Here is a 123,420-nt window from a genome sequence, read left to right as displayed (position 1 = left end):
AGAGAGAGAGAGAGAGAGAGAGAGAGAGAGAGAGAGAGAGAGAGAGATGTGTTGATATTGTTACTTCTAGATTATAAGCCCTTAGAGGGCAGGCACCATGGTGATGTAATTATTTTGGTTGCTGCTACATGAGAAAAAATATCAAGTAATGTCTGGCATTGTTAAGGATGTTCTACATTTTTTAGATAAGTGAAGTTTAAGAGCCAAAACTTATTTTATTTTAGTCATTTTGGAGAAACATCTTTCCAAAATATGTTATATACTTCCTTCCTTGCTTTCTCAACCAGATAATGAACATAAATGAACTTTTTCCCAATGACTCAGGTGTAATGTGCATCTAAATTTGTGTTCGAAAATTTCTCTCTCTTCCTAAGTCAATTTTTACTTGATATATTTAGTTTGCTCATAGTTTGCCTACTTTTTGAAGACCCCTCCTCTTCCTTACTCTTTTATGATTTCTAATTTGCTATTGACAGATAAAACAGATATTCAAGATTATTTGAATTTATACTAAGAGGCTTTGAGAGAGTGAGACCTTTGGGCTTTTTCCTTTGAGCCAGCTAGGTGGTGTGATGGATAAAGTGCTAGATTGGAAGACCTGAGTGCAAATCAAGTCTTAGATATGTATTAGCTATGTGACCTTGGGCAAGTCATTTAATTTTTGTTTGCTTCAGTTTCCTTACTTGTAACATGGAGATAATAGCACCTGCCTCTTGGGATTGTTGTGAGGATCAAATGAGATAACATTTGTAAAATGCTTAACATAGTACCTGATATGTAGTAGGAACTATATAACTATATATAAAACTATATATATATATATAAACTATATATGTGTACATATAATCATTATTATAATATAAAGTGGATTTTTTTGGTATAAGGACTTTGTTAGACTCATTATTCTAGGTGTTTAGGACTCCATGTTTACATATCTCTTAGGAGCCTGCCTTTTATTATAGTAACTTGTGCATATGCCTCATTCCTCATACTACACTGTATACCCCTAGAGGGCAGAGGTCATGCCTTTATTCATCATTGCATTCCTCCTGCTCCATGACATGGAGCATGATAAATTTTCAAGGAATATCTGTGGAGTGAATGAATTAGTTGTTTATTAGTTGAATAAGTTGAATTAGTTGAATAAGTCCCTTCATGGATATCTAATTTTGTTCTCAAAACAACCCTGCCAGATTTAGAAGGGCAGATACTATTATACCCACTTTTCAGGTAAGGAAAATGAAATTGCAGAGCAAGGACCAAAACCTTTGTTTTTCGGCTCCTCTATCCAGACTTTCTTGCATCTACATGGTGTCTCATGATGATGTTAATGTTTATGACTTTGTCATAGCTCTTTATCTTCATTCATGTTCTTTTCCCCTCATCATTTCTCAGGAAGCAGATGCAAAAAAAGTTCACTTTGGAGAAAGAGAAACATAGAAGGAGAGAGAGAGACCCTTCTTTAAGAAAAATGATCTTTTTGTTTTCTTTGTTTTAAGAACAGAATTCACATGAATTGGGTAGAGGCTCTTTGTTCTAAGATTGGAAAAAAAAAAGGCAAAAACCCTAAGATGAACCTTCCCTGTTCTGTATTCCTTGCTTTTGTTAGTGATTTTTCACTTTTTGACAGGGAAGACAGCCAATTAAACTGAAAAAGGGACCCATTAAATGTACATTTCAGCTGCTTCAGACCAGGGGCTAGCAGTTCACTTCTTTCTTCAAAGCTCCTGTCAACCTTGGCTATTAATGCCTCACCACAGGAATGACTCACATTACAAATGAGACTCCAGTGGCTTAGGGACTCCTCATAGGATGTCAGAAGTGGACAGACCCTTAGAGGTCACTGAGTCCAACCTCCTCATTTTACAGACAATGAAACTTGATTGTTCTTTCTGAGTCCAGGCCCTGTTACAATTAGGTCTCCAAAGCAAGACACATTCTTCCATCTCCTCAAAGATGCTGCATCTTGTAGAACACAGATTCAAAGGAGGAAGAAAGCCCAACAAGTCTATTTAAAAGTAATTGTGCTTTTATTAAAAAAAAATACAATCAGACACTGTCCTGGTGTGTTTTGGAAAGCATGGATCTCTTTAAAAACACTTAGTTTATTATTATTATCATCTCATTATCATTATTATTATTATAATATTAATCATATTAATTGCATCCTTACAGTTGAAATGGTATTCCTTTTCTGATCTCTGTTGTCTGAAATGTAAAAAAAAAGCCTTCCAATGACACACATTTAATTATAGCTAATAATAATAATGATAATTAATTGTACAATTTTGTGTAAAATATGGCTGGTTCTAGAACAAACTACCAATGTACAACCTGCTCCCTGTGCTTCCCCAGAGCCACCCAAGAGAAAGATCCCATGAAATTGTCACTGGAAGAGTTTTGCAGAAACAAACAAACAAACAAAAAAAGCCCCAAAGAAAACTGAAAAGAAAACCCCTTTGAGATCATTGTCTTTGGTGTGAAGGACTTTACCGAAGAGCGTGTGAGATCGGGCACTTTTGCTCATGCTGTCATCAACACTGTGGCCCCGGCAGAGTGTTTGGGGCCAGTGGTTTCAACGCTTTGGTAAGATCCTCTGTTTCTCTGGGCCTCCCTCCCCTCCCCTTTAAATGCTCTTCCCTCTGGTGTCCATGAAGTATTTATGCCCTTTTTCTTCTGCCTTCTAGGTTCCGGAAGTTGCTGGGCCTTAGCTTCATTTCGGCAAACTGGATTGAGTGCTCATGGCCTTTCCAGTGGAACCAGTTAACGCCCTGGGGAAGAGAAAATGGTTCAAGTTGGTTTCCAGTGGGCAGACAACCATCCCATTACCACAGGATCTATAGAGAATATCATGTCTATCAAATCCAAATTCCACTTTATGGATGTGGAAATTGTGGCCCAGAGAAGGGGTGCTCCAGGGTAATACAGGTAGTAAATCACAGAGTTGGAATCTGAGCCCTGGTCTTCTGAATCTAAGCCCATTGTTATTTTCCTAACACCAGGTGTTCATGGATTGAGCAGAGCAAGGTAGATTATACCAAGCATTTCCTTGTACAAAATAGGTATGTGAGGGGAAAGCAGAGCTAAAAATTGTAATATTCACATTATACACAGCCCAGGAAACTCCTCTCCTGCCAGCACAACTCGATGTGGGCCATTCAGGACAGTTATTCCATATGACAAATTGAGCTGTGTAAATTCAAAAGTTCTGCCCCATTCGCTACCTTAAAGCATTGCCTACTTGGTGGGCAATAACAAAAAATTATTGAGAGAACTCTGGGCCTCCAGGTCTTCAAATATATATGTTCCTGTCACCTAGTCCTTTGTATTATTCCTGTTGGGCTCTCTCAGAAACTGAGGCCCAGAGAAGGGAAATGAATTACTAAAGGTAATATAGCTAATTAGTTTCCAAGAATCCAAAGATCGCACCCAGCTATCCTACCTCCAGAGGTCTTTTCATTATATTGTTTTACAGAGACCTAGATTCAAAGTCATGGCTTTGCCAATAACTAGCTGTGTGATCTTAGGTAAATCACTTGATCTCCCCAGGCCTTAGTGTTCTCATCTCTTAAATGAATAAGATGGTTGACAAGATCATTTTCTTTTTAAAAAATTTTTTGTTTTTTGCTTTTTTGGAGGGGGGAAGGCAGGGCAATTGGGGTTAAGTGACTTGGCCAAGATCACATGGCTAGTAAATGTTAAGTGTCTGAAGCCGGATTTGAACTCAGGTCCTCCTGACTCCAGGGCCGGTGCTCTATTCACTGTGCTCTATTCACCTGGCCACCCAGACAAGATTACTTTCAATATCCCTTTTAGCTCTCACATTCTATGCTCTAAGATTTCTTCCAACTCTAACATTATGCATTCTAAAGTCTGTTATAGCTCTAAAATACCTCTCAACTCTTTTATTTTCAAGCTCAGACCCTTCAAGCTCTGACATTCCCTTTTCTCTCAAAGTTAGTTTTGTGTTCCAAGGTCATTTTGGACAAAATATCATGAAGCACTTTAAAAAATTTCGAGCTATTCTGTTACTGCACTGATATCAGAAGACAAGATAAAGCTATGGCATTCTCTTGGATGTGGTGTGATAATACCTAATCTCAGTGTGTTGAAGCAGAATGAGCAATAGCCAGGTACTTGGAAGACCTAGATTCTAGAATCCTGGCCATCCCAACATTGAAGTGTGGGTCTGCAGACAAGTCGCTTTCCTTTTCTGGGTTTCAGTTTTACCATAAGATGAAGGGGTTTGGACAGCGGATTGTATCAATTCTCTCCTGGCTTTTTAATCTCACCACAGGGGTATCCACAGGGATTTTGGTAAGCAAAATCACCAAAGCCCTGATATCCTGAAGTCCCCTTTTGGATAAGCTTCCTCAAACAAGACACTGACTCAGATTTTCACTGACTGGCCCCCATCCCTGCCTTCTGATTGGCCCGGTTAAATTCGCACCTTCTGCATGAAGCCTTTTCTGATCCCCCTAGGTCATCATGTCTTCTGCTACCCTCTATCTGTTGGTGCATAGCTGTTGTCCTGTTATTTCTCACAGCAGGCTGCGAGCTCCTTAGGGGAAGAGGATGATTTTTGTCTTTCTTTGTATTCCCAGCACTCAGTTCAATATCTGGCACCTAGTAAGTACTTAATAAATGCTTATTGTTTTTAAGTATTTTTAGTTCCATATTTACATTTAAGAACACTAAATCCAAGAAAAGTGAAGGAGCCCCCAGAGCCTCAAAGCTAGTAAGTGGTAAAGCCTGGAGTCAAGCCCTGGTATTATGATTTCAAGTTCAATGTTCTTTCTACTCCAATTCAGCACTTATTTAGTCATCATCTCCTAATGTAGATCACTGTGTCAGGCATATCAACGTCCCTAAGTATCATGGCCTTCCAGGAAAACTCACCTGACTGTGATTGTTGTCACCGTACCGGCCCATAAGGTTGACTCGGTGACAATTTTTGTACCAGAAAGCTCCCTTGTAGGACAGAGCACAGTTTGTGATGGCTGAATCTGTGTCCTTGTCATATGTAGAGAAGGACCTTCCATTGTGGTAGGCCATGGAATCACCTGTTTGGGGTAAAAAAAACAATAAGGAAGTGAAAAGCATGAGAATACATTTCTAATTTTGATGGTGAATGGCAAACTTAGGAATGACTAGTTAGAGAAGCAGGAAGCTATTTGACATTTAAAATTGTTATCATGGGGGGTAACTTTGAACTTGGAGACTGCATTATTGTAGTTATGTCGGTGATTCTTAATTGGGAATATTCTGGGCAGTGAAAGAGAAGATAATTTTTCTTTGAAGCTTATATTTTTTCCTTAGGTAATCAGCTTCTTTATTCCCAGTATTTAAACTATTCAGATATTGATCAAGCCACTCTGGAAGATACTCCAGGTTCCAATAATTTAGAGGGTCTGTGACTTCATTGATGTGGATATTCTTTCCTATGAGGTAGCCCATAGCTCATCCATGTCTCTTTATCCTGTGTGACTCTTGTCTACATGTTCCCATGATATATTTTGAATGTTGATTATCTATGTATATATTGACATTCCTAATGTTTAGGTAAATCCTTCTAGATTTTAAGACATTTGTAAAACCATTGGGTAGAATGCACAGATATGTGTCAGATATATATATATATATATATATATATATTCTCTCCACCTATTATCTATACAGTAAATCAAATGGGATGAAGTATATTAAATACTTTGTAGGCCCTAAAGTGCTATATAAGTATCAGATATTGTTAGATATTGATAGAAATATAATATTATTATTGTTTTGTTATTATTATTATGACTATATAGAAACACTGTGGTTTGGTGGCTAGTATCTTGGCTTAGAATCAGCAAGAGCTCCAGTTAAAAGGCCACCTTTAAGACTTACTATCTTTGTGACCTTGGATAAGAGCTCTGTGCCATCAAGTCTAAGTCATAGACCATTTGCCAGTTGACTTTGGTGTAGGGAGCTCCTCATAAGCCTGAAATCAGAGCTCCTCTACATATCTGCTACATGTTGAGCACATTTATTCATCTTACTACTGTATGCTTATTGACAGCATCTCACATGCTTAATACATGTTTGTTGAAGTGAATTAATGTCATATTTCAGTTTGTGGTTTTATCATTGTGGGCCCTGTCTCCCCCAATGCAGATGATGACTGATTTCTAGGGAGCCAACATTCATTCTGAGTTGCTGTTGTTGAGAAGAATTCATCCTTCTGTAATTAATCTGAGGATGAGCCTCTCCTAAAGGAGCTAGGTTCATCCTTTGGCAATAGACAGTTTGTAATTGGGCTCCTTCTCAGCGGTACCTGGCAGAACATGCAGTCCTGTGCTATATAATCTAGGGGAACTCAGGGTCTTCATCACGCTCTGATAAAGCATTGGGGGAGGATGGCGGTGGAGAGGAGAGGTCTGCAGGGAGCAGTCTATCTGCACTCTCCCCTGATACATTAAATGACTATTATTTTTAAGTATCATACTCTCCAGTGACCCTTTGTTAGAAGTTCATTTCTATGGCATCAACCTCATCTACATGTGTGTTCAATTAGCTACTTGGGGGTCTCTTTGGTTTAATTTATTATTTTCTAGTTAAATTTATTGATTTCTACAGACACTTAAGCTTCTCTTCTTGGTTCCATATAAAATGCTTGCTTACTCAATGATTTCAAGATGTGAGACACTCCACTGAAATGATTGAGCAAGTTGTAACAGGGATTCATAGACATTCTTAATAGCTGATGCCATGGAAAGCATGTGAATGACAGGCAGATATTGATGGAATAAGGGTCTGCTTGTGTCTGGTGTGTGCTTTAAAAAAAAGTCTATAATAGTTCTGGAAAAAGCAACCTTATGAGGCTTAGCTTTATGAATGGAAACAATGCTGTGTAGTTGCATTTTCTCATAACTGCAGAACTAAAGAGACAAAGCCAAAGAGCTGCTAGGTGGAGACAATGTTTCTGCCTACTCTGAACATTACACCTCCTGGGTATTTCTGAGTGCTTCTTTAGCATACCTTAAGCCTGAGAATTTTTCCATTTACAAAAAGATTGACAGGTAGCAAAACTAAGGGTACTTGATGTGATATTAGAACCAAAAGGGCTCCTAATTTGGTCTTTAGTTTTCTTTATGACCATGTAGCCTCTCTGTGAATTGCAATCCCATCATTTCTTTCTACCCAACTAGACTCACCCTTGCATTTGTTCCCCTTGGGATTTTGCATAGGTATCCCCTGCATAAAAATATGGCTTTCCTTTTGAGGGTTACAATGTTCTAGTAGTAAGAAATGAGGGCATTTCATCAGCCCCTCAGATTCTTTCCAAGATGCAAAGATGATTTAACTAAATCAGCTTCAGTGCGAGCATGCATTCACCTTGAATTGTTTTTTTTAATGGTAGATGGCTTGCATGGTACCATCTACCAGCTTCCCTTGTAACACCTGTTGTGATCAGTAGCACGCATACTCCATTGTGCTTTGATTCAGAGTTGGAACATGAAGCAGAGTGAAGGCTACTTCAAACCTCAGAAAAATTCCTCTGGCATTAAGTGGTATAAGATGTTTCAATCAAAAATTCCAGGGAAGGAATATTGTCCTAAGTTCATTGGGTTGAAAAGTATGTCTTTACTTATAATGAATTCTGAGTCTTAATGACTTGCACCAATCTATGACATTTTAGTACATTGTATGTTCTTAAATACCAACCTTAGCCTTTCTGGTTTGAAAGGATGAGAAGATCTGCCCAAGAAGCCACACTATAAACTTCCATTGTTTACATATTAAAACCCACTTGGGCCCTACCTGCTGTTCCACTGTATCCATCCACCTTCAACTTATAGCGGGACTTGGCATCTCCAACACTGAATTTATCATAGATGGCGTAAGCTGTCTCACCATGATCCTGGAGGTCTACCCTTAATTCATACTGCCCCTGGTCAGTGATTTTGTGAATGTTATCCAGCCCTGTTTGGATAAGAAAGCTTAATGAATGGATAGGAAACCAGGGACCATCCTCTTTCCTTTAACTTCCTTTACTTTGCAAAGGGACAAGGATACGTCTAGTACTCTCAGAAAATTCAAGCATTGGTTTCTGCACATAGTAGGCATTCAGTACATGCTTAAATAAATGAATTTAAGGATGAATTCACTTTTTTTTAAAGCAATTGAGGTTAAGTAACTTGCTCAAGGTTACACGGCCAGTTATTTCTGGGTGTGGTGCTAAGTATCTGAGCCCGGATTGGATCCCCAGGTCATTCCCACACTGGGGCCAGTGCTCTTACTCGCTGAGCCACCTGGCCACCCCAATGAATTCACTTTTAAGACAGAAGAATAAAATGCCCCTCTTTAAATGGCACCTTTAACACTCAAGGCCTTTTAACTGAATTTGTTTTTAAAGGGATATTTGGTCTTTGTATATTTACTAGTGGTGGTATTCCTTCGTTTTATTAAACTTTTGTCTCCACATGACAATTTTTCCAAAAAAAAAGGGGGGGTAGAAGAGAGATATTAGGGGGTTTCTTGATGATTTCTGCCTTTCTCAGACATTAATCATACAATGGTCAGGGAAGGTTTACCAAGCCAAAATTCATCTCTGAGCTTCCCAAATCCAGCAGCATAGGTTCTCCAATTCTGGTAGAAATCTTGACGTCCATTACTACGTCGCAAAAATACCTACAAAGGCAATAAAAGTATCTTTGAATGTTAATGCAATTGAAGGAAATGGCTCACAATTATAGTGTCTTAATATTTGTAACGATCTTTCTTTAACAGCCCCATGAAATATGTAGTATAAATATTATCACTCCCATTTTACAGACAAAAGAAATGAAGGCTCCAAAGGATTTTGATTTGCCCTTGGTCACAGCGATTAAGGGGAAGAACTGGGAATTAAACTCATTTTTTTCTATTTCCAAATCCTCTCTTCTTTTCTTTGTCCCATGCTGTTCTCCACAGAGCCTAGTTTTCTTATCTGTAGATTGGGAAGGATAATACCAGGTCTACCTCATGCACAGGGATGTTGTGAGACTCAAATGAGATACAATATGTGAAAGCCCTTTAGAAAGTATAAACCACAATACAAAAGTCAGTCAATTAGTCAACAATCAGGCAGGCATTTATTCAGCACCCATTTTATGCCAGGGACACTGAGTCACATTATCATCATTTTCATTGACAACTGAAGTTCCAATAAAGAATGTGATTGAAGCCATAGCAAAAAGGTCAACTGCTCTGTTCCTGATGATGATGAGCCTTCACTTACATCAGCCCCTGTTTCAAGTGTGGGCTACAAGGCACAGCCATCGGTGCTCTGTACTCTCTCCGAGCCTCCTCTTCTCATATGATTGTAATGCTCTATGTTGGCTCTCATTGACAAAAGTCCCTACCTAAAGGTCCTGTTTGTTTGTCCTGACTCACCATCATAGAGCTAAAGGCATGAAAATACCCCTCCCCTCTTTCTTCTTTCAGATCCCTGCCCCCCACCATGGGGACACTGAGAAATAATTTATGCAAGAATTCACTAGTTGTTCTCCCTAATAGTCTAATTATAAATATTTAGGGATGTGACTTTATTGGAATTATTTGTAAATTTGTTGCTATTTTTTTAATCTTGTACAATTTTCAGAGGAATAGTTCCGTTTGTGTGTGTGTGTGTGTGTGTGTATTTTAAATCTTCTGAGAATAAGCAAGTTTATTAATCTTTCAATTGCCTCCTTATAGCTAAGATGAAATTTATTTTTGTGAATAATCAACACAGTTTCCCCAAAGTCTAAACTATTCTACTATCATAAGAAGACCTTGGAGAGCCTGTGTAGAAATGTGGCGACATTTGATCTGAGGATAAGAAAGACCTCAAGAAGTTTCACAATGGATTGTGCTTATATCCAGGGAGAAGTAAACACAGGAGAATGGCATTGAGAGTTTCCTTCCTGCTGTCTTACTGAGTCACTGATGACTTTCTCTTGAACTTCAACTCCTTTGAAGACTAATTGTTAGTTGGAGCTCCACCATTTGTCTTGGCTTCTATTTATGGTGTCCCCTTCTCAACCTCCTCTCCTCAACCCCTATTCTACCTCAGATGCTAGAGTCTGTCCCTCCAAAATGAAGGTAAGTTCCTTGAGGGCAGAGAGTGTTACATTTTTGTCTTTGTATCACTAATGCTTAGAACAACGCTTGATATCTAATAGGTACTTAATAAGTACTCTCTGATTGATCAACTAGTTTGTTTTCCCGGGATATTATTTAGGAATAAAATTCTTTTAGTTGCTGGATACAGATAAAAGAGGACACTGACTCCTGGACACATCTGCACTGAGAGCTTAGTATTGCCATGATGATATTACATCTAGAAAAATGGAGGTGAGACATATGATCTGCTTCATTTATACTCACAATCCATCCACCTCCATCAGAGGTCATGTCACAGAAGACATTTAATGCCTGGGCCTTATCTCCATTCAGATAGATAGTGTAGAGGCCAGAGGCTGTTTCTCCATTCAGCATTGTTTGTGAACAGTCCTTGGGATATGGGTAGAGGAGTCCAACTGTGAGCCAAGAACACAGAAGAAAAAATTCTTATAGAGTGGACTGATTTAGATGAAGTGAGAAGATGGAGGGACAGAGAAGAGTTTAATCAAACTTAAATCTTGCTTATCAGAAAATTACAGAATCTTGTTAGAAGATACTTTAGAAGTCATTAAGTTCAACTTTCTGCCCAGTGATGAAATCCCTTCTGAAACATTAATTCACTGAATCTCAGAGCAGGAAAGGACACCAGAGATCATTCCGTCTGACACATTCCTAACCAATTACAATTTATGGTATTTACAATATCCCCTATAAATGGGCACATAGTTCTGTTTAAAGACCCCAAGGTGGGGAAACCTATTGCTTCTATGGGTAGCACACACATTCGACTTTTGGAGAGCTCTGCCTATTAGGAGGTTTTTTCCTTACATCGAGCCAACTTCTGCCTTCTTGCAGCTCATTGCTCATAGTTATGCCCCCTGGGCTTAGGCAGAACAGGTCTAATCCCTCTACTTTATGAGGCAGCCTATTCTGTTTATGAATAACTAATTGATAGAAAGCTATTTATGCTTGAGCTGGGAAATACTAACAGAATTAACCCCACCATGTATGATCTTCTTTCCATTTGCATTTATACTTCTTACTTGTTGTGAAAATGGTCTGAATGAGTTTACTCCTCAGGGCTCCCTTCAAGGCCTGGATCTTGGCTGTATAGTGCGTGGATGGGCTCAGCTCTGTCAGGCTATAGGTGTCTGTGTCAGGTCCCAAGATGACTTCCTAGGAAGACAGTAAACAACTTTAGGCTTTTTCCTTCTTTCTTTTTTATTTTTCAAAGCAGAGATCTCCATCGAATAGAACTGATCATTAACTTGTGTTCTTAGAATGTTTTCCTTTATTATTGATAGTATTTTCTCTCTCTGTTTTCAGTTCTTGAATCTATAATTTTATTGTTTTTCCTTGAAAGCATGTGTGGACATATACATGGATATGTAGAGATATGTATACGTGTGTATGCATTTGGCTGAATCTGTGATTTTCATTATTAATTCTCGAAGAGAACCAATGACATCACAAGGGTAATGTCTTGACTTGTGTGTGAATTGGATTTAAGTAAGGCAGAACTGAACAAAATCATCAGCCTAAAATTTCATTTGTGTAAGGAATCTCTGGTGAGGAAACTCCACCCACCAGCACAGATCAGCCACCCATGTGTTCAGTCCGTTGCCACAGCAACTTCTTGCGTTGGTCCTTTTTCCCCCATTCACACAGTCAACGCCATCTTTTGGGCCCTTACCTCTGGCCTGCACTATTGCAATAGCTTGCTGATTGATTGTCTCATTGTTAGTATCTCCCTTCTCTGTCCCTTTCATACAATCTCCCAATGCTACCCTTTACTGAAATATCTCTAGTGACTCTTTTCTGTTTTTGAGATGAAATACAGACTTCAGAGTCCTCTACAATATAGTCCTAACCTGTAATTATAGATCCAAATCATATTGTTCCCCTTCATAATTCACTCTTCAATGAAGTCCTACTAGGATGCTAATTTTTCTTGACCATGACATTACATTCTACCGTGTTTCCCCAATAATAAGACCTATCCCGAAAATAAGCCCTCCCCTTACTGTGTAAGATTCCTCTAAAATAAGCCCTCCCCCGAAAATAAGCCCTATTGAGATTGCTACTGTAGTGAAGGTGATCCCCTGTGCTACACACTACATTACGGTACCCTCTGTATGCACTGTCCCTCCCCCCCCCAGTTGAAACGCATGTTACGTTCCGAGCTGCATCCAATCAGAGCTGCAGCAGTGAGCGCGTCATCCTGTTCTTCCCCAGTGATTTGCTTATTGAATAAAGGTACATTTTTTTGTTCACATTTACCTGTTTATTAAACTTGCTGTCACTGTTCATTAAAATAAGCCCTCCCCTGAAAATAAGCCCTCTGGTGTTTTTCTGTCCAAAAAAAATAATAAGACACTGTCTTATTATCGGGGAAACATGGTATGGACCATTTGTATGCCTTTGTACTGTCTGCCTCACCATACCTGGAGTCTACTTTCTCCTTACTCTAGCGTCAGGTGATGTACAACTGCCAACTGTATTTGTCTTGTTTTTGTATCTTGTATTTGTCTGTTTCCATGTTGTACCACCAGTAGACTTTAAGCGCCTTGAGGGAAGGCACTATTTTCATTTTTGTCTTTTTTGGTTTATTTTTATATCTCCAAGTCTAGTAAGTATGTAATACATATACACTTAATTGAACTCACGGATGGGTAGGGTTTTGAAAAGCAAAGATAGCATTCTTTTCAAGACATGTAATTGAGTAAATGACATTGATTGGCAGGCACATTGGCACATAGGTTGCATTTAGGACAGTAGTAGGAGATAGGACTGGAAGGACAGAATGGGGGAGTTTGAATGGATCCTACAGTTTAGTGGAAGGTACAGAACTAAGTGAATGATTAAAATACCATTTAGTAGCCCTTCAGGGAGATTCTTCTGGAAGTGTGTGTAGACTAGATTGGAAAAAGCAGTGGGTGGAGCTAATGGGACCTATGAGGAAGCTATGGGAATAGTCTAGATAAGGGCTAATGAGGAAGTGGTGATTTAGGTTTTAACTGGAGGTGGCCATGGATTGAGTGTTACAGACCATCTTCTTCCTAAACATGGAGACACAGCCAGGAGGGTAGCTCTTTGGCACAGATGATTGCTCTTTCTGGCAACACATTAGCTGCCATTATAATTTGAAAATGGCATTGTGGACTATTTCCTTGAGTTCTTCTGAGCTCATCAGTATGTTTTCAGGATAGCTTCTTTTTCCCCCTCTCCCAACCGTGACACATACAGAACTGTATATGGAAAGAAAACTGGCTCTAGAGTCAGAGAACCTGGGTTCAAGTTCCACCTCTGATACTGCCTACTTTGGTGACCTTGGAAAAGTCACTTACCCTAGATGTCATTTTCCTAATCTATAAAATAAAGCTAATGGGCAATCTGGCATCTGAGGTACCTTCCATTTCTAGGTGTATGACACAATGTACTAGAATTTAATTCTGGCATCCAGGGATTGGATTAAGTGTAGCTCATTGCTCCTTTTAAAAACCAAAGAAATTCCAAACAATCACTAGTTAAACCATCAAAGCCCATAGATTTTTTATGGTTTGTGCAGTAAGCAATGAGTCAACTACTGTCTGATCAGCCCCTGTAGGGAGAATGTCTTTGAAAGGGAAGAACCTTCAAAATACATGGGGAGATCATATCTAGGGAAAGGGCAGGCTTCACGAAAAGTTGGTTGGGGTCCCATGCTGTGGGACGCAGTAGAAAGAGCATTAGAGATAGAGTCAAAAGATTTGTCAGTTAGCTGTATGTCATTACATTTCTACCACAGAAGCGGGTTTTAAAAGATGAAATGAGGTAATATGTGTGAGCTGGTTTGAAAAACAGAAAGGGCTATGCAAATATAAGGTGGTATTTTTTGTATTAATAAATTAGCTCTTGTGTTAAATCAACCCAATAATTCAACAGATATTTATTAATTATATTTTATTTTATTTTTGCTTTTTGGAGGGCAATTGGGGTTAAGTGACTTGCCCAAGGTCATATGGCTAGTTTTTGTGTTAAGTGTCTGAGGTCAGATTTGAACTCAGGTCCTCCTGACTAGAAGGCCGGTGCTCTATTCACTGCGCCACCTAGCCACCCCTCAACAGATATTTATTAAGGACCAACTGTGTGCAATTTACTGTTTAAGTCTCATCTCTTTCTAGCTGTCTATCTGTCTGTCTGTCTATCTGTCTGTCTATCAGTCTGTCTGTCTACCTACCTTTCTACCTACCTACCTATAAATTTGTAAACATATGAGAAGGCAAACATTTCAGAGGTGAAATCCTAAATGAAATACACCTTACTTTTCACTGATGCTATGACCATTCCCTCAAGAGATTGCTTTGGAACAGATGGCTATCTAGATAAACACTCATAGCTAGTGAATAGATTTCCAAAGCTGGCTAGATACTTCAGGAATGATACTGGTAATAATATACCAGAAGGAGAATGAGCCCTTGGCTCACCTCATTTGAATTATTTTAATGTTCTTTGCTGTGATAATTGGCCATGTCTAACAAATTCTAGTGAATGAATGATTATTGATTAAGTGCTAATGAATAACTTAATAGTTCTAGAGACACCTTCAAGAAGGAAATTATCAATTTGATGAAGTTTTATCTCCTCCCCTCCTCCTCCCCGCCAAAAAAGAAAAACCAAAGTCTCAAAGGATTTTCTTATTAATACTGTGAAGCCCCTCTGAGAAATTACCCTATGCTATTCATTCATTCATTCATTCATTCATTCATTCATCTACCATTCATTAAGCACCGAGTCTGTGCTGGGTGTTAGGAAGATTAAAAAAAAATTAGAGAAGATGCTATGATGTATCTTAGTTTAGTAGATCCTGTTGATAAATGATAAGAAAAATACAGATAGATAACTATAATATGGAATATTATATCAAATATACATTATAGTTGTCATGTACCATGCAATCCCCCTTTTCAGTCTTTTTTATTATATTCATTGTGCTTTTCAATCAAAATAGAAATTATGCCAACACTATAGTTCTCCATCATTTACTATTTTTTGAATAGGATTTGCAACATTGGGTCCTGAATGTATCTAGGACAGGTTATAAAAATATCCCTAGCTATTCATTTAATATCCGTGAACTTCCTGAGTCCTTCATTTATGTTACCTTGAATGTATATGAACAAGCTGCCTTATTCATTACATTGTAACCAGATAGTTGCTTATCAGTTGCCCATAGCTGTTTTAGGAAAAGCTTTTCTAAGCAATTTAGAGACAGGTTGGTATTAGGATAATGACCAAATGAATAAATGACTGACTGAATGAATATCATTATCCTTTTCACATGACTTTATTTTATAAAACCTTGAAAGCCATCTCTAGATGTATGATCTTGTATAGCTTAGGATACTGATTTTCTTAGATTTTTAACTGCATCTACCTGAGGAAGAAAATTAGATAGGGAAAACAAAAGGCAATGGACAGATGCTTGGTGGGGGGCAGCTAGGTGGCACAGTGAATAGAGCACCAGCCCTGGAGTCAGGAGGACCTGAGTTCAAAGCTGGCCTCAGACACTTAACACAAAGAAACTAGCCTTGTGACCTTGGGCAAGTCACTTAATCCCAATTGCCCTCCAAAAAGCAAAAAAAAAAAAAAAAAGATGCTTGTTGGGTATAAATAAGCTGTGGCATATAACCAATGATGACTTTTCTGCAAGAATAGGTATCATCAAAGACATGTTTAATTGGAAAAGGAGGTGGCTTGGCCATATAATAACATATGGAGAGCTTGAACCAGAGGAAGTTTACCAGTGCACTCGGAAAATTCTCCAGGGAGGTCACCAAAAGACAAGGACAAGAATGACACATATTACAAAAGTATAGATGGGTGGGTTGTGCACTGATGGGGCAATATGCACATATGCAACCACAGATCCACTGACTGATCACTGTAACAAAAGGAAGAAGCTAGTACTACTTCCTTAGATTACCTTGAAATTTACCTCATCGTATCATACCTTCTTTAGTAATGAAATTTCAAGTAAAATTATGAATTTTTTTACATTAAAGATAATTAGTTACTTTTTTCCTATACCTAAAATATATTTAATGTTAATGAAACTTTTTTTAACATCTTAAAAATGTATGTGTTTCTGTAAAGAGGCAGAAGAGGAAATATTTCTGTCCTCAGTAAAACATAAAGTGCCCAAGCACCACCAAGTTCAGGGAGGGTCTACAGGATCTGGAGTTGAGTAGAAAGGAGAGAGCACTAGACTTTGAGTCAAGAGACTTGAGTTTGAGACCTAGTTCCAACACTTATTGGCTGTGTGGCCCTTAAACCAGTCATTTTTCCATTGTTTCTGACTCTCTGTGACCCCATTTGGGGTTTTCTTGGCAAAGATACTGGAGAGTTTTGTCATTTCTTTCTCTTGATTATTTTACAGGTAAAGGACTGAGGCAAACAGGGTTAAGGGACTTTCCCAGGGTCACACAGTTAGGAAGTGTCTGAAGTCAGATTTGAACTCACGAAATTAAGTCTTCCTGGTTTTAGGTCCAGCACTCTATACACTGCATAACCTAGCTGCCCCCCAGTGTGGTCCTTCGTAAATCACTTAATTTTCTGAGCCCCGATTTGGGAAAAACAATTCTCACTATGGGGATAACGCTACTTATATCTCCTACTTCAAAGAGTTGTCGTGGTAATAACGATGATGGTGATGATAAGATTAATGATAGCTAGCATCTACATAGCTCTACAATGTGCCAAGTATTGTACTAAATGCTTTATAAATATTAACTAATTTCATCCTCACAACAACCTTGGGAGGTAGGTGCTACTATCTCCATTTTATGGTTTAGGAAACTGAGTCAGACAGAGGTTAAGCGCCTTGACCAAACTAGTAAGTGTTTTTGGTCAGATTCAAACTCAGGTCTTCTTGCCTCTAGGTCTAGAACTGTTCACTGTACCACCTAGCTGCCTCCAAATAAGGAAAGTACTTTTTTTTTACTTCTTTATAGGATGAGTTCTTGTTATATAATAATAACTAACATTTTATAAAGTTTTAAAGCTTGCAAAATGCTTTGCATATAATACATTATTTGATCCTTACAACAACTCTATGAAATAAATATTCTTCTTATTATTATACCCATTTTATAGATGAAGACACTAAGGGTAAGAGAGTTTAAATAATTTGCCTAAGGCTACACAGCTAGGAAGTGTTTGAGACAGAATTTAAACTTATCTTCCTGACTCCAAGTACAATACTGTATCTACCATATCAGCTACCTGCTTATTTCTCTTTTACATATGAAACAATCTGAATGATAAATAATGTCAGTGGCAAGTTGTTCAGAAAATTCAAACACAATTGTACCTTGATGGTTCCATCCACAGATTCATAGATGAGGAGATAACCAGTAACAGGTGCACGAGGAGGCCTCCATTTTAACACCGCTGTTTCTGATTGAACCTCAGTTGCCACCAAATCTCTTGGAGAATCTAGGTCTAGAAAAGACAAGGTATTTAATAACAAAGGAGGCAGAATGATGCATTAGAGCATCCTTGGGATGGGAACCTGGAGATGTCTATTGTCAATCTTACTCCTTTACTAACTCACTGCAGGACCTTGCTCAAGCTCTTTCTCTCTGTGGGCTTCAGTTTGCTCCCCTTGGAAGATGACAGAATTGAACAAATGATCTTGAATATCCCTTCCTGTACTCATATATTCTATGACAAATAATGTCTGTGATGGTTCCTGAAGGGGGCTAATGGCAGGGAAGATGGCAAGATACCAGTGCTGAGTAGACTAGGAAGACTCAGGACATCTAGGTCTTGCCAATCATTTATGATAAGCCGTGACTTGCTTAGATAATACAGATCTAAGGTCAATGTGAAATATTTGCTTAGGGGTGTTTAAAAAATGTTTTTGTGGGTAAATTGAATGGGCTATCTGAGTAGTTTATATTTCTGTACTTGTTCATGGAATCCTGAATTCTTCATGAATTATATGTGGGCAAGGTAAAGGCTGTCCTACGTTCAGAAAAAAAATAAATTGATTGTGACTAGAAATAGTTCTGTAGAACAAACTTTCTATTGGTCATTGTAGTAAACTGGTCGTAGATTTAGGCTTTGTCTATTTTCTGTAACATATTAGGATTCTAGAGCTAGGAGAGACCTTGGAAATCATCTGATCTATGCCCCTTTCCCTACCCTTAACTTTACAAAGGCAAGAACTTAATATGGAGAAATAAATGATGTGAAATCCATACAACCACATGGACCAGTAGCATAGTTCTCATTTTGGTTTTGATTGATATCCAATACTGAAAAGAAGAATTTACAGGGCAGTCACATAATTTCCCAATCGAAATCCCCTCTTCCAGAAATGTATAGAATAAAAGAATCTTGGAGTGTGAGAACTGGAAGCCATCTTAGAGTATATCATATGTAAATCCCTTTATTTTGCAAATGTAAAACCTGAAGCCCAGAGAGGGAAAGGACTTGTCCAAGGTCATACAGGGAGTTTGTAGTACAGCCAGGACTAAAATTATCTGAGTTCCATACTGACCAGAGGATCTATTCTCTTCACAAAGCCCTTAGAACTTTGGAATAATTGGTCTTGGAAAGGGGAGGTAGAAGTATGCTGATGGAGGCATAAATTAAAATCTCCTTGAATTTCTTCAGGAGCTTCCCTACTTGCTGCCTGTGTGACCATAAATAGCTAGCAGCATCTGGACCTTAGTTTTCCTCATCTGTAAAATGGAGACTTGGTCTTAGTGATCTGTAAGGTCCCTTTCCTTAAGCCCTAAAATACTGTGAGTCTGGCAAAAAGGACAGGTGAAAATTGGTGTTGGCACTTACCTCTGAGGAATAAGATCTGGGAGAACATAGTCATCATTTTCCTTAAAGTTCACGAATATATTGTAATGTATAAAAGTATAATGGGCACTTGGGAAAACTTGCTTACAAAATTCCCTTCAAATGTTTTCCTGCACATAGTATAAGTTTTTAAAATGCTGGTGTTAGGGTCAAAGTGGGCTGATCTCTACTTAAAGGGCTTTCTATTTATGAATTTTCTCTAGTCCATTGAGAGAACAAGTTTATTTCAGTTAAATGATGAATAGGCTTGTAGTGTATTTTTTGATGTCTTTAAAGAATAGGCATCAATGGTTTCTGTTACTGCTGGTGAATGCAGTTTAACACAGGATAAAAGGAAGGATTGGTCTCTAGGTGAGGTTGTTGACATTAATTAGTACCTGTTGTGAAGTGAGTGGTGATTATGGAACTTTTCTGTGGCCCCTTCTCTGCAAAGATCCTTAGCGTATACTCTGTTGCAGGCTCAAGGTCATTCAAAGCATATTCCACTGTGTTCCCAGATACCGTTTGAGTCACTTCTGGCACTAAACATCAAAGACATGAATAGGGACAGTTAAAGTACAGTTTGAGACATTAACCGTATTGGAAAGCAGAAAACTCAGCTCCTTCGAAGATGAAAACCTCTACTGACCCTCTGGGGAAATCCAATTTGATTTCTGAAGGGACTAATATGCATACATTTCTCTCCAGTCTGATACAAAGGATTTATCATAATGAAATTGGATTTTTCTGGGCATGAAATCAGAAGGTGAATTTGGGGACAGAAGATGCTTTCCACATGTTGCAGAACTGAGTAGTTTTTTAACCAGGCAAACTTTAAAAAAAAATGGAAGGCAGTATAATAACTTTGCAAGTAGATTTCCCAGTCCTTAGGTCTACAACACCTGCACTATTTCCTGCCTTCTTCCATGGGCCAGTTACCTCATTCTCCTTAATTGCTAACCGTTTCCAATAGTTTGACACTCTTAAATCAACAACAAGTGGAAGGACCAAAAATATCTACTTGAGGAGCCATAATTAGTCATCTCCCTTCATCTTCCCCACCCAAGACACAGTCCCATGAAAACCAAACCACAATGATATAGATGTTAGAAATATATCTTTTATTCCTGCCCTCCCGATTTTCATTAGGTTCACCATGATTTCTTTTGGGTCTTGGTTCTAAGAATCAACATTTATTCTCTTGGTTTGGATTTCTGGGATTATAAGAAAATGTCCTAGGGAGTCAGAAAAAAAAAATCTCCCTTTCTTTGCCTGCACAGATCATTCTTTTTAGTAGTTGCAGAGAGGAAGAATTTAAAAAATCAAAATCAAAGCTTGCTGCTGCTGACTTCTGGGGACTCTATGTGCAGTGGTGGTGTATTTCGGCCTTCCCAGATCAGCTTTGGTCTGTGGACCAAGCTTCTGTGTCTTCCACTTCCTCTGCTGGACGTGAGTGATGTCCAGAAAGCCATCCTCTTCCAAGAAGCCCCTTCACTTTGATCAAATTATATGGTCTCCATGTAGGCCAGAGGAGAAACTAGAAAACCTGAACAATTAGAGAGATGCTAGAGATTTTCTTTTCATTTTTTTTTCACCTGGAGGGAATGTTCCTACTGAATTCACTTGATGAAATCACAATATTCTCCTGCTTTGCTTAACAATAAGCAGAGGAGTATGGGTAAAATATTCTAATCTTCTGATAGTCTCAGTCAGGATTACTGAAGAAAAAAAATGTAGGCTTGGGAACAATGTCCTGAAATGCAAAATTACTGACCTTCTGAGCTATTGTTCTTTCCTAAATATGGCAGTGAAAAGATGAAATTTCTGGTGGGATAAGAGAAATAAGTTTTAAGTGCCACAGAAAGAAGGGTGAGGAACTTTGCCATTTGCCATTACCTTTCTCCCCAGTGTAGGAGATGACATAGCTGTCCACAGTAGCAATTGCTGGCTGCCACATGGCCAGGGCTTCGGAGTCAGTGATATTAGCTGCTACCAAGCCTGAGGGCCCATCCAGAGCTGAAGAGAAAGAGGGAGCTGTGTCAGAGCTGGGAAGGTATGAAACTTTATTTCCTTGTTTTCCAAATAAATTTAACATGCTATCTATTGACATTTCTGGCTCTAGTATTCTCTGGCCTAATATTCCTTTCAGCCATAATAGTCCAAGTTCTCACATTTAATAGCAGTATTCATATTGCCCTTTGAGGTTTACAAAGCATTTGATATGTACCATCACTTTTGATCCACATAACCATCTTGTAAGGCAGTTGCTATTGTGATCCCCATTTCAAACATGAGGAAACAGTTAATAGTCAACAATAATCAATAAACATGTAATAAGTACCTACTATGTGTCATGCACTGTGCTAAATGCTGGGGTTACAAATACGAATAAGTGTCTTAAAAAACTTACAATTGAATGGGTGGGGGAAGAAAAAGAAGCTGAAAAGATCAGGAAGAGGGGGACATGAGAGGTAATTAGAGGTTAAGTGACTACTTATCCAGGGTGATATAGCCACTAATTGTCTGAGACAGAATTTGAGTTCATTTCTCCCTGGTTCTAAATACAGAACTCTATCCACTATTCCTGAAGGCAACTAGGTGGGCCTAGAGTTAGGAAGAGTGGAGTTCAAACCTGACCTCAAATACTTAGTCGCTATATGACCCTGGGCAAATCAGTTAGCTCTCTCTCTGTCTCAGTTTGCTGAAATGTAAAATGGGAATAATAATAGTACCTACCTCACAGGGTTGTTGTGAGGTCCAAATGAAATATGGCTTATAAAGGGCTTAACACAGTGTCTGGTACACAGCAGGCACTTAATAAAGGCACGGTTCCTCCCCTGTCCCTTCTAGTTGCCTTCTAGATTCTCCTGTGCTAGCTACGGCCAGTTTTGTTCCCTGTAGTGAGCTGATCCTTTCATGGAATAGTAATGTTGCAGGGGAATCTTGAGCACCTGGCACAGTATGATGTATATAGTAGGTGCTTAATAGGTGCCACTTTTTAAAATTTGAGGGGGCCGTCAAGAGTTAGGGAATGAAAGATGTACTGGGTTGCAAATATCCTCTGGTGCTATGATATGAGACAGGATGCTGTCAGAAAAACGAAGAAAGGACATTTTGTTTAATGACACGGTACCTGTTGTGAGAGTTCCTGTCACAGGCTCACTTTCCTCAAAGCCCTTGATTGAGATGATACTGACAAGATATTCCACTCCAGGCATCAGTCTCACCAGCCCAGTCTGAGTCTTGCTTCCATCCACTGTCACCACTGAAGGTGTTCCTGGAACACAGCAAAAGAAACAGGCATCAGATGAGCCCCGGGGGAGGCTGGAATCTGTGCTCCCCTTTGAGGTAGCTGTCCACACACACACACACACACACGCACACACACACACACACACACACGCACACACCAGCCTGTCTTTGAAATGCAACTATATGTTTTTCTAAAAAAGAAATTATTTCCTTAAGCTATCATTTGCTCCCAGCTTTCCAGTGGAGAAGCTTTATTTTCTAAAAATGTTTTTTCCATTGGTACAAATGCCAAAAATTCTTAGTCTGGAAAGAAAAAAAAAACTATAAAGTTTCAACAAACTTAAAATGGCAAGTCTTCTTTCAGGAGTAGGTTGGCATGTGGTACAGTTTATTTTTTTCTTCCCAGAAAATCTTCCAAACTGTCTCTGTATTAGATATTTTATCCATCAGACATGTTGGCCTTGGTGTTATGAACATACAGGTTTCTGCCTGAGAAGTTCCCATCACCAGCTTAAATCAAATGAGATAACATATACAAAGTACTTTGTAGACCTTAAAGTTCTATATAAAGGTGGACTATTATTAAATATTATTAACTCGGGAATTGGGATTCTGTGGATACCATTAGACACTATATAGGGGAAGAAAGTGATTGTATTTGGCCTCTTCTTTCTTCTGGTCAACAAGAATGAAAATTTTGCAGCATCTCATTTCTATGTGCCTTTTTTCATATATGTGAATGGAATATTTAATTGTTGTAATGGTGAGTGGAGGGGGGTCCATAATAAAATCTTTAGGTGCTTTTGCCCAGAACAAAGGCATTTGGGGGCATAGGGCCCTATGGGATTACTTTGTAAGAAAAGTAAAATGACTCTTCTACAGGTGGCCCTGTGAGTTGCCAGATACCTTTTCCACTTTGGGGGATGAGCTGGAGGAGTCTACCCATTGACAGACATACAGTTTCTTCAGATTAGGGGCCTTTAGGGAGATAGGTCCCATAATTAATACCAAAGCCTTTATCTTACTAGTCTCAAACGACCAACATTTGGGTGTTATTAATGGAAGCCTACAATATCTTCAACCTGTGAGATAAATGAGGAGGAGGTTGTTGAATGAGTTCATACTCTGAGGAGGGGGTTAGATTAGACGGCTTTTAAAGTACCCATCCCTCTTGCCTTTCCTTAGTCTCTCTGCTGACCCAGGATTTCCCAGACTCCATACCAGGGGGCCTAATGGGAAGAGTGGAATGCCTGCTCATACTACTTGTATGAGCTGGGAGTCACCAACTGTGGTGAAATAGAGGACTACCACTCCTGGCATTTGCCTAAGGTATTCTGGGCCTTATCAGCTGCCTTGATTTTCCTTCCTTTTGATTCACAAACACTGTACATTACCATCTGATCTGCTAATGTACCCTAAGGACGCTTGGACCTTGCTGTCTGCTCTGTAGCTGGACTTGTATTTGTTGTCTCCCCCAATTAGAATATAAACTCCTTGAAAGCAGGGGTTGTCTTGCTTTTCCTATTTGTATCCTTAGTACTTAGCATAATGCTTGGCACATCGTAAGGTTCAATAAGTACTTTTCATTTATTCATTCATCCATTCATCCATCCACTCATTCATTTTTCTTTTCTTTTTTTTTTTGAGGGGAGAAGGCAAGGCAATTGGGGTTAAGTGACTTGCCCAAGGTCACACAGCTAGTAAGTGTGTCAAGCATCTGAAGCCAGATTTGAACTCAGGTCCTCCAGACTCCAGCGTCAGTGCTCTATTCATTGTATTACTTAGCTGCCCCATTCATTCATTCTTCCATCCATCCATCCATCCATTGATTCATTCTTCCATGCTGACTTTCTAAGATTCTACAGTTTACCAAGGTCATTTAATATATTAGCTCTCTCAGAGTTAGTCTCAAAAAGGGGGGAAACAGGAGGAATTTTCTTCCCTTTGGCAAAGATGAGAGATACACAACAAATCAGGTTCCTTTTACTGATTCACCCTAAATTTTCAGGCTCCCCCGATTCTTTCCTCTTTGCCCCAGACTCTCTCACCTCCTGCAACGGGGACATATGTGATCCGGAAGCTCTGCACCTGTGAAGTGGGTGCCGTCCAGCTAACAGTGGCAGAGTTTTCAGTGATGTCAGAGAAGGAGATTTCTTTTGGTGATCCCATGGCTGAAAAAGACAGAGCACAACAGCAAATGAAAAAGCAGTCTGAAACTCTGCCTAGAAGTCAATCATTCTTCCTATGACAGCAGTCATTCTTAGCATTTTATCCTGAGAAAGTGAACCATAGAAATTTCTGTCCATGTGGAGTCCTGCAGATGCAAAATTATTTCATCTGAAAATAGAATTGGGATTTTATTAAAAGTATGATTCCTTAATTACAATATTATGTCCATTTTTTATTCAGGAAGAATGTATTCTATCAATATGCCATACATCCAAGAAAAGGAGGAAGAATTAGAATTCATGGGGGCATCAGCAATAGCTGGTGATGTGTGCTTACATGTGGGCACACACACGTGTCTGTGTACAATGAGAAGATCTAGGAGGTAACATGAACACACTCAGAATTTGATCTGGAAGAGAGAAAGGAAGGATCTTAGAGGAGTGTGTGATGAAGTGTGGACAAACACAAGTTTTCCTAACTTCATAATTCTACTTGTGTGCCCACCCAGAACTAACAGTTCATAAGATTATGGGATTTTAAAGCTGAAAAGAATCTTAGACAAAATATAATTCAACCTCCCATTTTATATGTAAGTCAACTGAGCCTAGAGATAGGAACTGAATTACCCAAGGGTATGTTTCATAACATTTGCTTCCTAAAAGTCAGCAGAACTTAATAGGATTAATTAAGCAGATACTGGTGGAGGTAGTAGAGTAGGTAATGCCCCTCCCCCCTTTAAAAAATGTTTACTATTAGTTTACAACATTCAGTTCCACAAGTTTTTGAGTTCCAGGTTTTCTCCTCTCCCCTTTCCCCCCCTTCCTCCCCATGGTGGCATACAATCTAATATAGGTTCTACATATACCTTTACATTAAACATTAGTCAAGTTGTAAAGAATTATAACCAAATGGAATGAATAACAATAAAGAAGAAACAAAATGAAAAATAGAATAAGTAGTTTGCTTCAATCTGCATTCAGACTCCGTAAATCTTTCTCTGGGTGTGGACAGCCTTTTCCATCACGAGTCCTTTGGAGCTGTCATAACTTTGCATTGCTGAGATAAGCCCAGTCTATCAAAGTCAGTTACCACAGATACGATGGTTCTGTAATTGTGTACAGTGTTCTCCTGGCTCTGCTCCTCTCACTCAATATCAGTTTATATAAGACTCTCCAGGATATTATGAAGTCCATCTGCTCCTCATTTCTTATAGCACAATAGTATTCCATTACATTCATATACCACAACTTGGTTAGCCATTCCCCAATTGATGGGCATTCACTTGATTTTCAATTCTTTGCCAGGTGATGCCCTTTTGTTATAACCCATGAATTTATAGTTCACTGTGCAAGGCTGATTTTATCAAGATGAATAATAAAGTGCTTAAATTTTCACAGGAAAGAGAACCAGAGTGTCAGAATCTACCACTGACTAACCATGTGTCCTTGGGCAAGTCATTTCCATATCTGGACCTTTTCTTCCTTCTCTGTAAAATGAGGTTAGACTGTGTGATTTATAAGGTCCTTTATAACTCTAAAACCTATGAACCCACAGAACATTTTTAGATGGGGAGACTTCTTAGCATCCCTCCAATAAAACCACATTAGTGATTCTCCAGAATCCTGGGCTCTGAGCCTTAAGGAATCTTAGAGATCGTTTTCCAGGAGTGGGAAACCTGCAGCCTCGAGGCCCCATGTGGCCCTCTAGGTCCTCAAATGTGGCCCTTTGACTGAATCCAAACTTCATATAACAAATCTTCTTAATAAAAGGATTTGTTCTGTAAGACTTGGACTTAGTCAAAAGGCCTAGAAGGTCACATATGGCCTCAAGGCTGCAGGTTCCCCATCTCTGGTTAGTCTAACCAGAGCTAGATCTAGTCTACCTGGTTGAATCTCTAATGCATTTGTCATGTAATATTATGACCATTACTGTTGTTCAGCCATGTCTGACTCTTTGTGACCCTGAGGACCATAGCATGCCAGTGCTTTCCATGAGTATCTTGACAAAGACATTGGAGTGGTTTGTCATGTCCTTCCCTGGTGGATTAAGGCAAACAAGGTTAAGTGACTTGCTCAGAGTCACACAGCTAGTAAGTGTCTGAAGCTGGATTTGAACTCAGGTCTTTCTGACTCCAGGCCTAGCACCCTATCCATTGAACCACTCCGCTCCTATACTGATCTGTATTTTTAAATCTTATCTTCCTACAAGATTGAAAACTCCAGCTGGGTAGTCTGCATTATTTGAACCTGATATGTCTACCCCCCTACACTTCAAGTGTGGTTCTTTGTACATAGTAGTCATTTAAGAAATGTTGGATGAATGAATGAGTGGATGGATCTAACCCTGCCGCTTTATTTAACAAGTGACAAAAGGTAGACTCAGAGAAGGAAATCTGCTTCCTGTCCCAAGGTCACAAGCCAGTTGGTGGCATGGCTGGGGCCATAAAAACCCAGGTTTTCTGACTCCTTGCTCATTGTTCTTTTTAAAGCACTATGTTATCTGTTTATGTGTAAGCACTGCCTTCTCTGAGAGTTAGTGGAAAATGACTGCAGCATCTCTTAAGAGGCATCTGGCATTCATAGAGAAGTTTTTTTCTTTGTTTTTTTAAAGTTGACTGGAAATATCAGGGAGTTGGGGAAGCAGAGCTTTTAGAATGAGATAAATGGCTTCTCCTCATGTCTGCTACCTATATTTTACTGAGTAGAAAGAAACACCAGGCACATATGTTTTGACAGCTGCTCCATTTGGAGCCTTTGGGTAACCCTCAGGGGCTACCAGAAAAGAACTGAGAGCTCACCTCCCTAATAATATGTGTTCTAGATCTGTTTTGGCCTCCCTAATAATATGTGTTCTAGATCTCCCTCTAGGGCCCTGAAAAAATACAGACAAACATCCCAAGACCTCATGTTCCAAGAAAAGGAAACTGTTATGGGGAAATAGAATGGACCAGGGAGAATGAGGAGGAAAGTTATCCCTTAAAGGGACAAAAGGAGGGTGAGCTCTAAGGATGGAAAGAGCTCAGTTAAGATGTCTTGTGAAAATCTATGTTTTAAAATGGCCTATGGAAAAAGAGAAAAAGAGAGAGACAGACAGATGAGATGGAACAAAGCAAGAAAGAATAGGAATAAAGATGAAGAAAAGGGAAAGTGGAAATTATCCCTTAGACTGTTTCTGACATTACCTCACTCCCTTTTCTTGCCAGTACACGCACACAGACATACTCTGGCTGTGAAACCTATGCACATTTGTGGTCCCAGAGAGACAAATCAAATTGATTCTGTCTTCCTTTTTTTTTTTAAATATCATTCTTATTCTTTCTTTAGAAATATGAGGCCTCTCTCTTGAAAACAAATGATTGAGACAAAAATAGCAATCAAAAATAAACTTGAAAATGTCCTCTTTATCAATAGGGTTCCAAATCATGGTCTTCCTTTGATCTTGTATCTTTTTTTATAAAGGATGGGGGTGGGGATGGGGAGCAAGAGCTGGAAATGGGACTTCTCCAAAAGGCTCTGAAGGGCTCAGTCTTGGAGGTAAGGGAGCTAATGTTTTTAATGATTCTCTAAACATTATCAGAATAAACTTAGAACACTATATAAACATGATTTTTTCTTTGTGAAGGCTATTCCATACTTAATCACATCATGTAAGTATTTTTACAGATGAGGGAAATGAAGCTCATATGAGGTTGAGGGATATGCTTATAATGGCCCATCCAATAAGTGTAAGAGCCAGGATTTGAATTCATGTTTTCTGAATCCAAATTAAGCACCATTTCCCTTCTCCCACACTACCTTTTTTTTTGAGTCTTCACCAAAGTGTTCAGAAGCTCTGCATTTCATCCATTCTTCTTATAAGCATACGGTCACCAAACAGGACATAACTTTTCTGTAGTGAACTCTTGGGAGACTGACAGAAATTCCCAACAGAATTTAGATACTAGGGTGAGGCACTATTTAAATTGTTTTCTTTCTATCCCTAATACAGGGCCTTGCACATAGTAGGTCCTTAGTATATGTTTTTTGAATTTAATTCGACAGAAGAGATCATAGATTTAGAAAAAAATGGACTATTGTCTGGTCCAACTTGCTCATTTTACAGATGAGGAAATTGAGGCCCAGAAAGATTAAAAACACTTGTCCAAAGTCACAAAAGTAGGGTTTATTAACAGCTTGTTGATTTCATAAGCAATAATAACTCTAATCTTTTCAGGTAAAGTTCTAATCCTCTGACAAAGGAGGTCCATCTGAAAAATTTCCCTTTGGATTCATTCTATGATTCATAGATTAGAGCACCCTTTGGGTGATATCTCTTATGAGTTGTTTATTGAGTTGGACCTCTTAAAAGCAGCCAATTTTAGCATTAGATGAGAAAGAATCAGCTGTGATAAATGTCATTCCTCTAAATCTCTCTGAGGTCAGTAGAGAAAAGAAGTCACAACCCCCAGCTATTAACCATAAATATCTTGTGAGTCAGTTAAGGTACTTCAGTGAATCACTCTATAGTTTTGTTGTGTATCTTTTTCCTTTCAAAAGAATTGGTGGGATGGGGTTGAAAAATGACTGGACTCAGAGGCAAATGGCTAGGTTTGAATCCTGACTGTGAATTATTTCATCTCTCTAAGCTTCTGTTTCTTCTTCTATAAAATGGGAAGGTTAGATTTAGTTTAATTTTAAGGTTACTTTTACTTGTGAATCTTATGATCCTCCATTTATTTATTACAGGCATAGACTAGGAGAAAATTGTGAAGATGAGTTCAATTAAGAAAAAATGCATGCCCATGCTCCACTTCATTATCTGAGTATTGGAATAAACACACCAATATCAACAAGAATGATGACTCATTTACATACTATTTCACTCACTTAGAAACAAAACAAAACAAAACAAAATGACTACTATTACAGAATTCAGTACTCATAATGTGAAACTGTCTACCTCTCCTCCCTATTAAAACTTCAAGGGGCAGCTAGGTGGTGCAGTGAATAGAGCACCGGCCCTGGAGTCAAGAGGACCCGAGTTCAAATCTGGCCTCAGACACTTTAGGGGCGGCCAAGTAGCACAGCAAGTAAGAGCACCGGTTCCAGTGTTGGGATGACCTGGAGATCGAATCCCGGGCTCAGACACTTAGCACCCACGCAGAAACACCTGGCCGTGTAACCTTGAGCAAGTTACTTAACCCCAATTGCTTAGGGGTGGCCAGGTGACTCAGCAAGTAAGAGCAATGGCTCCAGTGTTGGGATGACCTGGATCAAATCCGGGCTCAGATACTCAGCACCACACCCAGAAATAACTGGCTGTGTAATCTTGAGCAAGTTACTTAACCCTGATTGCTTTAAAAAAAAAAAAAACAACTTCAAAATATACTGCACACAGATAGTATGTTGTCATCCATTGGTTCATTTAAGGCTTATAACCCTCCGTAAGAGGATGTTTGTATATTATTTGTATTTTTAAAAATATAATATTGTTCCTATTTTACAGGTGAGGAAACTGAGGCCCGGAGAGTTTGAATGACTTCCTCAGGGTTAAACAGGTAATATGTAGCAGTACCAACATTTGAGCCCAGGCCTTCTGACTCTCGGTGTAGTATTTTTTTCCTTGTATCCTACTGTCTTCCTAGCTGCTACAATGAAGGAATATTTAGTGCTTTATCATGGGCTTCTTAAATTAGTGTTAATTGTAAATATTGCTTGTGGAAAATAGCGACATTTCCCCTCCTTGGAAAATAAAGTGCTTTGGTAATAAGAACAGTGTATTATGTTGCTTTTCTCGCGCCCACTGTAGATATGACCTAAGACGGTGTAGACGATGAGCAACAACGTTGCTGAAAGGCTGTTTTTAGAGATTTATTCATTTTCCAATCGTGTCTGACTCAGTAATCCCATTTGTTTTTGTTTTTGTTTTTTTTTTTTACAAGAATGGCTTGTCATTTCCTTCTCTAGTTCATTTTATAGATGAGGAAACTGAAGCAAACAGGGTTAAGTAACTCGCCCAGGGTTACACAACTAGTAATCTAGTAAGAGGCCAGATTTGAACTCAGGGAGATGAATGTTCCTGACTCTAAGTCCAGGGTTCTATCCACTGTGCCACCTAGCTGCCCTGTTTTTAGAGATACCTTCAATTTGTTATTATTCCCTCTAATTTCTCATATCTTTTCATGATGGTAATTAATGTTAATATTCATAGAGAACTTTGAAGTTTATAAAGAACTGTATAAATATCATCTCATTTGATCCTTACAATTACCCTGTGAAGAAATACTATTATTATCACCATTTTGCAGAGGAAGAAACTGTGGCTTAGAGATGTTAGGTGGGCTTAAATGCATAACTCTTAACTATAGGCAGTAAGATTTGAACCCTAGTTTTCCCTGAGTTCAATACTCTTTTTACTCTCATATACTAATTCTTTGACCTTTCTCCATAGAGGCAGTTTGGTGGCACAGTAGAATAGAGCATTGGTCCTGGAGTTCAAACATGGTCTCATATACTTACTCTTTGACACTGAGCAAATCACTAACTTCTAGAGGTTTTCCTCATTTTCTTCAATTGCTAAATGAGGATGATAATAGTACTTACCTTGCAGGGTTGCTGTGAGGAGCAAATGAGATATTATTTGTAAAAAGCACTTAGTGTGCCTAGCACATAGTAGATGCCATAAAAATGCTTATTCCCTACTCCTCACCCCTCCCAGTTCATTTATGCCACTTCACAAATAGTAATCTATGGAATACACATGCAATTTTTCTATTAGCCCAGCATTGTGTGATGTAAATGCATAGGAAAGGAAGTAGCCCCATTTCCATCCCTCTCCCATCACCTTAAATTGAAAATCATTACTTAAAAATTAGAATGAGAGACGTTCTTTGCAATAACAAAGCTCAAGATAAACACAATCCGTCTTCTCTCTCCATGTAAGTCATAATACCTGTGGTTGCAATGGCATTGATTGGCTGGGATCGCCGTCCACTGATTAATCCATAGAGTTCAATATCATATACTGTTCCCTCTTTGAGACCTGTTATATCCCTGGTACGCTCGTGGGCTGGTACGATTATTTCCAGTGGATCAGACTGCTTTTTAGTATCCCTGATTTTAAGAACAAAACTGTCGAAGACCCCTTCATCTGCCGTCCAAGACAGACGGAAGCCGTCTGGAGTGGCATCTGAAACCAGAAGGTTGTCGACTTCTGGTTCTGCTTCTAGAGGGGGGAAAAAAGAATAGAAGAAGGAGGAGAGAGAAAGTCATTTTAACGACCATCTTTGCTCCTCTGTTCAATGAGGATGTCAATATGCAGTGATGCCCCAGGTCAGAGAAGTGAAAATCTCCTAGTTACCAAAAAATAAATGTGTTCAGACAGAAAGAAAAGTTCCAACAGCTAGAGTTAGTACAAGTGCCTGTATGCATGTGTGAATTTTTTCTCAAATTGATGACACTAACCCACATCTGGACACAAACTATTTCTCTCTTCTATGCAATATTAAACAAGTTAAAAGCAAGTAGTTTATTTGTTTGTTCTTTATCATCCAGTGGCTATATGTCCATCCTTTGTGAAACCTTTCTGGTAAAATACAAATAAATCCATGCTAATGAGCTGTATAGTGCTGCCCATAATCATTTTCCTTTTTATTTCTTTTTTTCTGCTAGAGCGAAGTAGTTTTTAGAAGTCCTTTCTCTTTCTACTTTGTTCTAGAGACTGTTTGAATCAAGACTGAAAGATAGACAGTCCTTTGAGAGGTAGTGTCAAATTTTTCCCTCCTGTTAGTAAGGCACTGTATCTTTAAACCTACAACCACAGGATCAAAGAGCCCACCTTAACTTTGCCCTAAAAGGGACATTTTCCCTCCCTGGAAAAGCAAATTTGAACTGTGATACTGATTAATGATGTATTTCTCAGGCAAGACCACTCCTGAATCATCACAAAATTATGGATTTAGTCTGTGTTTAAGAATATCTCCAGTGTGTCAGCTTCTCCCAATGAAAGAATTTTGTATTTCAGTGTCCAGTTACAATTACATTTGACAATGTTCTATCAATAAAGACTTTATAGATGGAAGATGTTATGGACAGGTTTTAGAAATATACCAAGTCAGGTATATTTCTTTTGAGAAGGCTGAAATGCATCTGGGGACCAGGAAAGATGATGATGGATAAGTAGAATGTGGAATAGACACTCAGCTGAGAAACCTCTAAGGCATTTTGGAGGCAACATGGTTGCCTCTGACATTTCGACCTTCTCATGTCAGGAGTGTAAGATGGGGCAGAAGACAAAGTAGAATGCAAAGGATATATGAATGAACTGGTCCCATCTATGAAATGTACAGCTGTGATGAGGACAGGAATGCAGAAGCCATGGTGATTTGGCATATGGACTGCATGAAATGTCTCCCAAATGAAAACATGGGGATGGAAGAGAAGATTGAACAGAGGAAGAGAATGGCTCACTTCAATGGAAATACCTGTAAAAACCACAGCACTCAAGGGCTTTGTTTGGTGCCCTTGAGCCAAGCCGAAAAGCATAACCTCATAGCCAATGCCTGTTATGAGGCCTTTAAGCTCCAGTTTCCTCTGGGCTCCTGAAAGTGTGAACTCCTGGGGGTCCAGCAGCTTGCCAGAATCCACCACGATTACTAGAAAGCTGTCAAAGGCATTCTCCAATGCCATCCAGGAAACTGTGAACCCATGGGGATTAATGTCGGAAATGGTTAAGTTTTCCAGTAGGGGCAGGGTCTCTGAAAGAAGGGAGGGTTGAAAACAGTACAGATTAGTATCATAGACTCCACCAAAATAGCCTTAAATCTTCACAAAGGACAATACATTGCAAGTCTTTAAAGGTCACTAGATGTCAAGTATTGACAGAATAGCTTAGGATAAATTTGGGAGATTGAGTCCATCTCCTCCCACCCACCAGAATTTTGGTTTTGAATATAGTTGACCAAAATGAGTCTGGTTTCTATGGGAATTGTCTTTTCTCCTTTCCCATTTCAAATTTGCATTTTCTTCCCTTTCACATTCTGAATAAAGTAGTATTGATGCAATTATGGATGGCATATCTTATAGACAAAAGTCTAGCTTTTGAGGGCAAAATAAGTTAGTAACAGCCAGGTTTGTATTCTCTATAGTTGCATGTAGTATATACTAAACATATCCATATCCATATCCATATCCATATCCATATCCATATCCATATCCATATCCATATCCATATCCATATCCATCCATCCATCTATCTATCTATCTATCTATCTATCTATCTATCTATCTATCTATCTGTCTGTCTGTCTGTCTGTCTGTCTGTCTGTCTGTCTGTCTGTCTGTCTGTCTGTCTATCTATCTATCCATCTATCTGCACACACATATACATTTAAGTATATACTATATGATGAATGGCATAATTTTAAGATAAAGACTCCCTTTCACAAAAGTTAGGCTACTATCCTTTTCTGTCCCATGTTGACAACTTAGAGATTTCACTTTGGAAATTCACTGAAGAGTCACTCATGAAATATCTAAGGTACTTGGGAATACTCTGGCTTTGGGAGAACAAGAAAATGACATGGCATAGAATCTCTGCAGTATACTCAAGAAGAATTTCAAGAGTAGGCTATATTGAGTTATTTTCAGTTTAACTAAGTCAACAACAGCAACAACAACAAACTGAACGCTTTTTTTTTGCTCTAAAACCAGATTATTAAAACATTTCTAAAATGTTTGAGTCTGCTCGCCTTCCTTGGTAAGTGTAGTCTAGGGAAACATGAATGAATCTTTAAGGATGAAATATGTCTCTGGACCTTGGCATTATCCTGAACATTAATTCTCATTGTCCAAGATGGTAGAATTAGAAGGTATATGATCACAGAATTTAAAAGAAGAAAGGATCACGTCCAATTGCCTTATTTTTGAAATGAGGAAACTGTGGTCCAAAAAGAGAAGTGAATGGCCCAACATCACAAAGGCAGTAACAGAGTTTAGACATGAAACTAGGTTTTCTGACTCTAAATTCAGCATGATTTCCCTACTGTACCATGCTGCCTGCATGGGTTAAATCGGTATCTGTATTGATTCCATGATACCATGTGGAAGCGTTTTTTTTTTTCCCTAAAAAATTGGACTTTTTTTGGGAAGGGAATTTTCTTATTCATTCTAAAATCATAGTTTAGAAAAATTCTTGGTTAACTGAAGTGGATTATTTTTGTGGGGGGAGTTTTAGGGAATATTGATGGTAGTTTTAGACCTATGATTCCATTGGTTTAGGAAATTCCCAATCAAGAACCTTCCTCTACTAATTTAGCTTTACTTCTAGTATTGGAGCTATCTGGGGGCAACCCTGAAAGTTAAATGACTTATTCACTTATTCAGGGTCACAGGATTAGCATGTGCCAGAGGTAATACCTGAACCCAGCTCCTCCTGACCGTGAAGCTTGCTTTCTATCCACATGGCCTCTCAACTGAACACTGTGCTCTGCATATTTGAGGTCTGGCTACAGATGAGACCTTAGGAAAAATTACTGGGCCTCTTGAAGTATCAGAGAAAAAAAGAACCAAGTCTGTTGCAGATAGAGCAGCTAGTATACAGTGACTTATAATAACAATATTTTAATAACATTGTCATTCCCTCAGATTGTGGTGGCATTTTGTTTTTGTCAAGGGGTCAAGAGTCTATTAAAATATTGCTGCCACTCTTCAGAAGGAACTCTACTCCAGCTGCAGTGGTGACTGTTCTTGATCAATCAAAAGACTGAATTCCCCTCCCCCCTCCCCCAATTAATATCTATTTCCCAGAACTCTGTCAGCTCCTTATTTACATTCAGAAATAGACAGATTTCCTGATATCTACCAATGCAAAGGTGATGATGGTGGCCCTGGCTCTCAGGTAACCTCAGCCAAATTTCTGAGAGTAAAATGTTGGCTTTTGTTATGAATAAGAACACTTTCTGTCATTCATCAGTTTTAAGACTGTGGTCCCAGGAGGTGGGTACAAAAATAGTTTTCAATGTACTTAGTATTGAATACAATACAATATATTTGCTACTGAGACTCATTGCCACCAACTATTTAAAAAACCCTGAACTGAGTTACTCTACTGTGAATTCTATTTTTCCTGTTCGCACCCTTTCAGTGAGAAAAAGTGAAGACTGGTGGTTTTTAGTGATGATGGTTGGGGGTCGGGGGTGGGGAAGGGCAGGTCAAAAGGAAAGGTTAGGCCAAAGTGATCACTAAGGCAGTGGTTCTCCAACTTTTGGGTCTCAGAACCCCTTTACACTCTAAAAAATTATTGAGCGCCCCAAAGAGTTTGTTTGTGTGGATTATGTAAATTTCATTTTAGCATTATTATGAAAATAATTTTGACTTCATGGGCACTCTCCCTAAAAGGGTCTTGGAACTGCTGCCTAGACATCCTTGGTCATGCTCAATTTGGAGCACTCTGCATTCACAGTTGAGAAGAAACAGTAAAAGAAATAGTTCTTAATGCGCAAGGCTTAGTCCTAAAGGCTTTGACTTAAAGAAAAAGGATCAAAATAAACATGTGCTTTCACTTTGTGAAAAAGTATATCACTACCTCCACCCCGCTTTTTTTCTGGATCTGGATTTCTTGTGTTTATTTTGAAATGCTGGTTGTTTATTTTGAGATATTTTGCATAAAGAGATTTTTTTTAAAGTAATGTTTCTGATAAAGGCTAAGAAGAAACTCATGCACTTTGTAAACAAAACTTTTCCTGGAAGACATAAGTCATCTTCCCCCTTCATGAATGGAATTCTGTCTCCTTTGGAGGTCATCTTTGCCCCTATACTATCATTTAGTATTATTTTTCATTGTTTGCTTGATGGTGATTTTTTTCTCTCCATGTCCATTTTTAGGGTATTTTTTTTAAAGGTATTGAGTGCCTTTATATTTAACACTCAGAGTAGACAGTCTAGTAATTTGGTCTTAGATGTACAAACTGAGGGTTTTCTCTACCTTATTTTTTTTTTGTTGTTGTTGTTCTCCATTCTTCCTGGGAGGTTTGCATGAAGCAACATATAAAGGGAAGGTCTCTTTGATAAGATTTTTGTTTTATTAATAATCACCCTCCACCCTACCCCCAACCCCGGGAGTTTCATTCATTACTCATCTTATGTATATGTTGTTTTCCTAAGGAATTACCATTTTCTGAGTTTAGAGGATTATTTGAACAACGAATATACATATCAGATAAATGGCAAAAAAAGTTTTTATTTTTCTTTAGATTATGTTTTTAGAAAAGTGTTCTTTTCAATGGTGGGAAAATCATTACCTAATAGTTCCATTGTGCAGAACTGTGCCTGGGAGGCCCTTTAAATTTAAATAATGAACCTAAATTTTCCTCAGACATTAAAAAACTTAATGGAGCTTCCATAGACACATAATTTAAAACAGGCACTGGGAGGGAATTTGGTTAAGTGTGTGTGAATCAGATGATGACTTTCTTTCTCCTCTTCCCTGCCCCTCCACTCCATATTAATATATGTGAGATTTCTCTTGCTCCCTAGGTATGTCTACTCCAGAAGTTGGATGTTATTTCACCCCCAGAATGATGAACTAGCCCATCTCCCCTTTCAAAAAAAAAATCAGAGAGGTAATTCCTAGGGAGTGAATAAGGACATGTTAATAAGGTCCAGGTTGACTAATCTATTCCCTAATTCTGATCCTAAATGATCTCTTTTAGGTGTCTACTTTAGAGGAAGATAGTTTTCCTGTTGCTAAGAAAAGGGGAAACTATTATCTTTTGGGAATAATTTAGCTTAAACTCACTCTAGGCAGAGTTATAAATTGAAATCCTTTCCATTCTTAAGGTTCACCATTACTTATTTTTCATAAATATTTAAATATATTTATGTTGATTGTACCATCCTGTTGTCAGAATGATGCAAGTAACCCACAAGTCAAGCTGAGGAAATTTAGTATCCTGATGAAATTCCACAAGAGGTATTCTCCCACAATTGACTTTGAAGAGAGAAATGTATTCCTTAATCACCAAGAAGGGGAGAATCAGGCTAAACAAGCCTAAGTAGGTTCTGGATATCGAAGGTACAGTGAATCATGATGAATTTTTGCCTGGAATGAACATAATGGAATTTGTTGGAATTACAGATGGAAATTCCATGATATAAAGACTTTGAAACTAGTACCTGTCATCACAAAGGCAGTGAGTAACTTGGTCTGGTCACCAGCCCACGTTGTTCCCCTAATGCTAATGTCATAGCCAGTGTTATCTACCAAGCCTGTGATGTGAGCATGCTGCGTGTCTCCTGAGACTGTGTACTGCTGGGGTTCATATAGAGAGTGAGAGTCACTAATATTGATGACAAACTTTGCAAAGAGCCCAGTACTTGTGGTCCATGACATGTTGAAGCTGTCAGGGGTAACATTGGTAAGAATTAACGGGCCCACCTGTAGCTCTGGTTCTGAAGGAAAAGGAACAAAGGCAGAAAAAGAACATTACTTTGGGCAGGGACAGAGGCATGGTAAGCATTGTCACAACATTGACAGACATCATTCCTTTCCCAGTCTGTGTCACTATAAAAGACACCTCTAAGGTTATATCTATATCTACAAAGCAGAAGTGTATTGTTTATGAAATACTGGAGTACCATGATTTCCAAATGCTAATAGGTTTTTACATTGGTGCCTATGATATTATTTGCCTGTCTGTATAGAAAAAAAAATATGTTCTAGTTCATGAAACATGCTGAAAATAGATTAGTTACATACATATATGTATAAAAATACATATATAACTATATAGAAATATTTTAATATCTGCACATATATTATCTACATAGAAACAAACATATACAGACATATTTAAATTTATATTTAGAGATACTTAAATATTGCATAGTTATTGTTTTTGTTGTTGTTCAGTTGTGTTCATTTGGAGTTTTCTTGGCAAAGATACTGGAGTGGTTTGCTACTTCCTTCTCCAGCTCATTTTACAGATGATGAAACTGAAGCAAACAGGATTAAGTGATTTGCTTAGGGTCACACCACTAGTAAGTGTCTGAGGCCAGATTTGAACTCAGAAAAATGAGTCTTCCTGACTGCAGGCCCAGCATGCTGCGCGCTATGGCGCCACCTAGCTGTTCCTATTGCATAGTATCCCTTTACACTTTTATATTGCATAATATTCCTCTATAAAAGTGCTACTTTGATGCCTTACAGTAACATGGATGTGATCAAGGTTAGACCAGCAGATTGCAAGGTCTGGCAGCTCCTACTAAGCTTCAACAACTTTACCTGGGCCCCAGCTACAGATTGTGTATCTTTCATGCAAGTACCAGTCTGCCCAACTTGGGAGACGCTCATGATCAGGTTGGTAACAGGATATTGTAGTTCTTGGCCATTACAGTCTTTATAGTCCCTCCATTAAGATGATATGCATTGGTGAAGGGAATTCCCTGACTGATGAAATCATGGAGTTTGAAGTCATAAAATGTTAGTTTTTGCCTTTCAAATCTTTTGTTTTTGATAAGCTAAAGACCATGGTCCACATGACACATATTCTTTTTCATATTCAGCAATAAAAATTCCATTTTCTTTCAGTGCCCTGTATATATACATATATATGTACTTGTATAGAGTATTTCATCATTACTTGGTGAATAATTAATTTATGTTATAAGCAAAACAATATCTCATGAAGAAAAATTGCATAAACTAATATTAGGAGAACCTTGATTAAAAGGAAAATAAAAACTAATGTCATAGTTTTAAACCTAGAAGGAACCTTAAAGGTCAATCAGTTTGACTACCTCATTTTACAGATGAGGAAACCAAGGTCCAAAAGAGGGAAATGACTTGTCTAAGGTCACCCAGGTAGTTAGTATCAGAGTCAAGATTTGACCTCTTCTATGATTATAGATTCAGTGTTTTTCTATTAAATCACGGCAATCAAGGGTAGTTGGAAAACAAGAATTTTAAGATATGAATGTCATTTATAATGCCTTTGTATAGCTATGGGCAAAAATGGCATTTAAATTTAAGCCCTAAACTCACCAACTACAGAGCTGATTCCCTGGAACAACTAGATTTATGGATGATTCATTTCCCTGTTGCTAGTTTTTCCTTCCTTCATCAGCACATAATATGCAGGCTTTCTAAATCCTATTATATCATGGGGGAGTCACTGAGTTATTTCCCATTTGGGACTATGTAGGCCCTCGCCTCCTGGATGTTCGTTTATATAACAGGCTGGAAAATGCCAACACTGAATGAATTCCATTTAGACTGTGTTCTGGAGAGAAGCAATGAATAAAATGGCACTGGATGATTGAGGTGACACAGAAGGTGGTGTTGGTCAGGGCACTAGGGAGGAAACAAAACTTAAGGTTAGGATGGTGGAATTACTCTTCCAAGTGTCTGGCAAGAAGACTATTTTACTTTTAGGCAGTGGAGTAAGTGAGGACTCTATTTTCTCTACTCCAGCACAAAGTTATCAAGTTTTACAGAACCATTTAATAACATAAATCTACAACCCAGTCATGGAATTATCTTTTGGGAAAATAAAATCTCTGGCCATCAAAGAATATGATTCAAATACCTGAAACAGCCACAAACAATTACATGAGGTTCCAAAAAGTTCCTTCATTTTCAGAACTCACTACTGTCATAGTTTCTAGAAATAGCATGGAGGAATTAGTTATGTATCATAAGTAAAATAAGATATTTAAAATCATGGATCTATTTCTTCTCTCTTTGCATTTCCCTAGGGTACCTCAATTAAGAATTCATGTTGCAGCTCTCCTCATGTTGCCAAATAGAGGCTGACAGTGCCAGTATTTTCAAAATGTAGGGCCAGTCTTGCATCTCTGCCCCCAAGATACATTTTTATATGCTCTTATTGGTGGGATAGAGTTGGAAAGTGCTCAGAGGTGCAAAGATTCAGACAAGAAGTTTCATGGGAAAGGGAAGTCAGTATTCATGCAAGGGAGGAATCATCTTCCATTCACTGTATACTCCCACACGCTCAACTGCCCCAAACACATTCCTTTGCATGCTGCTTACATCCAGGAAAGACTGACTTGAGAGGATGGATTGGGTGTGGGAGGATGCTACATGCACCACTACATTCTTGGAGATGAAGACTGGTACAAGAAGGATATGAAACCTTAAGAAAGTTACTGATGGAAACAAGGTCGTGCTTGCTAGAAAAGGAGCAGGCTCTCCAGTCAAAACAGATAACCCATTGGATAGTTAAATATACAAAGGCCAGGCAAAGAGAAGTCTTGGTCATAGCACAAGCCTAACTGGCTCAGTCCATGCAGTTGGTGGTTTTGTTGTGTATGTTTTCATAGCATGCCACGTGAAATCCCAGTCTGTGGTCCAAGGGGCTAGTAGAGAAAAGACATTATCCCAGCTGGGAGATCAGAGTGACATGCACACATCTTCTTTGTGTATGAGATTCGCAACACATCACCATGATTAGAAAGACCACAGGCAGACAAGGATGGATTGTATTGGAAAGATTATGAAGAATATTCCAAATCAGATGCAAGGATGTTTGAGAAATTCAACTGGGGCAAGTCAGGTTAATTGCTCCCAAATGCAAAGAGCCTCACCAGATGTGTGTACATAGTTAGGAAACAGAGGTTGCCAGTGGATTTCCTTAATTCCTGGGGCATTTAAAGCCTTTTCTTGGGATTTTAGCTTATCTGCTTTCAAAGTACTCTTTGATTGACCAAGTCTGACAGATCTTCATATTCTTTTTTCTCTTTCTTTTCAGAAGCAGAATAGGGCAAGTAGGTCATGGATATTTTTTAGAGCTGTATCCAAGAGAAGGTCAACAAGATAATGAAGACAAACAAGAGAGAATCCAGTAAAGTGAAATACCTGTGGTTGCCTGAGCCATCAGGGTTTGACCATTCTGCCCGCCAATCAGCCCATGAAGTTGGACAGTGTAATTAGTGGAAGCTCTAAGGTCGGTGATTACAGAGCTTCTCAAGGCCCCAGGCACTGTGTAGACCACAGAGTCCAGAGGGAGGTCAGAATTCCTAACTTCTAAAACAAAGTTATCAAAGGCTGCCTCCTGAGCTTTCCACGAGAGGGATACACTGCCCGAAGTAATGTCTGAGACAGTGAGATGGCTAAGAAGAGGTTCAGCTACTACAGAGAGGGGAGAAAAAAATAGAAAAAATATGTGAATTAAGGCACCACCATGAGATCCAAGTTCTAAACACAAAGACTAAATCCATAAAACTCTGGGCATTTTTCCCCCTTGGGAGAAAATCAACCTTTGTCAAAAAATTTAAGATATTGACAACAAATATGCATAGTCGATAAGTCTTGTGTTTTTATGAGTTTTCAGAGAGCATTTTTCTTTCAGAATAAAATGGCATTAATGATTTATTGGTAGGAGAGGAGCATGCACAGAACCCTGTTGCTTCCCATCCTTTCTCACTGTGTTTAAGAATGCTGGTGGGAAGGGTGTTACACCAAGAATTCCTGGGCCAATCCATTTGATGACAAATGTCATACGCCTTTGGACTTCCAGTAGCAAAATGCCAGCATACACAGACTTACATCACATGAGCTGTTATAAGGGTTTTGGAATTAAAAGCACTGGGACATGAAGGCAATAGAGATTACTTGAGTACAAGTTGAGTTAACAAGTGTTTAACATCCATGTTTTATGATTAAGGAAAAAGATTCTCAGGGAAGTTCAAAGGTCACTTTTGCCAAAGGTCACTTAGTGGGTCACATGGTGTTAGAATTAAAATTTGAATCCAAGTCATGTGACTCCAAGTCCAGAAACCTTTCCACTAAACCATGGGTCTCTGTGTGGATAAGAGTTTAGTTTGACTCAAAGACTAAAACATTAGCTAGCACCCTTTCTATTCATTGGGAAAATTCTACTTTATGACTACCACACTGAAACATTAATACCCAGATCATGGTAACTTTGAGGCTGTATATTTTCCAGTATGTCCCATCATGTGGTTTTGCCTGGGATGGAGAATCTGCAGAAATTCACTTTACTACTGTTAGGAGAAAAAAAATGTAATAGTCTATGTGAGGTTGGCGTCCCAGTCCTGATTCACCTGTACCTAACCAGAGATGAAAATTTTACCACTCACTCTCTATTGGTTGGAGGGGTACAATGAGGTAGATAGAGGGTGGCTGAACACAGCCACATAAATATAAAATCCTGTAAATCAGAATGGAAAGAGGGAATTGTTAGAAGGAGAGGTAGGTGCATATAGCTGTTGTAGATGCCACACTTATGACTTGAATAAGGACACCAGGTGCTATCCCAGAGAGGTAGACAATAAAGTCAGCACTGGAGAAAAGCCCTGAGATATGACCAATCCTTAAAGTGCCAGAGATATTGTATTCCAGAGGTTCCAACAACCTATTATAAGCAATAATCTCAATGGTAAATGTCTCAAAAGCCCCATCTGTTTGCTGTCCAGAAGTGGTCAAAGCTATCAGGAGTAATGCTGGAAACCTTTAACTTTCCAATTTCTTGTTTCTTTGCTAAAGAGGGAAGGAAAAATGGGGAAAAGATTTTCAATTAGAGCCATTTCATCTTAGAGCCATTTGAGTCCTGACAGCGAGCTTGTTAAAAATAGTTGCAGGTGAAATTAAGGGTCTGAATAGTTTATAATCCAGGAAAAAAAAAGTTATCCCTGAGAATATTGAGAAAGTTGAAAGGGGAAAAAAGCAGGGTACAGGAAAGATGGTAAGCAGCATTCCATGCTCTGTGCAATATTAGATCCTTGCCACATGGACTTCTGGGAAGTGGAGAACACTGAGATTTTTGAGTAAGAGGAACAGATTCTCAAACCCCACATATTTTTTTTTTCAGTTCCTCCATCATGAGATGGATTCCAGCTACCTTTCCTAAGATATAAGTGGAAACCAAACTACTTAGCTTCAACCAAGACACAGAAATCATCTTGCCTCAGGCCTCATTCAAGGCTTCCTTTGCTTTGAAAAAGACACCATCTTAGAGAGTCTGACACCATTACCCTCCTAAAGATACTATCTTCAGATGGTTATGTCTCAAAGGGAATCAATAATCTTGTCAGTGTAAGTTCTCCTATTTCCATAAGTCATATAGATAAAACAGCTCAAACTTCTCTCAGTCAGGAGATAAAATTCAGCCTATTTCTTCTTCCTATGTAACTTTAAAATATCTTTTCTTCTTATCTTTCCTTAAGTGTTACTAAAAAAGTATCCAGTTGCAAGCCAATTCAGTTTAAACCCAATCTAGATCATTCCTTTTAGCCAATGGGGTAAACCTCTCTCTTAATAATGTTTCTACCAAGTTTCTTCTGTATAGAAAAAGAAGAATCTTATCATAGGGGAATGTCTCCTAAGTGATAAAGCAGTGGGGTAAGGCTTATGGAGAAATTCCCAGGAGTTTTGGTGAGGCACAGATCAGGTCTGCTATAGTTTTTTTTCCTCTATTACTACAGCTCATTAGGAGTGGAAACACTGAAATTCACTGGAAAACAAAAACAAAACAAACAAAAAAAAACCTAAAGGGTCTACAGAATGAACAGATCTGACATAGCCCTGTATTTCTCTGTTGTGACCTATGACTTCATGGACTTTAGGAAAGAAGTGGATCTTAGGTAGGATTTAAAGCATACATTTACATCTGGGTAGGGCTATTTGGCATATTAGGTGTTTCCTTGATAATAGTCTTTTGAGATAGGTAGTATATCTGGGAATGGCATGATGGATCTGAGACAGCATCCACCTAACTGTAATCACCTGAGTAAATTGGAGCTGCTCCTTTTCCAGATGTTGTCAGCACACCATGGTTTCCCAGGGTAAGTAGAAGCTGAATGGTACAGGCCAGAGAGCCTGATTAGGTTTTTATCTGAGTTAATCAGGCAATGGTGGGTGTATAGGCTTGCTTTTAGAAACTAGTTGCAGTAAAGATGATGATCAGAGTAAATGGGAAAGAAAATCACACAAAACCTCACTAATGAGTTTCAAACCCCTCCACTGGGATAAAGAAGATGAGGAGAAAGGTGGAATAGGAATCACTGTTTCATTTGATCAGGCCACCCAGGGAGCCCTGAGTCCCCTGAAACAGGCCCAGAGTGAGATTCTAAGTCTCCCCAGGGACTGGGCACTGGTGACTAAGACCCCTAAGGCCTAGTACCCTTCCAGAGAGAGAAGCTAACTGGCATGTAGAACTATAGATTGTTTGATACCCATGAACTTGTACAGGCTGTCTTGCTAATGCTGATAGAAGTGTTATGCTAATTAATGACATTTCACTCTGGTACAGACTTGAGTCATAATTGTATTCTAACTATTTGCCAGTTTGATATTCCAGTAACTGTGGATGGCTCAGTATAAAAGATGTACCCTCAGGATTATTCAGTTCTCTATTAAACTTGGTATATATTAAAGAAACATTTCTTAGATTTGAGAATCATGGCATCGATATCCCTGAAGGCTGCTGAGCTGTTAAAATAGCATTTTTGACTTGCAGAAGGGTCTCTAAAATTAAATGATCTGTGCCTCACCCAAACTTGCCAATGTAAATGCCATGGCAAAGATTCTTGATCTCTGGGTAGGGAATGCAGATTTATTGACTAGTCTGTATTCTGAGTTGTTTCCATGACAAGAAGCCATCCACCTAAGTTGGCCTTGGTTCAACCATATTTACCCTTGATTTTGAGCTTAAATGTGGTATGAGAGGGGTCAGAAAGCACCATGCCTCCTTTCCTTCAGCCTGCTTGCACTTATGACAGCCCCAGGACACATGCAATGCATCTCACTCCACTCAAATCTTAGAGCTTGCCAGATCTTTAGCCAAAAGGGAGAACTGATTGAGTTCATATAAGCAGCTGGAAGGGGAGAGAGGTTTGCTTGACCCTTCCTGCCTTAAAGGAAGTCAGATCTCTGAAGAAGTAGAATAGTATATTGAGAAAAAAGGTACCTGTGGAGGCTTCAGCAGACAGGGAGCTTGTTCTGTAGGCCTGAATCACCCCATAGATGGTGATTCTATAGGGGGTGGAAGCTTGGAGGCCTGTGATATTCACAGCTCTCAAGCTGCCAGACACTGTGAGATTCTGAACCTCTTCCAACTTGTTAGCCTCCTGCACCTGAATGACAAAGCTGTCATAGGCTTCCTCTGCTGTGGTCCAGTTGAGTCTGAGGGCATCCCAGCTAACATCTGTCACAGTTAACTCTCCCAGTTTAGGGAGCTCCTCTGAAGAAGGACAGAGAACCACTTAGTCAGTCACATACATGTTATAGAAACACAGAATCTCTGAACCTGAAAGGACTTCAGAGGTTATTGGGTCAGACCCATACATAAATAGGAATGCACTTTACAACACTGGATCCCCTCAGTGGTCATCTGTCTGCTGCTTGAAGACCTCAAGCAATGGAGAACCTACTATTTATTCCAAGACAGCTTCATTCCATTGTTACGGAGCTCTGATGGTTGGGATTCTTTTTTTTTTTTTAATATATTCTCCATGCTACTTTTGCTTCTTTTTAATAACTCTCCAAGTATTTAAATGATTAGTTCTCCTCCAAGTCTTGTCTAGTGTAAACATCCCCAATTCCTTCAACCTGTCCTCAAATGGTATGGTTTCCATGCTTCATGAAAAGTCCCACAGTCTGATAGACAGAGGTCCAGCTTTAAATCTGGTACCTCTCTACCTTATAGTACATCTTCCTATAGAGATTTGAAATTAGATGGACAGTGTCCCAGATTGAGAAAAGGCAGAACAGTGAGTCATTCTAATGTGTGTTGTTATGTGGGACTTTTTAGTGATATGAGATGGTATTATGAGGTCTAGTCCTTTACTTGAGAGAGCATGTATTGTTTCTGACATTGGCATCCATCAGTTTACAAAAGTTGAGTTTGTAAAACCGATTTGCTCAAAATTTGACAAAAATTAGGATTTGTCTCATATGCCTTTTTTTCCCTTCCAGCTTGAAGTGGAAGGGACATATAGGCAGAGGTGGCCTTGATCCAATGCTCATTGATTGCCTTAAGTCCTTCGTTCACATGACTTCTGATAGAATTTGGAATTTTGCTAAGGAATCCCATGTCGAGATATTCCTTAGAAACTTAAGGCAATTTGATCTGGTTTCTACTGCTTATTTAGAAATACTATTACTGCTACTACTGCTACTGCTACTACTACTACTACTGCTACTACTACTAGCAACAGCAATAGCTAACATTTAGCTAGCACTTTGCAATTATTATCTCATTTGATCCTTACCATGACCCTGGGAGGTAGATGCTATTATTATCCCCATTTTACAGATGAGGAAGCTGAAGTGAGCAGAGGTTAATTGACTGGCCCAGGGTCACAAAGTTAGTGAGTGTCTGAGGCCGGATTTGAACTTGTTCTTCCTAACTCCAGGTCTGCCACCTGGATTCCCCAGCGAGTTTTAAGAGAATGCTTATGAACATGCATCATCTGGAGAATACTCTGTTCCAAGGCCAAAGGAAACCTCTAAACCATTTCAGGTTTATTGCTTTCTTGAAAGAGAGAGAAATCTACCTCTTTAAGGAGGTATTACCCAAGTCTGAGGAATTTAAAAGGAAATACCTGTAGAGGTGTCAGCAGAAAGGGGCTCAGTGTGATAGCCTCCCATCACACCAGTGATGGTGATTTTGTAAGGGGTGGCTGGCTTGAGCCCTGTCACTTCCAGAGAGTTCAGTACACTAGCCACTGTGAGATTGTGCATTTCTTCAGGGTGATTAACTTCTTGCACCCAAATGACAAAGTTCTCGTAAGGCCCATTCGCTGCAATCCAATTGAGTGTGAAGGCATTCCAGGTATTTTCTGAAACTGTTAAGCTTCTGAGCTTAGGTGCCTCCTCTAAATAAGGACAGAGAGCTAGTTAGTTACTCAAATTTGAAAAGTCATTGAAAGGCACTAGAGCATGGTCTACTAGGGGCCATTTTTTCCTGCATGAAGAATAGTCTGTTTCTGTTTTTGAAATACTCTTAAAGGAACATATTATAAACATGAAAGCAAAAATGTCAGTATTTAAATGTTAAATTATATCTGCTGTTATGAAATACTGGGGAATAAATGCAACATGGAATTTAAACCAGAAAAAACCCCAACACCTAATGATTGGGTGCATTTTAAAAGATCACAGGATCCATTTGACCTCAACTTCTCTTTTAAAGTTAGTTCTGTGACTTCAAATAAGCAGTTGACACTAGGCAGTAGATAAGACTTTACATTTGCAGGGGAAGACTGAGATTTCTCTTTCAGAAAAATTAAAATAGTTATGGTGCAATAGAATATGACTCTTTAAGTTCACCGACTAATTAGAATTTTCTTTGGGAGAGAGTTTTGGATTCTCTTTGGGAAGATGAATAAGTTTCCCAAAGGTGCTGGTAGGAAACTTAAAGGAAAACACCAATACAAGAAAAAGTCATGAGATGGAAAGAGAGCAGGTAGAGATCCTAATTATCTGATGATTATGGAGAAGAGAAAGTTCCACCCCAAAGTTTGACTATGTTTTTGTTTCAAAGTGGAACCTTGAGGAAGGCCCTAAAACTATGGATGTCTCCCCCATCCATAGTTACAGACTGATTTGTAACTATATCATTGCAATGGGTAACTCTGAGAGCAGGACACTTTTTGGTACCTGTGGTGGCTTCAGCTGAAAGGGGTTCAGTGGTATAGTTCCTGCTCACGCCATTCAAGGTAATAGTGTAAGAGGTTTCAGCCTGGAGGCCATGAACATCAACAGACTGAAGTTTGCCAGATACTGTGAGATTCTGGGTCTCCTCCAAATTGTTAGCCTCCTGCACCTTAATGACAAAGATCTCATAGGCCCCATCAGCTGCAGTCCAGTTGATTTTGAGGGAATCCCAGCTAACCTTGGCCACTGTGAGGTTCCCCAGCTCTGGAACCTCTTCTGAAGAAGGACAGAGAGTTATTGAGTTAATGAAATGGCAAATCCACACAAGCCCAAGGATTCAAGTGAGACGGGGCACTGGTTTTTTCTAAGGATAAATGAGTCTGCTTCTTTTGTGCTGATCCTCAACATACAATCGTCAGCAAGATTTGAATAGTCTGTAAATGCTGGCATTAAAAAAAGATCCTGCTTTCTTAACAACAATTGGAATTGAAAGACTTGTATAATTTGCTTGCAACTCCCATTCTGGGTAGATAAATAGTGCAGACTTTGGTGTTTTTGTTGCTTAGGTCTCACCTCCCTGCTCTTAGAACCCCCTGAAGGCTTTTTCCTTAAATTAGAAATTGTCTTAAAGTCTTTGCATAGCCTGAGCCTCTCCCCTTTGAGAATGATCTTGAGTCATGCCTTGGAGGAGAAAGCTACCTCATTTTTGAAGAGGAGGAGAACATATGTAATTTTATAATAAGTTGATGGTAATTATGACTCTATCCCAAATTCTCCAAGTAAGAGCATATTAGAAAGGGGAGAAAAAGCAGGGACACTGAAGGTAGCTCAATGTTGAGCACAGCTCAAACACTGTGGAGCCCCATTGAGAGGACCTTTGAGGTCCACATAATCCCAAATCAGGAGTTGTCCTTTAAGAATAAAAGCAAAGAATGTTAAGTGGATTAGTGAGTGAGTCCTGGATACCTGTGGTGGCTTGAATAGAAAGAGGGTGTGTGCTAAAGCCCCGAATCACCCCATGGATGGTGACTCTGTAGAGGGTGGCAGGTGTGAGTCCAGTCACATGCACAGATCTCAATTCTCCTGGGATGGTAAGATTCTGGTTAGCCTCTTGCACCTGAATGACAAAGTTCTCATAGTCCCCATCTGTGGTGGTCCAGTTGAGTCTGAGGGAATCCCAGCTAACCTCTGTCACTGTTAGCTCTGCCAGTTTGGGAGTTTCTTCTGAAGAAAAACAGATAGTTAGCTTAGTGCTCAAATTGCAAACCAAAAGTGAACATGATCTGATCCATTCAAGGAGATAATTAATATTACATTCAGGGAAACACAATTCATTGCAATTGTTTTGTTTGCCTTTGGTGATAAACTTTTGTGTCATGGAAAGGAGTTTAGCAGTATAACAAGTTGGGTGAGGATTGAAATGAGCAATTGGTTTACTAGCTAGAGGGAATTACTCCTTATTGTGATCACGTGATCACAATAACTATAAATTATTACTATAACTCTATAAAAAAAAAGACAGTAAATTGTTGAGTGGTAAATGTTATCATTTCTGTAAGGGATGGGCGATTGGTGAAGAAGCCACGTTTCCAATGTTGGTCCCATGTGATGAACCTATCTGAGTTCTTAGATAGAACTTTAGATAGTTCTTAGATGGAAGTTGTCAGACTTTTACACTTGTCAAAAAAGAAAAGGACTAGGTAGGTTGGGTTGATAAGTAGAAAGGTACCTGTAGAGGTTTCAGCAGTAAGGGGACTTGTTCTGTAGGCCTGAATCACCCCATAGATGGTGATTCTATAGGGGGTGGAAGCTTGGAGGCCTGTGATATTCACAGCTCTCAGGCTGCCAGACACTGTGAAATTCTGAACCTCTTCCAACTTGTTAGCCTCCTGCACCTGAATGACAAAGCTGTCATAAGCCCCATCTGCCGCCATCCAGTTGAGTTTGAGGGCATCCCAGCTAACATCTGTCACGGCAAGGTTTCCAAACTCTGGTGCCTCCTCTGAAGATGGACAGAAAGTCAGGCAGTTAAATGATTAGCAAAGGCATCTTGAAGTAGAGAAATCAGAAAACTGAATACTGTGTTTACTTTTCCACATGAAACCATTTCATCTGTATGACTGAATTGATCAATCAAACCTAACTTTTCTGCCTATAAGTGTGATGTTTTTGTTTCTCTATGCCTTGTCCTGGTTAGAAAGTAGAAAGGGGGAAAGATTAGGTGAAACTGCAAATTTCAGGTTGGGAATATGAGGATTTGAATGCTTATTTCATTAGTGCTCATCATATCTTTATATGAGTGTTGAAAATTTAGAACATATTCTAGGCATAGCTCCCCTAAGACACAGTATCTCATTAAAATGCAAGTGATCCTAGATTTTAAAGCCAATGCCAAAGGAGCTCAAGCTTGGTGAAGTCCTCTCAAGCTAGAAAGTCTTAACTTTCTGACTCACAGAGGCATATCTGTTTCTTCAAGGACCAATCTTGAGAAAGACTGATTCCCAGAAGCTTAGCCACTAACTTATCAGGGATATTTTTGAGGCCATGGTAATTTATAGAGATCTCTAAAATGGCATAGGAGGGTTGCAATCTATATTACTGCAAGGAAAATAATAATAATAACTAATATTTACATAAAGCTTAGTATGTGCCAGGCACTGTGCTTTACAATTATTAGTAAATTTGATCCTCACAACAATCCTGGGAAGGAGGTACTATTGTACTGAGACAAGAAGAGGTTAAGTAACTTGCCCAAGAACACCCAGCTAGGTGTCTGAAGCTGGATTTAATGGTCAGCAGTTATATGACACTTTAAAGTTTTCATAGCCTTGTATATGTTATCTCATTTGATCCTCCCCACATCCCTGTGAGGTAGGTGTTATTATTCATGCCCTTTTTAGAGACAAGGAAACCAGCTGAAAGAGATTAAGTGATTTAGCCATAGCTACACAAATTAGTAAGTGGCTGAAACTGGACTTGAACTCAGGTCTTTGTAATTACAAGTCCAGTTCTCATAACCATTTCAACTCTTAGTGACTTCAGGAGTGCTGATCAAGAAATGATGAGTAAATCCTTTAAAGTTCAAGTATTATTAATATAAAACAGCAGAAGCTCTGGACTTTTCATGTTTTAACAAATGTCTTTTTCTCAGCTAAAACATTGTATCCTTCCTATTTTGCCAGAAATCCAGTCTATTATATTTTCTTCTATTTTTTGAAGTCACCAGACTTTTGAATCCCTTTCTTTTCCTTTCTGATCTCCCACAATGTCTCTATTTCATGCTGTCCTGTTTCCTGAGGATTTTATAAGTATCTGTGTTTCATACAAATTTACAAGAACTATGCCCAGCTTGGACCACTTGCTTCACATTGCCATTAAACTGAGGGCTCAGATGATACCACTAAACAAACTGAGGGAAGAAAGGGGACATTTTTTTGTGCCATAGAAAGGTCTCTTACTATCTTAAAATAGGGTCTTAGGCACAGAAAAGCAGCCTGTTGAGTTCATCTTAGTCTTAATGTTCCATTTTCATTTACCTGGGGAACACACAGGCAGGAAGTATCTTTGTAAGACCTCATTAACTCAGAATACACTAACAGAGTGATCATTTTCCCCAGACAGAGCTCAAGAGAGTGTGCCATCTATGAAAACTGGGCTTGCTAAGGAAATTTATAATGCAAAGAAGATTGGAGGGGAAGCCTTTAAATCATTCAAGAGACTATGTAAAAAATTAGACCACATTTTTTTCAGGCCCAACTTTTCTGCTAATTACAAATAAGTCTCATCCAATTCAATTCAATAAGCATTCATTAGGGGACAGCCTTCAACAAGTCAAAAACAAAACAAAACAAAACACTTTCAATTAAAGTGACTACTTTGAAAGAAGTAAAGCAACCTTTCCATATTTTTTAGTTCTGATTTTGTCTTAACTGGGGGCAAAAGGGATGGGTTGGGCAGAGGTCTTTGCAGTAGTTAGATGAGAATAGCCAACTCTTTATTACATTAGCTCTTTCTCTGCAGTGACATGCATGCTTAATATAGAAACATAATTCTACTCTCTCAAGTTTTTTCGCCTCTACCCTCCTTCCTTACCCCTAAAGTACACAATGCAGCTTAAAGTTAGCCCTCCACCAGTCTCTGTGCAGGAATGAACACTAATAAGAATAGCAGCATTTACATTGCATTTAATGTTTGCATTTTATGTACCTTATCCCATTAGATCCTCATAACAACCATTTGAGGTAGGTGCTATTATTATCCCCATTTTATAGGTGGGGAAACTGAGGCCATGAGACATTATGTGACTTGCCCAAGTCACACAGCTAGAAAGCGTCAGGCAGGATTCTGATCTCAGACTTTCTTGACTCCATGAGCAGCACTTCATCCACTACACCAACTGGAGGCACCATTATGAAATCCCCAGTATTAATGATGCCATTTAGTTTGAAAGGGAGAAAAGAAAAAAAGGATAGTGGTCTTTAAGCCTCCCTGGGGACCGCTGGAATGGGCAAACTCTATAGTTGCACAAACAGCAATGCTCACTTTATAAAATTCATAACATGAAGTATGTACTTTTGACTCTTGCCTCCATGTCTCTCTATGATCCTGAAGGTCCCTGGGTAAAATAAAAATCAGAGTAGGGATGGCTCCATGCAAAATTGTGAACCAACTAAACATGAGACCTCCTACCCTACCCTAATTTTAGTTTCCTCCTCATTCTCTTCCAATCCGACCCCTAACTAAACTTGATCTCAGGAGTGAGTCAAGACATGAATAATCAAGTGTGGAATAGAGGGAAGAACACTGGATTTGAAAGTCAGAAGAACTGGGTTTGAAACGAGATTTTGCTGGTTGCTGGCTCTTTGACTTCAGACAAGTCCCCTGAACTTCCTGGACTTCAGTTTCCTTATTTGGAAAATAAGGATGCTAGACCACATGATCTCTTAAGTCCCTACCTCATAGGTCTTCTAAAGCTAATGAATCATCCATATCTTTGTGTGAATTTAGGGTAAAGTTTCCTGGGGCAAGAGCCTGGTCATTTTTCTTTTTTTATCTTCCCTAGATCCCAGCAAAAGATATTGAGTGTAGTAGGTGCTTAATAAATGTTAGATGAGTGAAGTCAGTATGGTCTCTTTCCTGGCAGCATTTGCATTTTAAGACTTAGCTCTCAGTAATGGATTTGGTACCTGTTAAAGGAATTTTTCCTGTTTGAATAGATCTCTTTGTTACTAGGCGGGCAAAAATCTCTGTCCCTGAGGAGGAGATAAGTGGAGAAGTAAGGCAGGGAAGTCAGACATTTCTATTCCTGTGGACAATGTCTTTCTTACTGCCACTTTACTGTATCCTGATTGCCTCATGTAGTCATGCCCAAGTCTCCCTTTATGTGAATGAGTAGAGTATTAGGACTTACTCTCATGACATATACCATTCTACAGTAGCTACAGGATTTCGTGGGTATGGGCACTCTTGCCACCAGGGCATATCTCTCCCCATTCTTCTTAGTTTGTATAATGATTGATCATTTCCTTCCATAAATGCTCCAGAGTAGATCTACTCAATGTGCTAGAGGCTTTCCTTTGGTTATTTTGATATTCTGTGGTATCCATAAAATAACAAAAGCTTCCTTTTAGCATAAACGCTCTAGTTTTGCTAAGATTGTTCTGGTGAAGTGCAAGCTCTTAACAGATCTGACAAAGTTGAAAAGGTTTTGAGGGAACCATGTGGTTTGCCATTGTGATTCAATCAATGTTTGCTATTCAATAACTCTAAATTCATGATAGTAGCATGATTTCCTTAAAACTTGAAAACTTTTCTTTTTATATATAAATCAGTGGGAAGCAAAGAGAGACCTTGAGAAAGACTGATAGAGATATAGAGACATGAACAGGGAGAGAGTCAGAGGCAAATAGAGAGACAGGGGAGATAGATGGAAAGAAACAGATTGGGACCAACAGACAGGTACATAGAGACAAAGAAACTGAGACAAGAAAGGCAAAGAAATAGAGACAGACATAAAGAAATAGAGGCAACACAGAGAGAATTCAACAACTGCCCTAAGTGTACTGTGTAAGTATATGTTTAAATTCTATTCCTCTTATCCCTAAAAACTGAGACTTAAGTTTTTTGCCACATAGATTGTCTCAAAAAAAAACTCCAGATGGAAACCTCAAACAAACCTGACTTGTAAAATGAGGATATTGGACTATCTGATTTCCAGGCTCCCTTCCCTCTCTAAATCTTATGATTTTATATGATATATTAATATATAATACATTTTTATATAAACACATATAAAAATTTTATATATATATATATATAAAATGTATACACACACATATATGTATGCAGAATCCTTGACATTCAAAACAAACAAAAAAACTCAAGATACATATATTCTAAGAAGACAAAGACTGGAATAAGTATCTATTATAAAAAGTCATTTAGGGTTAGTGAGAATTGGAATTTGTCTGTTTCTTATGTCTGTCTGTCATTCTGTGCCTTGTCAGAAGTAGGTAATTTGTGCTTGGTAGTGACTTAATGGTTTGGAAACCACCCTATCATTGGCCTTCAGAAAAATTAAAAATGGTTGGATAACTCATCATGTGCTGGTCTGAAGAGCTTCATTATATAGCAGACATGGCTAAGAAGGTATAAGCCCATAGGATGAGGTACTGGAAGGGCTGATAGAGCAAATGACAGAGGAATGGGTGAAAGGTATAGAGGAGTAAATACAAGTGTAGTAAGATGAGACGAATAAGTAAAAAAAGAACCAAGAAGGAGCACAGAGATGGAGAGATGGCCAAATGGTTAATTTAAATAAAAGGGCAGACACCATTGAGGTAACTAACAGAGTGATGTCCAGCCCAATGATAATGAGCAACAGATAATATCCTGGACAGGGGAAAGACAAACAAGTCTAGGGCATCGACATTCCAATCATGAATCACATATCTGTGTGCCTCCTACCCTCTGGGCAAAATGTTTCTGTTGTGTTGTATGGTGCTTTGACAATGGACTGCTTGGCATTTCTCAATGAAAAGGGCCTTTCTTGGGTACTTTCCTGAAAGGTTTTTCTATAGTTTTGTATTACTTTATATTACAGGCAATATGAGTTGGGGTGAGAGGTCTAAGTTCTATGATGCTAGATTTGCCCTTTAGGGAATCTATAGTCTTAATAGAACCATTCTTTAGAACTCCCCCTTAATTGTGAGACCTGGTTTTCACTTCTCTTCCCTCACCAATGGCTGGCTGGCTGAGAAGAACCAGCTTTCTGTCAGCTAAAGAAAGGAAGGATTGCATTTCTGTACTATAAGGAGTGAAGAATTTGAAAGACACATGGGGACGTGGAAACACCTGTAGGAAATGAGGCAAAGTATAAGAAATAGAACCAGGAAAACAATATACACAATGACCTCAACAGTGTAAATGGAAAGAACAACAACATCAACAACTACAAAAGGAAAACTGATGTTAGGGAATGGAAATTCCCAAGATTGTCCTTGAAGGAGAGATAGGACAATGTACCAAGGCACCTCTCTCTTCTATGAAGAGTTGAGGGACTGCGATGTGGAACACCACCCATACTGTAAGACTTAATTAATGTATTGGCTAATTTCCTCCTCCTCTTTCTTGTTTAATTTTTTATTATAAGAAATGGCTCTCTGAGTGGGAAAGGGGGAGAGACATAGAAGGAATAAAGGTGATATTAAAAAAAGATATCAATAGATTTTTTTAAAAGAAAAAATCATAAAGACTATCGTAAATAAATAAATCTATCAAAAATAAAGAAAAAGAAAGAACACTTAAATCTGAGTTCATAATCCACTTCAGATACTTAATGCCTGTGTGAGTCTTGGTAAATCATTTAATCTCTTTTCTCAATTTCCTCATCTATAAAATTAGGGAGTTGGACTAAATGACTTCTGAGGTCTTTACCAACTTCAACTCTTTGATCCAATCATGCTATGATAGTATAAAAGGATCACTTTCAGTAGACAGTAATAGTGTACAGCAAGAGAGAGTTCTTGAGAATTCCCAAGGCCTACTAAAGTTCAGGGGGTAGATCAGACCACCTTGACTTCTTTTTCTTCTGAGACTGTGGAGGGTGGAGGTAGCATTGAGAAAATGAACTGGGAGATAGAATGACTTGCTAAAATTTTCAGTGAGAGTTTCAGTCTATTATTATTCCCTACTATTGGATCCAGCTCCAAAGAGAGTCAGAGGAATAATAGAGTTGAATAGTTTTGGTGGTCTGTACCACCGAATTAAATTAAATTAAAGGACATCCTTTAATCTTGGTATGGGCAAGGAAAAACTACCCTCACTCAATAAACTCAAGTGGCTCCCTATCATCTCTAGGATAACATATAAAATCCTCTGGTATTCAAAGTCCTTTATAACCTAATGCTGGCCCCTCTGCCTTTCTGGTTCTCTTCGATTTTATATCCCTGCTACCCAGAGATACTGGCCTGGCTCTGTGCTTTTCTCAGAACAAAACGCTCATGCCCCTCTAGGCATTACTGTAGTGGACAGCTCCTCCACATCCAGAATTCTCTCCCTTCTTACCTACCTACGCCTCTTGGCTTCCTTTGATTTCCTCCAAAGTCTCAGATAAAATTCTCCCTTTTACAAGATGTCTTTACTGATTCCCCTTAATTCTAGTGCTTTCCCTCTGAGGTCATTTCCAGTTTATCCTGTCTATAGCTTGTTTGCACATACATGTTTGCATGTTGTCTCCTCCATTAGATTATACGCTTCGTGAGAGCTTTTCTTCGCATCTCCAGTGTGTTTAGCACGGCGCCTAGCACACAGGAGGCATTTAATAAATATTTGTTGACTGACTGACTTTCTGTTGTGGTAATGGAGGCAGCCTATTGCAGTGCCCATGGAAATTGTTGGGAGGTCATGGCAGAATCATGTATCCAGAGGGTAGGTGCTGACAGTGTTTCTACTCATTATTCAGTGTTTCTACTGCTTTATTTGCAGATGTCATCCATTACTACCATCTTCCTCCAGCAAGGTTGATGTTATGCTTGTCAGAGAAGACTCCAGAATGTGAACAGTTCCTGGATAAGGAATATAGCTGAGCTCTGGGTATGACCTACCACCTTCATTGCCTCCATTGCTAGGAGACGAGTTAGTTGCATTGGTCTCTATTATAAGCTGTATTTGACATATTCAGAAATAAATATTGCACTTCCCTATACTTTAAATCCTTTAAGGTAGTTGAGAGTGATTTTGACAAGAAAGACATCATAGGGGGACAGGGTACATGGAAAACTTGAACTTGAGATGGCATGCTTTGTATGGGCACAGGCTGCCCTTCCTGCTTGGAATGCTCTCTCCCCTTGCCTCTGCCTATGGAAATCCCTAGGACACTTCAAAGCCCAGCTCCAGTGCTCCCTCCAACATGAGGTCTTTTGTGATCTCCTGTAGTTTTCAGTGTTTCCCACTCCATTTCCCTAGGTGGTATAATAGATAGGGTACTGGACTTGGAATTATGAAAATTCATCTTCCTGAGTTCAAATTCAGCCTCAGGCATTCAATAGCTGTGTGACCTTGGGCAAGTCACTTATCCCTGTTTGTCTCAGTTTCCTCATCTGTAAAATGAGTTGGAGAAGGAAATGGCAAACCACTTCAGTACTTTTGCAAGAAAACCCCAAAATGGGTTCTTGGAGAACTGGACATGGCTGAACAACGACAACAAACTCCATTTCCCTAATTTACTTTGCATTTGCTTTGTATCCATTTTATATTGACTTCTCAGTGCACACGTTATTTTCCCATAGTAGAATATTAGCTCCTTGAGGAGAGGAACTGTTTTGTCATTGCCCTTGGGTTTCCAGCACCTACCAGAGTGCCTGGCACACATCAGGTCCTTATTGAATGCTTGCTAAATTGAAAATGATCAGACATGCCCAGGTAAAGTGGTCCTTTGACCCATGCCCCCTTTGTCAGTTCACTATTGGTTTTAGAGATCAGGAAATTATCTAGAACAGACAGTCTTGAGGTAATTATTTCATCAAGCTAATAAAGCAATTCACAGTTACACAGACAAGTGTGTTATCTCTCAGCTTAGGAGTCTGCTACCTTAGAACATTGAAATCAGGAGAAATAATTCTTCTTTCGAGGTATTTATATTCAGCTACTGATTATTTACTTTTTTGGGATAAATATCTGAATCTTTTGCTGTTTTATCTTTTCCTACCTAATAATAATAATAATAACAATAATATTAACTTTTATATGGAGCTTAAAACCTTACAAAATTCTTTACATATACTCCATGTCTCCCCACAATAATCATGTGAAGTAGATAATATTATTATTATTATTGTCCCATTTTACAGCTGAGGAAACTTAGGCTCAATGAGATCAAATATTTTGCCCAAAATATTCCATCCGGGTGTGGAAGGAAGTAGAAGCAGGAAGGAAATTTGGGTCTTTTTTGGACTGCCAGTCTCTTAACTCTTTCTATGATTATTCCATGCTATCTTTATCCTTTCTCATCTTTTCCTTTTTCTTTCTTCACTTCCTTTTTCCTGCTCTCGACTAATCATTTTGTTGCTCCCTGCCCTTCTCATCCTTTTACCTGCATCCTCCTGTAAGCTTTTATAGGCCAGGGAAATACCTTCTTCTGCTTTTGTATCTGCTATAGCACCTTGCCTGTGTTCAAGGAATATTTATTGAATTCTGCACATATCTTGGTTATTCCTCTGAACACCTTAAGTCTACCAGCAAGGTGATGAGAGGCTCAGATCAGCACACACACCATGTCTCCTTTTCAGCAAGTCTGCTAAAAGGCCTGGCAGGAAATGGGGTTGGAACTATTGACTAAAATGGAATTGGGAGTTATCTGGAGGTTTCCATTATTCAGACTTAATAGAAAACTAAATCAGCTTTTTAATAGGTTTCCACATGGAAAAAGTGGATGCTGTGGGTTATTATTTTTTCTTCTCTCTTTTTTAGTCAGGTTCATTGATCAGTGAAATCATAGCCCAAATCTTTAGCAGTGTTCTCTGAAAGGGAGGGGAGACAGGGGGAACGGGGAGGTAGAAAAGGATTTTAGCCAAAACTTCTACTATACTCTAAATAATGGAAAGCTATCTGTTATAGCAAGCCCAAGTTTAAGAGGTCAAGTCGCTGAAAAATTATGGTCAGGAAGGAACATTCCAGATGTGAAAGGGACTTGAACTTTCTTCTGCCCTGAAGGATGATTAATTAATATATCAGAATAGACATCTTGATTCTTTTTAAACAAATAATGAGGAATTACTGTGTGAATAAAAGCATTATATTAAAATAGTGCCTTCAGGATTTTTTAAAGTTGGCTAAAAGTAAGAGTGCCAGTAGGAAATGAATACAGAGCGAGTTCAGGCATAGATCTTGTGTTCCTATTTAATAGACCTCTTCTGGCTCTGCGGAGGTCTGGGGTCTTCTCCGGTGAGGATGGAGAGTCTACGTGGCTTAGAGAGTCAGCGTTTATTAAACATCTGCTATGTGCCAGGCAATATTCTAAGCACTGCAGATGCAAAGAAAGGCATAAAACAGTCCCTGCTCTCAAGGATTTTATATCTACTGGGGGAAGGGGTAAGCAAAACAAACAAAAGAAACCTTCAACAACAAAGTATACACAAGCAATGGATTTAGGGGATAAATTGGGGGTGATCTCAGAGGAAGTCACTAATATTAAGGAGGATAGGGAAAGGGTTCTTGCAGAAGGTGCATTTTTAGCTGAGACTTTAAGGAAGCCAGGGAAGCTAGGAGACAGAGATAAGGAGGGAGAGTGTTCCAGGCATGGGGGACAGCCAGAGGAGACACTCAGAGCTGGAAGATGGAGTGTCTTGTGAAAGGAACAGTAAGGAGGCCAGTCACTGACTCAGAGTACATGGAGGAGAGTAAGGTGCATTAGATTAAGAAGGGAGTAAGGAGAGTAAGAAGACTGGAAAGGGAGTAAGGGACCAGGTGAGACAACAAGCTGTGTTATATTTAATTCTGAGCCCACAGAGACATGCATTCTTTCTCTCTCTCTCCCTCCCTCCATACTCCTCTCCCTTCTTTTCCTCTCTTCCTTTCTCTCCCCCGCCTGTTTCTCTCTCACTGTCTCTTTCATACACACACAGCAGTTGTCAAAATAAAAGAGGAAAATAAGAATAGAGATATGAGGGTGTGTGTGTATCTAATTGGGGGATTTCCCCTGCTTTAAATAAAGCTCAATGTCTCTGAGTTGAAGTCTTTCAATCTCTACTATGCTTAGATCATTCCCTGGCCTGGAAGGGACTTTCAAGACTATTGATTCATAGGACCAAAGATTTAGAGTTAGAAGAGGCCTCAGCGGACATCTAGTTCAAATGAAATTATGCATGTAAAGTGTTTTGCAGATCTCAAACATTCTATCAGCTTTAATCATCATTATTTTTTTTTATAGGTGAGGAAACTGAGGCCCAGGGAATGTGAGTGATTGATCCGAGGTCATATGGGCAGTAGGCCTCAGAGGTGAGTTTTTAACCCAAGTCCTCTGATTCCAAAGCCAATAAGAGAAGGTAAAGGAATCTAGCCCTGGCCCCCAAGGGCTGCAATGTGGACCTTGGTCCTCAGCCTCCAGAGCCTGTGATTCTTACTCCATTACTCTAAACTGTCTCTTCTTCATTATTCTTCTTAACTTATGAATGATCCTGGAGAAAGGTCTTGAAACTCCCACAGGCCAAACTATACTTAGAAAGCAATTCCAGATATTGCTCCCTAGATAAGTGAGTGGGACGCTAGCCCAAGACCGCTAAAAGACAACACATGTTCAGTGTAATTTACACAAATCTGTCAGTAGGCTTCTTCAGATTTAGCCACCTGCCCACTGCTTGTTTTCTGGTAATTCAAACCTTCTCCATCCTTTAAGAATACACTCAAGTTGCATCTTTTACAAGGAGCCTTCTCTTAGTTCATTCATCCACGCTAATTTTCTTCTATTGGATCATAGGATAAGAAAACATGGAATAGGGAAGGACCTCAGAGCTCATCTCACTAAAGCTGCCTTCCCTGTCCCTCGTTTTAGAGGTGAAGAAACTATGGAACAGACAGACAGAAAGGACTTGCTCAGTGTCATATAGGTACAAACAGGAGAGCTTAACTCTGAACCCAGATCTTCCTATGTCAAATCCAGTGCCCCTTCTACAATACCATGGTGTTTTGTTTTGTTTTGTTTTAAATTTCCTTAGCCTTATTAACATCAAATATTTTACCTTTGGCAAGGCACTGTCTTATGTTGTATTCAAGACATGATAAGTGTTGTATGTTTGTCTTGCTGCCTCAGTGGGGCTATGAATTGGAAGTCTAGGGACCAAATAACTAATTCATCAACTATTAGGCACCAGGCACTATCACACACCCCTTCTGCCACAGCCCTTAGTCCATCATTAAATTCACAGTAGGGTCTCAATAAGGCTAACCTGAATTAAGTTAAAAATGAAAACATGTTATCATTAAAACTTTGAAGATAGTGTTGTACTCTAACTTGGGAGGAGCATATGCATTCTCCATATAGAAATCGCTAGTCTCTGGTTTTCGTAATTTAATATGCTTCAATATTTTTGTAACTGATGAAATGTGTCAGCAATAGCAGGGAGTAGTGTGTTTCTGAAATGATTAGCTTAGAAAAAAATGACATCTTTTTAACCACTGAGGGAGGGATTAAAAGGAAAAGGCAGTTACAGAAGGCTTAGGACCATGTACATCTCTGTTATGATGATCCTGGAGAGAAGAAAGGAACCTGCAATGAGAACAGAGGCAGGAAAAAAGATATCCAAGGGACTATCACCAACCTCTTGGGCTTCCTTAAAAAGAGAGAGAGAGAATTTTAAAAAGCAATTAATATGTGGCTTCTGGGGAGAGGAAAGAAAAATTAGAAATCATTAACTAGAAACTTTTAAAAATTACACATTAAAAATATAAGATGAGGTAGCACATTTCCTGAGAAAGCAATGATTAATGTAAAGTGGTTCATTTAAACAGCTTTTTTTAAGGAAAGAAAATATATCAAGTTAAGGGCATGGAATATGAGTAGTTTGCTCTCAGAAGAGTTTCTATCATGGAGAAGAAAGAACTTTTCAAGTCCTCTTAATAAAATCGCCCTTCCTTGGGCTCTTGGAAATGGGAGAGAATTTGTGTGAATGGACGGGCTCCCACAGAACCCTGCAGTGACTTACTGGTGGAACCTTTTGCACGGGCTGGTTTGCTCTTGTGCCGTCCTTTTTCAGCCACGAGGTGGATGGCATACTCAGTGCCAGGATCCAGACCTCTCAAAACATAAGCGGTGGTATCTGCTGGCAACTGGACTTCCTTCTGCTGCCCTTTGGAAGAGCTATGAGTCAGGCGGTATTTGTCAAACTTGGCTAGAGGTCGTTTCCAGAGCAGGGGCAAAGTGGTTTCTGTAGGCTCTGAAATCTGAAGGTCCCTTGGGGCATCCATATCTGCAGGAGAGATGTGAGAGCACTGATCAAACCTTCTGCTATTGAGAAGCTGCTCTGGTTTGAATCTATTTGCCACACCACCCAGTGACTCCTCCCCCCAGTGTTCTCTGGATAGTACTTAAGCCGGTAGGGGAAATAGGAGAATCAGTCAATCAACCCCAAAATATTTATGTTTGTTTTTCAGTTGTGTGACTCTTCATGACCCCATTTGAGGTTTTCTTGGCAAAGATGCTGTAGTGGTTTGCCATTTCCTTCTCCAGCCAGCTCATTTTACAAATAAGGAACTGAGACAAACAGAGTTAATTGACTTGCCCAGGGTCATACAGCTAGTAAATATCTAAGGCCAGATTTGAACTTAACAAGATAACTCTTCTTGACTTCAGGCCTGGCACTTTACCCATTACACCACCTAGCTGGTCCAAAACATTCATTAAGTATATCCTATGTTTAAGGCACTGTGCTGACATTTGTTAAATGCTTATTATATTCTAGGAACTGTGCTGACATTTCTTAAGGTCCTACTAAGTGCTAATCACCTTGCTGACATTCCTTAAATGCCTGCTGAGCTCTAGTCATTGTGATCGGTGTCGGGCATACAAACACAAAAAATGAAAACAATTTCTACTTGCAATGAACTTCCATTCCTTTGGAGAAGGAATTGTCTTATTCAGAGTAAAGATTCACAGAGGAAAAAAATTAAGGGAACAAAGTTACTTAAACAGTCAGGAAATAGTCTACTTAGGGAAAGATTGTCATTTAAAAAGTAGAAAGAAACTGAATATAAATGTGAACTATCATATCATAGTAGAAAGAGTTCAACTGAAGTTTTGTTTTGAGATCTCCTAGGGGTGTGAAGGTGATCCTGTGCACTCAAAGGCTTTGCTAGTAGAGACAATCTTGGGCCGATCCTCCTAAATTGGGCTCTCTCTGCTGTCCAGGGGTCTTCCTTGCTAAGTGTGGAGCAGAGGGCAGGTTACCACATGATTTATTTTGGTGGAGGGCAGTGGTATATATAGTAAATTTTAAAATATATTTACTAAGATTTTGAGGGGATGGAATATATGTATCTGCAGAGGGAGTATTACAGGACCAGCAATTAATTACAAGATTTAGGTCTGAGTGCTGCCAGTATTCTGGATGCCAGGCCTTAGGAAAAACTCAGTTCCCTGAGAATATCTACTCACATGTAAATTAGGGATAATAATACCTTCATTAACTATGTCACAGAGTGGTGTGGAAGAAAGTGCTTACTAAACCCTAAAGGGCTATAGAAACATGTACTGGTTATTGTCACCAGCCCTCCTTACCTGTAGCAGCATTGATGGTAGCAGGATTGCTTTCCTTATCATCTTTCACTGCTGATACTCCAATGCCATATTCAGTTCCAGGTCTCAGACCTGAGAGAGAAAAGAGAGAGTTGTAAATCAGCCTGAGGTTAGAGAAAGCATTCAGAAAGAAATCCAAGGAGCCCTAAGCAGGTCCTGAGTCCACTGAGGTGTTATTTGCATGGCTAGTAGTGGCACAGACAGGAACTTGATGGTCATTCCAGAGATGGAAGGAACCTCAGGGAACTCCTAGTCTAATCTCACATTTGTAGATGAGGAAACTGAGGCCTAGGGAGATTATATGACTTGCCCAAGATCATGCAGGTATCTTTGACTCAGGTGGGATTTGAACTCCATTTCCTCTGACTCCAAGAGACAATGTTCTTTAAACAGCCCCACACTAAGGTGGAAATGCTTTGAGTTCCAGTTCAGTGACAGGCTGTGAGTCTACTCTAGAAGGACTGCCCTTGTTCTGGTGTCCTCACCAGAGGCTTCCCCACCAGGTGATGCATTTCTTTTTCTGAACGCAAATTATGCTCTAAGCATGGAGAGCATGTAGTCTACACCAGGGGTGAGGGCACCTTCACTAGGGCGATCACAGATCCTGGAGATTTAGTCATTTCCCAACATCTATGATAATTAAGAAATGTCTTAAATTCTGCTTTACAAAGTAAATGTACATCTTCTAAGCAAATAGTGGTACATGAATGGGATGGAATGGTACTGTGTGTAAGAAATGATGAATATGAACAACAGAGAAAAGAATCAGAAGACTTATATGAACTAATACATAGTAAAGTTAGCAGAACAAGGAAAACAATATACCCAATGACTATGACAATGCAAAATGGAGGAAAAAAAATCAAAACTGAATGCTGTGGCTATGCTGGGTTCTGAAGAAGAGAGATGGAATGAACCACCCTGCTTTGTATGCAGAGATGGGGGGCTATGGGTGTGGAACACTGCCTTGATTTTTGATTAGCTATGCTTTCCCCCACTCTTTTTAAAGTTCTTCGTTTTGAGGGATAGGTCACAGATTTATTGGGGAAGGATAGAAATGTTGGGTAATAAAGGTGAGTTTTAAAAAAATATAATACTTATTATGATTTATAGAGAAACCAGCCCCCAAGTGAGGTTTGAGTGATCTTAGTAATTTTGACTACTTAAATCTCAGGCAATGAGAGCCAACTGATTACCAAAATCATTTATCAAATGCCAAGGAATAAAGCAGCAAACAAAACATACTCCATCACTTTGCTCCTTGAGGTAGGCCCTCTATCAGGAAGCTGCTCTCACCTGTGAGTGTGGTTTTGGTTGTGGCCTGTTTGCTCTTGGGCACCTCAACCTCTGCATGATCTCCTCCAGAAATGGGGGCAAACTTGATCCGATAATTGTCAATATTAGCTTTGCCATTCTTCCATTCCAAGGTGATGCTATTATCAGTCTGGGAGATGCGTTTTAGATTCCGAGGGGCATCCAGACCTGGGAAGGGAAGGAATTCTGTTATCAAAATGTTACCTCTAAGAAGATAAAATCAGCAGACATTAATTTGACACCTGCTGTATTTAGTGTTGTGATAGATACAAGATTCAAAGAAACCATGGGCATTGCCTTCATGGAATTTACAATCTAGGCTTTCTCATTTTATCTTAGGGTAAGAAAATAATTGAGTGTTGCTAATAGAACCAGAAGTTCAAAGGTCCAATCTGCCATCATTGTAAGTGACTTCTGTTACCTGTTACAAAAGTTTCTTTGGCTGGGTTGCTTGACATATCTCCTCTTCGAGAGATAAGAGACACCTCATATTCTGTATCAGGTTTCAGGTTTCCAATGGAGTACTGGCTGTCATCATGAGTGAGATCAATGGTTGTTCTGTCACCTGGAACATCTTTGATACCATATGAGAGCTCGATGCCATCGATTTCAGCTAAAGGCTTAGACCAGCTGATTAGAGCAGTAGTGTCTGTGACATCCTTTACATCTATCTGGCTAGGAGCATCCAGACCTGAAGACACAGACAGAAATATGATTAAAGGGAATCAGCATCCAGGCATTATCAGCAGTGTAGAGACAGGGCATTTAAATCCATGAAGCCATTTAGCTGTCTAGAGGCTGATTCCTTTAAGGAAATTATACTTCATATATATATATATACATATTTATATTAAAATCATTAAATATACTTTGATGCCTCATCATGGGATGACCATGACCTTTGGCTGTTGAAGTCAATGTCAACATAGATTAACCTGCGATAGGTTCTACCATATTGGAACGAGTACCGGTAAGGCCCTGGTAACATATTGAGGTTCTTTTCTAAGGACTACCCTAGTACACATGGAGAGATGCATTAGCAATAGGTTTTGAACTGGTGATTGGGGGAGGGGAGGATATGGTTAATAGATAAAATGAAGAAAAATACAAAATGACCCTCCATCCAATGTGGCACCCCCATCCAATTCTACAGTGATTGGTGACAGAGTGGTAGCCAAGGGGATGAAGGTGTTAAGAATAACAGTTTTTAGACCTTCGATAAATTATAATTTGACTGTTAGAGACCTGATGCGTGAGATCCTTATCCAAGGACAAGCATTAGGCACACTGCTAGATTAGGTGAATTAACAGTCGGCATTCTTTTTGTTGTTTAGTAATTTGAGTTGTGTCCATCTCTTTGTGACCTCAGTTGGGGATTTTTTGGCTAAAAATTGGAGTGGTTTGCCATTTCCTTCTCCAGTTTACTTCATAGATGAGGATACTGAAGTATATAGGGTTAAGAGACTAGCCTAGGGTCACATAGCTAGTAAGTAACTGAAGCTGGATTTGAACTAAAATCTTCTTGACTCCTAGCCCCATGCTCTGTCTACTGTGACAACTAGCTGCCTTTACTATAAACAAAAATCAGAAGAAAGAAGTTGTAGCTAAATGAAAATACTGGTTCATGGGTACTCCTTGGAGGGGCAAAAAAAAAAGAGTTGGTGGAATGGGGTTTATTATATTCCCAGAAGTAATGAAAGACATTATTTAATGGAAAATTGGGTCATCATATATTACAATACTAAGGCTAAATAAATATTTGCTAAAAGACCATTAAAAAATGCAATTTGTATATCAACATTATCTGTGAGGATATAATGATAAAGAAATTCTATAAAGAACTTGGCAAAACCTAAAGAAATATAAATTCTCATACTAGGTGCCTTCATTACAATGGAGGAAATAAGTGGAATTAAAGAGAACTATATAAGAAAGAATGGTTCAGGAAGAAGAAATGAAAAAGGCCATAAGCTCATGTTTATCATAAACATTTTCTTTGGGGAAAAAAAACCCCAAAGAAACAAAACAAAAGAATTTGTATGCATTGGCTATGGGAAGGACACACACACACACCACAAAACAGCATTAAGAATTAAATAGGTTAATATATTTTAACAGACATGAAAAGACTTGTTATTGATGTGGGTCTTATCTCTGAGTCAGCTATCTGTGTACAACCTCATTAGAACTATGATCAGATTAGGTAAAAAGAAGAATAAAGAATAGCTAGGGGAAAATATATGGCATACAGTTGAAACAATTTAACCTTGGGCTATTTAAGCAAGCAATTAGAACTTATAAATTAGATATGGACAACAGGCACAATGAAAACTTACTATAATAATTTATCCAGAAGTTTAACCAATGTAAATCCATTGCTACCAGAAGACCAAAAGAGCCCAGAAAAGACCTTAATCAGCAAACATTTGACTTACTTTCAAGCAGAGAGATGATAGCCAAAGGCAACACTGTTAGAATATAAACTGATTTTTAAAATCTTATGAAGAAGGAAGAAGAATGATTATGATCAGTATCACCTTATAATGTAGAGAGAAATGGTAGAAGGTAAAACCAGTTTAAAGAAAGCTTGGCAAGCTATCCAGTTAAGCGATGTCATCTGGTGGCTATTCAAAGATGAAAATGGAAGGAGGGCCACCGAGAGAAAAATAATGGAAAGGATTTGAAAAATAAACAAACATTTTAGCAAACTGTTTATTAAGTACAGTGGGACCCCTATAGTTGTACTCTAGCATAACAGTTTGTTCTAAAGGAAGTAGAAATGGCAACATAGAGAATCAAGATAGAAAAAGCAGTTATATTTGACTAAATATACAAAAGGAAGATTAATTCTGTAGACAATACAATTGTGAGGATGCTGAAGGACTAGTATATGAGTATGAAGGAAGAGAAGATACCAAAGACTCTAGAAAAATATTGGACCTTAGTAATACTAAAAAAAAGTGACAGAAAGGACATTAGTATTCACCTACCAACATGCCTATTGACTGTCTATACAAAATCTTTATGGAAGTCATCTCTAGATGAAACAAACAGGTCTTTTTTTGGCAAATGATGGACTGTATCTTTACTATTTCACAATTAACTGAAAGATGTACTGACTTTAAGATCTTGTGTATATACATATATATGTGTGTGTGTACGTACATATATACACATATGTATATATATATATATATATATATATATATATATATATAAGTTTTCATTGAATAAAACACCACTTTCTTGGCCCTTCTACAAGGTTATTTTCCATTTATACATCAACATCATTCAAGATTACTTGGACAATATAACAATAGAAATAACCCTGTTCAATAACTCTCTGATAATAAACACCAGTCAAGCCAAATATGTGCTTGTCAAAGGTATTTGTCACTGTGGTGGAAGAGATGGAGTTTGGAGTTCAGGTCAAAGAGGGATTCCTTGTGGATGGTGAAGTTTTCTGAATTTATGGATGCCATTGTGCTTAAGGCATCAAACCCCAGATACTGCTGAGCTTCCTGGAAGAGATCTCTAATTCCTTAAAGTAGTCTGGCCAAGTGGATGAAGAATGTCTGTTTCCAAGATTTCAACATACAATTGGATGGAGACCCTATAGAGCCTGCCCAACAGTATGTAATTCTGGAACAGACAGTATATATGGACAAGTTGGGTCCAGTGCTAGATAGGAGGAGGAGAATGGATAGATTTGCTTTAAGGAAGAAGTAAAGCTTTTCTACTCACTCTAAATTTCCCATGGAAGCAAAAAGATTATTAAAAAATATTTTTCCACCTAAGCTGCTATGAAACAACAATATAATTGCCTCTAAAGAGCTAAAAGTGAGAGAGTGATAGACACAGCTATGGTGACCATATGCCAGGATGCACCATGAGACCAGTGAAGACCTTTGAAGGACAGAAGTATAATATGTCATTAAGGAATTGCATAATAACAAGAAAAAATGACCTAGTCATGTGCCAAGATTGATGAATGACAGGGACAGAGCCAGAGCAGCTGGTGGCAAGGTGGATAGAGTTCTGGGCTTAGAGTCAGAAAGACCTAAATTCAAATCTGGCATCAGACTCTTGCTATCTTGTAGGCATAGAGAAAAATGGGTTTTGATCTGTATTATTGAGGGAACTCTAGAATTGATGAGCTCACACGTCTATTTGAATATTTGAAGAGTATACATTTAGTGTTGGAAGAGACTGTAAAGGTCATTTAACTCAATCCCTTCATTTTACATGTGTGGAGACTAAAACTCAGAGAAGTTAACTGATTTGTCCAAGGTTGTTCAGGTATTAAGTAGAGGGGCTGAGCTTCTAGCCATGGTCTAGAAGGAGGTTTGCAGACAGTGGATTTCATTTACTCCAGTAGTCAGCTCACCATGCTGGCTATCATTGACTATCTCTGATACAGGAAACTCAAATAAACATGGTACATTCCTTAACTAGTACAACCCAATGACTCTCAAAGAAATGGCTTCATTTATAAGAAAATTATTCATTATGTAGTGGTTGGAAACAGATGTTCAGAATATGAAATTAGAGACCGAATGAGAGGAAGAGAGACTAGCTGATTGGGATGAAGGATATGTTCTTTTTTCTACAGTTTAGGTGTCTTCATATAGGCACGACTTAGAATTGATGATGCCTTAAAAGGCATTGTAAAATTTAACTTAAAAACCAGTTAGAGAATCATCATGTGTTATTTTAAAATTCTAGATGGGTTACTGTGAGCAAGCCACTTCCACTTAGTGAGCCTCAGTTTTCTTCTCTATTAAATAGAGATAAAGATAAAGTTTTTAAAAAATGAGCTGTCAATAATTTGACTTTCTAAGGATCCTTTTATTCTTTTTTCTTTGCTTTTTTCAGGGATGGAGGTAGGGCAATTTGGGGTTAAGTGACTTGCCCAAGATCACACGGCTAGTAAGTATTAAGTGTGAGAAGCTGGATTTGAACTCAGATCCTCCTGCCTCTAGGGTCAGTGCTCTGTTCACTGGGCCACCTAGACACCCCCAAAGTTCTCTTTTCTTTTCCTCTTTTTTGGAGAGGGGACGGCAGGGCAATTGGGATTAAGTGATTTGCCGAAGATCACACAGCTAGTAAGTGTTAAATGTCTGAGCTGGATTTGAACTCAGGTCCTCCTGACTCCAGGGCCAGTACTCTATTCATTGTACCACCTAGCTGCTCCAGAATCCTTTTATTCTTAAGAGTTGTGGGAAAAGTGCTGGATTTGGAATCAGAGAATCTGGGATCTAATCCTATCTTTACTTCTTGCTACCCATGTGACCTTGTGCAAATCACTTAAAATCCAGGGTTATTTTAATTTCAATATGTAAAATGAGAAGGTCAAACCTTTAAGGTTCCTTCCAGCCAGAGCTATGCTATTTGGCTCTCAAAAGCTAATTGTTAATTTCAGTGTAAGTATTTAAGTCTCAGAAATTGGCAAATACTATACACCAGCTCTTGATTTCTTATTTTGTTTGTTGTCTTGATTCAAGAAAGTGATGGGGAAAATGGTAACAATGCAGATCAAATTTAAAAGTGTGTCCCATGTATCTCTTTTCCATAGAGCCAGCTGTTAAAATTTTATCTACCAGTACATCACTACTTTTAGCTCTAAGTCTGAGTCAAAGTTCATAATATTTGCAACAGTAGGAGGTAGAGACCTCTGAGCCCCAAAGTTTATAAAATGGGTTAGAACTCAGACTATATGTTAATGAGTTATGCCCACTCTAGATAACTACCCACAGAGCCATTGAGAGTAATTGATGCACTGTTATACAGTGAGAAGGTTGACTTAAAAACTAAAATGCACACACTTCCAAAATTTAGACTGAGAAAACTATAGGGTTCCTTGAAATGACATCATTCATATTTTCAAGGAAACTTCCCTGGAGCTGGGCAAGTATTGGGATGATCTCAGCCCATATCTTTTGTGACCTAATGATTTCTCCTGTTAGTACCTGCCCTTTACCTACCGCATGTAGATATTGTCAGGTAGGAGGAGAAAACCCTTGATTGTTCAGAATACAAGCCTATTGATTTGCCCTGAGCTAGGCCAAATGGAGTGATATCAAATAGAAGCTGTTCTCCCTTGTCATTCACACAGTACAATTCTTTGTAACTACTGCCTGTCATTGAGATTCGGTAGACTGAAAAGTGGTTAGTTAGTTCATATGTTAGATCAAGGGTTGGTTCAGATCAGTAACTGTACAAGATGTGCTGAATGATGTCCCAGTAAAACGTGTATGTGTGTGTGTGTGTGTGTGTGTGTGTGTGTGTGTGTAACAGAGAGAGATATTGTATGTGTGTACATATATATTTATACATACACATATATTAGCTAACACTTAGCATTTTAAAGTTTGCAAATATATTCTGTTAGTTGATCCTCACAATAACTTTATGAAGTAGATACTATTATTATCCCCATTTTACAAACAAGGAAACTTATATAGCTTAAAGAACCTGTCCAAAGTCATAAAGTCACAAAGGCTAGTAAGTGTTAAGTGTCTGAGGCTGGATTTGAACTCAGGTCCTCCTGACTCCAGGGCCAGTGCTCTATTCACTGCACCACTTAGTTGCCGCTGGGTCCATCTTTCAATGAGGGAGTTAGGTTAGATGTACTCTAAGGTCTTTTCCAGCTCTGACACTCCACAGTTTACTTAGGGATCTGTAGAAGTCCTTCAGCTAAATTTGTGTGATTAAACCTGTGAAATATACCCTGAACAAGTAAATGTTTTTATAATGAGGTGTTTGGAGGATGCCTAGGACCCATCTGAGAAGTCTCTCCCTTGGAATTCCTATTATCTTTTTTGATATGCCTCATAACTATTTCCAGGGTCCTGTTATTATAAAATTCTTCTATATGGCCTTCTAACTATTGAAAGAATGTGCTGGAGAGCATATAACTGCATAGATCCCAGCTAGCACGTGGTGTCTGCTCTTGCCTATAGTTTATCATGAAGGATATTTTCAACACTAAGTATAATACTCACGCGTGGTTGTTATTTTCTTCAGGCCAGGGCCCCGGGTGTTGTTTTTCACAATATGCAGGGATATCTCATACTCCTGTCCTGGAGCCAGGCCAGTCTGTCTGTAAGTTGTTTCTGGCCTCCTTAAGCTTTTGGTGATTTCTTCTCCATCATCTTTATTCTGAAAACCAAAAAGAACTTGGTGATGAACGCAGTCACATAAAGGTACATGTGAATGTACTACTCATTTCTGAAAAGAAGTTTCTCATCCACTGGAGTTAGGAAAAAAATGTGTCCTTCTTTTCCCAAGAGACGGATACTTCAAATGAGACATTTGGGGAGTAACTGTCTTTTGAAAAACATCACATTTCTTTGCAGGGCATATAATTCAGACCTTTGGGATTTATGTAGGGCCAAGATATCATTATCCCTGTGGTGATGGTTTCCATATGTTTATCCTCTCTTTATTCCCTATAGTCAGTCCCACAGAGCCAAATTCAACATAAGAAAAAGGACTCAGTTCACTTATTTATTTTAACAGCAAAAGAGTGCCCTCAAAATATACATATGATGTCAGTTTCTGCATCCTTCTTAAATTTAAAAATATGGTTGAATGTGCCAGTTTTACTCTTTCAAAATAAGGAAATTAACTAGATGATCTCTAAGGGCCAACCCAACTTGGACATTTTAAGTTTTGAGGGCCTTTCCAGTTTTGACTTTCACAGTTCCAGCAGCCTATACCTTAAGGCAGTGCTGGCAAACCCAAATAGAAACAGATCCCTGAAGACAGTGTATGGACTTAGAAAACCACAAATTAACATCATCTATGTTATATTGTATTTTTAAATACATTTCCAAATTAGATTCTAATCTGTTTCTGCCTGCTTTTGGGAGTTTTGGCAGCCCCTATCAGTTTGGAGGCACTAAGTTTGACACCATCTGCTTTTAAGGGTACTTCCAATTTTAACATTTTAGGTGCTGACATTCCTTTCAGCTTTAATGATCTCTGGTTATGTTATTGAGTTGTTAGTAAGTCTCTCTCTCTCTCTCTCTCTCTTTCTCTCTCTCTCTCTCTCTCTCTCTCTCTCTCTCTTTTGCTTTTTGGAGGGCAGTTGGGGTTAAGTGACTTGCCCAAGGTCACAGAGCTAGTTTTTGTGTTGTGTCTGAGGCCAGATTTGAACTCAGGTCCCCCTGACTCCAGGGCCGGTGTTCTATTCACTTCGCTACCTAGCCACCCCAGTAAGTCTCTTTATCTTAATATTTTACAGACCCCTGGAGAGGTGCATTCCTGGTCATGCGTGCTCTTTTACCATGTTGCGGAAGATAATTTCCCAGGTTTCAAAAGCAATGTCTAGAGGATCCCACTCCACTTCCACTGACGTTTCTTTGATAGCTTTGAATTTCAAACCTTCTGGGGCAGGCAAGTCTGTTGGAAAGAGAAAACAGGCAAGTGATGACCCTTAGACCAGTAAAATTAAGGTGAAAGATAGGAGAAAGATGAACTCAAAGGCACCAGGAAAGGCTTACATATATCTATGATCTTACCAACCTGCCAACATAGCTGAGTGCTATCACCACTCCCAATACCTTTGGGAGATGCTTGGTTATTAATTCTGTGGTGATATGTAAATGCTTTCCCCTTTCCAGCTACAGCATGCAGTTACCTGTCTCTAGAGTTTTCCAAATAAAGCAGTGCCTGCATTTAGTATGTATTCATAATGTCTGAAAGAAACACTTAAACCACAGAAATCTCCTTTTTAAAAATTTGATTTTTTTTTAAACATTGCCCAATTATCAGTCAATGAGCTCCATTGTGTGCAGCAAGAATAAAACAGGCAAAAGAAAAGTGAGTCATTGTTAACAAGGAGGATTTCCTTTATGAAAATATACAATCATCTATCTGGATGTTTCCAAAATCAGGCTGGTGCTTGTGTGCTTACAATAGGTCAAATGAGGAAAGAAATCCATTAGGCTTTTTTAATGATCATTTAAAACTTGTTAATGATCATTGAAAAAGTTAAGGAGATAGGCTGATAGGAGAAGACCAAGCCTTGATTTCAGAGTCATGAGGCAAAGGTCTCTGCTACTCACTGTCCTGGGCAAGCAACTTCACTGTATCTGTCCCTTTTTTTTTCCTCTCAGCCTCAGTTTCCTCATTTAGAAAATAGAGATAATAAATACTTAGGCTACCTACTCCACCTACTCCACTGGGACAAGCAAAGTGCTTTTAATCATTAAAGAAGTATAGCAATGCTAGTTATTAATGATTCCACAACCAGCTCACTTCATGGAGGCAGTGAAGGATGCTTCCCTTTCTTGTCATTCATTGTCTACTCTTTTGAATTAGAAGCTGACATTGAGCTTGCTTCAGCATCTGAACCACAGCTCATCAGGCAGATGAGTAACTTTCCTTTTTCCTCTTTATCAGATCATTTTATTTCAAGACAGTGTGATCTGGTAGGAAGAGCACTGGATTCAAAATCAGAAGACCTGAGTTCTAGTGCTCATCATGGGTTAGTTCACTTTTTAAATGGGAGTATTAATACTTTTCTTCTTTGTCTCAGGATTATTGATACCAAGAAATAATGCACGTGAAAGTGCCTTGTAGGGGTGGCCAGGTAGCACAGCGAGTAAGAGCACCGGCCCCAGTGTCGGGATGACCTGGAGATTGAATCCTGGGCTCAGACACTTAGCACCACACCCAGAAATAACTGGCCGTGTAACCTTGAGCAAGTTACTTAACCCCAATTGCTTAGGGGCGGCCAGGTGGCTCAGTGAGTAAGAGCACCGGCTCCAGTGTCGGGATGACCTGGATCAAATCCGGGCTCAGATACTCAGCACCACACCCAGAAATAACTGGCCATGTAACCTTGAGCAAGTTACTTAACCCTGATTGCTTATAAAAAAAAAAGTGCCTTGTAGATTACTGAGCACTTTACAAATACAAGTTGATAATATTACTCTGAATGGGATGGGATTGGACCTGGGATTTCATTGGCATATGAAACTCCCAGTAAGGAGATTCCTACCACTGTGGGTTGGTGCCTTCCTTCTCAGACTATCTTCATTTCATCCTGTATATATTTTGTTTGTAGACTGTTGTTTCCATGTAGTTTCCCTTATCACACTGCAAGCTCCTTTGAGGGCAAGGTCTCTTTTTTTTTATCCCTGGTGTTTAGCTCAGTGCTTGGCACATGGGAGACATTTAATAAATGCTTGTTGACTAGACTTGATTTGACTTAGAGTGAGCATTGCTAAGAAGCAGTGAAAGGTAAAGTGACTGGTCCAGGGTTATGTATGTGTGAGTATGTGCCAGAGGTGGGATTGGAACACAGTTCTCTCTGACTCTGAGGCCAGACCTCTATCTAGTATACTACACTGCCCCTTGATTATTATTACTGTTGTTGTTGTTGTTGTTTGCTTTTTGGAGGGCAATTGGGTTAAGTGACTTGCCCAAAGTCACATGGCTAGTTTTGTGTTACGTGCCTGAGGCCAAATTTGAACTCAGGTCCTCCTGACTCCAGGGCTGGTGCTCTATTCACTGTGCCACCTAGCTGCCCTATTACTGTTATTTTAAATGCTCTTATGCCGTTATTTTGCCAACTACTACTATGAATAATAATAATAGCAATAATATTAATCATAGCAATATTTCCAAAGGACTACTTTCCCAGAATCCCCAAGATATCACCATAAGGTAAGTTTTCCAAATAGCCTCTGCCTAGATAGAATCCAACAAAAGGGAGACTCTTAAAGGTATATCAGGAGGCCATTTCTGCATGCCATAAGCAGGACAACAGCCCCACTGCAATATCAATATTTCCCACAAAGGACTGGAATTTTAACCTGTTACATCATGTACCATGGCTGAGAGAGTTCTTGATATATATACTATGGAAAGAAAGATGCTGGTGATCACTATAGAAAAGGGGGTATTAAAAGCCCATTTTTATTTACTCACAAGTAGCCACCCTTGCACTGACAGGGATGCTTTTCTTGTTCTCGAGGATAGCAAAGACTTGGATGAAGTACTCTACTCCTGGCTCTAATTCACGGATGATGGTGGATGTCTGGTCCCCAGGGACACGGAACTGCATTTCTAGGCCGTCTGAGTTTGTGGGGGTGTAGATGACGAGGTACTCTGTGACCCTCATTTCATTGTCCCAAGCCAGGTTTACAGTCTCTTCTGTCACTTCAGTCACTATGAGGTCCTTGGGAGGGGACACTGCCAGGAAGGAGAAACAATGCCCCTCTGTCAGTAAATTGCCACTGTTTATTTAGCCTCCTCAAATAATAGTAATTTCCTCTGGAGTTGTTTTCCTCCCTCTCTCTTTCACTCTGCCACCAAAAGAGGCAAAAGTTCCTGCTCCCTTTTGTTGAGCATCACAGATAATATTTGATGGGAAAACCTAAAGAAAAGGTAGGAAAGTCTGATGTGGGGCATGTGCAATGGAGAGAATAAATGCCTAAAGAAAATGTGTCACAAGCCATATGAATAACTTTCTGAATTCACATACACATTCAGGTCTGAGGTCATGTTGAGGTCATATATCAAACCAAAACATCCTAGAAGTATGTACATTCTTATATTATGACTTCTCAATATTATTTAGGCGGGGAAAAACAAATAGTAACCCTAAATCAGGAATTGATATTCTGTTTATGCATTTATTTTATTGGACAATCTTTGGTTAGTTTAAATAAGATCCAATGCTTTAATTATAGATATCAGCATAAAAAATAAAAAGTATTTTTTGAGCCTTGGTCCTTACTATGGAATGTGTGATATAAGAAATTCTGGAGTGATAGAAAAATTTAAGTCTGTTGAAACATTATCATTTATCTCTGGCCACTACTAGGTGTCTTGAAGACAGATCATCTCAGGGAAACAGAGGATAACATGTCATATATACAAAGACGCTCCTCAATAACTATTAGTTGTTCTTCCCTAATATAGCTAATATCTTGCATGCATTCTGTAGTGGTAACATTTAGAAAAACTTAGTCTTGTGCAATGGAAGCTTGACCTTTTAGTTTCTCATCTCTGGATCCTTGGTTCTAGTCACAGTGTCTAACTCACAGTAGATACTTAACTTTAAGTTATTTAAGTAAAGTATCTACTTAACTTATTTAATTCTGTTGAGTTAAAATGAATTTAATGTTGGGAATATCAAGAACATTTGGAACTGAAGTCTTGGGCAGGTCACTCAATCTCCCTTGTTTTCTATTCCACATTTATAAGATGAGGGAATTGGGTTAAATGATCTCTAAATTCTCTTTCAGTTATTACCAGAAGTCCTTTCATCCTATTCATAATACATACTTTTTATACTCCTTTTGTATCAGAAAGAACCAGTGGTGAAAGTATCCTTCTAAAGGTCTATTTCATTGTTCATAATAAATGTAATACAGTAAAAAGAATCTCTGGGCATGGAGCCAAGTGATCTGGATTCAGATCCTGACTCTGACTCTTTAACTAGTAGTAAGACTTTGGGCTAGTTATTGAATCTCTCTAGGAACTGAATGTTTCCCCTACCTTCTAGGCTGTTAGAAGAAATGAAGAAATCACTTTTTAAATTGTGTGACTGGATTCTCTTTGAAATCCCCTCCACTTCTCAAATTCTGTCATTCTACTTTATTGTTCCTAAAGTATGTCATGGGACAATAATGATGTCAATACATTTCCTTTATCTCTCTATCTCTTTTTCTCTCATCTTCTCTGTCTCTATCGTCTACATAACATCTATCTTGTATGTACCTACTTTTTTACACATGGTGTCTCCCATTAGATTGTAAACATCTTAAGGTAAGGGGCTGTTTTGGCCTTTCTTTGTATTCTCAGCACTTAGAGCCTGGCTAAGTCAGGACCTGGCAGGCTGACAATAGAAATGTGAATTGTTCATCATCACTCACCCTCTGAACAGTCTTCACCGGTGTACCCTTCATTACAGATGCAGCGCCCTCCAACGCACTGTCCCCAGTCATTACAGTTGTTGGGGCAGGAAAGCTGACTGCAGTCCTCTCCTCCAAATCCCTCGTGGCAGACGCACTTGCCGTCCACACAGCGCCCTTGGTTGTTACAGTCGTTTGGACACCTTAGGTCGCTGCAGTCTCTCCCCATGAAACCCTCGTTGCACACGCACTGTCCATTCACGCAGCGGCCCCGGTTATGGCAGTTATTCAAGCAAGCTAACTCTCCACAGGCTTCCCCAGCGAAGCCCTCCTCGCATTCACATCTCCCAGCCACACAAACCCCCCTGTTGTTACAGTCTTTGGGGCATCGCAAGTCCCGGCAGTCTTCTCCCATGAAGCCATCATCACACACACACATTCCATTCACACAGCGTCCTTGATGGTGGCAGTCGTTGGGACAGCTCATGTCTCCACAGTCATAACCCGTGAAGCCCTGTTCGCACACGCACTTCCCGTGGACGCAGAGCCCACGGTTGTTACAGTCATTGAGACACCGGCGGTTGGCACAGTCTTCCCCAGTGTAACCCTCATCGCACACACACTGCCCATTGACACAGCGGCCGTGTTTGCTGCAGTCCCGGGGACACTTGAGTTCCCCGCAGTCTTTCCCTGTGAACCCATCATCACACTCGCACTGCCCGTCAATGCATCGACCGTGGTTGTGACAGTCCTCAGGACACCGCTTTTCACTACAGTCATCACCAGCAAAACCCGCCTCACAAACGCACTGCCCTTCCTCACATCGGCCCTGGTTGTTGCAGTCATTAGGACAGGTGAGTTGCCCACAGTCTTCTCCTGTGAAACCTGACTCACAGTAGCAGGTCCCATTGACACAGCGGCCCCTGTCATAGCAGTCATTGGGGCAGATCAGCTCACTACAGTCCTCACCAGTGAACCCCTCGTCACACACACACTCGTTCTCCACACAACGCCCGCGGTTGTAGCAGTTGTTAAGGCACAGAGGCTCGTTGCAGTCCTCGCCAGCGAAGCCCTCATCACAAACGCATTGCCCGTTCATGCATTTGCCATGCTCACTGCAGGGCACAGGGCACAGTTCCTCGCTGCAGTCCTCCCCTGTATACCCCTCGAAGCAGACACAGGCGCCACGGACGCACTTGCCTTGGTCATTGCAGTCACTGGGACAGGCCAGTTGGCCACAGTCCTCACCAGTGAAGCCCTCCTCACAGACACATTGTCCATCGATGCAGTGACCCCTGTCGTTGCAATTTCCTGGGCATTCTGGTTCAGAGCAGTTGGGTCCCTTCCAGCCGGGTTCACACACACAACCACAGCTGTCTGTGCTGTAGTTGCCCCGACCACTACAGAAGGGTGCTGTGTCCAGTCGACCTGCAACAATCAAGAGGTCAAACTCAGGCTAAAATAATTGTGGTAACTGCAAGGCATAGTAGTCACCTGGGGAGGGATGGGCTGTTGACTGGAGTATTTATTTGTGTTCAATTGAGTAGTATTTAACCAAATTTTAGTCATTTTCTGCATCTGAGATAGGGCAAGTGAGGGGGAAGTGAATAATAGACTTTTAGAACCAAAAGGATCTTCTTAGGCCATTGAGTCTAACCTGTTCCTGAACAGGAATCAATAACCCCCAAGGAACAGTGATTTATCCTTTGCTTGAAGATGGCCAATTTTCAAGAAAAGACTCTACTACCTTTTGAAGAAACCCATTCCATTTTTGGACAGTTCCTTCTGAGGGAGAAGTTTTTCCTCCAATCAAACTGAAATCTGAATTCCTGCTGCTTTCATCACTGATAATAGTTCTGTCTTTCTGGGGCCCTTGTTCACACCATAGACCTTTAAGTACTTGAAGACAGCAATCATCCAAAACAAAAACAAAAACCTTTCTAAGTCAAAACTTCTCAGTTCTTCAGTGGATCCTGCCATGACACAGTTTCCAGTCTCCTTCTATCCTTTCACTATACTCTGTATAATTTCCAGTTTTTCTTAATGTCCTTTATGAAACGGGTTACTCCAAACTGAACCAATTACTCCAGATGTGGTCAGAACTAGAGCAGAATTCAGTCAGATTCTCAATTCTCTCATTCTGAACACAACACTGAAGACTTTCTTCCAATTCATCACTGACCTGTTACCAACTACTTTTCAGAACCAATCTTTTAAGGAGTTCCAACCCTACCTAATTATAATAATTTTTGGCCACCTTGTCCCCGAAGAACAGAATTAGAACATCTTGCTGAAGTTCATCTATACTATTTCTTCAGTATTTCTTTACCCCACTAGGGGTGGGGAACATGGGACCTTGAGGCCACATGTCCTCAAGTGCACCATTTGATTGAATCCAAGCTTCACAGAACAAATCCCCTCAATAAAAGGATTTGTTCTGTAAAACTTGGACTTAGTCAGAAGGACCTAGAAGGCTACATGTGGCCTGGAGACCATAGGTTCCCCACTCCTGCACTAGACTATCCTGTTATAAAAGGAAATGAAGTTAACTTGCATCGATGACTCACCTCAGCTTCCTTTTTGTTTTCCTTTTAGGATCTAACCTTATTGTCAGAAGCTAATTTATGCAGTACTAGTTTTGAAGGTGAGATTGATTATAAGCAAGTCATTTCAAATCTTTTGTTTGCAATAATTCTACAGTACTGTATCATATTTACATTTTGTTGGATGATTGCCAAAAAAAGAAGATAACTAGTTTGTATGCAAAGGAAATGTTTCATCCCTTCTCCAACCTTTGTAAATTAAAATGTTTTGAGCACTCTGAAAATTAGGATTTGAAGATATCCTTCTCTTCTTTGTTGGATTCCCTGAGGAGAGAAGACTTTCTATGAGGTTGTTTGCACTTTCTAATAACTCACTTAAATTTAAGACCAGGTTTTGTGGCCTACATACTCATGTAGTATGACACCTTGACATAGGAATGGTATCACACTTGCCCTGTAGGGTTTTATCAGGAATTTAAACCTAGAAAATTAGCAGATGGAGGTTAGGGAATACCTATCAGTGTAGACATCATGGTATAATTAGACAAGAAACGAAGAAGTGATTACAGATGCCCTAGGTTTAAGTTTTGGTTCTTCTACTTACTACCTGTATGAACTTGGGAAAATAATTTATTATCTTGGGGCTCAGTTTTCTTATCTGAAAAATGATGGGGATGGACTAGGTCACCTTTATTATCCATTCCAACTGTACAAATGATCAGAAGCTTTCCTCTGTCTAACTCAGCTACATTTCTTTGGCCAGAGGCAGCCAGCATCATAAAAAGTCCCCACATACCTTCAGCAGGTTGGAGACAGCAGCCAGCCCCACTGCTACATTGCTCCCGCAGTGAGGACACCAATCCCTCTAACTCCTCCAGCCGGCTTAGTAGGTCCTTGATGTCTGGAGCTGGTGCACAGCCACATGCTCGCCGGGGGATATTGATTCGGTGTGTGAATACGATCTGATTCTCCTCATTAAGTGTATGCTCTTGGAAGTGTTCTCCTAGCTCATTGGGGGGATTCAATTCTTTCTCCCCACTGGGTGAGTCTAGGTCTACTGAGCAGTGAGAACCCACAGGCATCTTAATGTTGTAGACATGGTTAAAGACAACTGGCTGGTTCTCTTCTGGCAGGGTGGCATTGATGCCACTCTGACGCTTGTGGCGGATCACTCTCTTAAGAACCCCTGCTTGAGTAGGGTGGTATAACAGAGCTATGATCATGCAGGCCAGCACCTGGGTCAGAGGCCCCATGGTGGAGTTCAATTTGATAGTGGCACTTCTGAAGTATGAAAGTCAATACACTTCTACAATTCAAATCTGGAAATGGGAAAAATGTAGCCTAAGCGAGTCAGTTTTTCCTTTCTCTTCTTGAGACAATTTTCTTCCTACAAATAATAATAATTAAAAAACATAGCTATTATTGTTATTGCCATTAGTTCCTTTTTGCTGAACGTTATTGATGACTGAAAACTTTGCAAAGTATTTAATACAGTTGCTACTTTTAATACAGTTAATACTTTGCAAAATATTTAATACATACAGTTGGGTATGTATTCTTCAATTTGATTATCATTTATTAAGTACCAGTAGTGTGAAAAGGTTCCTTGAGGTCCTTGAGGATTTCTTCTTCTCTTAGCTTTATGAACTGGCTTTGAGACCTTATAGGTAGAGATACAGCTAGGTATTAGTGCACCTAATGAATGCCATACAGTAGTCATATGCATTCACATTCACAGGCTTTCCAGTCATAATTATGTAAAACATGGTGATTGGCTTCAGTCCTATAGACACATGCAATGTAAATTGGAGTAATAGGGCAATTTCAAAGGATTCAGTATTCGCACTAATTGGGACCTAGTCAAAATATAGATGTTTCTTTCAAAGACTTTCCTCTCTAGTGAGGAATATGACATATCCACAAGTATTATGTAAAGTGAAATATGAGAACTCCAAAGGAAAGATGCAGATAGAGCCCTCTTGGGAAGTTTGAAGAGGGTATAGTCACTTTGGCCAGTGTTCAGGGGGGTGAGGGAGTGTATGTAGTATTAGGCTAAGTCTCATGAAGGAGGTCTTACAGAGAGGAAGGAACTTCAGAAATGAAGATGGGGAAAAAGGAATGGAAGTTCTATTTGGAGCCAGACAACCTGAATTTAATTCCCAGCACTGCCATTTATGACATATGTGATCTTGGACATAACTTTTAACCTCTTTAGATTGTAGATTCCTAGTCTGTAAAATGAAGGAATTGGGTCAGCTGATCTCCAGGGTCCCCTCCTGTTCCAACTATGAAGCTATGACTCGATGAACCTATTACCAGCACAAGAGACAGTGTGAACCAAGGTTGGCCGTGGAGATAGATGGGTGAGAACATGCCCTGAAAAGGGAATGGGAAGTTGTCCAGTTTGTTTAGAATATAGAAGGCATGAAGGGGAGTAGTAAAGTACATTCCCTCCCACTCTTATGGTAGAAATGAGAATGGGATGGTTCCCCCCAAAAGACTTTAAAACAAAGGATCATAGATCTGGAGCTAGAAGGGACTTCAGGTTATCTGATCCAACATCTTCATTTTGAAGATGAAGAAAGTGAAGCCCCAAGAGGCTATGTATCTTACCCAATGACAACACCCAGGTAGGTAAGTGACAGAGCCCAGACTCCAACGCCAGTGCTCATTCCATGGGATCATGCCACTCCTCTTTTACATATCAATGGAATGGTGTATTATACAATTCTTTGCTAACACCAAAGTTCTATGTCAATTATTGTCAACATTATTATTATTCTTCCATAATATTTCATCTCCTTCCCATTGATGAGCTTGTCATATTCTCTTCTTAATGAATTCTTACACATAAAGAAGATTCAAGGTGTCTGGACATGAAATTGGGGCCCAAAGCCATTATTCTCTATGTTCAGGTGCTGGAAGAAAAGGGATTTCTGCAGATTGCTATTGCTCCCCACCCATGGAAATCAACCCGAACAAATATTTGTTGTTTTCTGCATGATTTCCAGTCCTCTTCTTGGCTCTGTATTTCTTAGAAAATGAGTTTTGGACTTGGCATCTATCCTCTAGGAACTTCTAAGCCAGTTAAGGAAATAAGGCCAACCTAAATATTAGAGAATAATGGAGAGTCGACAAGATTTCAGTAACTTTTATGTCACAGATTGTAGGTGCTATACAATTTCCAATCAGGTTGATCCTGAGTCAAATCAGTAGGCATTTATTAAGTGCCTACTGTCTGTCAGACCCTGTGATAAGCACTGAAAGACAAAATAGAAAGACAAAAAACAGTCCCTACGCTCAAGGAATGAACAGTTTAAGTAGGGGAAGGCGAGGGGAGTATCTCAGGTTGTCAGTCTGAGGAAATCCTTTCTCTCATTGCTACCAATTTATGTTATGGTTAAGGAACTGAGAAGAAAAATATGAGGAAGCGGCTGGTTTGGGTGAGATTACTTTAGCTCAAGTTAGAGTGCATATTGTACCCAAATATATGGCAATTATCTATAGATTATCTCTAAATTCACTCATAACCCTCCTCAGCTACTTCTTTCCCCTAAATATAACTGAGGGAAATGAAGTTGTGGACATTTGTTTCTAAGCTGTATCAGTCAGTTGATTCATGGCGTCCATCTGCTCCATTTCTTTTTCCTGGGCAAGTTTCTATTACACTAGTGTCTAAAGTCAACTATCTGTGTAGGCTGGTTACTCTGTAGGTGGCTTCCTGACATTTTTCCAGCAATGTCTTGGCCTAAGGGTAAGATGAGTCAATAAGAGGAAAGCTGATCTCTACTTTTATTCTTACAGAGAATATTTAGTAAACTAGATTGATCAAGAAAATAAATGGGAACAATTCAAATGGTTTGAAATGACTGGTGTGATCAACCACGATAACTAGTTTGAGAAAGGTGGGGTAGGCAGGTGTTAGGGACAATGGAATTGAGAAATATTTCTTTAGTCATGCTGAGCCTTGTAGGGGTAAGAAAAAGATTCAGATGTCCACAAGTCTTGGAAAAAACAGGTATGTATCTTTGAAAGAGATGTTTCCTCCTGCCTTTTCATGTTTGACCTTTCACTACTGTCATCTGTCTACTTATGGTATCTGCCTCATTGTTGAGAAGACTGGATCCCTCTTAAACATGTTCTTCTTTCCTAAATGAGAACTCCTTGAGTTACAATACAGGTCACCAGGCTTGAAGAGAAATAACATTTTTATGTTTGGATTGAAGGAAGAGACAAGAATACTAGGTATGTGAACAGATGGCTTCTTCCCTTTCTTCCTCTCCCCTTTCCTTCCCTTCCTCTTCCTCTTCCTATTGGCATATCTACCAGGCTTGAATCAATTTTTCAAGTCAAGTCTATAAGCATTTATTAAGTGCTTACTATTTGCCAGGCAATGAGAATACAAAGAAAGGAAAAAAAAACCCTTAATCTCTGACTTAAAGCTCTATATTCCAACCCATTGATTACACTGATATACATTGATTAAGGGACTACCATATGCCAGTCATTGGGAATAAAAAGACAAAATTAAGATTAGTCCCTGATCTTTAAGAATTTACCTTTCTGTTCCACAAAGTTTCCAAGCTTCTACCCCCATTATTTAAAGAAAATTCTACATAGTAGATACCTAATAAATATTTGTTGAATTAATAATCAAACAATAAGTATTTAAGTGTTGACTGCATACCAGGAACTAGTTATACAAGAATAAAATGAAACATCTGCTCTCCAAAAGTTTACACGGCTCAGGAGGAGTTAACATTCTATAGCAATGAATGAAAGATAGGCAGACTGGGACTTTTTCCTTACTTGTTTCTGTAAATGTCCTAAACTTAGAAACTCATTCTGCAGCTCTCCCATACCCCACAAGTTTTTTTGCCAGTTACCCTTTCAATGCCATGGGTTTATGAAAAGGCACTAGAGACGAAATGGTGAGTTTTTTTCACTATGAGTTTTCATTTTGTGTGCTGACAGAATTAAAGGTTAACCCGTTGGGGAATAGTTGTTAGCAGAAAATGGGGGTTGAGCTTTCCAGTCTCATGCCATTACCCTCCCCCTTTTCTTCAGGCACATGTTAATCAACTGACGTTTTGGGCATCTTATGGAAATCATTTAATTTTTGATCTTTGCAAAGTCCATCACTATACCCCACAGAGCATGTGTGCCCTCATAGAAACAGAACTGGGATTAGAAACTGGCCAACTTCTAACTAAGGTTTAGAAGTTAAACTCAATGGAGACACAATAAAAGGTATTTAAGAAAAGAATAAGAGGGCAATTCATGATTCTTTTTAAGTAAATGACTTTTTTCATAAAGAGGTTGGGGCTTGCTGTTTTCCCATGTTTTCCAGGAAGGCCAAGAAGAAACAGCTTTGAGTTGCAGTTTAGGCTTTTATTTGTAGGCTAATTCTACTACAGACTTGCTATATGACTCTGGAAAAGTCACCTCATCACTTTGAGTCTGAGCAACAAGCCTTGACCTACCTGCTTCATAGGGGTTATTGTGAAGAAATTACTTCATAAACTTGAAAGTGCAATAGAAATGTTAATTTGTAAACGCTATGGCTATTGTTTGTCACTTTAAAAGAATTTTAATGGACAACATAGATTGGTAGGACTTTAGAAATGGTGAATGCCTTTGGGAAATTGCCTTAAGCAGAAAGAGAGTTTTCATCCCTCTATAGAAGAAGATCAGGAGGGGATGAGAAGTTTGGATGCTCTTATATGAAGACCAGTTGAAGAAAATGGGGTTGTTTAGCCTAGAGAAGACTAAAGAATAACATAATAGTTATTTTCAAATGTTTTTGAATGACATGTGTAAAGGAGATAACTTTTCATATACAATATTAGGTTCTTTAAAATGTCAAAATACTGCATTTTAAAGATGCATGGGTTCTTTCTTCTTTCCTTCCCTCCCTCTCTAACTTTCTTTGTTTCTGTCTCTTTCTCTCCCTACCCCTTACATCTAGTTCTTCTGGGCCATCCTTCAGTAGAAAGACAAGCTATACTTTATAATACTGAAGAGAAGCCAGCAGAATCTCCCCATATTCCTATATTTCTCTACCAACTTCCCAGCAGTTACTTTGTTGTCCTCTGGCATCCTCTTCATGAAGCCCCTACCCCAACTGTTCTTGAATCATAATCAAACTAATACTAATAATGCTATGGAAAGGGTGTGTCAAGCTATTCTATGGTGCCAGATAACAATTCTGTAACTTTTCAACCAAAAAGTCTCTCCCCAACCACAACTTTCCTGTGTGTCATCTTTTCCATTAGAATTTTCCATTCCTCTCTTACTCCCTCCCTGGCTGCTTCCTCCCACCTACCCTCCTCCTTCTGTCCTTTCCTTCCTCCTTTCTTCTCTCTGCCCCTTTCTCTCTTCTTCCTTCCTTCCTTTCTTCCCCTTTCCCTCCCTCTTTTCACCTCCATACCTTCCCTGAATTTAATGAAAAAGGATAACATAACTAACTTTCCAGATTTTATTTTGTCATTATTCCTTTCCCCTTCCCCTCCTCTTCCAGAATCTATTTGTGACTGACATCAATGACTTTTATTTCAATTTAATTTCTAATGGAGAGAGAAATTATAGCAATTAAGAATTTATTTCCTACCAAACAGCTGGGACTTAAGCTTTTTTTCCTAGACTTTTTGACCTCTCATTTTTTTTTTCCATTTTGGCCATTGAAGGGATGACTCAGAAAGCTAAACATATTTCTCCTGAAATTTTTTTCTTCAGTCTCAGAGGATGGCCTCAAAACCAATCCCCTCAATGACCTCTAGCCAAGAATCCTAGGAACCAACCTGTCTGAAACATTGGAATTCTAGTGCTTCTGTGGTTAACTGGGCTAGATTTTTCCTTGCCTATTGGATGATCTGGGCTCCTTCTATAAGGTTAATTGCTTACTGTGGCCATTTGGAACCATGACAGCACAAATGATTTTTTTCCACTTTCCCTGTCTTTTTTGTAGACCACCCAGGTTCTGTTTTTTCCACTGGATGAGTTAGAGCCTGAATCAACCTGCTGCTGTCCTCTCATCCATCCATCCTTCCCTGAACTCCTTTCCCATCTTTGACCTCAAGGTCAGCTACTTCAGTGTCCCTCTCCCTCTCCATTTCAAATTCCTTTGCCTTCTTAACATTTCACAATCATTACTGAATCAAAGGGCTGGAAAGAGACCTTAGAAATGATCTTGTCCAATGAACTAACAAATTTGGGAAACGAAACTCAGCAAATGGAATATGATAATAAGATTTAGACATGAAAGGGACCCTAAAGACCATCATATTTAAACCCCTCATTTTATTGATAAAACTGTGGTCAAAAAGGTAGAACTGGCTTTCCAGTCACATACTTAGTAAAGGATGGCCCTAGGATTCCAGTCTATGAAAAGTTAGTACCATTTCCACTATACTAGGGGTTCTTACCCTTGGATATTTGTCATTCCTTTCACAATCTGGTATAGCCTTTCAGAATAATGCTCATTATCTACATTTATAATTGAAGGAGAGGCTAAATTCCAGTTAGAACTTAGTGAAAAGGAAGATATCATTTTCCCCCATGCACTTTCCTCTGAAATTGAAGACTCCACGTTAAAACCCCTATGCTATGTCATGCTATTTAGGGTACCATGAGGAGCCCTGATAGAGGAAAGTAGACCATCATAGAGACCTGATCTATTACAAATTCATACAAAGGCCTTTTTAACTTTTCATTAAACTTTTAGTTAGTTCCTCTTCTATTGGCTACTTCTAACATTTTTCTTTCCCTTTAAGCTACCATCCCTAGCTATTAGCTAGCTAACCATCCCTGTTAACCATTACCCTTGATCTAAACCGTTAAGCTAGATTAGTTTTCTTTTTTCCTCCTTCCATTAATGCCATTGTCAGCCTTGTTTTTTATTATTTGCTCATGATAATTTCCCAGCTTCATATTCACCTACTCTGAAATGCCCTTCATCTTCCTTATTTTCCTATTCTTCAAGACCTACCTTCTTTGTGAGTTAGGGGAGTGATGCCAACCAACAATGATCTCTCCCATTTTAACTTCTTTTTCATATTTGGTCTTTTTTGACTTTTCAATTTTATAAGCTGTTTTATTGTGCTTGTAAACTTACCTTTTATCATTTAGTTATTCAATATAAAGTCATAATGCTATATTTAGAGATGATATTTACATAGTATTTTATGACTAATAATACATAGCATTTTATAGCACACTTTAAGGTTTAAAAATGCTTTACTTATGTTGTCTTGTTTGATTCCCACAACATGGGGTAAATAGATGCTATTATTATCCCCAGTTTACAGATAGGTAAACTGAAGTTGAGAGAAGTAAAGTAGCTTGTCAAAGCCACATAGCTAGTACATGTCTGAAGCTGAATTTGAACTCAGGTCTTTGTGACTCCTAGGTCAGTACTCTATCCATTTCTCCACTTAGCTTCCCTCTTGTGTGTTACCTTTTTGATCCTTACAGCTCCATAATATACTTAAAATACAGTAGAATCCTTAGAATCCTTTTTCACAGATAAGAAAATTGAGTTTTAGACAGATAAGGTTAGGGGTGGAAGGGACCACTCTCCATATTTTGCAGACAAGAAAATAGAGGCCCATAGAAGTTATATAAATTGTCCAGACCTCCCCCAGATGGTAGAGGAGCTATAATTCCAATCCACTTCCTGTGACTCCTAATCTAGTGATCTTTCCACTAGTCATAGCTGCATAGTCCTTCCTCATTCACTCATTATTTAGAACTTATGTCTCTGGATGGGTTTAATTGTGTCTTAAAAACGAAGAACTAAAATTAGGGAATAACTTTTCAGTACAGTTATTCTCATCCCATCTCATCTCCTATGGGTAGTCCATTATTTGCTATCATTTAAAGCAATGACAATACCTTATAAGTCAATATTGGCAAAAAGGGACAGATTTTCTTTTTCCTATTAGTTTTTGTCAATGTTGACTTTAGATACATTGCATTTGAAATCAAGAATAGAATTGCTTTTTCATACTGTTGCAAATCTCAACTTATTGGATAGTTAGATCTTAGGCCCAAGAGATAATTCTCCATTGGTAGATGAATCATATGTACTAGAAGTTCTCTCTCTTGTATATTTATATATAATAAGCAGTAGAAGATGGAATGGAGATGTCTAGCAATTTTGCAACACATCTCAGCAAAATCAGACATTCAGTGTTGAGGGAAGAGATCCAATATGGAATGAGAGAACCTAGATCTGATTCTTGACTCAGGACTGAATTACTGGGCAAGTCATTTCACTTTTCTCAGCTCTAATTCCCTTATTTGTAAAATGAAGGGTTTGGACTAGACAATCTCTAAATTCTCTTCAATCTTTAAGTCCTAACAAAAACAAAGAAGCAAACACACATTTAACCTTCTCGCTTTCTCATTAGGACAGTTATTTAAAAAAATTTTTTTTGATTGTTGTTCAGGTGTGTCTGACTCTGTGACCCCATTTGGGGTTTTCTTGGGAGAAATATTGAAGTGGTTTGCCATTTCCTTCTCTGGCTCATTTTACAGATGAGGAGCTGAGGCAAACAGGATTATTATGACTTGCCCAGGGTCACACAGCTAGGAAGTGTCTGAGGCCAGATTTGAATGTATGAAGATCAGTCTTCCTGATTCCAAGCCCAGTGCTCTACCCACTGCACCAACTAGCTGTCTCCTTAATTTTGCTACTTCTATAGGAAAAGTGGGTCAATAATTGATTTTTTTCTCCCTGAATCTACATCAATCCTTGCTCTAACTATCCTATTTCAGACCCTATATCTTCCTGTCTGGCTATAATGGGAAGGTAAATTTTTAAGATCTTCCCTACCCCTAGGCTAAAGTGCACCTGGAGCCTGGGGTGGGAGGCTTGTTTTTCAGTAGATACTTTTTGATTGGACAGTGGGTCAATAAGGTTGTTACATTCTCTGAGCCAGGAGAAGGCTATATAATCCCTGATTTGAGGCTTTGTTTTGGGGCTCACTTTGGGAAGTGTTCTGTGCTTTGATCTGGATTCTGGGAAGCCGTTGTTGAGAGTCCCCCCTTGGCTTTGAAAAACCCAGATGTTGATTTGGTATGGATGTAATGGTTGGACAGTTTGGAAACTGTCTACTTGATCTGTTTCTCTGTCTTGATAATTCTGTCTGTATTTTTTGAAGTTCGGGGTGCTGACCTTTTTCCCCTGAACTACGTAAACGATACATATGTTTGTCTGATTAAAGTAAGCTTGTTAACCCATTTTGAGTTGCTTTCCTTTATCAAAGCAGATCCAAGAATCTGTGTTGGCAGCCCACCCTGGGGATGCTAGGGTGCTTGCTGATACACTGGAAAAACTTTTTAATGTGTCTTCCTTCAGTCTATCCTTTCTTCAAGTCATCCATTCTCTCCAAGAAAATACTTCTGATAGATTGCTATGGTCTTGTTATTCCTTTACTCACTCTGAGGGACTCTTTATTGCTGATAAAAAAAAGCATGCATTCTTGATACTTACATTCAAAATGCTCTATAATCTAGCTCTAACCCACCTTTCTAAATTTCTCTTGCAGAACCACACCCCACCTTCCTAGAATTTACATTTCAACCAAGCCAGACTGCTTTCCATTCTGTCCATCCCTGGGCCTTTGCTCAGGTCATTTCCAGAGTCCACTACTCTACCTCTTCTATAAAGCTTTTGCTGCCACCTCTCTTCCTCCTTAGATAAAAGTGATCTCTCCCTCAGATGTCTCATAACAGTCTGACAGCTCCCTTTCTTTGCACTTTTTCCTCTTCCTTGCACCATAATTATCAATGCACATGTCATTCTTCCATTAGAGGTGGAAGGGACCATAAGGATCCATCAGTACAATCTCCATTTTTCACAAATCAGAAAATACAGGCAACTTGAAAATGATGTCTGTGTCACATATGTCTTTGTACCCCAAATGCTAAGTGTAATACTTTAAACATAAAAATATAGCATTGTTGAATGAGTGAATGAATGAATGAATGGCATTTTCCTACTTAGGTCTACATTTATACCTAGGAGGGGAATATGTTAGCAGACAGGATAGCCATCAGGGTTTGGGGTGGGTATGAAGAGGAATCTTCATTGCTCCATCCTGACACACTCTTGTGTGTAATATGAAGATCTGGAGTAATGTTCTGATTTCAGTAACCCTGCTCATTACATCCCATCTCTGGGCTCCAGGCTTCCTTCTTTATAGAGTGTGGGAGTTGGGCAAGATGGTTAAGGTCCTATTGTAGCAGCAAGCACCCTAGCATACCCAGGGTGGCTGCCAACACAGGTTCTTAGATCTGCTTTTCTAAAGGAAAGCAACTCAAAATGGGTTAACAAGCTTACTTTCATCAAACATGTCATTTACCTCGTTCTGGGGGGAAAAGGTCAGCACCTCAAACGTCAGAGAGTACAAATAAGTTACAAGAAGTTACAATCGGACAGAGAAACATCAGCAGACAGGGCTTCCAGCTGTCTGACCATTACATCCACACCTAGACAGTTACCAGAGAGAGAAGCACCAACATCTGGTTTTCAAAGCTGGGGGGCGGGGGGAAGTGTGTGTCAATGGCTGCCCAGAGCCTCATCTGGCCAAATCATACAACTCTTCTCAAAGTGAGCCCCAAAGCAAAACCTCACGTCAGGGTATATATAGCCTTCTCCTGGCTCAGAGAATGTAACAACCCTCTTGACCCTCTGCCCAATCAAAAAGTATCAAGGTGTGGGCATTTCTGAAAAATAAGCCTCCTGCCACAGGCTCCAGGTGACCACATTCAGCCTATTAGGGGGTAGAGGGAAGGTTCTCAGAGTCAATTAAGCCTATCAAAGGGCCTAGGGGCAGGGAAGATCTTAAATTCCCATTCCCATAATACCTGTCCAGCTTGAAATCCTGTGATCTCATGGACAGAATTCTCTATTTCTACTTTCTGTCCCTTTTGGCAGGGTGCAATCATAACTTTTACCAGGTGACACAGTTGAATGTGATCCCTTCTTCCTTCTCTTCCACAACAAGAATTTTATTTACTTGCTAAACATTAACTTTATTTTTCTTCTTTTTCTTCATTCCATGGTAATTTGATGGATGGTTCCCCCACCCCCCATCTTTCTTCTGGTTATTCATCCCTTTTTTTTGCTGGTCATGCTCATTACTTGGATTCTACATAGAACTGTCAGCCCCATATCTCTCCCTACTTAAATCCTTTTCTTCTTTGAGAACCCAGTATATTTTTATATCTGTTTCATGCAGCCTTTCTTAGTCATAAGATAATGAAATTTGGAAATAGGAATGATTTTAAAGATCATCCAGTCCAATTTTTTCATTTTACAGATGAGGAAACTGAAAACCAGAGATATTAAGCAACTTGCTCACGATCTCACAGCTAGGAAGTGTTAGGGCTGGAATTTGAACCCAGGTCCTCTGACTGAAAACACTAGAGTCTTTTCATTACATTGCCACTATAGCCCCAGACTTCTTTGAAATCCATAGTGGAATTGATGCCTTTATGTCTTTCCTAAGTGATTATAATACTATAGCTTAGGCTTCCCAAGATTACATGCCCTCGTTATCCAGGAAAGGGAGATCAAATTGCTTTACACAACCTTGGAACATTTCACTTCTCTCACATGAGCAATATCCTTACTGGCTGCAAGTCATGAAACCCAAAATACAATTTCATTTTAAATCATGGACTGTGATAGGCTTGAAGTGTCTAGGGAGGAAACTTCTTGGAAGCATTTGCCCATTTAGTAAACAAAGGCCAAATTGGCAACTGACAACATGACTCAGAATGCTACTGTGGATGGAATGTACCAGATAAGACTTTGCAATTCAAACAAGGATATATCCCAGAAACTTAGTAAGTGAAATCCAGTGCATTCTAGTGTAGATGTTATTTTAAAAATCATTTTACAGTAAAAAGGACTGATAGAGTGGCATGGCTAGAAATTTGGCCTATCTGGACAAATATTTCACAAAGAAATCTCCTCCCAATCTTTGTTAAATGCAAAGTAGCTATCTGGCTCTTTTTTTTAATGAGCATCAAAATACTCATAACAGCACTTTTTGTGATAGAAAAGAATGGATTGGGGAATAAATACACAAACTGTGGTACACAAATGTCATGGAATATTACTCCATACATGGTATTTCTACCTTTATATTTCCTCATGTTGACCAAGGCCAGTTCTTATTTAAACCTCAATAAACTGGGTCATTGATGCTCAAGTCAATGCCTTTGGAACAGAAATACAAATAATATGTAAACAGAATTTGATGGAGTTGCTAGATACAATTCACATTAATTTGCACTAAAATCGCCGAATCCTTTTTTGTCTAGTTGTACTTCTTCCCATGAAGAGGATATTTTTTTAAAATCAAATGTAAGATTTTACATTATTTTACTCAGCATAATCTTATTAGATTTGGTGAAATGTTCTGATCTGCCAATAACTTTTCTGAATCTCCACTCCATCGTCTAATGCATTAAGTATTCCTTCTAGCTTTGTGCCATCTGATATTTTGATAAGCATGCCATCTATGGCTTTATTTAAATCATTGTTAAACATCAACACCAAGCATGGCTACCTGGAGGCCTTCACTAGTGTCTTTCTTCCATGCTGACATGTAGTCATCAATGACAACTCTTGGGGTGGGGTAATTCAACCAATTCCCAATTCGTCTAACTATACTATCATCTAGCCCTCATCTCTCCACCTTATCCACAAAAATAATATGATATACTTCATCAAATGCTTTGCTAAATAGATAATTTATCAGATGCTTTACTAAGTTATAGAAAAAATATAACATTCCCCCCTGACTGATAGGAACCCTGTACAAAAAAAGAGAGAGAGAACACATGACTTACTTGAACAACTTTTTATTGCTATCTATTGCTTTTATGTCTTTTAGATTTCCCCTGCATTCTTCTCCTTTCCCTTTTCCCAAAGAGCCATCCTTATAATAAAGAATTTTTAAAAAGGAAAGAAAAATAAGTGATGCCCCACACCTGTGGACTCTGTACCTCTGCAAAAGATTGGGAGGAGCTGTCTTCTCTTGCATATCTCTTGACTTTTGAGATCAGGCTTTCTTTGTATCTTTGCAATGTCATTTTCAATTGTTTTGGGTGGTTGCTCTTTCCATTTATGTTATTACCGTTGTTGTCTATGTTATTTTCCTTGCTCTGTTCTACTTCAATTTGCAACAGTTCATGTAAATATTTCCAAGCTTTTCTGTTATTCATCATATTTGTCATTTTTTTGTGGCATAGTAATATTCCATTACATCTATGTACCACAGTTTGTTTATTCATTCCCCAGTTGATGATCATCTACTTTATTTCCAGTTCCTTGCTATCACAAAACATGCTGGTATGAATATTTTGATGCTCATGAAGCCTTTCTTTTTATTAAGGGCTTTGCTAAGTACACAGCAATCTTGGAAATCATTATATAAAAGGTTATAGATATTTTAGTCACTTTATTAACACAATTCCAAATTGCTTTCAATAATTCTACTAATTCACAGCTCCACCAACAATGCATTGGCGTTTCTCTCTTTCCACAACATGTTCAATACTATTGTATCTTTTGTTATCTTTGCCAATTTGATGGGTATGAGGTAAAACCTCAGGGTTGTTTTTTTGGTTCACATTTCTCTTATTAGTAGTGATTTGGATCATTATTTTATATGGTTGTTGGTAGTTTGTGATTCTTCTTTGAAAACTATTGCTATTCTGTGATCATTTATATATTGAGGAATAGCTTTTGGTGTTAGATAATTCCATTAGTTTTCTATATATCTTGGATACCACACCCTTATCTAAAAAATTTTACGCAAAGTTGTTGCCCCCACTCAGTCAACTGCTTCTCTTGTCTTGATGCACTAATTTTGTATCTGAAAAAAATTCTCAATTTAATAAAAATTATCTATTTTTTCTTTTGTAATTGGCTCTCTTCCCATTTTTTGTTAAAATTCTCCTAATTATAGTCATGAACCTTTGTATATGATCTGCTTCTCCTCTAATGATTTTTATGGCAAGATCTTTAAAATTCAAGTCATACATCCATTTTGAATTTATTGTGGAATATAGTGTAAGATATTGGTCTAAGCCTAACTTCTAGCATGACCTATACTTGATGAAAACATACTGACTCTTTAACCTCAGACTGTTCAGCTGTCAGGGGCTGTTTGGATCATCAATCAGATGATTTCACACCCCATACACACATGCATTTCTATGTGCTATATTTCTGAAAAGGCTAATTACACATTGACTAACACATTAAATACATACTGGGGCATCCAAGGAAGTACTTACATATCATGGTACCTCCTGAATGCAAGGTACACATTAATCTTTAGGCAAAATAATCAAAGATCCAAGAAAAGTCCCTTTGTTATAGCTCCAGCCCTTATGCACTGATTATAAAATATTAATTGACTTTTTATCCAAATTTCTTTTAAATTTTATTCCATGCCATTATACATTGTATATAAATAAGGTGATAGTTCCTCCAGGGTTTATAAAAAGAAAGATTTTTAGAACGCTGCCTGTGAGGTGATGCTTATTTTCTGGATAGGGGAAGTCAAAGCTTCATGACTCTTCATTATTCAAACTCTGCTCTTGTTCTGGACCAAATCTTCCATATTCGTTTGGTTGTTTTGTATCTCACTTTTAGAGAAGGATCGTGAAATATGCTTGGTTAATTTTAGCCACCATCTCTAAATACAGAAATCAGAGGTCAATGTTTTTCACGTAGGCCCTTACTGGGAAGAAAATCATTCCATTTTGGATAAATAAAGATAACTACTAAATGCCTAGAGATATATTTCAGGCCATCACTCATGAATTCATTTTATTAGTGAAAAATATATTAAGAGTATACAGTTTGAGACAGACACATGGCATGTCCCTGATTGGATGAAGGGAAGAAAAGCTTTTTTTCATTGTTAGGAGATAGCAGATGGATTTCTTTTGATGTCATCCTGGCAGCTCCTCAGGAAGCCAACACCAAATATGCTTCCTTGCTTGCAGACTAGAGTTTTATTGTGCATACTTACTGGAGTGTGGAGATGCATACATGGATGTTTTCAAAGGTTCTAGAAATTCCTCACCCCTAGTCCCTCTCAACACCCATAAATTCCACCTTGGAATGTGTCAGGAAGAAAAAAGAAGTCAGGAGGCAGATTCTGGGTGGATTTTTTCCAAGGACATCTGATCCTGACAGTTGAAGGAGACAGTTGCAATGTGTATCCTCTACTGCCAGGAGAAAGTAAGCCCAACCAAAGCCTTTACCAGACCCAGAACGGTGGTATCCAAGCTTCATGAGCAGCATTTATCTTGGCCTTTCATTTTGTTTTCCTTTGACATCACATTCTTGAAAAAGTCTCAGAGCCTTTTTTTGAAAACTCAGTGGTCAGGATGGGAAGTTCAGAGGAACTGGCTACCATCCCAGGATCCTAAGTGGGTGTGATTGCTGTGATGAGTGGTAGCCATCTGGGGGCTTCAGAAAGGCACAGAAGATTCCGAATGCTACTGACTCCCTAGGAGCCCCTTTCTAGTCCTGAAATTCTAGATGAGAGATTCAAATGACAGAAAGGGAGTCCAGGAGTAGGAATCAGAAAACTTTTGGCTCAAGTCATAACTGTTTCTTCCATTTATCAGTTATATGATTATGTTCAAGTGTCCTTCCCTCCCTGAGCATGTCTTCTTCTTTACAAAATGAAAAAGTTAGGATATCTGATCCCTAATGTCTCTTCCATATCAATGACTTTATTCTTCTGCCTTGAAGGGAGGTGTGGCTAAAAGACCATTCTCTGGGAGAGGTGAAAGACAGAGACCATGGTAGATGCTACCTCCTTCCCACCGTATATATTGGTGACTAGGAATAGGCTCACAGGTGAGTGTTACAGGAGGATCAATAATATAACTTTTTTTTATCATATGACAATGATACTTTGGAATTCCAGGTAGAAAAGAATTCTTGTGAAGGTTTCTATTTTTTTTCTCTTCTGCACTAATTATGGTAATTGACTTTTATATCCTACTTTAAAGTTTTCAAAGAACTTCATGTATAGAATGTCCCAGAACTCTTAGTACAATTTCATCCTTTAATAGCTTAAAATGGCAGTGTGACTTTAATGCCTCACAACATCTCTGGGAGGCAAGTACTATAGGAATTAACATTTCATTTGGATACATGAAGTTCCCCATTTGAGCTATGAAGATAAGTGACTGACCCAGGGGTAAGTATCGCAGATGAGATTTGAACCAAGATAGTTCTGACTCCAAGTCTAGAATGCTATCCAATACTCAAAGTTAGACGGTAGTAGAGAATAGTAGAAATAACCTCAGACTTGTAGTCAAGAAGGCCTGGTTCAAATCCTGGCTCTGGCCAGATGTGACCATGGACAAGTTGCCCCCAACTCCATGACCTTAGGTTTCTCCATCTGTTAAACAGTGGCTATATGAGCAAGTGATTTGGTCCCCTCTGACCCTTAGTTTCTTCATCTATAAAGAGGGGATAATCATACACTATGTACCTTGTAGGTCTGTTGTTAGGAAAGTGTTTTGTAAACCTTTGAATGTCAGTAACCAGAGTAGTGGACCATATAAAGCTTCCCCTGAATGATAGTTCATGCTGCTGGTCTAGTAGGAACTTGAATGAAACATAAGATTTAGAGTTGGAGGTGATTTTAGAGGGCATGTAGTTCTTTGTTTGTTCAGTCATTTCAGAAGTGTCCAACTTTCAGTGACCCCATTTGGGATTTTCTTGGTAAAGATACTAGAGTGGTTTGCCATTTCAGATGAGGAAACTGAGGCAAACAGGGCTAAATGACTTACCCAGAGTCACACAGCTAGTGAGTATCTGAGGCCAAATTTGAACTCAGGAAGATGACTCTTCCTGACTTCAGGCAAGGCACTCTATCCATCATTCCATGATCATGTAGACCAACCCCCTTATTTTATAGATGAAGAAACAGGACCAGAATGGTTCTCAGACTTGTTCAAGGTCAAATGGGTAGTAGGTAGCAGTTTTAGACTTCAGTCCCAGGTCAGTAGACCCTAAATCCAGGAATCTTTCTACAACACCACACTGCCTACAGAATAGAATGCTTCTGGGGAATAAGCGCGTGATCACTCATTAGTCACCAAGCTGCTTGAAGGAAGGGATTGTGTCTTTCTACTACTTTCGCATCTCTACCGAGAATAGTACAATGCATTGCACATGGTAGACATTTTATAAATGTATGAAAGATGTTTTAAGATGGTGTTCTTAATAGAAGGAACATGGCTGAGTTAACAATTTAAAAAAAACATATAGAATCATTATCCCGAAATTCAAAGTCCCCATTTCTCTCCTGGAACCAAAGTTCAATCAATCTTTGAATTCACAGATGAAAAGGGACCTTAAAGAGCACCTGGTCTAACTCTTTCTTTCACTTCTGTTCTAATAACTTGGTTACTTTTGAGGTTAGATATGCTGAGGAGGTCATTGCCTCAAGGGATGCTATTTAGTGGTCATGTAGGAAGGAGATTCCCCCCTCCCTCACCCCCTTTGCTTTCCTTCCCTTATTCTACCCTGCTATTCCCCCAGGATACTTAAGAACCAGTAGCCCCTGTGCCAAAGCTACATCCACCCACTTCCCCACAAGCTAACTTGATGACCGAAAAGTAAAGCCCCCTGTGGCATTTGGCAGGAAGTAGATTTATTTGGCACAACTTGTGACAAACAGACATAAGACACTGTTCTTGGTGAGGAGGAAGCACGCGGGGGCCATTAAAGTCTGCAAACTATCCAGTTTCATTGACATTATTGTGTTCTATAGTTCGGTCATTCTTCATTTTAAATCTTGACCTTCATTACTTAAGGCACTTATTTTATAATCTGGAGTGTGATTCAAGGAGCTTTGGTCCATTGTTACTTTCATCTCACGACTTGATTCAGCAGTTTTGATCTGTTGAGTTTAATTCTGAATTTCAAAATGCAAAAGTCAGATGGCCAACTTCAGTGGCCTGAGGAATTGAGGAAATTTCTCAGCTAAATGTGGGGAATTTTTCTGCTCTGGGTGAGGGCTTAGCTAGGGGGCTCAGATTCATATCATGTTTGTTTTAAGTTTATGGCACTCACCTGTTTACACTACTATTTGAGGGTCTGTTTCTCTTCACCAGGATTTGTCAATCTGATTATATAGTCCTCTGAACAAAGGGACAGAAGGCTACATGATGTGATTTATTTTCTCTCTCCTCAGCTCAGTGACTTGGCTTAAAAATTCCTAGCCCATACAGTTGAAGAGTATCCCAGATTCCCCTTTTATTTTTTTCTTTAGGAGAAGTTTCATTACCAACTGAATTTAATTCACAAATCTTATTTCATAAAATATTTCCATCCAGACAGAATAATAAGATTCATATTTGTGGCTCAGTTATACCTAAGAAATGCTTAGGTATTTGACTAGATCCATTGATACATTCAAACCACAAACTGCTCAAGCCTGGTATGATTTCAGCTTTTGAAATATGATTTTTGCAAAGCACTTTCCTTAAAAAAAATAACATTTCTTCTATATTTAGGGAGGAGGGAGGTATGGAGCTCATCAAAGAATCAGCCTGATGGGAACCTATCCAATGTAGGAACATCTTTAATATTTCTCTTCGTGTCAAATGATATTTTAAAATTAAATTAATTGTTAAGAAAAATTTGTCCTTGATGAGAATTTTCAAAAATTTAGTTTGACTTAACTATGACAAAGTTAAAAAATGGACTTAAAAATTTCCAAGTTGCGGCTGCATTAACAAATAACTTAGCCTAAGAGAAGAGGATACCACCCATTATACTGAGTAGTTTTTAGCTAACAAGCACGACAGAATTGGAAAACAAAACAAAAGAGCCCAAATGAGCCCTATAGCATTTGTAGCTATGGTACATGGGCTCTAAGAGACTCTCATCAGTATAGGCTCAACAATACTGCTAGATTCTGGAGAAACTAGTTTAGAGATCACCTCATCCAATCACATTTACAAAAGATTTAATTTGAAGTTCAGAGAGATTAGCTAACTTATCCAAAGAGGCAGAGCCAGAGCCAGGATTCCAACCTGGATTCTCCAACCTCAAGCTCTATATAGCTCTATAGTTCTCTATCATCCCAGCTGAACTGGGATGGAATCTTGAGGCAAACGTGGCTCACTTACCATCTCAAGTATGCCCTGCTGGAACCAGTATGCTGCTGGCATCCAGACTTGAATGATAACTGGGTTATATTCATGCCCCTCTGATTTGAAAAGTGAATGGGTTTTATATTTCTCTCTAAGAAAACAAACTTGGCTAAATTGTTACCTAGTTTTAAGTCAATTTCCAGTTAAGCATCCCTAGGTGGGTAAAAAAAAAAAACTTAACCCATCCATGTTTTGCATCTGATAAATTATCTACAACCACTTCTTAAAGCAGTAAAGAAATGGGATTCAACTCTAACAAAGGAGGGTGGGCTTAAAAGTTCTAGTAATTAAAAACTTCTTTGATACCGTATGAGGACTGTTTGGGAGAGTGTTTTGTGTATGGTAACCATGGGAGGTGATAGAAACCATTCTCCAGTTTTCCTCCTCCCTCCCCCTGCTTGATTGCTTTGAATGTTGATGGCTATAACAGTAAATATTAATGAATATTTGCTTATGCTTCCATAAGTAAATGCTTTGAATTCCTATGGTGTAGTCACCATTTGTGTTGCATTGTTTGAATTCAGGTGGCTTTAGTGGATAGAGTGCTGGAATCAGGAAGACTTATCTTCCTGAGTTCAAATTTGACCTCAGACACTTACTAGCTGTATGACCCTGGGCAAGTCATTTAAGCCTGTTTACCTCAGTCTCCTCATCTGTGAAGTGAGCTGGAGAAGGAAACGGCAAGCCACTCCCTATCTTTGTTAAGAAAAGCCCTAAAATGGAGTCACCAAGAGTTGGATATAATTGAAAAAATGATTGAACAATAACTGAGTTCAGATTACTTTCACTGGCACTCAGTCTTTCAACTAAGTTAAATTTAATATAACAAATTATTACTAAGTTCTTGCTATGTGGAAGGCACAGTCTTAGGGACTAGATGTTCAAGGAAGAGAAATTAAATGGTCTCTGACTTTCTAATCTTATCATATGTATTTTGTGCTTTAAAAAAATCAGTTCTCTCCCCCCCCCCCCCAATGGTCTTTACTCTTACAGCTGTATATTTTTCTCACACTACATTCTGTGCCTGGACCTTGTCTAATCCTTTCCTTTCTGCCCATGGAATTTCTGCTAGCCGTTTAAAGCCCAACTCCAATGCCTTTGCACCTCCTAAAGCCTTTTCTCATCCTTGGTGTTGTCATAGCCCTTTCTTTTGGATATGCCCCACTGCTTTGTTTTGAAACTTGGTAAGGCATATCTCAGGTAACAGTGAATGTTAGAGTTATCTCTGCATGTCTGATCCCATTACTGAACTATACATGCCACGTGATCAGGAATTGTGTCTAAACTAAACTCTGCATCTTCGTTGACATGGAACTCAGGACATTGCACAAGGCAGGCTCTAAATACATGCTTGTGAATGAGCAGATGCAAGTGTCCTAATCAAATTGAAGAAGAGCCTGAAACAAATGGGGAGTCCCTCAGCACAGTTGTGAAAATGATGAAGGTTATCAGTGCCACTATCCTAAGATAGCATCGTGGAAGCCACGAATATGAGCTTGGACAGACATTGAGAGATAGTAGAGCACAGAAGGGCCTGGTGTGCTATAGTCCATATGGTCATGACAAGTCAGATAAGGCTGAGTGAACAGCAACAGCAACAATTTTCCCACCTCCCCTTTCTGAGCCCTTTTCCTGCTTTCTGCTGTCCAGTGACCTCATGCTGTTGCTGCAGCACAGAGTGAAGGCCTGGGTAGGCATTTCATTGAGCTGGGAGCAGGGAGGGACAAAGTACTTTGGGGTAAGGAGATATGAGTTTTTTTAATGACACCATTGATGTCTAGCTGTTCAGATGAGAAGCATACAACAAAATGAATACTGGACTTAGAATCAAGAGATCTGGGTGCAAGTCCTTACTTTGCTACTTCTTACCTAGCTATATGATCAGGAGCAAGCTCTGACCCTCCTTTTCCTCATCTGTAAAATGGGAATAATAACATTTGTAGTACCTCAGGGTCTCTATGAGGACAAAATAAGATCTGGCACATGAAATGTCTCCCAAATGTTAAAAGCCCATGAAAATGGCAGCTACCATTATGGCTACCATCCCTAGCTGGGGTTGTATGACCATTTCTGCATATGGATAAATACTACTGTACACATTTCTATCTACAGTATCCAAACACTATTTATAACAACTAGTTTATAGATATTTACCTATAGTATTTAAATACTATATAGCTAATACATATGTATCTCTATATGTGTCTAAATAGGGTATAAATTATAGATATAGCATATATCTATAATATCAGAATGCTATGTAGGTAATTCATATCTTATAAACAAATATTTTATGCTTTTTAAAGGTTTGGAGTAAAGAAAACACAGTTTCGTTGTCCTTTCAGAGAACCTCAATGGAAAGCACTCCTATAGGACAAAAACTTCAATGAATCTTACTCTATAAGGTTTGATAAATGGAGTTCTCTCAAAGTAAATGTATCCCAAAGACTAAAAGCATCAAACTGCAAGCTGAGATCAACAGCTGGAAGGATAAATCTTTGTTCAGTACCTGGCTAATGATAAGGCCCTTTCTGTTCTATCTGTGAAATGGGTGTATTGATATGATGTCACAGAATGGTTTGTATAATAACTATGACAAAAGATGAAAAGAATTGCAACTTAATTGTATCAAAGAAGCAGTATGTCTGGGACCAGCATTTATCTAGAAAATTTAAACTATAAAACTAGAAGCCATCTCTAATATGTAGGGTAAGAGAGGGGTTCTTCACAGTATATTGAGAAACCAAGCCATATTTTCGTTCAATTTTGGTTTTAACTAAGCATATGAATTTGAAAAATATGCTCTATCACTCTCCTTTCTCGATTTTTTTCCCTTCAAAATGGGAATAATGCTGTGATTTTCTCCTTAGTCACTGGTGAAGTACATGAGTTTGGAGGCTTTGATGCAAGTCCTCTATATTTTCACAATGCTTTTGCTTTCATATCTCTTGCCTCCTTTCATCCTCACCACAACCCTTCGGGGAAAAGAGGGCACATGTTGTCACCCCCATTTGGCAAATTAGGAAGTCGAGATTCCAAGAGGGGAAGTGAGTAATTTTACAACTGGCAGCACTCTGAGCAACTTGGGGGAAAAAGGTGCTGCATTCATGAAAAAATGTTACTATTTACATAACCAGTAAGTATGGAAAATTCATGGTCATTTATTTGAACGTCATTCCTTCCATTCCTAAAATGTAGACACCACTGGTGTGGAAGCTATGGGACAGATGTCTGGCTACATTGATTCCTGTTTGAAACTTCAGTACTGACTTAAGGGAATAAGCATTTATTAAGTGCCTCCTGTGTGCCACACACTCACTATGTGCCCAATCTGAATTTTAAGAGAGATTTTTATCAAATAATTCTAAGCACCATCCACCACTCTGTTCTTTGAGAGATTAGGCTGGATGGACAGGAAGGAGAGGTTGTCAAAGTATCCTGCATGAACAAGAGCCCCATGTTAACTCTGTGTGTGAGTGTGTGTGTGTGTGTGTTATAGAGACAGAAACAGAGAGACAGAGATATAGAAAAAGAGAAAAGAAACACAGAATCAGAGACACGGAGGCATAAAGACCGAAACAGAGACAAAGATACACAGATGGAGACAGATACAGAGAAATTCAGACACAGAAACAGAGAGATAGGAATAAACAGAGAGACAGAGATAGACAGAAATATAGAGATAGAGAAAAACAAAGAAAGAGAAACTCCATATACATTAATTAGGAAATGAAACCATTTCAGAAGGTTTGAAGATTTAAACTTTCTGGAAATAGTAACTTGTAAAAAAAGAAAAATAACCCTCAGGTAGGATAATTCTGCTTATGTTGCACCTCATGTCTACAGAGAAATTTATCCCAGATGCATGGAATAGTACAGTGTTAGAATTGGAAAGTAAGTTAGGATATGGAACATATAATGTCAGAACTAGAAGTGACTTTAGACCACAGAATTCTGGAAGTATGCGGGTCATTCAAACGTCCATGGTTAGAGTATAACACATTGCCATAGAAAGGGCCCTCAGCACATAGAATGTCTGAGCTATAGGACACTGGAGACATCGCGTGGTTCATTTTACACATGAGGACTCTGAGGCTCAGAGAGGATGATGGGTATAACTAAGGAGTGGCAGAGTTAGGAACAGAACCTAGATCTCCTGACTCTCAGTCCAGGCTTCTTCCCCCAACTTGTTACTTCTTAGATAGATATTATTTTGTACTAAACATTTTATCCCACTACAGAATAATATCCAGATATTTGTTTGGAAACATTTGGGGAAGAACACAAATCAGAAACAGAAGATCACATCAGCAAAGGGAGCAACTATTGGGTAGGGAATCTATCCTGTCCTCAAGCAAGAAATGCTAATGGTAGAAAGTGAGCTAATAAATAAATTCTCTCCATTATAAAAACCAAAAATTAAAAAAAAAATTAGCGATTTTGCATTAGACTTCTGGTGTTCCAAAATCCCACTGCTTGTAACGATTTGGTCCACATTCATAGCTTATGTTTCCCCTTCTCTGAGAATGCAGAATGCATGTCAGTCTTCATAAGGTGAATTCTTCAATTAGTGCAGTTCCCATAAAGAGACAGGCACAAGCTAAATGGGCTTTCATGCCAAATCGTGCTGGAAATTCACCCATCATGCCTTAAACCCTGGGAGAGTTTGAAATGGTAAAATGCCTGACCTCTCTGCACTTCCCAAAGGCATCGACTGGACCTACCCTTTTATAAACTTCCCCTCAGGAAAAGTCCTATGCCAGGCTTTTCTGTGTAAAGCTGGTTAGCTCCTGGGCAGATGTCAATGATTTCAATTTGGCCTCTGATGAGCTTCCAAATAGGGCCCCAGGCACGGTTGGGCCAGCAGGTCTTTTAATGATCTCAGCAGTGAATAGGAGCTAATGGTGGCAATAAAATGTGAGTTTCTAGCCTGAGCTCTACACTTCTAAGGCAAGTAGTCCTTAACTCTCCTTGGTGTGTACCCTTCATACCTAGGGGCAGTGTTCTGTAATGGACGGAGTTGGGTGAGGTCTGGGTTCAAATCCTTCTTATGATACTTATTAGCAGTGTGGTCATGAGCGAGTCATGTAACTCCCTTGGGCATCAGTTTGTTCATCCATAAAATGGGTATGTTTTAGGTAGCTTTCTAAGATTATAAACTGTAGAGGAGGTGGTAATTTGCATTGGTAGTGAGAGTCCTTGCTTATTTTTTCTACATCAATGAAATCATGTCCCCACGGTGGGGATGAAAATTTTCACGTATTACTTTTTGGCTTTTACATTGCCAGTGTGAATCCACATTGTCCAACTAAAGCACCTGACCTCACTCTGGACCTCAGCTTGACTCCTTCCTAGCATACAATAACCTACCTACCGAAGGCCTGTGCTTTGGAGAGGCACTTGCTGATAGTCAGTGACTGAGGACAGTCGGAGATGGAAGCCACTCAGGGAGGTAACAGAAAAGGAGATGGCTCTCTGCTCACCTGCTTCTACATTGTAAACTCCCAAGGGAAGGGACATTTTTATTTGTCATCCTTATATCATAGACAGGGCCTTGTACATGGTCAGTTTACAACAAATGTTTATTTATTGAATTGTAATTCACCCCTTTCCTCCTTTAGCTTGTGGTATTTTTATGTTTTCAAGTCCAACTGAAAAATGTCTCCTCTCTACCTTTGGGTAGTCTTCCCTTATCCCACTTGCTGGTAGGAAACTTCCTCTTTGGATATCACATTATGCTCATGTTTCATTTTGTAACTAGTGCTTAAAGACAAGGAAGAGTAAAAGACCCACAAAACTGACATAGCTAAGGTCGTATTTATACCCCAATACATCAGGAATCCCTGATTTCACTGGTGTGAACATTCGCTCCATTGACACAGAATACAACCCCTTCAGACTTGGTGTATGGTCTTTAAGAGTTGCTGTGGCTGAAATATCTGTCAGCCTGTGGCCAACCTGATGATCAGCCTTTCCATACTGAGTCAGACTACAAGGCCCATATTTGAAGCATAGCTTCATGGAATTATTAGACTTGGAGTGATGAGAGCAGATTTGAAGTCTGCCTCATTCACTTCAATCATTCCAATCAATCAAAAAAGTTGAAAAAAAAACATTTATGACATGCTTATTATGTGGTAGGCACTGAGCTAAGTGTTGGGGCTACAAAGACAAAATTAAAAGAGTACCTGTCCTCATGTAGCTTACATTCTATCAGAGTCAGAGGAAGGGAGGAGACATGTACACTCTGTGTATGCAAAAGAATATATACAATATTGAGGACAGGTGAGAAGTGACATAAGGTGATTTTAGTGGGAAGGACACAACCGGCAGGTGGGATTGGGAAGAGCTCCACGTAGAAGCTAGATTTTGAAGAACACTAAGTTTGGCAAGAGGTTGAGGCAAGGAGAGAAGGGTTCTGGATGAATGGGACAACTAGTATAAAAAGTCAGGGATGGGAAAAAGAGTGACACAAATAAGGAATAGAAAAAAGAGCAGTTTGACTGGACCATTGAAAGACTATAAACAAATAATGTGGACTCTCTGAGCCTTAGTTTTCTCATCTGTAAAATGGTGATGATAATATTTGAACTATTTACTTCACAAAATGTTTGTAAGGAAAGTGCTTTGAAAATATTAAAGGAATATGTAAGTATAAAATATGATTTTTAGCTTGATAGAATCTGGCAGAACTTGTGATATGGTGGCATTTATTTAGAAAAATCAATCCCTTCAGGGTGGCTAGGTGGTGTAGTGAATAGAGCACCAGCCCTGGAATCAAGAGGACCTGAGTTCAAATCTGGCCTCAGACACTTAACACAAAACTAGCCATGTGACCTTGGGCAAATGACTTAACCCCAATTGCCCTCCATAAAGCAAAAAAAAACCCCAATCAATCCCTTCTATGACATAATGAAGCAACAGAGCAGCTAATCAGGAGAATTAACATAGAGGGCATATAATCATAGGACCAGGAAATGTCACAGCTGGATGGATACTTAGAGATCTTTTAGGTGGGAATTCTTTTGTGGATAAATTAAGTTCCCCAGATGTAAATTAGCTTGTTCAAGTTCACATAAGTAGTTAGGTGGCAAAGAGAATGGATCTCTGGGCCTGGCATAAGAAAGAACTGAGTTCAGATTTGACTGTAGACACAGGCTAGCTGTGAGACCTTAGACAAGTCACTTATCCTCTTTTTTGCCTTAGTTTCCTTGTTTGTACAGTGGGATTAATAATAGTACCTCCCTCCCAGGATGGTTGTGAGGATCATATGAGATAATATTTGTAAAAGTGCTTAGCAAAGTGCCTGGCACTTAGTAAAGGCTTGTTGTCTTTCTTTCACCCCTATACACAATGAGTTAGTAACAGGTCTGGAAAACAGGTTTCCCACTTCTCTGTCCAGTGCACTTTCCACTGCATCATGTCACTAATTATCTGTGTGACCTTGGGGAAGTCATTTCATCTCTATGGACCAAAGTTCCCCATCTGCAAAATGAAGAGGTTGTATGTACTGTATCTTCTCATTTATGTGGTGGAGGTTATTTGCTCACATTCAAGACCGCTCTTTCCCTTGATTCCCATTATCAACAAGTGCTATCTCTCCAGGTCTTTATGGTTACAATGTCCTTTCTTCACTGTAAGCAACAGAGTAGGAAGTATAAGCATTATTTTTCCATTTTACAGGTGAGGAAACTGAGGCTCAAAGGAGTTAAGTAGCTTACTTGTGGTGATCACACAACTATTAAATATTGGAATTGGGATTGGAACCTAGGTCTCTTGACTCCTGGTTCTGTAACTTTCCTATCACACCATCCACGTTCACTGTATCTTGATTACAGTTAAATAAAAATATTGGAGGGGGGCACAATTTGCCCCAGCCTCCTAGCCTCCATGGGACAGTCGTGTTGTTGCCATGTTCTGTTTTCCTGAGGCCTGTCAGGGATATTAGCTTCACACTGCCCCAGGGAATGAATGGTACTTATTCTCAATTGTCTTGGAAGGCTTTTGCTGTGTCTCACTAGGTGATGACTTCCTGCCTGCCTGCCTGCAGGATCCACCTGTGCCAGCTTTTCAGCTGCCTGTGGTTATTCAGACAGCATCAAATCCCTGGCCAGACATCCTCTGTCCTTGGTACTGGCTTTCCAAAAATCACCAGGAGGGCCTGCTCTGCTTGCCCCCATTGGCACCATGGAGAACAAGGACTGTTCCTTGAAGTGGATCTCCTGAGACACTTTCCTATCCCTCTGCCTGCCCTGCCCTCCTACTGGTTATTATGACATCACCCCACACTGCTGTGGGCACAAAGAGGGTGAAGCAGGAGAACACTAGGGGCAGAGGGGGGAGAGCTGGAAAATGCTGCTAGCAGCTTCCTCAGACCAAAAACTCTTCCTGAAGAAAAAAATCACCAGTCATGTTGACTGTGGAATCTCTCTCTGTCTGTCTTTCTCTGCCTCTGCCTGTCTCTGCCTCTTTCTCTGCCTGTTTCTTTGTCTCTGCCTCTCTGTCTCTGTCTCTTTCTCTCTCTGTCTTTCTGTCTCTGTCTCTCTCTCCCTCTCTCTCTCTGGATTGGAGGATGGAACAGGCAAAGATCTTGAAATAAAGAGAAATGGCTGCCCTCTACCAACTCCACAGTTGGAGAGCGGCTTTGATGTAAGCACACGCATTCATTATCGAGTGCAATGGGAGACTTAAACACAGAGGCAACTCTCCTTAAGTGGCTGGTGTCTTCAGCTATTCCTTTGAACTAGAAATATTCCTGCTGATGAAACAATCTGCCACTACACAGTGAAGCAAAACACATTTTTTAAATGAGCATCTACAGATGAAAAATTAATAAAAACATCTAATGGTAAAGCTCAAACTTCAGGGTTGCTAACTAAAATTATAAATTTCGTTTGCATTTTTATGTGCATTAACTTTTCTATGACATGTTGTTTAGTTGTTTCAGTCATGTCTGACTCCTCATAACCCCATTTGGGTTTTATTGGCAAAGACATTAGAGTGGTTTACCTTTCCTTCCCCAGCTTGTTTCTACAGATGAGGAAAACGAGGCAAATAGGGTTAAATGACTTATCCAGGGTCACACAGCTAGTGAGTATCTAAGTCCAGATATGAACTCAGGAAGATGAGTCTTCCTGACTCCAGGCCTTCTTTTCATCTTCACAAAATTTCTATGTGCTCTTTTTCTACTCCCATGATACTTGTCTGCTCTGTTCTTCACTACTTTACTAGCCAAGTGACTTCACACGGTCATTTAACCTCTGCAGACTTCAGTCTGTTCATCCACAAAGTTAAATGGATGAATTATGTGATCTCACACATAATTATTTATAGGATAGAGGGTTGCAAAAGACTTTAAGGATCTTCTAGTCCTGTTCATTTTATAGATAAGGAATTGAGTTATAAAGAGGTTAAATGACCTGTCTAATGTCAGAAAGGTAGTGAGTTGAAAAACTAGAATTCAGGAACATAGTCCACAGTTCCTACCAGTTCTGACATTCTATTCTCGATGTTCTAAGGTCTTTACCAGGTCTCACATTCTGCGGTCAAAGTTCCAAGGTACCTCTCAGCTCTCACATTCTATGGTTTCATTCTAAGATCTATTATTTATTTGATAGTTTTTAGAAGCAATTTGAAATAAAGATTATCTTTACCTTCACCATATTATTCAGACACTTATCCAGTATAAGAATTGTTAAATGTGTCTTATGTTCTTTTTTGTCTCTTTTTTTAGAGGGAGAAAAGCAGGGAAATTGGGGTTATGTGAATTGCCTAAGGTCACACAGCTACTAAGTGTTAAGTGTCTGATGTCGGATTTGAACTCAGGTTCTCCTGGCTCCAGGGCTGGTGCTCTATTCACTGTACCACCTAGCTTCCCCTTTTGTACTTAAAAAAAAAAAAAAGATTTTGATAACTATTTTAATACAATTGGTTTATTTTGTGATTCTAGTTGTTTTTTATTTTGTTCATTTAAAGATTCTCTGAGAAGATTATAGCTATAATCAGTCTGCCAAAATTTGGGTCCATAGGGGCGGCCAGATAGCACAGCATGTAAGAGCACTGGCCCCAGTGTCGGGATGACCTGGGGGATTGGATCCGGGCTCAGATACTTAGCACCACACCCAGAAATAACTGGCCATGTAACCTTGGGCAAGTTACTTAACCCCAATTGCTTTAAAAAAAAATTTTGGATCCATAGCACACACACAAAACTAATAACCATTTATCTAATGGATATTTATTCTCCCTCAAGTATGGATTTACCTGGTCTTTCTCAGTGCATATGAAATCCTCATCAGTAAAAGAAGGGAGTTAAACTCAGGGATTTTAAAGACCTTTTTATACATATCCTATATTTTTTTGAACTTGTGGATAAAGTCATAGAGAGACTTAATTAGGTTCAATGCTCTTTCACTTTTCCTTTTCCTGATTGCAGCTGATGTAGAAAGCCTTTCTTCTCATGGTTTGCTCAGATGTGAAGGCCCTTTGCGGATAGAGAGACCCAGATAAATGTACACCTGTCTCTATGATAAAGGCTCTCAGAGGAAACCTGATCGGGGATGTGTTGCAGGCGAGGGCCAGGTGGATGTCACTCTTGCCAAGTTCCTAACATACGTGTAATGTGCCATTATGTACTGCAGGTGCCTTCTGGGATAAAACTTTAATGAAATTTCAGGGACTATAGGAGATTAAAAGCTTTTTTGTTATGAATACTGATGTGCAGGGCAAACATTTGCCCAATTAGGAGGCCATATAGACGATGAATTTTTCAAGCACGTTTGGGGATACTGCTCTGTGTATAAGACCTATCATTTGTATATGGCTCATATTGAAGGCACATTTCTGTTATGGTTGAACATTAGCTGATGACCATTGTTTCCCTTAATGTTTACATGGAAGCTTAGTGTAAACCAAATCTGCCTAACCAGATGTGGAAGTAGGAGATGAAGAATGGATCCTCTGATCTGCTCAGCAGGGCTCAACATACCATAGTAGTGCTTATGTAGATCTAGAAAGATCCACAGGGAGTAAGGTCAGGCCAATCAGAGGAAAGGGAAGAACAAACGGAACTTCCTAAACCACTGTTCCCTTACCTGGGGAGTACCCTGTAATGAGCAAAGCACTTGTAAGTGTCTGTTAAAATAAATTGTCAATGATTCATCTGTTATCAAGGTCTTTTTAATTAGCAATAAAATAATCGGATTTTGGAATGTATCCGACAGCTCTCCCCTCCCTCCCATCATAGGAATCCTCTCTATGGCCTCCTTGCCCTGTGACCTTCCAGTCTCTGCATGGACACTTACAATGTCAGAGGGTTCATGCCATGCAATGAAACCATTCTATTTGGAGAGCTCTTAATGATGAGTCCTTCCTTTCATTCACTGAGAAAATTGTGTGATTTGGGGCAAGTCACCCCATCACTCTCTGCCTCAGGGGATATTTAAAGTTGCACCTAGTTTAACATTCTATGGTTCTTCTGGAGCAAGGGTTTTTAACTTTTTTTTTTTAATGCTGATGACTCCTTTTGCAGTCTGGTGAAAACTATGACCCTCTACTCAGATAATTATTTTTAAATACATAAAAGAAACTACATGAGGTTACAAAGGAAACAAAAGATTAATAAAAAAACATAAAGATGTTGTTTCTTCCTCTCCAAGTTTATGACTCTCCCCTCAATCCCAATCCATTAATTTAAGAACCCTTAGTGTAGATGAAAGATTTTCTAGATAGGAAGTCAGGAGTAAGGCCACCTTTATAGCTTGAGGACAATGCTTTTCCAGGTGGGTAAAAGGTAATCAAAACTTCAGTAAAGACACATTTGTGAGAGGGATGTCTTGTTTCCCAAAAGCCTACAAGACCATGTGGGATTTGGGGCATATAAAGGCCTACCCAGCCTGCTTGAAAGTAAGACAACTCAGGACTTGTGAATTAGAGAAGATTCTGAGTCCAGTATCTGAGAGGCAGCAAGCTGTAGCAGAATACAATACTGAATTTAATTAGGAGACTAGGGTTCAAATCCCAGTTCTGGTACTGAGTGACTCTGCTAAGTCATTTAATCACAAAAAGTGATTCTCCACTGGTCTTAATACCTGTGGCCCTTAGCTCCAGGGTGGTTGTGAGGAGCAAAATGAGATCAAGTTTGTAAACATTAAAGTGCTCTAAAAATGTCAGCTCTTGCTATCATTGACTTAAAATGAATTGACCTTTTTAAAGTTTCCATCACAAGTAAATCAAATATCTAATAATATTAAGAACATATTTATAGATCGTTGTAATAGTTTTAGGGATATCTTGGACAGTTAATTGGCACAGTGGATAGAGCCCTGGGCCTGGAGTCAGGAAGACTTGAGTTCAAATCTATGCTCAGACACTTATTAGTGGTATGACCCTGGAAAATCACTTAAGCCTGTTTGCCTCAGTTTTCTCATCTGTAAAATGAGTTGGAGAAGGAAATGGTAAATCAATTCACTATCTTTTCCTTTTTTTCTTTTTTTGGAGGGGGAAAGGCAGGGCAATTGGGGTTAAGTGACTTACCCAAGTTCACACAGCTAGTGTGTCAAGTGTCTGAGGCTGGATTTGAATTCAGGTCCTCCTGACTCCAGGGCCAATGCTCTACTCACTGTGCCACCAAGCTTCCCCCTTAACTATCTTTTCCAAGAAGACCCCAAATGGGGTCACAAAGAGTAGGACATGACTGAAATCAACTGAACAGCAACAAAGGGATATCTTTTTTTTTTAAACATCATTTTCATTTGGAATCTTATCTTCCTCCTATCTCCAAAGGACCAGCCCTTGTGACAAAGAATATCCTGTAACGAGCCTATCAAATCCTTTCTATAAACCTCTTAGGTAGGTAGGGAAAATATTTTCCCTATTGTGTTAGTGAGGAAGCTGAGGATCAGAGATAAGAGACATAATTTTCATTTGCATGAGGGTCAATGAAGGGACTTAACTTTATGCAGAATGGCACGGTAAGGGAGAATTCTTTGGGCTTTCTGCCTGATTCATGGGTGAAGAAGAAATAGAAAATGACTGAGAAGAAACATGATGACTATTGTTTTGAGGATAAATAGGTTTATAGAGAGGATTCCTGCCCCTTACCCTACCCCCTACCCATTCCCAATAACTGGTATTAGGGAACTAGAGGATCAGCATACTTTTCCCTCTTTTTGGTAAAAAGAAAGAATTGCTTTCAGAAGGTCCCCTTTCTCTGGGAAGGCCCCTTACATCCTGAACAATGTGATTACAGCTCCTTCTGCCCTAATCCCTGTGGCTCCCCCCACCCTCCCCAGCCCCCTTGCAGAGGTGAGCTCCTTCACTCTCTGGAAGGCAGCCCAAAGGCTAACTTTTCCCACATGTGGAGGGTGTTTAAGTTGGCTGGGGAATGGATTGAAGGGGATTCCCTGGAATGACTGACTGGTGGGCTGTCTGAAAGGGAGTGAGCTGGGAAGAGGTAGCTGGGTGGGTAGATGGTGGTAAGTTCTATTAGAACTTGTCCAATTCAGCTATAGCTATTGGAGCCTTGGTTCTTAAGTGAGGTCCTTTCACCTTCACCCTGGTCTCTCTCTTGCCTGAGACTGAGGAATCCATCAACCACATTTTCTTTAACAAAAAAATCCTTTTTCAAATAAATTCCTTGGTAGTTTCAGGGAAGGCACAAAGTGGTTGAGTTTTCCCATCCTGGCTTCCTGTAAGTGAGAAATCTTGAGAATATATTCAACCTGGTGCTTGCTTTTCAAGGTTGAAACTCAGCACTGATCTGACTGTACCAGCCAATTTCGTTGTCAGGTCTCCGACTTGAAATTTGAACTTTCACCATCTCCAGATTGAGTCGGACCAACTTGACCCGACCTTCCACAAACAGCAGTGTAAGGTGATAGTAGCAGGGGTATTCTGCAAAAGTACTAAGATCCAGTCCTTATCTAGTAGCCCTCTGTCTCTGAGCCAATCCTACTAAATTGTCTCTGGAACACCAGATACCACTATTTGCAATTCTAGATGAGTTCAGAATGGCTAAAGGGAAACTCCGGAGTCTCATTCTTCTTTAATAACTGTGACCCTGGGCCAGACATTTAATCTTGTCCAGCCTCAGTTTGCTCATCTGTTAAGTGGCAATAATGATGTGTATACCACCTATCTTATAATCTTTTTTTTTTGGTGAGGAAAGTTCTCTATAAAATTGATAGCACTATATAAATGTGAAATCTATCCTATTATTACTTATTCCCAGACCTGGGATTTCATCAGCATAAAAAGCTCCTGAAGAGCAATGAGGAACTTTTTCCAGCTGGGCAGATCAAGGTTGCCTCTGAAACTTACAGTCTTAGAGATTTACCTGGAGAATTGAGATGGTAAGTGAGATGTACTGCAGGGTCGCCCAGCCAGTACATGCCCAAAGTGGGACCTGAACCCAAGTCTTTGTGACCCCTGGGACAGCTAGCCCACGCTGCCTTTTAATGATAGTTATTCCTTACCCTAGGTTGTGAGGCTCATATTCACAGCTAATATCTACATAGTGCTTTAAGGTTTAGGAAACTTCTTACATACATTCTCAGGTGACCTCACAATTAGCCTTAGGTAGGCCCTTCCACATTGCAAGCATCTGTGATTATCCTTAGTGTGGCAGAACTTACTCATCAAGACTTTTTATTTTTGTTTAAAAAAAGTTGCCCCAAATTAAATAAACAATAGAGAAAAACTTCCTTAGAGGAACAGCGGGAAGACTTTGAGTTAAAAGATCAAAACATGACTCTGCTATTTACTCTTTGTGTGACTTTGGGCAAATCAGGTAACTTACTCAGGCCTTAGTTTCCTGCTCTGTAGAATGAGGGGTAAAATTCTTTCCAACATTAAACCAATAATCCAATCAAATTCTGTCTTAGATATTTACTAGGTGGGTGACCATTGGCAAGTCACTTGCTTCTCCTGGCCTCAGTTTACTTATCTGTCAAATGGATGCAATCATAAAGTCAGCTACTTCACAGGGCTGTTATGAGGAATCTTGGAGTGATATACAATATGAGTAGCCATTTTTATTGGTATTTGGCATGTACTTTGAGAAATAAAAATAAGATTTTACAAAGGGCTTTTAGAACTCTCATTATATCTTTTTTCTCTGTCTCTTATTTCCTTTGATCCTCCAGATATCAATGTGGAGAAGCAGCCTGGTGCTGTGGAAAGGAGGCAGAGAACCTGGTTCCATTCTGGTTTGCATCCTGGATCTTTTACTTATTAATATGTGTGGCTCTGGGTAAGTCCTTTTCCCTCCTTCAGGCCTCAGTTTCCTTATGGATAAAATTAAGGAGTTTGACTGGGTGGTCTCTTCTAGTTGTGAATCTTATGATCCTAAATAGGAAAGCAATGGCCTTATCACCATTTTTCTGTTCAGGAAACTGAGGCATAGACAGATGAAGTGAATTGCTGAAGCCTACGCAAGTATTTAGGGACAGTGTCAGGACTGGAACCAGGTCTCCTGACTGCTTGTTTGGGAGTATCATCCCAGAAGTGGCCTATATAAGCTGAATGGGCATTTGTAAGGTTTCCTTGGGAAGGAGCATGGAATCTTTCTCTCCTCTGATAGCTGTAAGGGTAACCTCAGGCAATCAAATCACACTTTGCAGTTAGCGCATGGTCCCATCCTGAAACCCCAGGACTAGTAGCTATTTCATTTTATTGGTTAAATACAAGGTCTGTTGTCTTTTTTTCCCACAGAAGAAAACATTGCCCTTGATAAGGTAACATTGTGTATCTGGGATTAAAAAGACTTGTCTTGAACAGTCTATTTCCTGAGATTTAAATTAATGAGGAAATGATCTAATGGATGAATAGTAAATTACTGAGGAGAATGAATCATGTCGGGCCAAGTGTATATGCATGTCTCTTTGTACCCCTTCTGACTCATGGTAACCTGAAGGATTATTTCAGATGAAGCTTCAGTAAGACTATGGGCACGCAGAATACAAGCAGAAGGCCAGGCTTTAATAACTAGACATTGTATTCAGATATTACAGAAAGCAAAGAGCTATGTTTTTTCTCTTTTTTCTTTTCTTTTTTTTTTGCAAACAGCCTTTCTTTACAGTTGACCATTGCTATATTCATCAGCCTTTTATCCTGACCCAACTCACTGTTGAGGAAAGCACTAGGTATCCTATTAATGTGTGCCCCGAAGCCAAGAAAACTCAACACACAAAACAACCATGTAAGACGTTTCACTCCACTCTCAAAAGCTGGGGGGAAAAACCCCACAATAAAATAGTTTTCAAAGGGACTCAGATGGCAAAGGATGCCAACGTACTTTCCACTAATTTATTCAGCCTTCCAAAGCCTGGGCAAGCCCCCAAAACGCTACCCAGTCAAACTACAGAGTTCCAAACAGGACCTAACTAATTGCCTGGATAAGCGAAAAGCTGTCTTCTGCAAGCAGTTTTTATTCATCCAGTACATATGGTGAAACTCCATAAAAGAAAAAAAAAAGGAAAAAAAGACAGAGAGACATTCATTTTACCTCAGGGCTCTCTGCCTGGGTCTCACATACAATATAATGCTTTCCCAGTGAACTACCAAGGACTATCCCATTTAGTAAATGTCCTTCTGGATTGAATGTCTTTACAAGCAAAGAAAACAAGCCAGAGTGTTCCCAGAAGCAGGAGCTCAGCATCAGAGCCCACAAAGTGGTAACTCAAAAAAAAAATGCTGTTAAGGCAGTAAAGTCTTGAAGTTGAAGTCAGCTGTTTAAACAAAGACTTGTGCCACTACCACCTTTTCCAAGACCTCCGCCAGTCCGGTATCATTCATGTCCAGCACACACACACACACACACACACACACACACACAGATCCACTTCGGTCCAGCCCATAGAGCTGGAAAGCCTCAAAAAACAGACAAGGTAAAAGAAAGGGCATGCGGAAAGACTGGGGTTAAAAGGGGGATGGAGGATAGAACACAAGAAATACCATTGAACATACAAAGTATCTCCTTTTGACTTTTGGGTTGATGGCAAATGTGGACAAACTTCGAAGAAGTAAAAGTCCTTGTTAGCAGCGCACAAGTAGACTTAAGAATCTCCTCTTGGGTCTTAGCCACAATTCAGAGAGAGGTGGGAATCCCATAGAAGGAAAAGAAAAGGTGAGGAGAAGTTGAGGTAAGAGATTAGCAGTAGGATTATATGAGCCATAGAAGCCCTGAACTCACATGTACTATATACATTAACCAGGTTTATTGGAAATCTACACAGTAGCATCATTTAATCAAGATTTAGTGGGTCAGAGAACTGTGAGCTATTATATTCACTTATCCATACTGCAATTTAGAATTGCTTCTGTCCCTAATCCATCAAGGTTTCAACAGTCATTCATTGCTTACATCTGTCATTTTTTGCTTCATTCATTTCTTTCTTCCTTAAAGAAATGATGCTTTCCTTGTACATGGGGCTAGGGAAATTGTCAAGTAAAAATTAAGAATTAAAAAAAACAAACTATCAAACATTACTCTCATAATTTCCACCACAAAGGGTACCCAGAAAACAATTCTTATACTTATGGCATAATTCTATAGAAACTTTAAAAATAAGTTCACTAAAGATACATCCAAACGCATTGAATCAAATGCATATATACACATATATACACGTGATTTTTTGGTAATAATGATGGAATGAGCTTACCTTCCAGACTTGAATATAAGCTAGATCCTACAGTGAACGGCCTCATTAAATAAATAAAGTTAGCAAGCGGTCTCCCACCTTCTTGCTCTCCTCTTGTCAAAACTGAGTAAAGTTTTCTTTATACTCTGAGATCAGTGTGTGTATGAGTGTAAGCGTGTGTGTGCAAGAGAGGTTTGACAGCAGGGGAGGCTGCAGCCAATGCAGCCAGCTTTTGCTGGGTTTATATAGCAGTCCTGATCCTTGGCTCATTCCCCTGTAATGGGATGCCTTCAGGCAGCCTTTTCCACTTTTCAGTTGGTGAATTAAAGGAGCAGCCTCTCAGTGGAGCAGCGAGTACGGTTAGCTCATGGAAGACACACTCACTCCCATGCAGGCTGCCAGAAACGAAACCCTATTTGCATACAATTTATGGCTAAAGAAGGAAATCCCCCCTCGCATTTGGTTCCCCTCCCCCAAATCATGTACTAGCGTCAAGAAAATGATTCAGTGAATAATTGCATAATTGGAATCTCTGGTAGGATTGTTTTAATTTTTTTTTTGAATGAAGTTTTCTATTTGGGAATTAGAAAGAAAGTTAGAGCTAGGCAAGCTTTGTTGCTGCTAGTCAAATACATTTCTAAATGTTATCTGGTCTCATAAAGGAGTAACACTTAGAGCTGGGGCTGGCATTTATTCAGTAAGAAATGAAGACAGGGATAACGTTCTTTGGGGATGACTGAGTACTAGAAAAGAAGCCATAAAATAGTTCTAAAGATGAGGACCTCCTGGATTTCTTTGGAAGGACAGATCAGCTATGTATTATGTATATGGGGCCATTTCACACATTAGGAGAAAAAAGTTACTTTTTTTCTGTCACCCTTTGGGATGTGTATACCATCTTTTTTTAAGGGAAGGGAAACATCTTCTATATTCCTAAACTCTCAGGAGTCAGTATGACCTTCCAATGGACAATTCTTTTTTAAAGGGATTGTCAGATTTAGAACTAGAAGGGTGTTCCAAGCCTATCTTGACCAATCCCCTAATTTGGGGGCCAAGGCAGTTTGGGTCACATAGGTGGGAGAAAATTACAGAGAAGGCATTCGACCCTAAGTCCTCTGACACCAAATTCAAGTCTCTTTACCCACCATACTGCCTCAGATTTCCATTGATCCTGCTATTGGCCCATTTAAAAAATGGTTGGTGATCTTATTTCTAAGTTCTCACTTGTAGCCTTTCTGATGGGTGGTCAGACCCTAACCTTCTCTTTTTAAGCAATATGGATGAACAAGCTTGGTGCAGGAGAGAAAGCTTTCTGAACCTGGAGAGAGGAGATTGGAGCTGAAGCTCTTGACTCTCTCATTCTGTGATCATGGATAGATCACTGCATCTCTCAACCTCAGTTTCCTCATCTATAAAACTTGGATAGTTTTATTCAAACAACTTTTGGGGCTTGTTGTGGTATAAATTGGGTATAAACTGTAAGGTATGGAGGGCATCCCCAAAGTTTTAGCTACTGAAGCTTAAACTATGCTAAGACTTTTGAGAGACCCTATATAAAGTGTTAACTGTTATTTTTTCATACACTTAATACTTTAAGGATTCATGCTTTAGACAGTGTAGATACTCCTGAGACAGATAATATGGTCTTCATGAGTTCCTTTGATCAGTTAGTCAATAAATAGTCATTAAGTGCCTACTATGTGTAAGATACTTTGCTCAGTGCTAGGGATACAAGGAAAGGCAAAAGATAGTCCCTGCCTTCAAGGAGCTTGCAATCGAATAGGGAAAGATAGAAAACAAAAGGAAGCAGAAAGGGGAGAGGGGCATGATGAAATCCAGAGGGTTTTACCTTGTGGGAAAGGCAGAGATAGCTGGTCTGGATACCCTCCTTAAATGAAGTTTCTGGGAGGAGCTCTTTGCTCTTCTTTCTCTACTCAGAGGAAGGGATATGCTCCAGAGGAAGGGGAACTGTGAGTTTCAGGGCTGATTAAAAAATATATGACCCTATAGCTGACTTGGTGATACTTCTCCAAACGTGGATAGGCTAGTGTTTGGACACACAGCCCAGACTCGAAGCTTCACAAGCTTGAGCAGATCTGCTAGAATATGAGTTGTGGTAACAGAGTCTCTGAACATCCAGGATCATCTCACCATGATAAAGATGGCATTGAGGGAAAACTTTAATGGTAGCTCCACTAAATAACCAAAGACAACTGAAGTAGCCCCAGGAGAACAAGTGTGATATTCCATAGGATAAAGCCTATCTTTCATTTGAATGGAGACATTGAAGAAAGGAATGAGCATGATGGATTGGGGTTAAAGAGACTTTTTAGCTAGGTAACCTTAGTCACTTGGGTCTTAAAGGAAATATTGGGTCATGAATTGGCAAATGCAGGAAAAGGGAAAGGGTTCTTAACCTGGGATCTGGGAAATTTTTCTTTGTCTCTTTCTTTCATTTAAAAAATGTTTTGATAACTACATTTTGATAAAATTGGTTTCCTTTGTAATCCTATGCATTTAAAATATTCTGAGAAGGGATGCATAAGCTTTACCAGAATGCCTTGGTGTCCATGACACACACTAATAGCAAAGGAACCCCTGAATGAGGCAAAAATAGAATGATTCCATTGGAACTAGCAGGGATCATCTACTATTTTCTCATTCCATTGTTCATCAATCAATTAAAAATACATTTATTGCAGAATCTTAAAATTTTCTAGATTGTAAACAAGCAGTTAGAGGGTAAAGTGGATTGAATACCAGACTTTGAGTTAGGAAGATTTAAGTTTAATTCAGCCTTGATAATTTACTATCTAGGTTGCTCTAGGCAAGTCATTTTAACCTCTGCCTTGCTTAGTTTCCTCATCTGTGAAATGGGATAATAATAGCACCGACTTCTCAGGGTTGTTGTAAAGATAAAATGGAACAATATTTGTCCTGTAAAGTGCATTATAAACCTAAAGTACTATATTAATGTAGCTATTATTATCTATCCTAAGACCAGTTTTATAGAGGAGGATACTGAGACCAAGAAAGGGAGGTGACTTGCCAAATAGAGCCCAGATTTCTGGATTCCAAATAAAGATATCTTTGCTGACAAAGCAGAATGATGGTTAAAAGTTTTCAATAGCTCTCCATTATCTGTTGGGCAAAGGTTTACATTTCTCAGCCTTATTTTCAAGACTTTCCACAATTTGCCCCCTCTCTGTCTAACTAGTGTTATCAATCTTATAAGAATGTTTTATGATAGCCAGAGTGTTCTGCGTACTGTTCCCAGAAGCATTTGTGCCTTTGTACTTTGCTTATTTCACTGCCTTAGTCTGTAAAGCTATATATCTCCTCTCCTTCTCACTTGACTCAGTCTTTATCATCCAAGGCACAGCCCAAGTCTCATATCCTACAGAAAGCCTTGTGTCACTTCTGCAGTTCATAGGATTCTCTCCAATGAATATATTTTCTATGCCTCTCACTTAACACTTACTCCTTGTAAAACTTGTAAAGACTTGTAAAACCACTTGAATAAAATAAAATTATTTTAATTTATTCTTTCTCTATGAACTTATCTTTTCCTCCCAAGCCAGTTCTCCCCTGACTCCATTATTTCTGTCAATGGCATAACTATGCACCCAGACTTCTATGTTTTCAACCTGGACACTGCATGTAATAATTTATTTTTCATCACCACCTCTATCCCATTAGTTACAGTCTTGTCATTTCTACCTCTACAGTAAATATTATAGCATTCCTTCTTCTGGTATAGGCCTTCATTACTTCTTGCCTGGACTATTCCAATAGCCTTCTAATGGCTCTTCTGTGTGTTTAATGTCTTCCTACTCTAAACCATCATTTACACCACTCCTGGTCATCTTTCTCATCCATAGATCTGATCATGTCATACTGCTCCTCAAAATTATTCAGTGGCTCCCTCTTGCTTACTAAATAAACTGAAAACTCTGGAATTTCAACTCCTGAATTACTGTTGGGAGTGTTCTCTAAATTTTCAATTGGTAACAACTTTCACCTTCAGAACCCACACATCATTCTTTTTTTCCTTATGTATCTCTCCAATGTACTTTTCATGTAATTGTGTAGTCTAGTTATTCCTTATCCTCTTTCTAGACTTTAAGCTCCTTTATGGCAAAGATTGTATCTCATTTAAACTTTCTATATCTCTCCACCATAGGGCTCTGTGACAAATACGTACCTGATGAATGTTTATTGATCAAATGAATGAACTCTAAAATGAGGGAGATGAAATTGAAAGAAACAGGGGCAGTGGTGATGCTGAGACCCTTGAAATAGCTGTGAAGGATACCAGATTTATGTCTGCTAGCCTTCTACCCCCTCTTCCTGACATCTCCAATTCTGCATTCCTTTCAGTCTTTTTAAACTCAAATCACTTGCTATCTCCTCTGTGAAGTCTTTTCTGATCTCCCTGGTCAATAATGAACTTTTCCCTCAGACCTCATATAACTTTATTTTCTAGCCTTCTAATGTACTCATCATATACTGTTTGGTATTAAAGTTATTAATGTTTGTTTCATATTCCTCCAGTAGATTATGAGTTTCACAAGGCTAGAGCTATGTCTTACCTAGACTTCAGTTTCCCTCAGTGTCTAACACTGATAGTAAGTGTCTAACAAACACTGATTTATTTTCTGATTTGAGTATGAGAGCAGAAAATGGGATCAAGAGAGATGGAAGATTTAGAGCCAGAAGGGCCATCAAATGGTTCCACCTCCTCGCTTTGCAGAAGAGAAAACTCAGTGGGTTAAGTGCCTTGCCCAAGGTCACACAGACCGACTGTTAGTAAGTGGCAGAGATAAAATCTGAAACCAGGTCAGCCTCGTATTTTAAATCCAACATGTTTTCCATTATATCACATTCACTCTATGCTGTTTTGTGCCCTCAAGCTACTCAGGAAAGTCTTGATGACTTACTGATAATATTTGAGGATTCCCCTGGTAAACCCTGATCTGTTACTATTCTCCCTGTCTATAGTAGTTACTGGACTGTGTGGGACCCCAATCATTTCTATGATTGACTAA

General features: G+C 39.2%; 1 protein-coding gene across 4 annotated transcripts; it reads right to left on the bottom strand.

Annotated features, from left to right (window-relative positions):
• Positions 1 to 2,011: 2,011 nt before the first annotated feature.
• TNC (tenascin C) lies at positions 2,012 to 118,735 on the bottom strand. 4 transcript variants are annotated; one of them, XM_069073823.1, is made up of 30 exons: positions 118,394 to 118,735; positions 81,310 to 81,900; positions 77,992 to 79,398; positions 76,040 to 76,303; positions 73,389 to 73,504; positions 72,103 to 72,259; positions 65,520 to 65,789; positions 65,081 to 65,266; positions 63,767 to 63,856; positions 62,196 to 62,459; positions 49,727 to 49,999; positions 48,964 to 49,221; positions 48,001 to 48,273; positions 46,944 to 47,216; positions 45,308 to 45,580; positions 41,236 to 41,508; positions 37,536 to 37,811; positions 32,846 to 33,118; positions 31,315 to 31,587; positions 24,264 to 24,386; positions 22,097 to 22,240; positions 20,860 to 20,979; positions 19,362 to 19,505; positions 17,480 to 17,610; positions 11,172 to 11,304; positions 10,393 to 10,544; positions 8,577 to 8,673; positions 7,804 to 7,965; positions 4,900 to 5,063; positions 2,012 to 2,771 (listed from the first exon to the last, which is right to left on the bottom strand). In XM_069073823.1, exons 2-30 carry the CDS (start codon positions 81,764 to 81,766, stop codon positions 2,661 to 2,663), a joined length of 7,137 nt encoding a protein of 2,378 aa, XP_068929924.1. In that variant the 5' UTR covers positions 81,767 to 81,900; positions 118,394 to 118,735; the 3' UTR covers positions 2,012 to 2,660. The 4 variants fall into 4 exon arrangements, with proteins under 4 accessions (XP_068929924.1, XP_068929926.1, XP_068929927.1 ...); XM_069073825.1 differs by lacking the exon at positions 37,536 to 37,811 and having other exon boundaries at positions 118,394 to 118,734; XM_069073826.1 differs by lacking the exons at positions 37,536 to 37,811; positions 41,236 to 41,508 and having other exon boundaries at positions 118,394 to 118,734.
• Between the last annotated feature and the right edge of the window lie 4,685 nt (positions 118,736 to 123,420).

The sequence above is a fragment of the Petaurus breviceps genome, unplaced genomic scaffold (assembly GCF_028583685.1).
Source record: "Petaurus breviceps papuanus isolate PSGF00001 unplaced genomic scaffold, PetGlider_PUasm1.0 90879, whole genome shotgun sequence".
In the NCBI taxonomy this organism is placed as follows: Eukaryota; Metazoa; Chordata; class Mammalia; order Diprotodontia; family Petauridae; genus Petaurus; species Petaurus breviceps.
This window is presented reverse-complemented; position numbering and strand designations above follow the sequence as displayed.

What these genes read in the sequence shown, in the direction of transcription:
- TNC (XM_069073823.1), bottom strand. Translation starts at nt 81,766, where the DNA reads ATGGGGCCTCTGACCCAGGTGCTGGCCTGCATGATCATAGCTCTGTTA. An exon ending in GAAGAAAATAACAACCACGC is followed by an intron (nt 65,790 to 72,102) that starts GTGAGTATTATA and finishes CTGTGTCTTCAG; the next exon opens with GTCTGGATGCTCCTAGCCAG. An exon ending in CAGAGATGAATTTTGGCTTG is followed by an intron (nt 7,966 to 8,576) that starts GTAAACCTTCCC and finishes TTATCCAAACAG; the next exon opens with GGCTGGATAACATTCACAAA.